Source organism: Vanellus vanellus, assembly GCF_965231255.1.
Source record: "Vanellus vanellus genome assembly, chromosome: 12".
NCBI lineage: Eukaryota > Metazoa > Chordata > Aves > Charadriiformes > Charadriidae > Vanellus > Vanellus vanellus.
The window spans coordinates 20,382,353-20,526,531 of record NC_138917.1 but is presented as its reverse complement, the minus strand read 5'-3'; the positions used below and the strand labels follow the sequence as shown (position 1 = coordinate 20,526,531).

The following is a 144,179-nucleotide window of genomic DNA, read 5'->3' as shown; positions in this document are numbered from 1 at the left end:
GATTTACCAGTACCATGGACTTGTGGGGATAGTGACTGAATGGATGAACAATGGATCCCTCCACTCACTCATCCATGAGGTACATAGAAGAAGTTCTCTTTTATGTGACAAAATTAATTTCAAGGTCAGCCAAAAGAGAGCAATCGGCATGTAAATTATGGACAGCAGTCACAGTCAATCTGTTCTTTAGCTTCTGTGTTGTCCTTCTGTTTATTGTCAAATGAAAATGTGAATAGTAACAATTTCAGACTACCCAAACCTGTATTTTGTGTTACTTAGCATCAACTGTACCCAGAACTTCCATTTCCCTTACTCATAAGGATCCTGTCGGACGTGGCTGAAGGCTTGCGTTACCTTCACAGCCTCGAGCCTGCTTTCTGCCACTGCAGCCTGAAACCTTCCAATGTGCTTTTGGATACGCAGTACCGAGCCAAGGTGGGAGCTTCTACTTTTAGCCTATTAATGTAAAATCCAGTGATTGTCCTATTTTTGCATATATTTATCTTAATAGTCAACATCTACTACCAAGACTTGAGGTATTGTTACTAAAACTTATTCTTCCATCTCTGTAGGTATCAGATTATGGTCTAATCAACTGGAGGAAACAGCAACTGAAGTCAGACCTGCAGAACTGCAATCAGAGAAACTGCCAGGATTTAGTGTACCTCCCTCCTGAAATACTTGAAGGAGGCCTTCCTTCCCAGGAAGGTGATATTTACAGGTGAATGGGATTTCTAAGGGCACATCATACCTAGTCCTTGCTACATTCTACAATGCTGCTGAAATACTTATTTTCAAAGACACTACAGTAAAAATGCCAGACCTACATAATGCAGTAGGATAGTATTCCACGAGGTCAATTTAGCTGGCAAAACATTTCCATATATATTTAGAAACCTAATAACTGCAATTGACATAGTCTTTAAGGGCGAACTGTTGTTGGTGTTGATGACTAGATGAGGCCCAGGTGAAAACAAGAGTTTTCTTTCAATAATGTCCCATTAAAGGCCTATGGAATCTCTGCTGGAATAACTGAGTCTCTCAAGCGTTCATGCTTTTTAACTAAGGTGATTCATACAAAGGAGGAAGATTACCTACTGCCACATGTCCCTTTTGGATATGTTACATGTTTCATAGCTGCCACAATAAATGAGACAACCTCAAATCTGTCTGTATGGACATTCATCTTCACAACTGGCACACAGAGCCTGTGGACTAACATTATAAATAACTTTCAAGCATGACCGCTGTTCTGCTCCAGAGCTTTTATGGAGGCAACAAACTCAAACTCCTACTTTGTTGGCACCAAGGCAGGCTCTGAGATGAGTCAAACAATGCATACGCTGGAGACTTACAAATGATGTGACTAATCTGGTGATGTTCACAAACACAAGATTTTTGCACAGGAAGAGTGGTGGCTTACTTCCAGGTGGCATAATTCATCTTCCAGCATGTCATTCTTGGATAATTTTAGAGGCTCAGTGGTGACTTGGTGCATAAGTGGATGTCCAGACAGTGGTACAACAGAGAAAACAAAAGTATGTGTCATAGGAGATATTACTTAACTACATGTAAGTTATATGTATGTTCACATAACGTTAATATTTTACTAGAGGGTATTTAAGTAAAAGCACTATCAGATTTTATGTGGAAATAAGGCAGAAGAGGGGATTCTTTTAAACATTGTAATTCAGCACTACAGCAAAATATATGAGTAAGCAGATATGTTTATCTAGAACTGCTTCTTCCCCATTTGATTGCTTTCCTTCTGACTCATCCATAGCCTGCCTTCTCTCTTCCAGCAGTCTCCTTATCTCTGATTTTGCAGATTGAGCTTTTTATCAAAAACCGGTACTTTATACCATCTGAGTTGTGGGTTATATACATAGATCTATGGTAGCTCTGGAATACTTCCCAGGATGTTAGAAAAGGAAAAAGGTATTTGGGGCTCCATCAAAATTTGCTGAAGAAAATAGACACGCAGTGGGTCAGAAACAAGTTTTTGGTAGGTTAATTGATGTGCTTCTCAGTACCCGCTGAAAAGTCCAGCTCTTTCAGTTGCTATTTAAATTACTCGAAAACAAACAAAAAAATGATAAAGGAAGGAGAACAAAAGGTTCTGAAATTCACAAGAGCAAATGGAGATAAAGTGGTAACTTGAAATGTAATTCCAATTGCTCCTATGTCTTAAAAAAAAAACTTTAAAATTTTAATTCTAACTGATCTATTATTTTATAAGAACAGCTCAGTTGAAAACTGAAACTTAATAATGCAGGGAAAAGGACCTCATCAAATTAGGGAAGACTTGAATAGAATTTGTCTTGAAAAACTCCTTTCTCTTAAACCAATAAACTTGCTCTTGGAAATGAGAACATAGATACAGATTACAAACTAATGCATGGTCTTTTGCTGTTCGTTTCTCTCTCTCTTTTTTTTTTTTTTTTTTTTTCTTCTTTTTCTCAGTTTTGGAATACTCTGTTGGGAGAGCCTAAGCAGACGGAAACCCTTTGAAGGTATTTATCTCTGTTGCTCATGTCAGAGTTTGTGTTGCCCTAATTTTTTACAAATTCCCTTATTGCAGGGGAATTTGCATACAAACAGCACTGTCTTTTCAGATGTCCCCTTGCCTTATATAACTGTTACAGCACATAGCTCCGTGTTATAGGATGTAAAGATCAGAATCCCTCAACAAATCCTCAGTGTTTCCAAAGAAGCTGACCTTTCTGCAGGGGAAAGATGTAGCTCCCTACCCTGTTTGTATCATGTCTCTGCGCTCGCGGAAGCACTCTCTTACTGAGTTGGGTTTTCTGCTTACCTTTAGTGAGAAAGAACACCACTTTATATACATATATACAGTTGCAATTTTAAAATCGGGGAACATTTAGTGACAAGCAGCTTCCTGGATAAGCAGAATGCTCACTTTTAAAGTTGCCATGAGTTTCAAAGTCTGATCAAGAAATGCCAGTTCAGGCTGAATTCTCTCCTGAGTAAGCAGGGAATCTTACTTTCTTAGATGAAAGTCTGAGCAGTTTTAAAAAAAAACGTAGCTTGCAAAGCATTGTATAATAATTGTCACAGTCTGGGAACAATCCCTGTTTCATGGAGGTGGAGATCAATGAAAGGCTTCTTTGCTGTGGGCTCCATTCTGCACGGCAACATGGAAGGACTCCTGTATTTTACAGGCTGAGGACTTTTTGGACATCCTGCACAGAATAGTACCTTAATGTTCATACAGCTTATGCTTGCCATCTTGTGGCTGCCCAACGTAGACATTTTGTACAATGGGAGTTATATTCATTCCTGTAATGCAGGTGTAAGGCTTTGTATAAAACCGTGCGCTTCAAATACACTCATAAAAATTACATGTATACCTGAGGTATCTGTGCATGTAGTTTACAATGCATGTATACACAGCCATTTGTGACTTATTTGGACAGAGTTCTTTATTTTGATGTGGCCTGTTGCAATAAGTAGCTATGGTTATCGTTAAAGGTTAGCACATCTACTTAAAAGACTTAATTTTTTTTTTATTTTTGCTTTTAAAAGCACTCTTTGTTTTAAAATACAAAAAATAACACACCAAATATAATTTTAAGAGAGTTTTGAGGTATTTAAGTTTTTTTTTTTAGTGACATTTTCCTATAAATTGCAGGTCAGACAACCCTGCTGGAAGTTTTGACAGGAATCTGCCACAGCTTGCGGCCTGGTGTTTCAGAAAAGTTTATACCAAGCAATTTGCCCGAGAGGAATAGACTGTTGCACCTTATCACTCTGTGCTGGCATCAAGAACCGGATTACAGACCGCATACTGCAGGTAACGTGCAGGATTTGCTGCTTTGCGGGATTCATTATGGAGGTACTCTTGCTGGAAGCGTCGCCCTAGCACTCTAAATCAATGATGGAACAACTGATGTGGAAGGCAAAGCAGTCTTCAGAACATCAGAGTACCGTAGATGTTTTTTCTAACTAAAGCTTCCTACCAGAGGTGGCATACTTGTCTCCAAAATTGTTTGGTATTAAGTAAAAGTGAATACAAACAAAGGAAGGGGTATTGCCAGCTACATATACTACGTTAACAAGTATCAACCCGTCTTAATTCCAAGGCATAACCAGTTCCCTTTTGAAGTGTGTGATCATTGTTTACTTCAGTGGAACTGCTATGTTTATCGTCTCTTTCTAAAAAGGTTGCCAAGAAACATTAAAACTGTGATATTCAAGGACTTTTGAGCAAACATTCAAAGTTGAAATATGCAAGTGCTGAGGAAGCAATTTGCATATAGCTTTACTGCGATAGATTTATACAGTCGTGTGCAAATCTTTTTGTAAGTCCACTACATCTGTATGAACATTTAAGAAAATGAGATCTTGATCTGACTGTAACCGCTCTTTAAAATCAGTTCAAAAAGTAAACCAAGAGGAGGTGTGAGGTGGAAGTTGGATTAAACTAATTCCGTGTAGTTCATCTAGCTACTCAACATAATAGTAAAGTTAGCTGCAATACACTGAAGCCTAAACATATACACACTTTCATATGCAATGTGGTATTTAAAATGCTTTATTCCCCCTGCAGAATGTGTAGACCTTCTAAATGGAATTTTGACTAGTATAAATAAGGAGGCAATTTCCACTGCAATCTACAATCTGATGGATGCAAAGGTTAGTGCAAGATTAATTTTTGTTCTCCCGCAAGGATATTATTACCTGATCCTTTCAATTGCAATCTTTGTGGTTTCCTCTGTAACCAGGAAAGGTTTTGTCTTCACTGTTTTATTGGACATGCCAGAGAGCTGGAGAGTACCCTTTGGCACTTTAGGTTCATTCAGGAATTGTAGAAAATAGATATTGCGAGGTTCTCTAGGAACCATGTCAATTGCTACCTGTGGTTATAAAAATATCATGCCTTCTTTCTAGTCACCAGCTGTAGTCAGACTGGTAAACCCATGTGAGTGAGAAAAAATACCAGCCTCAAGCAGGTCAGATTAGGGCTAGAACCAAGGCCAATTTTTGTGGTATGTACTGGTAAGAAGATATTTACTCCAAAACCTGGACAGCGTTAGTACCTGCTGCAGCAATACCAGTATCAGCACTTTTCTTCTATGCTTCACTGCTTCTAAATTGATGTGCTTCGGGCACAACATACCGCTTGTCCTAGGGTCTAAGAGGGTTCTACTGTTACCACAGGAATGGATGGGCAATGGTCAGCAAATGAGGGATACAGCTAATTCCATGTGTGTCTACATTGTCATGGGAAATCTGGCACAAATCTAACTGCCACAAATATAGCTATATCCTAGCTAGCTAACTTAGATAGTCATAGTGGGAAAATTAGTGACACGTGCCTCAGACCTTGAACAAGTATTCTGACTCCATCTGGATTTACACAACCCATGCTGTGGTGTTGGTTTCATTTCTGGGCTTATGTTAATGCGTGCTGGATTATTTGTTGCATGCTGTTGCAATTACAGTCTGGGATTAAAAAACAGACTTGATCAATGTTTTAATAGGTGGCATAGTTATAGTCCAAGTAACTTTTACTACTGTTGAAGTTTATTTAGGATTGTATGGACAAATACGCCATAATCTAATGCTTCAATCTCCCTTGAGCAAGGTTGTATTTTTCTATTTGTTAAATTAACAAAGAGCACTATTGTTCAAACAACTGTCCAAAATGACTGTGAAGATGCTACTGGAGACTCCTGAAAATGGATTGATTCATAACTGTTGAAGTATATAAATTAAAAAAAAAAAAGTTTAACAAATCTGCTGCAGATGTACAAAATGGAAATGGGTTACGTGTATTGACACATCCTTATTGCAGACAGTTTGGCATACTAAACACAGGATGGCCCTGCTGTTTGGATACTTAAAGGAAAACATGTTATAGCTAGCCCAGTCTCTCTCTCTCTCTCAATACAGGGCTATCTTCATCTTCCCCTGCATGACTCAAAACTGGATTTTAAAATAAATTTGAAACAGCAGAAACAGTGACAGGGTAGAGGTTGTGTCATATTCTATGACTACTTACATGTGTTAAAATGCAAAATTGCTCTGTGCCATTCAATATTACTATATATCAGCATACCTGAGAGTATAATATATGTTGTCAGTATAAATTGTCAGTGTCAGTATAAATTCTTGCTCCTAACAACTGAATTGAACAAAGCATATGTATACTTACTAGAGTTACTGTGCTTTTTTCTTCCAGGAGACAGCACTTAATGCATGCAAAGGTTCAGAAATATACACATTGCAGACAGGCATATCCAATTCAGAGGTGAGTACACAGCATGCATTTAAGAGTCTTACAAGAACACTTCATAAACTGCTTGTTTCTCCTGCCAGCCCTGACGATGCATAACAAAAACACTGCAGGGCAAAACATCCCTAACCCTTTTTGTCCCTAACAACGATAACTCTAACCAGTTAACCACCAAAACCACTGTTTTACCTTCTTCTAAGCAGCTGACTCTGATGTTGTTCCTGCAAAAACAACCTCCTCCACTCAAGCGTTGCTTTGAACCTCTCCTGGAAGAGGTCCTACTGAAATAGCAAAAATTTAACCTTTCTTGTAGTGTTTTCAAAATGATGGCTGGAAAAAGTGCTAGGCTGAATTCTAGCATTTGCAACCAATTTTCTTAGAGCAAGGCCAACTGCTTTGGGATAACTCCAAAGTACAGTTAACTCCCATTTTCAAAGTGATTTTGCCACTTGTGGCAGGCCTGCCAATACTGAAAGACAGAGACAGAACTGAAGCTCATATTCCTGGATCAGAGCCAGCTTTAAACAGCTCAGGTTCCAGAGCTACCATGGGTGCTGGCAGCACAGGCTGCAGAAGCAATCTAGGACTGCAGTAAACCCTCGGACAGTTAGCCTATGGATCTGTGCTGCCGCAATGACCCAAGGTAATGAGCTAAAGTGGAATTAAGTATGTCTGTAGGCTCAACAGCTGCGTACGCACCCTGCCCTGCACTGTGATACTACTGCTTTATATTCCAAGAGAAAACTGCTTAGAAAAGGGTTAGGAACAATTTTGAAGAAGGTGATTCTTCTCTATTTTGTTCTTTTTCAGGTCATCTGTCCACCAAAACCCAAACACATAATCAGCAAGAAAATTCCTTTTGTAGTACCAAGCATGTCAAGTATTCTACTTGACAGCAGCACAAACAATGCAAGAAGAGAAAATATTCTTGAGACAGGTACGTCAAATACTATCACACAGAATATAACAAAAAGAAAGGTCTCTATCAGCTCCAACTAAACTAAAAATAGGATAAATATTACCAGTTGTTCCATATCCACATGTTCTTTTTCAAGTAAAATTGTCCCTTTCTCAGAGTACAGCTGTGCCCTCTACTGGTACCATCTGAAGTGTCAGTTCACTGCAGAAAACCAGAGACGACACTATATATCTTTTGATTAAGTGTATAGATTTAAAAGCCTCTTTTGGTTAAAAAGAAAAATATATATAATTTTTTTTTTTTTAGAACCCTGACTTGTAATGTACAGCTGCCTTTCGCTTGCACATCAAATATTGCCTGTTGCTTTTGACAGAACAAGTCCTTCCTGGGTACCACTACTGCAGTTTCTATTGACAAGTGCCACCAAGAATAACTATTTTTTTGAATCTGCTAATAAAAAAAGGAGATGTGTTTTAAAAACATGTGTTTCCACATGTCCTGTGTCTCCAGGAACACAGGAATCATTCCTGGTAATCACCATTCCTATATAATTTCCTTTGTCTTTCTGATGTGGATTTGTCCTGTCAAAGTGTTTAAATTTGTGTCAAGAAGTGATATATTTCCTTTAAAGCTTTTTCTGTACCCCTCGTGCCTTTGGATACAAAAGTTGATCCATAGGAAATCAATTCACTTACAGCAACATCTGCATTTCCAAGCACTTTAGTTCTGATCAATAGCTGTCAGGCTTACAGGCAGAACAGAATGTTCCATAACTTCAGAAACAAATTCCTACAGACAGTTTGAAAAAGTCAGATGTGTGTAGTAATATATAGGCCAAAATCTTCTGAAGAATAATGATCTATTAACAAGGGCATAAAGAACAGCTGGTAATAAATAAGCGCTCTCAAATTCACTTCAGTTGCAGTCTTCTGCAGTGGTTGACATATATCTAATGTTCTGTTGTTCAATTCAAGGGTCTCATCTTAAACTTCTCCCAGATCACCCAGGCTCTGACAGTAGAAAATCGAATTCCTTTTGTACGATTCCTTTACCTGGTTCAACTGCAGGCAAAGAAAGCAGTCAGCATGAGGACCCACCACTTGCTCTTAAGCACAGACCACAACCCATGCAACTTGAACAAGCGGTGACAGGTAAGACATGCCCATTTCCAGTTTGAGGTGGCAATATTCTCTTTGGCCAGATCTTAGTGATTAACTTATTTAAAGTTTGGAGGACACAGAGCCCTCTAAATTTTGCGTACGTTTTCAGGTCTATTTCGTGTAAACTTTCTTTACATTATTTCAGGTATTATAACCCCTTCAAACTTGATACAAATATCTCATGAGTCTATTTGTGTATAGCTGCTCCTACGTTCTCAGAAGTTCAGGCACTGGCCACTGAGAACACTGGCTTGTTCTTTCCCAGGGTCACATTCAGGCTGAGAACAGTCCTGAAAAGACCATAATAAAAATACCGAAAATATAGCACACGTTGAATGTGAAATACATTAGTTGTTTAAGTCTGCAAATATATACTTTATTTTTATTTTTTAATTTTAAGCTGTGTATTTCATACCTCTACAGAAGTAGTTATTGACTACAGAAATAGGTGACTAGGAGGAGGGGGGGACTGTTCATTTCCTTACATACAAGGTCTCAGTTCTTCCTACTGAACAGAGGCAGCACAGGCCAGCTTCTGATTTTTGAAGCCTGCCCTCTGCCTGTAGGTGAAGCTTTGTGAGCTTTTTTTGCAAGCTGGCCTGTGACAGTTGTCACATCTAGCCAGCCATCCTTCTCCACTTCCATTTACTTCTGATGGAATTTCTGCATAAATCAACAGACTCGTTCATGCAGGAAAAGTTCATCACAGAACTACACTGGCAACAATCGCAAATCAGAACGAGAGAGGCATGGTCTCCAAAGCGACAATGGCTTTTGGTTATTAATTTTCTCTTGGTTGTATGGTATTTACTGTACACTAGAAACCCTAATGTCAGTACTAAGTATTCAAATCAGTTTGTGAAGAGACAGAACCCAAAGCTCTTGATAATTTTGCCAAGAGTATTACTTTTCTTACTAGTTTGGCTTTGACATACATTCAAGTTCCCAGTTTCAAACAGTCCTACTACCCTGAACCCCCAATTATCCGTTCTTCCACTTTCTACAGACAAAGCTTTCTCATTTATGTCGAGCCAAGCTGCTTTGCGTAAAGTTTGATACAGATGCTAGATGAACAGCGCGAGACCTGAAAATCTCCTCTCTTTAAACAATCTGAGCACTTAATAATTTTTAGAAACACTTATTTTCTGTAATCTGATCTTCATGAGTTTTGAATAAAAGATGAAAGTACATTGGACTACTTTTGAACAAAGAATGCAAATAAACTAACTCTTCCTATTTCTTTACTGAGTTTGTTTCTGGTGGTGATGCTATCACTCGCCAACAACTTCTCGAAGAAAAGAGCACTTAGTTTATCTCATTTTGTTTCCTTTTCACTCCCGATCCTTGCTGCAAAGGAAACTGCTGTCAAATACTAGCCTGCCAGAGACAGACCATACTGAGCTGCATGACAGAAGGACGCCTCAACCACATCCTTGATGTCCTTCGCTCACAGCAAACGTTGTCCCGAATGGATTATGAAACAATTACCTCTTACCCCACAGTGACTGGCCGTGCTCGGGCATTGTTGGACACTTGCCTTTGCCTTGGAGAGAGGGCAGCATGGGTTGTAGTGACTGTACTTTCAGTGACCAAATGTCCTCTGGGACGAAGCAGCCATTTCCCAGACTGTCCTTCTAAGGTAAATAGGTTGTTGTTGTGACTTATTTTTTTGCAGTTTGTTACTGCATCAGAGCACTGGTAATTTGGAATGGCAATGATTCACGTTAATTCCTCATAACCCATTGACTGAAGTCAATCCTTCCTACAGCCTACGATTTTAGTCCTCTAGTGGAAAAAGCTAGCTGGACTAAAAGGTCAAGTCAACCACTACCTGCAGAAATTACCAAGACCGGTATTCTAATTTGGACCTCAGAGATGGGAGGAGTGCAATGTGTGCCAGAGCAAATACAGTTCAAGTCAGATGACACTTTATTTCCTTGATTTTTTTTTTTTTTTTTTTTTTTTTTTTTTGGAAGAGAGGAAAATGGATCATGACTTTTTGGATGTCACACCATGGAAGAACAGCTGTTACTAAATCCTTCCAAATACGGATAGCAAACAACAGGGTACTGGATGAGGAGAAAAAAATTACTGCCTTTCACTGAGCTCATATTTGAGCCAGTTGTTAGAGTGAAAGGCTTAAGAGGATCACGAAATATTTCTTCAACAGGGCCTTAAGTAAGAGTTGAAAAATCAATATTATGCATACAAATGATTTTATTTTCACTCACAAATGGTCATGTGAGCTGAAAATGGGGCACTGATAGCAGCATTTTGGAGAGGCAAGGCTTAAGGTATTTACTAAGTGGAAAAACATTATTACCTTACATCCATGAAGTTGTCTAAGCATGTCTGCAGTTCAAATGTAAAATTAAAACAGGAAGAAGAGGTGCCAAGCTGATCATTTTGAAATGGTGGTTCTCCTGAACTGTGAAGGAAAGTAGTGAGATTATTTTAATTATAATGAAAATAAGGTTATATAAGACGCTGGTTTTTTGAAGGCACAGTGGGATTCCTTCAAGCTTCACGGCACTGGATTAACACAGGAACTTGTTATACAATGTACGAGTATTTCAAATGCAAACCCACCTTACTCTGTTTCCCTGTGTTGAATTTGTTTTCACTGCAGTTTCAAACTGCTTATGGAATTCAGTAGTTTGGCAGGTTGCAACTTTAAGTATAGCAATGATGTGTTTTCTAGGCACTTCTAAGAGATAAGAAATGTGTTACGTCACATACTACAATGCTGCCGGAACAGTAAACAATTTTTTTTTTCTTTACGTAAATTCATTAAACTTTAAGACTGCCTTGAGAGAACAAATTGTTGCAATTAAAAGCAATGTCTATTGCAATGTGTTAAAAATAGTTTTGCCTATTAAAGGAGCTAAACATCTACTTCACTGTTGAATTTTTTTTCAATCTACATGTTAAATGGGAACGTCCAACAGTCTCTGCTAAAAAAGGATGTCTTGCTCATGAGGAAAAGAACTGCTGTCGTGGTGTTTTGCTTGTTTAGAAGGCATAAAATAACCAGAGTAAACCAGATAATCATTCACCTGTGGGAAATATCTACAGACTTTCAAGCAAGAAACTGGCAATATTGTTGAAACTTAATTATCAGCTTTCAAAAATTATTCCATTCAGTTGTTCTACTGGACACTTTATACTTCTGTGAAAGATGTGCCAGCTGGCAGGCTGTGCTGATTTTCTGTCATTAAGTTTTTGACATAGAAACAATTTTGGCTCTCTTCTTGAAACAGCTGCCTACTTGAGAATATCATTTAATGCCAGAACTAAGCCCAGTCTTAACCGTTAATTGCAGAACTGGCATCAAACCAGTGGGAGCACAAGTTAACTATGTTTCCAGACAGACTTTTGTTCTCCTCATATTTAGCTTTCCAATTTAAGTATTTGTAATAGGATGTGACCTTAGAGTTAGATCTGTTACTATCATGCTTACCCAAACTTTTTAAAAGATAACCCAAGAAGGCAGTTTATAACCAATTACAAAACAAAGGCAGATTGATTACTTCATGTTCAAAAGAGCCTGAACAGAATTCTTTAAATATGTTATTTAATAATTAACTCTATCCACAATTGGATTTCTTGCCACATAGCTCAATGTGTGAGTTTGATTTTTTTATTTATTTTTTTTTAATTGATATTTTGGCTGAAAGCATTGTCATAGCTAGCTGTGCTACTGCCAAAGCCTTGCTATAAATGTAAGCTGATGTAGCCAAATACATAGACTTCCTCATAGCTCCCCCTTGTGTAATATAAACATTTAAATTTGGGGGTTTATTGACAGTTGCAGCTGTTGGGAGTCTAAGTGTGGTATTTTTGAAGGGATTCTACTAGTTTATTGCAATGAAACTGCTGTTGATATAAAAAGTTTCGATACAAAACCAGAATACAGTGACCTGCGTTCTATTAATCTTGTCTCACCAAAAATACATACTTTTATATGGCCTGCAATGTGTTGGCTATGTAACAAAGACATTAATGTAATGTGGTGATCACTGATGTGAAATATCAAACTGCTTAAAGTTTATGGTACTCTGCTTGTACCCAAGCTAGGTCATTGGCTAAGATTTCTATTGTCCTTACTTCTGTGTTCTGCACTTCTCGATATCACAAAACCGTATAGAATAAATGACACTCTTACAAAAGTAAAGATGGAAGAGTCAAACTGTTCCTTAGTATCTATGGGAAGAAACAAGGTTTGAATGTGAAGAATGTCTAGAGTCTGGGGAAGGATATTTAAAACATGGGTAACTAGAAAACAGCAAATGGAATAATAAAAAGAAGTCACTTCAGGACTGACCATACAAAGTGACTAGCACAACTCTTTCTTGCAGTTACTCAGAAAAGACAAAACTAGAATTAACAGATGTTAAAAATGAGAAGTCATATTCAAATTCTATGAAGCTATTTAGATTTATTAAAGGAACAGCATGTGGAGTAGGCAGATGGTTATTTTTCTGACTTTATTGTAATATATTTTTCTTCTTGATGCTGGTTGCAGTTATCTTTTTCTGACTTGTAACAAGATGACTGTCCCTTGCCCTTTTTCCAGTCTATACACCTTTATCTTAGCTGGGATACTTCCTCCAATATAAGAATGTCTGCACTAGCATTTGTTTGAGGTTAATTTGTGGAAAATTAATCTGAGGTACTAGAATGAAATGTCTAAGAGATTAATCCTTCCAGTAGAGAGCAAAACAAACAAAGCTATAAATATCACTCAATAGTTGTCATCAGTGCCTGTTAAAACCAGTTCCCGAGAACAACAGAGGAAGACAACAAGTGCATATTCATAAAATACTAATCTACAAAATTTAAAAAAATGCATTAATGGACTGCTAATGTACACAGAAGATTCTTACCCAACTTAGTAGCCTAAAATGTACAAAAACTAAAGCACTAACCAAAACATAGTAATCCTCAAGGATTCTTATTTTATTGTTTCAAGTATTAATTGTACATAACCTTGCGAACATTCTCATGCTTGCACAGGTTTAATCACTTGAGCTATTCATGTGAAGATTTGTAAGGAAGGTTAAGTGCATATATAAATACTTGTGGGACCGATACGTTAGGGAAGGATGCAAACATCATCAAGGCAGGCATAGAGAATTTAGGTTTCTTTACTGCTATTTATTGATTATAGTGCTATACAGCTAGTAACTATGCTCTTCTCCGGTAATATATTTTGCCTCTAAGACTGCTGGGGTTTTTTATGCCTGAAGAAATCTCTTGAGCTATTTCCCTTTCATTCTTTTCCTGCCCCCTATCCAAAATATTACACTGGAGCTCAAAAAGCCTTAGCATAGTTTTGATTTTGTTCTTTATCAAAGGAAGTAATCCCTTGCCTGGTACTACATTCCCTTTACTGACTGCAACACGGTTGACTTGACAGCTGGTATGGCAGCCGAGTTCAACAAAACTCATGGATTTTGAAGGTAAGTCCACCATAAAATAAACTACCTGACAAGGTCTGACAACAACGTATTTAATGAGTTATTTGTGTTACATTAAAGTTAGCATAGCTGCAAGAATACATTAATTGTACAGTTAAATTCAGTATGTGTTGAAGAAAGGCTGCTGGTAGTTGCAGCATTGCATTATGCTTAATCCCAACGTGATAAAAATGGTAGACAAGAAGCTCAGATGTATTATTTCCAGCTCTTGTGCCGAGATGACAGAAATTTGTGACCAGTGTTTCATGCCTTTATTTCTCTTTGCCAATGTCCTGGTTTGAGGTTAAACATCAGCAATTTTGTTCAGTAACTTTACTTTTTAGCTAGGCATCTTTTAACTACTGGAATTAGCAGCATATTGTGCAGACACTGTTCACTCTCAGAGTGATAAGACCTATGTTTATAGTTGATGCCATGGAATGGTTTGCAGAGAGGCTCTTGCTTATACTTATTGCTCTAACCCCCAAGGGCAGCTCACTTTGTTATTTGCCCCGTTGGAGGGTCAGAAGCAGAAAAGTGCAGAGGGGTCCCAGCTGCAGGGAGGAGCAGACAGGATGGGTGACCCAAAACTGACCAACAGGGTATTCCACCCCATCTGCCTTACGCTCAGCATAAAAGCTGAGGGTTGAAAAGGTCATCTCTCTCTCTTTCTTCAATGGCCGACATCTCAGGAGGACTCTGTCTGTTCGTCTGCCTTTGATCCCGATCCTGAATCCAGATCAGAATCCAGTTTCTATCCGTCATGGAGTCCAGTCTGGGACTTCCCCAGTGCCAGCTGGTGACGTGATTGTCAGCCTTGGGGCTTGACACAGTTTTATATATATTTCATTATTTCCTTTTTATTTTATTATTAATATTTCATTAAAGTAGTTTAGTTTCTTCTAAACTCACAAATCTCTCTCTCTTTTCTGCCTCTCTCTGAAGAGAGGCAGGGGAGAGCATCTGTCGCTCCACCTGAGTGGCCAATCCAGCCCAAACCACGACAGCCAAGAATACATCCCAAGTAAGAGTTAGAGAGATCTAAAGCCTCAAACTGCCATCGTTGCTGGGCTTTAAAGTTTACCTTTCCTCTTCCACAGAAGAAAGAGATGTAGCAGTTGAATAAACTGTGGACTCTTTCAACCAGGCTGAATTAAATGGCAATTAGTGATTTAGAATTAAAACTTCTTCACCCCTTGAAATGTGATAACATTCCAAAGTATTTCAACACCTATTTCCAAATGTTGGTCTTGAACTTTCCCCATAGCAACAGCAATATCCATACAAGCAGAAAACACAGCTGAATTTCACCCTTTCAGAAGTTACCTGGCTGTACTCCAGAAAGTTCTGTACAGTTAGTCCTTTCTTTAGATTTGAAGGAAAAGCTTTCATATTAGGTAACAGAACGACAACCAACACTATATTTGTTTTTCTTTGTTGAGCAAAAAGGGCCCAAAGCTTTTTTTCAGCTTGTTAGAATGTTACCTGGGGGGGGGGGGGGAAAGCTGAGATATGTGACTAAGGAATGCATCTGGAAAATTATAAAAACTAAAAAGTTACGAGAGTTTTGATCTTGGAATAGCTGCAAAATATGTTCCCAACAGAATTGTCTTTATGCCACTTACGTGTGGTGTGATAGCATCCTGTCACAAAACAACAGGAAACCAGAAGGAAAACACTGCGAGGTGAGCTCCTGCCACAGTCACTTTGTGTGTGTGCAAGGTGCCCAAGTAACCATTGTTTTCCATTCCATGCTGGCAATGTTTTAGCTGGAAAACAGTATTCAGGTCTAAGCGTGGACTGAGGAGAGCCCAGAAGAGAGAGGAAGGCTGATAAGCAGTAAGGAAACCTGACATGTAAGGACAAGTTGATAAAATTGTGTTTGTTTGGTCTAGCAAACAGGAGACAAAGGGAAGATATAAGAGTCTGGAGCAGAGGTAGTGACCATCCAGTGATGAAACAGAGGACTTGGTACCAATCAGTTGTCTGTTCTTATGGCTTTATGATTCTGGAGTGGCTTTCAAGCAGCCGGTCAAAAAGATTTAAAGGTTGTTATGAAGACAGTCTCCTTTCCCACACCCAGAGCAATTAGCAATAGTCATGGACCTTTTTTTTTTACCCAAACAAGAGGTCTTTGTTTGACAAAATTAATATATACAACAGTGATTTGCTAAGCCTTTTCCCTCAGTCTGTTCAGTTTATTTATGCAAAATACATATGTTTATAGTGATTTAAGGGAGAAATTAATGTCTTTTTGCTGAATTACAAAACATGAGTCTTTATAATTTCCCTGTAACTCAATCACTATTTATTTCACTAAAATGTACCTGTGAAGTCATGTTCCTGTTAGCAAGTCAGCTATCAGGAAGATGGAATAGAGAAAACCTGAATTAAAGAGCCTCGGAGATTATTTCCACCCTCTACAGTGTTTCTGTGAATTCTAAAAAGAAAAAAAGGTGGTCTCACATTTTTGCATCTCTGCAGATCATGGTTGGTCATCTTCTCTCAAGTACAATGAAAATCTCTTTCATCTTTATTAAAAGGAGATCTTTATCAAGCAAGATTTCTGTCAATCCCTCAAATGTTTTCTGAGAGCGCCAATAAAACATGTAATCTTTTTAATTTAGAAATTTAAGATTCTTTACTGCCCTGAACCTTTTCTTCTCCCCTTTGTCTATTTTTACAATGGGATTTACTTCCCATTAATATATTTTCCTCCCTCTTTTTGCATGAAACCACAGGAACATAAAGAAAAACTTACAACATACAATGGTAAAATGCAAACAAAACATAGGAAAAAAAAAAAAAGAACATTGTTTGTGCTGAACTGGTATGACCTCACACAGAAATCTGATTGTTTTTCTGATAGACTGCATGTCTCAGACAAGTTTTACTAAACCCTGTATCAGACAAAGATTTACAGCCAAAGAAATATTTCAACTCAGTGAAGCTTTCTGCAAAACAAGCCAGTACTCTTGTCTCCTCCCTTCTGCTCTGATTCCTGCAGAGCTGGTTCAAATGCAGTCTGGCATCGCTGGCTAAAACCTGTTCTTTCCGCTAAAATTAATTGTATGCTTGTCCTGGTTTCAGCTGGGGTAGAGTTAATTTTCTTCATAGTAGATGCTGTGTTTTGGATTTAGTATAAGAATAATGTTGACAACACATATTGGCTCAGTTGTTGCTAAGTAATGCTTATATTAAGAAGTTTTTCAGCTTCCCATCAAAGCTGAGAGGGAGCATAGACAGGAATGTTCCATACCATAGATGTCATGGTCAGTATATAAATGGGGGTTGGCCGGGGAGCAGGAATCCACAATCACTGCTCAGGGCGGGCTGGACAATCAATCACCGCGTGGTGAGCATTGCATCACTCATTTTGTATATTCTTTTACCATTATTATTATTTTCTCTTCCATTACTGTTCTAATAAACTGTATCTCAACCCATGAGTTTTTTTTCTTTCTCTCCCTCTTTTCCCTATCCCACTGGGGGTCCTAGTTGCCGGCTGGGGTTAAACCACAATGCTGCTATTCAAAGCTGCAGATTTACTTATTTTACAGAAATCTCTCACTTAGGTATAGAATTAATGAAATATTCAAGAGAAAAGAGATTTGGATGCTGTTTTATATTATCATGTCTTTCAAAACCAAAATTGGATAGTCTTTGATTTCATTTTCTATATGAGACAAAGAATAGGGTTTGAACTCCTCAGCTGTTGCATTTTATTTTATTTTAATGTGTTTAGTAGGAATGTGTTCTGATATTTCATTATTAGTATACCAGAATAGCAATTTAATTTGTTTTTAGCTGGTCTGAGACAATTTTTTTAAAAAAATCTGATGACAACTCTCAGTTTCTTCGCCCAAACTAGCCCCCAGCAGTGAAAGCTGTAATTTCTTGTTTAGCATTCCTTATGTTCATCTTTGGTAGAAAAAGAAGGTGCACACACTCTCCTTCTAATAACAGTGCCAATTAACTACCAATTATAGTGCATAGTGACAACTGCAAAGATAAAGGTGCACTACGGGTTTGTTACTTTAAGGCATGCTGGGGCACGTAGAGAAAATTTTTCTTGTCTGTTTTTACAGAAGACTATTTAATCACAGATGTGGGTTTTGCTATATTTTTTCTGCTTTTTTATGCTATATATGGACAAAGGAAGCCTTTTTACAGAACAAAATAAAATATAATTATAAGGATTTCACAACTGTAATTTTACTGTACAGTATACACTAGATTTAACTCCAAGAGCATGCAACGCAGCTGTCTTCTGATTGTTTCAGTACAACCACCTAACATAAATCTGTCTTTGGTTTTTGTTTTAAGGACAAAACATTATGGGCACCTATGATGTATGTTATTCCAGCACCGAATAATCCAAAAGAACAATTTCTCCAGTGATACAATACTTCAGTAATAAAATTTGTCCTTTGCTATAAGGACAAATACAGAGTTGTTGATGTAGTGTGAAACTGAGCAACCTACGTGATCAACCGATGTAAGTGTGAGATGAGGACGCTCACAGGACGTCAGCCATAAAGTTTGTTGCATGAGATGACACCCATCACCCATCTTAACAATTAACCCGGCCATCTCCTATAGTTTCAAAATAAGCCCAGGTCTTCCAAGTTTTCCCATACTAGTGACACCGAGGTAAAAATATCTCCCTGACCTCCACAAGCAGTAATGTGACACCAGTAACCATGAGGTTTAGTTTCCTTTATCATACTGCCTGAGCTCTGACATAAAAGCCCAAGTGCTTGCTCTCACCTCACTTACTTTTCCATATTCACGTGAAAGTAAAGACAACAATGTCACCAACGTTGTATAAATGATCACGTCTCATTTAATCAATGTTACTGGTATTCAAAATGCTCTTAGCTTGTGGGATTTAAGCTAATAAAAATAATACTGCTGGGAAAAAACCCAGCAGTAAACTTTAACAAAAGTGACTGCTTTCTTCCGGAACTAAAATATACCTGTAAGTACACACAGCACAGCTTTGAGTGTTTTCAAAAGTTTGCTTTATGGCACTTCACAGTATGTGACTGGGAGGCTGAAAAAGCTTTTCACGATTGTGGGGATCTTGCATAACTTGGGAAACTCTTGGTAGTTCTTAATTAGTCCACTACGATTTGCTCTGTGGGACACCGTATGCATCAAGTAATCAAGAGCCAAGTGTGGAACAAAGGAGCAAAGTGCAAAACACACACAAATAGACTGCTGAGAAATCATTTCTGAAAAGTTAGCAAAGCCAACCATAATTTTAATTTTAGGGCTGAATGCCTTCTAATATTAGCAAAGAATGGATTAGAAATTGGAACAACTGTGCTGGCAGAGAAAAGACTAAATCCATTAATAGGGCTATCCTATTTATTGCAAAGGCAAATGGACTGGCAATAAATCCTCCTGTGTTTCAATAAAATGCAATTTCCCTACTCTTCAAGGCTCTCTTAACAGTAAAATATTTTACGTGTCATTTTTTAAGGTGTACTTTTAAGTATCGAGATATTCTGAAAAGCTTACTCATGGAACATGCAGTCTTGGGCAAGTACTCAGCAAAAACTTCAAGGGGGTTCTGATCTCATACTTGTGAAACAACATGGTTTTGTTTATTTTACAAGGAATGCCTATGCTATATAAACTTAAGAATTAGAACTTGTTTAATTGTCACTATTTCCACATGTTTAAAGGAGTACACATTAGTCTGTTCACTTTATGGGCAAAATGTATTAATTCAGGTCAACACCCATAGGCATATTTGATTTGCATAGACTGTGTGGGAATCTATACAGAAAGGTCTTTGGGTTTATGTTTTGGAAAACTACTTTTAAAGTCAGCCTAAATTTGGACCAAATACAACTACAGAATCCTGCAGAAGTCTGAAAGTTTTGCGAATAAAGGCTGACCTTATCATCTTCTCACCTAACAGTTGTTCCCACCACTGTGAAGTACTGTGCTATTACAAGTTCTCTAAATAAAATGGGAGGGAACTCTTGTATAAAAGGTACAAATTTATTTTTATTTTACAAACATTTCAGGGTAATTCAGTAATTAGGAGAAAAGTAACCAGAGTACACTAAAAGCAAAGCTGCATCAGTGAGGTCAGCACTGATGGGAGTTGTACTGTAACATGCTGAATTCAAAGTAGCTCTGCTAAGGAACATCTGGTTGAATTTAAGTTGCAAAGTTTGGACTCAGCATGATAATGCAAACAAAATGATGACATTGGCTTCAGCTTCTAGTAAACAGCTGCTTGCAAATAGGGTATCAATGTAACTACTACTGAGTATTATTGGAATCTGCTAAGCTTCCATACTCCTGCTTTTAATCACAGAGACAGGTACTACAAGTGAAATTATCTTTTTATCTAAATACTGCGAAACTGGGTTACAAACACTACCACTAAAGACTTCATAATCTATGCATACCCACATACTAATTTGGGACCTGAAACAAGAAAAAAATATTTATTCTTAAGAAGCTATGTTTTACAGCTAGAATTCCTCTTTAGCTTGTTTTTATACATAATCGCTTCGATTAGCCTTCAAAACAGACATGGACAAAGAGCATTATCTTTAAAAATGCCTGCAGCTTTTAAAGTCTTGGTGAAACAATGAATCTAACTCCTGTGTTGTTTTCCAAGAAAATGAAGCCAGTGATTCACCCATTCTCATTAATAAATAGCCAGGTCCTTATGAAGGTAATTCAACATAGATAAGACAATTTGCATCGTCAAAGGGTAGGGTCTCAGGGTTGAATGATTTAGTTGTCTGAAAAATTAAGTCAAACTGTTTCTTTAAAAATAACTACAAAGGATTATTGTTCCCAAATAAACCTCCAAAATCGACTGGGAAAAACAAGGCGTATTGCACATTCCACTTGTAATAGAGAAGATTACCATAGCAAAAATAAGTAAAAATGAAAATAGAAAAGTTTGCGGCACTAATCAAAATAATGCTGAAAAAATACTGGAGTCCTTTGAAATTTATCTGAAGTTTTGGATTTTTTTTTTTGCTGCTGTTTCTTTGCTCTCCTATCAAAGTTTTACTGATAACATTTGAAAACTTGTCCGTACTTTATAAGATATCTATCCCACTTCTGCTTTGCAACATGGACAGCACTGAACAGCTTGTAATACTGTGCAACAAAGATATGTATGTGCAAACAATTAAGTTTTATGAGAGTGGATGAGGCAGTGAAAAGGAAAAGGTACCTGAAAGGCAACAGAACCAGAAAAATAAAAGATGGAACGCTAAAGCTTATTTCACTGTCTGTTTTAAAAAACTGCAGTACAGAGAAGCCAAGTTTTCCATAAAACAAGGCCTAATGTTAATCTTCAGAGTAAATAAGAGTGCAGTGGCCATCCCACAGTTTCTGGTCATTGAAGGGATATTTCCCACTACCTCCTTCTCTTCCTTTTCTCTCTGCTCCTAGCTTACTCCATATTTGTACTTTTGTGATTATGATAGTAAAAAACTAACCTCCACAGAAGTATTGTTTTCTGCCAGCTTATTGAGCAGAATTGCCTCCCAGAGGGTGCCAGGCAAGTGCCAGAGCCAGTAAAATGCTGAAAGCCAGTGGAGTAGGAGGAGACACGCAGCTAGGAGCACGGGAAGATAAATTTAGAAGCCTAAATTTAGATTATTTTTTTTAATTGCCTAACATTTTGGTGCTTGTAGCTACTCTCATTTGTAAGTAATACTTACTCTGCTTAAACCACCTACCGCAAAAGTTTGTATGATGGAAAGAGGAAGGTAAAAAGGAGGGGCAAAGGATCAGCTAATTTGTTTTTGTAAAGAAGGTCACTCAGCTTTAATCAAAGAAAAGAAACAGATGCACTTATACTAATTTTTTAACTGTTTCTGTTGCTTTCATGAAAGACTACAGAGTACACAGCTTACACTGTGTTCTTTGAGATGATGAAGGTTCAAAACTACTAAAAAGAATCTCTGCTTTTAAGTACTTAAAAAAAAATTTTTATTTGCTGGGATCTGGCTAAAGCCACAGATTTACTGTCCTGAATCATTTCACCATACATGCAAATAACTCCTGTGTCCACAGAATGTACATTTCAAAAGAAGCATGAAAGTGGCCCCACGAGTCGCTGTGTGGCAAGATTTCAAAAGGAACCAACATAAACCCTCAAACACACATCTGGAAGCAACATCTCCATGCTCGTCAATAAAGTAAGTTCCGTGTAGCAATGAATACTACCTACATATACACAACATACCTTCAATGCTGACCTTTAAGGAGCTCAGAACATGCTCATTCTTCCAGGAATTAAGTGCATGAGCAACACATTCTTGGGGGACTTATGCAGTAAGGATACACTTAAACTCCCCTGCTCAGCAGACTTAACTTGCTAACAAGCACAAAACTGATGACTGGGCTTCAGATTCACTGAGATTTAACAGCAATTTAAACCTTGGCTCTGTCATGTTCTAAAACCATTTAATGAATATCCTGTGGATTTGGTTTCCTTTAGTCTGATGCTAGTTCAATTTTGGTTTGTTTAGGGGCATTTAATCTGTTTGTTCTTCAAGTTTTTTGAGTTGAATTACATGTTCTAAGATGTATTTAAGCGGAAATATTAGTCAGACAAAAAAAGACAGATAGGGCAAAACTCAGACTTACCAAAACTGGTTGACTTTGTTCTCAATAGCTAAAAGAGATGTGATCTTAACTTGATTGAATTACCATCAGATAAAATCCTAGTGGAAACAAAGTCTTTTTTTTAGGTTTTCCCTGGTATTGATTAGAGAATACACACTCATTAATAAACATAACTTACCAGTGGCCATTTATGGAGGATCGGGGATGAGGCATGAAGTTTGTAAAGGTAATCTGTAGCAGGAAGAGAAAAAGTAAAGTAAAGAGTTCAGACTTACATTTGGCTTCAACTGTAAAATTTAAGAAGTAATTTATAAAGTTATGAACCTTGCCAAAATGGACAAAAATATTTATTTGGATGATTATTCTGAAGTTTGCTTCTGGTCACTTGCAAACACTTTAGAAGCACTGTCTAGCCTTATGATGATGTCCCAACTTGGGTCTCTCATACCAATTTCTCCAGTATTGTAACTTTTCAGAATTCAAAGGGTGAACTTCTATTTTGAGATCCTCAAATGGGCATTTTTTCCATTAAATCTTTTTCAAGGCTCTAAAATAAAATGTCAGCCTCTATACTTCCAGCATATGTCTAATAATTTGTTCCCTGTGTCTTTTCAGCTCTCATCTATTTCTTGTTCGCAAAGGCAATTTTACAATTAGCTCACATTTTATGAGCCCATTTTTTTGAGGAATGAATGTTGTCTCCGGTAGATTCAATTTATGAGAGAGCTTAAAAGGCAGTCTAGCAACGGCTGAAATCAGCCGCATCTTCTACATTCAAACTCAATCCATTTCTTGATTAATGTGTGAGACAACTGTTGCAAGTATCCCTCTACCTAAAAGATGCTGTGCTAGTATTACAAAAAATAGAGTACTATCAATATTTGCAACAATGACTAAATACTATTACCACCTAATAACTGCTTTCTGGTTCATATTATCTTTATAATGGCAATCAATTAGTTTCATATTGTAGAAATTTGAGTTACATTCTGGGGATGTCTTCTACGTTTTTTATCTTCTATCAGTTTGTATAAGCGGCTTAAAACCGAAGTAAGGTATTAGGGCTTTTAAGCTCTCAGAAGAAGGCAGACTGGTTTTGTTTGCTGCTTTGCAACATTGTCAGTAGTTTTAGGAGGTGATGGATTTAGTGTACATGTACTTGCACAAGACCTAAACCCAAGAAAAGCCAAACAAAGAGTGGAAACAAAGATAATCAGAGCTGAGATGATCAGGCTCCTTCAGATTATGACCTGCAAATGACAGTTTGTTTTGCTAAGGTGCTGTATAGTTTGGAAATTAAGGCTAATGTCGTTCTCTCCCATGTGTGCACTTAAAAAGCCAACTTTTTACAAAAAAAAAAAAAAAAAAAAAAAAGACTTTCTTCACTCTTTGTTGTCCGAATGCAACATAAGGAGTATCTGGAGATATAGAGAAGGGCAGCAGCCTCTTTGTATAACGATTTTCTCTGTGACAATGAAAGCTAAAAACCTCTCCTGGACAAAACAAGCAAGCTTGTTTGGAAATTAGTATGGAAATTAGAAATGTAAGCCTCGTGTTAACAGAACTGGACTCCACCATCGCATTTACCGGCACGTTTATGGGTATTACAGTGCACAGTTTGCCTTTCCCAGTTCTTTTACAGCCGTACAATTTTTATTTGCCTGTAAGGTTTTTACCCCAGAATATCCTATTGAAAAAAATCCACCTCTGACTCATCTGTTTGAGACTGTAGATAATAATCACGGACTGGGGGAGGGATAATTAGATTGTTTTGAGCGAGACAAAGACTATCACGTCTCCTGAACCCCCTGGCTTTCCAGACACTGACCTTCTCTTTGCCTGACGGGGAAACAGCAACAAGGGCAGTAAAGAACATTAAGAGGGGGCTGTAGCCTGTAGTTCACTGGATTAGACATGCTAAAACTATTAACCTGATAGAGGAAGGCAAACAAGAACGCCTTCCTTACGCTACCCCAGATAAGTCTGCTGAAGAGCAAACTGCTTACTCACTATTATTTTCAGATACCACTGGGCGCTTTTAATCGCGATTTTGAGAGATCCATTAGATGTACTTTATTGGAGCCAAATTTTGGGCGTAGCCGTGTCCCTCTGAACGCGCTGACGGTCGTATTTTGGGGGTTCCCTTTTTATTTCCATATCCGCACTGGCTGGCGCCTACCAACCACCTAGTAGTTGTACCCCAAAAACGTCACCGGGTTTAGGGGCTTCGACCCTCTCGGGCCCCTCGTTTTAGACCAAACTCATCTGTGTGTAGCTTTGTGCCCGGTCACTCCCCCGGGGGTTCACAGGCGCTCCGTGGCCCCGAGGCCCTCGGGGACCCCCGGGGTGAGGGGCAGGGCCCGCTTCCACCTGCGGCGGCCCCGGGGCCAGGCCGCGGGCCCACGGCTCCCTCAGGGAGCCCGGGGTGGGAAAAGGCGCCGTTTTCGTACCGTCAACGCGAAGCCTCTTCTCCATCTTGTGCCTGAGGAAAAGGGGAAGGATGGTTCCCGGCCCGGAGGAGGCGGGGGAAGCGGTCGCCCATTCCGAGCTCGCCGCTCTCCTCACCCTCAGGGCGCGGCGGGGCTGAGGTAAAGCGGGCGGGAGGCCGGGCCCCGCGGCGTCTCCCTCAGGCAGACGAAAAGGGAGGCAGCGGCGGTTTCCTGCCGGGGAGGGGTGGGGGGAGGCGACGGCAGCGGGCCCGGGGCCGTGGGGCGGGGCGGAGCGGCCGCCATCACGTGTCGTGTGGCAACGAGCGAGCATCCCCCGGGACAGGCAACGGCGCGGCCGGCGGGAGCGGAGGTAACGCGGCAGGGCAGGCGGACGGCCGCCCGCGCCGCCACAGCCGGCGGGGAGAGGTCTGGCGGGGATCCCCGGGGGAGGCGGCGGCGGTGGGGGGGGGGGAACCGGCGAGGCGCCATGTACCCTTCCAACCTTTGGGGAGGCTGCCGGGGAAGGCGGGCAGCTCCGGTTGGGCGCAGAGGGCTGCCCCGGAGGAGTAGCCTACGCCGTGCGCGGAGGTTTCCGGCGTCTCTTTCCGCGCCTCCGCCTCCCCCCTATAGCATCCGGGGCTGGGCGCCTCGAATCCGGCTGCAGGTGTGCGGGGTGGCAGCGCGACAAATGCCGTGTGTTTATTTTTGTTTTTTAAAGGGCGTCTCAGCGGCACCACCTGCGGGTACCTCAGCCCTGACAGCCCCGGGCGGGAAGCGGCTGCCCCGCGCCTCAGGGCTGAGGCGTCCGCCTCAGCCCTGAGGCGCGGGGCAGCCGCTTCCCGCCCGGGGCTGTCCAGGAGGCGTGAAATATGCCGGAACCTCCTTTATTTTATGAAAAAAAAAAAAAAAAACAAAACAGGGTAATCACCGCTTGAGGAGGGAGGAGCGGCCACCGAGGGGCGAAATGACCCCAAATCCCTCGCCCCCGCGGCGGCGGGAGTCTGAGTGCCGGGGGTCTCCTCACGCCGTTCCCGCCGGCGACACCCCGTCGTGTCGTGCCCATCGCGACTTTCAGGGGTGGCTTTTCTGGAGCCACGTGTTTTATGTAGTTTGGCAGCGAGCGGGTACGGGGTTTTAACAGGATGTTTTTTTTGGTGGCGGGTGCCCGTAATTAGAACTGCTCTGTTAACCAGCTATGGCGGGGCACTGGAGTGGGTTTTGCAATACTCCCAGGGGAGCATATCTTTGCTTACTGGCATTTGGGAGTGATTTTGATTGTTTATGTGTTGTTTTTTTTAAGTGACATGTATTAAATGCAGTCTGATTGGGTGTGACGTGTGGGTACAGATATGTAGGTAAGCGTGTGCCTTCTGACATTGCTTTTCCCATTTTTTAGCTCCACTCTTGTGCCCCAGCATAAAAAATAAGATAAATTATTTTAACAAACTCTTACTGTTGTCCCTTCTGTCTTTACCTGGGTCTTACTGTATAAATTTCACCAGATGTTCCTCTCATTGCAGCTGCTTCGTGCACTCCCAACCTCACTTCTGTCTAAATCAAGTCTACACAAAGTCTGTTGTTGTGAGCTTGCTTCTATTTTTTCCCTTGGAAATATAAAAATAAATTAGAAGTGTGAAGGATATAATGGCATGTTTTTTTCCACTTGTAGCTAGCACAGTTCCCTGACTTTAAAGTGACTTGGTTTAAAATCTAGGTTAATATTACTGAGGTGGATTTGTCTAGGATTGGTACTTTACGAAGTTTTGAAAAGTTTCTGAGACATTGTAACTGAATATCTATTTGTGAGCTGATTACAGTTCTTTCCCTCATTTAATGTTCATAGTCTTATTCAGGATTTGTCTGAACATGTGGATAGTATATGTGTTTGCTGAACGTCTCTTGTGCAGCTGTGTCACAGGTGTGTATAGTCAGGACTTATTGCCATCACCAATCCACTATCAAGTGAATAACTGACACAGTAACTTCTCTTTCATACCTTTTTACATGATAAACACGCCTTGTCCTTCTTTAAAAAATGGATGTTGCAACCAGTTCTATTTGGTTAAAGGTTTATGGGTATTTTTATAGTGCTAAAGATGGCGTGTTTGTGTATGCGAGCACAAAAGACTTGGTTGAACAGATTAGATCTTTACATTGGGAATTGCTTTTGTTGCAATGGTTTCCTGTTTGCTAACTGTATGTATGGCAGGGAAGTGATTCTTCTCTCACCAGAAATAGGAAGAATGCATACTAGACAAACTCTAAGCCTTTCCCACTTAAATGTTCAGACTGTGAGGTGCCTAAATATATACGTTGCAAGGAATAGGCATTTCTGGGACTTACAACCTTTGCTCTATTTGTGGCTTAACTCCCTGAAGTCTTTCATGCTGTTTGCTTGTGTAGGGCAATCTTGACTCTTACCCAATGGGCCAATCCTTGTGTTCAGGAATAGGAGTTTACAGCTGGTATAGGTGAATAGTCAAAGTATGTATGTAAAGCTATGTTACAACAATAAATGTTTTATGCAATCAAGATAACTGCAGAAGACAGAGGCAAGAACATTAGGAATTTTTGCTAATGAGCAGCTGATGTCTATAGCAAAACATAGTAAGCTTTTAGCAGTTTGGTATTTCACATCGGTCATTAACCCGCTTGCAGGTTCACCCCAGGTTGAACAAATGACAGGTCAGCTGCTGTCCTGCTCAGTGGGAGAGAGGGGATCTTGGCAGATGGTTCCTCTTTCCCTCCTCTTAAAGGAGGGCCATCCTGTAATGCAGTGTTAGTGCTTTGCTAACTGCACATTAACCTTCGTTAGCTCCTTTGGTACATGGCCAAAGTGTGATAGGCTTTATCAGAACATATATTTTTAGTGGGACAATGAAGTGATCCTAGTTTCAGGTCACTCTGTCCTGGTTTCATATCAAAGCTTTCTATATCAACGGCAGTGTCATTTCAGTAAAAAAATCTTACGCATATCAGCAAAAAGATTCCTCAAAGCTGCAACAATCAGCAAAAAAAAAGAGTTTAAGACTTTGTATTGCACAAGGGTGAGCGATGAGGAAATCCACGTGTTAGCTTGTGTGATGGCATAAGCCTGAATTAGCCATAGCAGTCCTGTGGCAAGGCTTGGGCAGCATTAGAGACCATTCTAACAGTGGTTTTAGCTACAGTATTACAGGATTGCTGTATGTTAGAAAATATACGCTATTCCTCTCTGGTTCTTCTCTTACAAGCCTGTCTTCTGTTTCCACAGGAGTAATGGTCATGTGACAGAATCATGGATTTTAATATATGTGGTTTTTTCTTTATATTGCTAATCTTGACATAGTTTCAGTTTTCTCTAGTCTCTGCTCGCCCTCTTCCTTTGTATTTTTTTTCAGTTGGTCAAAGCTGCTGAGTTTAGTACCGGTTAAGATTAAGTGAAGTGCTTGTAGGAAAAAACCTGCCAATAGTTTTTTTTTTTTTTTTCTGTCATAGAGGTGTTGTAATAAGACATGCGACTCAGGCAAATAACAATTCCTGCCCTTAAGGCTTAAAGGCTATAAACCAAACAAGGTTAGAGAAGAGAATGAAATGCCAAATCTTGAGTGAGCTGTTGCACACACCTTCATGCAAATCCTAGTTGTCAGCAGATACCTGAAGTTGGGAATAACAAAAACAGACTCGGAGAGGAAGAAAGAGTATCGGGGGACAAAACAAGCTAGGTTGAAAGATATTGTGGTAGTTCTTTCCTGTGTAGAGTAGAGTAGGGCACAAAACAGTCAAGGTCATCGATAACAAAACTGTATAGAGCTGCAGTCATGTGCTGCTTATTGGGGTGGAGGCATTTGAACAGTGACAGGGTCTATAGTTACAGGTACTTAAATGTACTGAACTTCAGACCATGTGGTAAATCATGGTGACTCTTAGTGCAAAACTGCCCGTGTGTGAACGCATCAGATTTGATTTAATTTGAGTAATTCAATTGATTTGAATCAAATCAAATCATCAAAATGCCTGAGTTTATGCTTCTGAACAAGTCGTACTTTGAAAGGTGTTCAGGAAGAAATGGGAATGATGATTAGGATATGTGGAGTAGGAAATCATAAAGCTGTGTAGTTATCACCAAAATGATGTTTTACACCCATGAGTCAATTATTAACATATTACTCAGTTTTATCCTTTAGCTGGAAGGGCTGAGAATGAACATGGCATATTTTCAAATTGGCAGTCGGATGTCATGGATGTCATAATAATAGCTGTAGTATTCTTATTTTTTCCACTGACATTTGTTGAGAGTGATTTGTCTTCTGAAATACATTTGTAACTAGTGTCCTGTCCAAGTCAAAATAAAAATTAAAAGACTTAATTTGGAGTTGTTATTTTTATGGGTCACAGGTGTTCTTTAAATCCACATCTTATGGTGAAATTAGTCATGGAGTCATGCACGTTGATTATTTGTTCTGCTGTTTTACACATTTATGCTTTCTGATGAGTGTATCGTATTTGTAATTGATTATTATAATAGTTTATATTCATTTACACTAATAATAATGTGTAATTATTATGTACTAAATACATTTAGTAATAACTAAACTTTCTCTTGTAAAGCAAACCAAATAATCTTACAAGCTCATAAGCCACATGTGTTTTTGAAGACTTAACTCTACTATGCCAATAACAGAAAATCAGCCAGTATGTGGTTGCAAATGAATTTGGCACAAGATAGATGGAAGAGTAAATAATAAGGAGAACTGGTTGGATTAATTTGCTGTCGTTTTCCTTTGCAGTTTTGGGCATACTCATTATAACACTCAAGCTTTTAAGTTCTGAAATAGCAGAGTTTAGTTTCTGGAAGGTTGAAAATTTTTAGTCTAATTGGAAATGTGAAATTTGATGGCTTGTGATGTATGTGTGACACTAGATAAGAAGTTGACTCATGTATAAATAATATGTATTTAGTAATTAACTGCCTTTAAAGTGTTTCTTTGAAATCTTGAGGCAAAAATAAATCAGAAGGCATCCTAAGACTAAACAGATTGAGGAACTCATTTTACATTATTTAAAAGCACACAGTCTCTATTTTAATGTGGAAAAAGCTAGAAGATTCATGAGTTGGAGATGAATGATGTAATATGCTTCAGTAAATGATTTGTACTCTATTTCAGTAGAAGTTATTTTTATTGATTGAAAAGAATATAATTTTCACATCTTTAAAACTATTTTAGTGCATATTTACTGTACTGTAGTATACAGGTGTTGGTTTTATAATAAAGGAAGAATATGATTATTAAGTTTTTCCTCCAGAAGGGCGTCCCTGTAACTGCGTGAGCAAAACCTTGTGTGTTCCTATGTTGCTAGATGCATAGATACATATGTAGTTTGTGTGATTGCATACTGACCTTTCAAAGTCCCCACACTCAGGGTTTTCATTGTCTTAGTTGACAAGTTTATTGTTGGAATAACAAAACCTTTTGTAAAATTAGTGTTATCCCAAAAAAGCGCAGAAACTCTCCCCCCGATAAAGATCAGCTGCTTTATTCTAATTGACCCAGTCTTTTAAATTTTTCTGTTCTGTAGTGAATGGCTGAAGTATACACTGAGTGTTTAATGAGGGGCAGGGCATATGGATGGTAGTGCGTTCTGGCAATTATGTAGGGCCTATTCTTTATGCAGCTGGTAACCTAGTAATCAAAGGTACATTTGCAATTTAAGCTGTTTTCCATACAAGATTGTTCCTTGAATCGATTATTTCTTACTTGAACTTCTATAAAATGAGTTTTATTCAGAATTAGTGCTAATTATCAGTATATTCTTGTGCTAATAAATGTTTTAGCAGTAACTTGCTTTTGGAAGGCATGGGAGAATTTGCTGGAGACTTGAGAAGAAGGTGGCTCTCTCCCAAATGGTCAATTCTGGAGCAGCGGAAAAAGTTTATTTCATTTCTGTGTTCTTAGGTACTGTTAAATACAGTTGTTAATGGAGGAATTTGGATCGAAACGACTGTGATTTTTTTTTTTTTTTTTTCATGTACAGCCTGCACTCTTAGACAACTCCAAGAAATGAGGCAGTGGGCACTAGGAACAGTTTTGGGGAGGCGGGAGGGAGTGAACTGTAGTATGGGGGATTCTGGAGTAAGTATCTATTCATATTGCCCTTAGCGAGAGCCCACACTGCATTAATAACATGTGCAACCCTGTTACTAGATCACTCATAACTTACATGTGTCAGTACAAGAATTTGCTTATTTTTTTTAGTACTGCAATAAATCTAGGTTCATGTGTAGAACTTCCAGCTTGGTCTTACAGTGCTTGCTTTTCGATATCACCTCACTTTGCTTCTATCTGTTCTTTCTTCCTTTTCAACATTGGAATTCCTTAATTCTGTCCTTCCTATGGTTTTGTTTGTGTTTGTTGTTTGTGTTTTGTTTTGTTTTTTTTTTCTAAAGGTAGAAGTTCCTTTCTCAGCTTAAGTTATATTGGAATTTGTCTCTTGCTCTGTGTTGGTTTTTCTGTTTATTTTAACTATGCATGAATTTACCTTCGTGTAAGAAAACGTGAAGCGACAAAAGGGAATTCCTCAATTTAAATTTGTAAATCATTGGGTAAAAAGGTGGAAAGAAGATTTGGCAAGAAATTCTGAGATAAAAAAGAGTTATAATTATTTCAGCTGTCTATATTTTGTTTTAGATTGTGATTTGGAGTCGTGGAGAATTCAGAGTCTTTCCACAATGGGAGAAAGGACAGATTGTACGAAGTCGCATAGTTCACTGGCTGAATACAGCCCCGTCAATAAATCAGACAGGACAGATCCAAGTGACAGCTGTGAAATGCAGGATGGAAACCAAAATACATTGCAACTGAAGAAAGAAATATCTTTGATAAATGGGATAAGCCTTATAGTAGGCAATATGATTGGTTCAGGTATCTTTGTCTCTCCCAAAGGAGTTCTCATCTACAGCAAATCTTATGGATTGTCTCTAATAATTTGGGCAATCGGAGGGATTTTTTCAGTCTTTGGAGCTCTCTGCTACGCTGAACTTGGAACCACTATTACGAAGTCAGGAGCCAGCTACGCATATATCTTGGAGTCTTTTGGGAGCTTCATTGCTTTTATTCGTTTGTGGACCTCACTCCTAATTGTTGAGCCAACTAGTCAGGCGATTATTGCCATCACCTTTGCTAACTACATAGTTCAACCTTTCTTCCCTTCTTGTGATCCTCCATATTTGGCTTGCCGTCTCATAGCAGCTGCTTGTGAATGTAAGTATTTCTTGAAATTTACAATGTTAATTTTTTTATCCAGAGTAAATTTTTATTAAAACGAATCCTACCAAGTCCCAGAGTTGTTGCATACTGAATCTGCAATGGTTTGAGTTACAGTGGGGAAAAGAATAATTTCCAGCACATGAACAACTTGCAGGTATTCAGTGAATTACCATTTTCTCATTTAACAGCAGAACAAGGTATTTAACTCTTCCAAGTTTACTTACATGGCAAAAATGGGAGAAAAAGTTTTTTTTTCCCAGAGAGGTATATTAAATCAAACCTCAAGATACTCTTGGTGTGGTCTAAGAGTTGTTGCAGAGTACCTCTTATGCTATAAATTTTGCTGTAATTTATTTTACAATAGCTTCTCAATGTAGACATGCTTAAGTAATTACTCTGGTCAGGTTTCAAAAGACCATTCATTCAAGATTATTCTTTATGCTTGTGATTAATTGCAACATCAGTACAGCAGTACCTGTTGTAAAGCTGGTTAGAAAGTGCAAATTTTCTGTGCACATAAAACATTGAAGTGTTTGTAATCAGATAGCCAGCTCTGTTAGTCAAAATAGAGGAATAAATGTCCACGTGCTTCAAAGCAGGACTGTTCTGTTGTATCAAAAGAATGAAACTGTGTGATTGTACTCTGTGTGTCTTATTTAATTTTAGGTATTTCCTATTGAAAGTGTTTATATATATATTTTACGTTTCCAGTGAGCAGCGAAGAGTATATTTCAGAAAGTCTGTATAGCCATCCTTCATTGTGTACTGATCACTGTTGCTGTGTGCTGTGGAGTCTGCCATCCCTCTTGATCTGATGCACTTATAAGGCTAATAGAGAATGGGCTTTTTTTACTGCTAACAATATGCTTCAGGGAGGAGGTGCGCTGCTCCTAGCTGGTTCTTTTTTGAGGCAACATGGAGCCCACTGAAATAGCTCTGATGTTCTTTATTACAGTTGTCTGTGTAGGACTAGAAGAGAGGGCAAAGGCAGAGAGAGCAGTAGTGTGTGTTTCAAATATTTGACCTCTGTAACTAGCTGTGAACATTATAGCTTCCCCTTCCATTTTTGTAAGTTAATTTGTTACTGTTGGGAAAGCACTAATGTGCTGGTCCAGGTGGTGGGAAGAATAATAACAAACTTCTTCCAAAAAAACCTGTCGTCTTACTTGGTTCTGTTCCCTCCATCTTCCTCCATCCTTCCAAACGCGTATCCACATTTTGTTGTGACATCTTCAGGAACGAAATGAAGGACCTGTAACATCATGTTCACATTCCTTAAGCAGATACTGTCCCAAGGTATCTTGGCACACGTTCAGGAGTGCAGGGGAATCTGCTCTTCCATTTAAGGTATCTCACATCTGAGGGGAGTTAGCCCTTATAAAAAGCAGTTTATCAAAAAGCAAGATATCAAGACAAAGTGATTCAATTAAAATTGTTACACAGTAGATGTAGAAACACAATGTGATGTCCTCTACATTTGCTGCTAAGAGAGGGGATTTAGCACCATTTTCTTTAGTGGAGATATTTGACGGTAAGATCACTCTCATCATGTAGGTGGAACAACTTACTTTAATGCTCCATTTTATGGTTTAAATGCTTGTTCTGCCCTGCTCCAGTTGTCAGTGCTGAGATTCTCATCCCTGCTCTTCAACTTCATTTAGCTCTCCCTGTTAAAGCCTACGCTTCTCCCTGGCCTGGCAGGGCTGATGTTGTGTGTCAAATCCTTATCTGTGGATACAATCAATACTTCATTAATGAAGTTGCTGGAAGTGGAATTCTGAACATTGGTTAGGTATTGTATGTGAGAATGGGTGGGTTTGTTATGGGGTTTCTTTCTTTTTTTTTTTTTAACTGTAGTAATAACAATGCTAGATCTAGTTGGAGATCAGTCTCAGTGTTATACAGAATTATTTTGTTACTCATTTTGAAAATGAGGGTGGTGGCTGGTGCTGCAGAACTAAACTTGACAGTTTTCAGGAAATTTAAGTAGCTAAATGATAATTAAGTTGAAGAAAACATGAGAGAATAATTTCAGGAAAAGAGAGATGGGTGTGGCTTGTTCAGATTCTTAATTATCTTTTTTTTTTTTCTTTCAAGATATTAGAGACAGAGTAGCATCTCATCTGAAGTAGAGACCAAGCCCTAACTCACTAAAATAACGAGTTAATAATAATTGCTTCCAATGAAATTTGCTTTAAAAAATAATATCCAAAATAAACCCTGTGAGCAAATACTCTATGGATAATACCAGCCATTAATACTGAAGAGCAAGCAGAGTTGTTTGTTTCCTGAGGGCTCTTTGGGAGCTGCAGCAGTCCTGACTTTTGAAATTTGATATAACTGTTTTTTTCCCCTCATCTTGCCAAGCTCAGTGGAATCTCGTTCAGCTATTCCACTTGGCCGGACTGTCTAGTATGCTAGTGCCATGGTTTTGAGATCATTACCTTTCTTTTGTTATCTTTTTGCGATTATTACTTTTCTATTTGGTAACTGTGCTAAGTACATTTTATCTTAATAGTATCACATTATTCTTGGATTATGGGAAAGGAACTAATTTATCACATCTTTTCATTTAATTTTGATTTCATAGAATCAAAGAATCATAGAATGGTTTAGGTTGGAAGGGACCTTGAAGATCATAGAGTTCCAACCCCCTTGCCATAGGCAGGGACACCTCCCACTAGACCAGGTTGCCCAAGGCCACGTCCAGCCTGGTCTTGAACACCTCCAGGGATGGGGCCTCAACAACCTCTCAGGGCAACCTGTTCCAGTGCCTTACCACCCTCACAGTGAAAAACTTCTTCCTAATGTTGCTACTACCTTACTCCTTAAACAATCAAGTTTAGGTTTTATTTATATGCATATTTAAAATATGTAGTACAAGAAAATTGTTTGGACATAAAAAGTACAGTAGAATATAACCACTTTTTTACTAGCTAGATTTAAAAAAAGATATTTGTGGAAAATATTTAAACTTCTGGGTTGGAATCAATAATGTAATGATAATCTGGATAAGAAAAAAATGCACTGAATTAGTATTTTGTTCAATAAAGAATACTGAAGATACTGAATCCTGTTCAATATTCAGCATTTGAGTTCAGGCAGAAGTTGTCTGGCTCTCCACTTGAGGAAAAAGTAATAAATGCAAAAGCAGAATGTTGAGAGCCATAAGACCAGTGTATTTCAACAACAGCTTGAAAAGTGTTTATTGGGGAAGTTGATCATAAGAGTAAGTTGAGTCAATCACTGTTACTAAAACATTTGTGAAATCTGAAAGTCTGACTTCAAGTTCCGTTGCAATCTTGTGAAATAGGACTGACACTGATTTATTTTGGGATAGAGGGGGGAATATATTCAGAATACTTATTATTGCTCAGTTATTAAAAATCCAGATAAATGTTGCATTAGCTGTAAAGCATTTGTTATTTGGTCAGATCTGTTCTAACCTCACTTAGTAATACAGTTTAATACAACTGGAAAAGAGTATTGAATTGCCTGTGACCATATTCAATAATGCAAATACTCCATGGATGTTGAACTCATCCTCTGACTAACAAGGAAGCACAAAAAACTTTTCACACACTATTTTAATATTTGCCTAAAGGAATTTCTAGATAATGTTTCATTTATCAGAACAATATTGATAAATTTAAATTAATAATTTAATGTAATTGTTTCTTTAGCTTCAGGATAGTTGCAGAGGGCAGCTGATCGGGGTAACATTAGGCAAAATGGGCGTATAATCAGAGAATGGGAAGGTCTTTCCTTCCATCTTTTGAAACTGTGTGTTATGAATCTTTAGAACATCTGTTTCCTAAGGTTTTGTTTAAACCAGTGTGTTTTCAGTACCAGTGTATTTTGCTTAGTTTAACTTAAGTATTAGTGTAACAGGTAAGTCCATATTTAGATTATAATTTAAAATCTTTGAAAAATGAATTAAACTGAATGTTGTTCAAATAGTCTCTTCTTTTTTCTTTTTCTTTTTTTTTTTTTCCCCTAGGTCTTCTAACATTTATAAATTGTGCCTATGTTAAATGGGGAACACGGGTGCAGGATATATTTACTTATGCTAAAGTCACTGCACTTATTGTCATCATCATAACTGGACTTGTTAAAATATGCCAGGGTAAGCTTTTAAATGAAAGCAAAGGTTTGTATTTATCAATTAAACTGAGTAACTGGTCTAAAGACTGTAAAATTCCTTTGTATGTGTTATCAAATGCCTCAGTACAAGCATACTATAACCACTTTGAAAACACCAATAATACCAATGTTAGGCATTATCATGATACTGTATCATGAGAAGCTATCGTACCTCAGTTGACTTTGAACTGGGTAGAAGAAGATAACTGATTGCTCAGCAGTGTTGTGCAATTTACAGCCTGCAGTATGGAATAATAAAGGAAATGAAAATGGCAAAATACAGAGATAGCAAAATACAATGGGAGCAGAGAAAGCTGTAAACTTCTGCAAGGAACACACTACTTTACAACAAGATCAACTGAATTTTTTTCTTACAGAATTAATTTTGTGCAAGTCTGAAAGTGACTGAACTTGAAGTAAACATAGTTTTGTAAGAATGTCTAAGTCAATTTGTGAAACAACACAGTTTTGCTCAAATCCTGAGTTTTATTATAGCTATTGAGAATTATAAAGTTGCTGGGGGTGTGGATTTTTTTTTTTTTTTTTTTTATCTGTGTGTATTGGACATTGTGCCTTCAAGTTAGAGGAATTCTGAACTTAGTTTTGTTCATAGCCCTTCCTTTGGGGAGAATTTATTGGTGTGTTAGCTTAAAAAAAGTTACCCAGCTTTCAGACCTGCCATAAAGGCCTTTCCCTGGCAATCTGGCAATTTGTGTCCTTTGCTCTAACCAATTATTGTTGAAAGTCCATGGGCAAGGTAATTATTGTGAATGCAACAAGAATATGCATATGTGAGCATCATGCTGGAGTGTTAACTCCTTAGCACATCTGCCCGTCCCTTGTTTTGTCGATAGTGAGCTTGTTCACTACTAATTTCCTTGACATTGTCTCCCTTTTCTGTTTCTAACTCAGCAGTTACTGTGCCTATGTCTGTGCCAAGGGAATAGCAATGTCTGATTAGGATAAAAAAGAGAAAGAAGATATTTTAGAGGCCTCAGATATTTGCACTGGCCAGTTTTGATGAAATCCAAATGTTTCAGGATGTTCCAAAACATACTGGGCATGTTTTGGAGTTACTCTGTGTGTGTGTGTGTGTGTGTGTGTGTAAAATAGTCTGAATATATAAAACTGCCATTGGTGACCTTGTCTTGACTTGCTTAAAGTCAAAAGATGACACAAGTTCTCACAAATACTGGTGCAAAAAAACATACACTTTTTCTCCTACCTTAGGAAAATTTTATCTTAAGTAGCAATAATATCTTATGTTCTGTTAATTGTATATTGTTTTCCATTTTTAATACCTAAAACTTAAACATTCACTTAGAAAATTTAAAAGGATATAGAAGGATAGAGTGGATTATTTTATAAATGGATGTGTTATAAAAGATACCCTTAGCCTCAGTGCTGTCATTGCCAGTTGTTTCTAGCTTAGTCTGAACTTAATGTTCCTGAATTTTTTGTGCCATTGTGGACAAAATAGGTGTTTAATTATAGAACAGTATCATCCACAAAGCATAATTTTTAGTAGTTTAAATGCCATGCTTATTCTAATGACTGAAGCACAGAGTAAAATTGGAAAAAAGGCTTAATAAGCAGCTTTAAAGGAATTAGAGTTTCTGAGGTTTTTTGTATTTGTGTGCCAAATTGAAAAAAATTACTTGCTGTATTTTATTATCCTGTACTTCACTGTGTCTCTCCCATATACAGGACATTCATCGCACTTTGAGAACTCTTTTGAGGGGTCCTCTTTTGATATTGGAGACATTTCCCTCGCACTCTATTCTGCCTTGTTTTCTTACTCTGGTTGGGATACGCTCAATTTTGTAACAGAAGAGATCAAAAACCCAGAAAGGTAAATGATTTGGGCTTTCTAAACCCGGATAGTTACCAAGTTGCTGTTTTGTGGCTGTCTTTCACTAATAAGTTCTCAGCCTATATAGAACTGAGTAGAACTGCTCTATACTTAGATGGTAAGGCTGTGAACAACTACCAGCAAAGATTTACTAGTTTTAAACCACATTAAAAAAAAGAATAAAAAGAATAAATAAGTCAGAGGATTGCAGGATGCTGTATTCAATGCTTGATAAGCTTTCAGAAGTTCAAGATGTTGCTAGTATTAAGTAAAACAGGTGTTAATATTGGAGTGAAACAGTTACATAAGTGTAGTCTGTGCTGTGTTTATCTGTGCAATAGTTCTGATTTCATATTTAAGAATGTTATCCTTTCCATGAATTTATGCTTTAAAAGTGTGACTGACTAATCTGTTCAGTCGGGAGTCTGTAAGCAGATGCCTTTTATGTTAAAAATAGAATCCCATTTGATCGTTTTTACTTCCTATTATAAGCAACAGCTCAGATTGCTACAACTGAAAGATAAAGAATGGAATAGAGATTTTTTTCAATTCTCCCAACTGATTTTGACTTTTGTTCTGTTACCCCTGAGTTCTATGCTGCGCATTTATTTAACCAGGGAAGTTATCTATTAAAAAGATAAAATAGCAGATAAATATTTTAACTCTAAAAATAGCTATTTTTAGTCAGACTGAATTTCATGTATTGTTTTGAAAAATAATTTTTCTTGCAGGATGTTTAGCTGATGAAAATTTCTTTAGATTCATTTGCTATTCATAGGCATCACTACCTAATACCAGCTTCATTCTTGGTAACAATTGTGGTTGATAAAGTGAACTTCAGATTTCAGCTTTCTACATTGACAGTTATTAGGAATAACGAGATGTTCCAGACTTCTATAAAATTACTCCAAGAATTACATATTTTTCATATTCACTTGATTGATAGTGCCCTCATGCTTGTCCAGTCAAAAGTTGTAATCCACAAGTTAAATTTGAAATCGTCCCTTGGCTTTAATCTTGGGTGATGCAAAGTCCTTAAGATGCCATTTCAGATTTTTGTTACATTGTGTAACATTTCTGAATTAATTTGTAAGTGGTTTCTAATTCTGTTTCTTCTCTGCACTGAGGTTCACAGATGTTTTACTGTGAGTGTGCAACCTGGAAGCAGAGTCAGAACTCCCAGTTACTAATTTACTGATTTATATGGAAGGGGTGTGGTGTGTGTTTGTTTTTCTACTTCCACAGCATCTGACAGACCCAGCTGGAGTTCTGGGCTTCAGGAGATTTTTGAGGAAACTTCCAAAGTGCATTTCGTTTTTCTGCTTTGGTGATGGTTTGGTTTGTTTTGGTTTTTGTTATTGGAAAACATGGCAAATGTCAGCATGTCATGTTTGATTTCAAACTGCGCAAATGCAAGAGTAATGCTCTCACTTCTGCTTTCCCTCTTGAGACATTTGAATATCCCTGCAAGCTTTGGAGAAAAAAAAAGGCTGAGAAAAGCCAAAGCCTAAAATTAAAAGTTTGCCTTTGCTTGTGCTCAGCAGTGTTACTCTCCGTGGAGCTGCAGACTCAGGGCTGTGAGTTTATCTCAGCTTAAAATTGTCTTATCTGTTTACATCTAGAGGTTTTAAGTGTTTTCGTGTTACTCTTGACTTTTTTTTTTATTACTCTCTAGACATGTGTTTGCTAGTAAGATACACCACATCCAGAGATTCACAGCTGTGTAGCAATTTGGATCTGCCCTCTGCATCTCTACTTTCTGCAGTTATGCAGCCCAATTAGTTTACTCTCTGCAGTGGTGAGTGCAGATGAGATCAGGGGTTTGGTTTGGTTTAGTGTTCTAGAAGTAGGTGCAAGAACAGCAGCATTCTTCAGGGAGAATGAGCGCAGTGACTCCTATTTCTGCCCCTTTGCATTCTAGATGTCGTCATTAACACAGCCAGTAGAAATAATTTAAAGCATGTAAATTTGTAGGCTCTTATTACTGATCTGGAAACCCTGAACTTAGGGTGCTTGAAGAGCAGCTGTGTAGAATCCCTTTTTACACATAATTTAGGTTTTATGTTATTGCAAAAAAAATATTTTTTTCCATATTCTACATTGGAATTTCTAATTTCAAAAGAAACCGAAGTGTTCCAGAGATACATATTTTGAAATCTTTATTCTGTCTTAATATCTTTTATCTTCAAGGTAAACGATGCAAATAAATAAATTTATTTTGTTATTAATGGATTTTTTTTTTCCTGGGTTGTGGTGTGTTTTTTTTTGTTCGTTTGTTTTTTTTATTTGTCTTACAGGAATTTGCCACTAGCTATTGCAGTGTCTATGCCAATTGTGACTGTTATCTATATTATGACCAATATAGCTTACTATACAGTGCTGGATGTCAAAGCCGTTCTTTCTAGTGATGCCGTGGCAGTGGTAAGTTGACCGTATGGTATTTTGCTGTATTATTCACTTTCCACCTTTTAGGGATATAATTCATTTTGAGGAACAGAACAGGAAAAATCTTTAGTTTATTGTAGTACTTCACTGAATAAAGGAGGAAGAACAACTCATCATGAATGTTTTAGCATTAAATAGAAAAGTAGTTAATGAAATAACGCATAATAATAATATATTATCAGATTTATTAAAACAAGCACAGATGCATCTTGTTAATTTACAATCAGTATTTGCAAACTACATTAGACTTATTAGTACATAATTGTCTTCTCTGTTCTTTTATGCTGCAGTATTTAGAAAGCTGGAGCAGTATGCAGAACAACGTTGCGCTGAGCTACGTTCTGTTAAGCTAATAATTGGTGCAGTGCATATTTGTAAATGGATATGGTGCAGCTCAGCTATGACAGAGTTTAGCTTTGTATCTCCTTTTTAATAACTTAAATCAATGTCTTACCAATATTGTATTAATTCCAACAACTTTTAATATTTTTAAATTCATTGGTTTTGTATATGGGTGGAAGTTTAAATCCAATTAAAATATATAAGCTTCCTAAAGTAAAAGCTGGTCAAAACATGTTGTATGCTTAAAGCTAATCATTAAACAAAAGTGTAGGGTTTTTTTTCCCCTGTAGCTAGTGAATTAATTGGATAGTTCTGGTTACTATATCCTTTAGACTTAAGACTTGGAAAATTTAATCTTCTTTTTGGTTATTTAAATTGGAGGAAAAGAAATAGCTTTCCTCCCTTTTAGATTCCCAGTTGGCTTCTAAAATTTAAGTAGGTAGACAATGGACAGAGAGTTTTAAATACATCAAAATGAAGGAAGTATTCACTCCGTTCCCACAGAGGATTACTATGATTAGAAACTGGCTTAGAAAATCAGCAAACTCTTGTTTCAGGTATTGAGGCAGATGGTTCCGCAAAAGCACTTACTTGACTTTCTTTCATGCTTGAGAAATATTTATATTTAATGTAAGCTTTCAAAATAGTTTATGGCAAATGTAGGCTGTAACTTGTTATTTCAAATGTAATTATGCAGATGTTTATTTCAAAATGTATTGAAAATGAATAAACTTAATTCTTTGATTCTTTTTAGCTGGAATATGGAAATACAAAGTTGTCATAAAATATATTGTAAAAAAATTGGTAAAACACCTCAGAATGAAACAAAACAAGACAAGGACAGAAAATACTTAATTTTGAATCAATATATGCTAAGGGATAATAAAATCACCAGGAATCTTTATTTCTCTTGTAGGCTATGGTATCCCATATAGAATCATAGAATAGTTTGGGATGGAAGGGACCTTTAAAGGTCATCTAGTTGAACCCCTCTGTGATGAGCAGGGACACCTTCAACTGGACTGGGTTGCTCAGAGCCCCATCGCACTTTATCTTGGACATTTCCAGGGATGGAGCATGTACCATCTCTCTGGGCAACCTGTGCCAGTGTTTCACCGTATAAAGTACTTTCCAGTGACTCATAATGGAATTTTCAATTCTTGTCTAGAATTAATTAATCCAGACAAAACTAAAAGCCAATACACAGTCCGTTGTCCATCCTGACTTACTGTTTTTTTCTAACAAAGACTTGGAAAATATACTCCTTTGACAGCAGTGAAATTCTCCAATCCAGCCTATCCCCCAAGAGATGTGCCTGCTATATCCCCTGTGCCTACTCTGCTGCTTCTGGCCTTTGTCATCACAGAGGTTTATAAAGCCATTTGGTGAATGGGATCAGGAAAACTGAATGATTCACTGTGGGCCTGTCCAATCTATGTTGCTGGACACAGAAAGTGGTAGCACTGCAGCAGCAATGGGTGGCCAGATAAAGGAGGGACGACGGATGCCTGAACCTTACTACACATGTGAAACCCAGGCCTAAATTTTTATTATTTTATATACATTTCATGTAGTTGTTCTTTGGCATTGTTCTTGACCAAAAGTGAGTATGTATTTATTTTGGGGTGTGTGTGTATACATATAAGTATATACACATCCAGTGTAATTTTACATGGAATTGTAATACTCAGAAATGGACAGATCAGGTCTTCCTCTGTAGTATAGGATGTGTTGGACATGGAGGAGAAAAAAGGAAGACTTAAGAATGATACAAAGTCCTTAGTCAATCTAATGAAAAAAAAATGTTTGCGATTTCCCAAGTTACTAGGGGTTTTACTTCTTGTACTAGTGTTAATGGAACTTAACCAAATTAATGACTTTGGAAGTCTAGAGCTATGCTTTTTTATTGGATCTCAGGATTGCCAAGTACTTGCTCTTAAAAGCTTAGCTAATGTTCTATCCGAAGGCATTTTTGCTGAGACCATCAGCTGGCAAACAATGGTCTTCTGATTGCCACTACTTATATCCCTTTTAGAACAATACGGTGAAAGTGCAGCTGAAGTTTAATACTTGACACATGACTCATTAAAGATTCCTTTTCATTGCTGGTATTAATTTAATTGCCCAGTTTTATGAAGCCAACTTTAAGTTTGATCTACTAATACATTAGCAAATAGCATTGACCTCTGGAAGGATGGCTGTAGAGTGGAGCAGTTGACACTGTGGACCTGACACGCACAATATACATACTTCAGGGGTATTTTCTTTGGATTACTTCTAATGACGTCCTATGGACTGAATGCTTATGTGTGCTTGGATTGCAGTACAGGAGTGCAGTAGGTATGCTCTTGAAGTTCATATTCCAATTTAGCCTGTTCTAAAAGGGAAAGTTCCCTTTAGCTCCCGTGCTAAACAATATGAACCAAAAAGCAGTAAGTGGCAATAATTGGGAGAGTTGCTTCAAAAGTGCACTTGCGGTCCAAATTAAAACACTCATAATGCACCCATAGTTTTCTAGTGAATAGGGAAAAAAAGAGCTAATAACTGTAATGATCTGTATTTGAAAACCCTCCTATAATACAGAAATGTAAAATTTTCATGGTGAAATTTCTCTGGGTGGTTGAAGAGAATTTTGTTTTCAGTTGAATCTTTAAGAAGACTTAGGGCATTGTGGTCAGGGGATGAACGAAGAAAGGAGATGAGAATTAAGCTGATCCAAAAACTAATCTGATGAAAATGAGCCACTTTGATCTGCTCACGTATTCTACGTGTGATATAGGATACAGTTTGCTGTAATTTCCTTATTGCCTACTATGTAGTGGTAGGATGAAAATGACAATAATGATTTTTTTAAAGAAACATTGTAATAATATTACTGCGTTTTAGAGTCTTTTGTGTACTAAAGCAGCAGTTAAATTTAATCTTTCCTCGTTTTGTTATTTTGGGAAATAATGGAGTAGCTTTCTCCTATTAATTTCAGTCAAGAGGCTTTGGGTTGCAAAGGAGGGGGGGAGCTTTTTCCAGTTTCTAAATGATGAGAATAAAAGTTACACTATTACTAGTATTTATTTTACTTATATCTTTGCACATCACCTTGAATACTGTTTTTCTTGGTGGCTGGGACAAGAAAGAAATCTTACCAAGGGATGATATGGAAAAAAATGATAAAATGTTCTTCCTTTACTTAAGTATCAGCTTGATTGCCCCCATTGTTGGGGCTAAGAAACTCGGGGGTTTTAAGCTCTTTTTTATTGAAGTAATTTAAAGAATACAGCAACAGCTAGCTTAGAAGTTCTGCAAACGCTCTTCAGGTGGTTGCTGATCATGTAAAAAACACTTCCTTTTTCAAAGATTCTGGTCAGAGTTTCACAGTTGACTTCTGGTTTATGTCCTTATGCAAATCATCACAACCCTTACTCTTAAGTTTTATGTGTATGAAGCAGTTACTCTGTTGCACAAACACACTTAAATAAAAGCAGAAAATTTATCTCACCTTCCCCTGTCACTGAACAGCGCTTTTATTTATTTATTTTTTTTTTCGTCTGAGAGCACCATTGTATTTTTTGTTTGTGGAGAGGGCAGTTGGCTCCACAAACACTACTTGGAGTGCTCCATCTTCTAACAGGAAAGAACATACTGGCTGCCAGTGCAAAGCTTGTTACCTGCTTCCTGTGTTTGGTCGTGCCTGGGGTTTTTTGATTGAGTTCATACAATAGGTGATATTTGGCAGCTTACTTCTTTTACTTGGAAAAGCTAAAAATGATTCCCTGGTTGAAGCAAACAGTTGGTTGTCCTGCATAGCCAGCTGCCATCTTTCTTAGAGCTGTACAGCTTTGTTCGTAGATTGGGAATAAAGATGACGACTTCAGTTGCGTCTTTGAATACTGTCTTGCGAGTCCAACATTGATCAATCCAATTTGCCCTGGTGTACTCATATTCTAGAGCAGACTTGCTGTACTTTGACATGCCTTCTCCCTGCATGAACCAGGAATGTGATAGGCTGTGTATTCTAGCTGTTTTATTCTTTGGTGTATAGTTTAATAAATGATGAGTCTCTCTCTTCTAACTGAATTCAGCCAGAAATTCTTAAGTTACTCTTGGACCTTTTGGGTATTACTTCTCTTCCTTTGTTTGGCCGGTCACTGGCTTATTTTCTGAAGAGGAAAATATGCTTGTCTTTGGCTGCCAGTGTCATGTCCCCTTTCTTTGCTTGCACTGGCACCTCCCAGCAAGGTTCCTTTGGTTGAAATGCACGTTCTGTACCTTATAATGGAAGAACTCTTCATTAGGGACAGGCAGTTGCTTTTGGAAAAGAGCTGTTTATTAAGTCATTTGCCTTCTTTCTTGGAGTTAGCCGTAATTCACTACCAGTGCAGCACTGCTGTTGCCAGTTATGTAGAAGTTCTCTGGCTTTGGAGGACAAGCTGAAAAGCTGAGCCAGAACTTGAAAGAGTACTACATAATATTTTCAATATGAGAAAGGTAAGACACTTTGGAAAACGTTGAACTCTTATTCTACAACTAGCTATTGAAAATGCTAGGAACAGGATAAACACCTGAGAATATTTAGATCGAGTATTTTCAGCACCTCCATGAAGACATAATCAAGTCTTTTACTGTTGGAGCTGACCTCTGTAATCTTAATGTAGGCCATGCAGAAGAGACATGTTACATGCGGTAGGGATGCAATATATGAATAGAGTAGTGCTGGTTTCTCTTACCTTAAGATTGTATTAAGTGACCTAAAGATGAAGAGAGGATTTCATGCTGGACCTTGCACTGTACTCGTACCTTTTTCTCCAAGAAAAGGCATTGCCAATAATACAAGGAGAAAATTATGGCTGTTTGAGTAGAATCAATCAACAGAAAGGTGGTTAAAACAAGAATTAGAGGAAACCTGAACATTTAAATTGCTTTCTTTTGCACCTTTACAATTTTCTGACTTTATTTTTCAGTTGATCTGCATTTTCCTTCCTTTCTTTAATATATGTGATGTTAAATCTAATTTGGTCAAACTGAACAGATGTCATACAGTATCTTGACAAATGTAATCTGTGGCAGTGGAAGAAAACTTCATCTACTCAGTAGCTTTTTTGCATGTGCGGCTTCCTGATTGCCATAAATCAGAGTTTCTTTGTTTCCTTTAGGAAGTATCTCCTTAAAGGACTGAGAAGCTAAAAGTTGAGAAAACAGACTGTAGTTCTGACTGCCAGATCTTCCTGTAATGTGGGAATGTATTTATACTCTGCCTCGAGAGAAAAGTCAAAGCAGAATTAATTGCACTTCCAAGATACTAGTCAGAGTACTCATATATATTAATCTCCTTACTGCTCTATATGACTTTCAGGTTAAGAATGTTAGAGAACTGAGCCTGGAAAAGCTTGCATGTGTGATAGGATCTTGAAATGAGCTACATAAAGAAGCTCTGTAGATGCCTTTTAAGCCTTCCTAATAGAAACACTTCATAATCTTTGGGTATAGTTTTGCATAAGTTTCTTATTCTTGTTGGACTACGTTTTCTTTGCATTTATCCATCTGATCAATACCGTTTAGTGCTTTGCCAGCCTAGCATGTGCTCACAGCTCCATATGCTCTCAGTGTAGTGTGACATTTTCTGTGTGCCTCTAAGTGCACTTTCTGTGTGTAGCTAAGTGTGATGAAACGGTTCTCATCTTGTGATTCGTAACATAAATGTGGGTCTTTCTAATTGTCTGTGTGCCTGAATTACTGGGTGTGAGGCAGTATCCTGTGTATTTTGTTGTGGCAGCTCTTTATGCGGGGCAATTCCCGCTGCTTTTAGTTCAACCCGTTTGTATAGAACTGTTGTTTGGACCTTTAAAAGGACAAAAAAGTGTTCTTGCAAACCATTCACAAGTTACCAGCCAATGATCATGAGATCAAACTAACCCAAGATAAAAATAAAATGTAGTTAAATCAGTCATTCATGTCTTGAAACAAAGCTGTAATTCAGTTTTTGACCATTCTTCTGGGAGTAATGTAACATTTTAGCCATGACGAAGTGAGGGCAGTTCAGCTGAGAAGTGCATGGCTAGAAGCTTCTTCTTTCATTATTATTCCCTGTTGATGGTTTGGGAAAAAAATCGGAACTAAGGGGAACAATTCCAGGTGCATGTCTTTCTACAGTGTGCGTGTATATATGTATATCTTATATGTCCAATGGATGGGAGGGCATAAAAGGACTTTATCTGTAATTGCAAGTGCTGTATCAGCCACTGAATTCTCTTACTGTTTCCTAGCTGTTAGAAGCAGTTACAGTTCAAGTCTGGACTACAGGACTTGTCAGACTATAGCAGAGATGACAATTTAATCTCTTAATCCTTCTTACTCTTTAGACTTTCTCAGAAGAAACCTGAGAAGAAATCCATCCCCATAGTGGTGGCTTTCTCCTGTTATGGTGGACTAAATGCTTCTGCTATAGCTGCCTCCAGGTAGGCTCCTCTGTCATCCTCCGCATACCCTTGCAAATGCTCCATTCTTTCCCCTGGTTGCCAGCTCATTTGTTTTTATAAATGCACTTCACTACTCCCAGAAGTAGTGGTAGTTAAAGTAGAATTGGTCAGGTGCTCAGTTCAGAGCCCAGGTCTAGCTCATTTGTGGAGGATCCATGATTGTACAATTGCAGTTTTAGCAGAAACCAGCCACTAACTCTTCTGCCTCCCCTTTTTAGTTTTTCTTTTGGTGCAGTGCACGTGGTGTATGTGCTCGATAACTCGATTGCTTTTTGTACTTTTCTCTGCCCTTCTATCTTATGCAAAATAACCCTCTGACATATGCACACAGTTGAATGCTTATTGTGGCCACTCTTACTTACACTTCGGGAACACTTTCTGCAAGAAACACTGTAGAGATCTTTGGTTTTGTGATTGTTTACGAGAGAGTATAGCTCAGCTTTGGAGAAGACAGTTCTTGGTATCTGTTAAAATGGAAGTGTTGAAGGATTTATAAATATGTACTCTGAAGCATAAAAGTATGTTTATTGTTGGAGTGGCAATACACAAACTTGGATGATTTTTACGTTAGAAATGAGGGCGAAACACTGTCAAAAACCACCTGCGTAAAGGCGGGTGGGTCTATACTTGTCATGTTAAGTTAGTTAGTATCACTAGAAAGTATAGCCAAACTTCAGGTACCTTTCAACTATGTTGCTGAAAGATCAGTTTGCAGGCAGATCTACTTGGCAAACCAAGCTGAAACGTCTAGATAGTTCTCAATTAAAATACTCTTTTGCTTTACCTCACTTAAGGGGAAAGTTAAGCTCTTGAAGTTAATGCTCCACACTTTGCTCTCTCAGGAATCCCAGCTACATCATTAGAAAGTACATTAGAAAGGACGGTGTTTGGTAAAGGCTGTCACTAGGTGATTCTCTGTTCTGAAGAGGCTGACTTGTACAGATCTAGGGAAATTAATTATTTAGACTTTGAGCTGGATCAACAGTTGTTATAAGTCATATAGTTTGCATCCAGAATACATTGAATTTATAACATCTTGATCTGTGTATAATTTGTGGCAGTGATACCATAGCTTTGCCTTAACTCTTTGTGGCTTTTACTGCTCATATGAGTGATTGCTGTTTTCCAGGATGTGTGAAACCACATTAGCGTATCTTAGAAAGGTTGGATATACATTATAGGATGGAAATGGCCTCTGAGTTAGTCCCACATCTGGCGTTCCACACTGGCCCATTACGAAATGTTTCAAAAGGAAATGGGAAATGCTTGCGAAGAACAAATGCCAACCTGCCTTTTGGGGGAAAAAGTTTCTCCAAATGACATCCTAGCTAATTTGCATCCTGCAGCATAAGATTACATTCATGTTTTCTCTCTCTTCTTTAACTTTAGCTGTTAATATTACTTATCTAAATGCTTATCCTTTAGGCAACTTTACTAAACATCTTAATTCTCTAACATCTTGTTGAGTGAGTTCTGTATCTTAGCTTTGTATATTTAATAAAAAAATCCTCTAGCGGTTTTAAGTTTGGTGTCTAGTAATTTTACTTGCTGTTTGGCTTTGGAAATCAGCAGTCCAGATTTAATTCATCCTTTAAAATATTACAACAATTGCCTATTAGAATTTTCATCTTGTCCTCGTTCTTACTTGTTCTGGAGAAGTTGTCTGAATTCATTCACTGGATCATTATAAATTACATTCTGCTTTGGGAGACAAGGTTTCTCAGAGCTGCACTTGGATCCAATAAGGATCTGAGAGAAGCACATTGGGTTCTAGTGATTATTTATTCTTGAGCAGCAGAAATCTTTTATATACAATAAGTTAAATTATTAGTTGGTTGTTCAGTTTCAATTGACTGAAAATGAGTAATCTGTGGTATACAGAACGCATTTCTTATGGCATGGTCTTTTGCTAAATTGATGTTCTGATTTCAGCATGAAATAGAGTTCATACATGGGTCAGTTCTTTTGTACTTTTCTTGTGTTAATTTTTGTAATTTCTGTGGGAATCTGTGTGTGTGCATTTTTCCACCCCTGTGGTGAAGCTCCATTTTGAGGGAAGCTCTACTAATATGTATAAACTAAAAGAGCTCAGGAAGAGAGGTGCTTTAGTAAGAATCAGGGTGGCTAACATAGTTGATGCATTGACTTTGAACTTTTTGGCAAGGTTCCCATTGAACTGATTATACGCTTTTGCATTGTCCCTTAGCAGCAGGAAATCCTATCTGCCTTTGCTGAGGCTCAACTAAATTGCACAAAAGGATGGAATAAATTTTGCTTTTTAGTGTAGATGATGCTTTACAGCTGTGCAGAGTTGGATTCTGAACCTTAACCTGGATAACGTGCCCAACAAAGCACTTTGTCAACTCAGACAAAGTACAGGAAACTTTTACCGGCCAAGCTTTGTTTTCTGTCAGTAACTTTTTCTGCATTTTATGGTTTAAAGATTGACATTATATGCAGGGATTTGTCTCAAGAAAATCAATCACTCGTTTCACAAAACTAAAACCATTTTCTGAATGGTTTTGTAGGTCAACAAAGCCTAAATATAGATTAGCCTAAATATAAATATAGATAGCCTTAATATAGAATTTTTTTTAATCTTGTTCCTGGAGTAATTCAATGAAAAATTTGACCACTGTCAAATCCAGATAGCTTTATATGCTACAAACAAAGGCCAGTTCTGATTGTTAGTCCACTTTGACTGAACTTCTTAGCTCATAATGTTGAAGACCAGTAGTTTAAAGGGGAGGTCGAGGTGTTTCAAAATACTGAAATATTAAAAACTGAACAAAATTTTTGTAATAGAAAAGGCAGACCTGAAGAAAGCTGAAACCAGTATATATGTATAGTATATGACACTTCCTTTTTTGGCTATGTAATAATATTTTTGTCCTTTATTGTCTGTAGTCGCTATGTTACCCTTGAGTTCTGTAGTTCAGTTGGATAATGAAATATATTAGGATTGCTGAGGAAATTCTAAAATAATTTTGTTTCCCTTTGTAAACATTGTTTTTCTGAGCAGAAAATGTGAGTTCAGGTGCTTGGCTAAGGTGTTTATTTAGAATCCATAAGTAAATAAAAAATCTGTGTGCCTCTGTTGCATTATGGATTGTCCTTACAATATTACTATTTTTCCATACAAACTTACTACAAAAGCTTTGATGTCATTGTTTTACATATACTTTGTTGCAGGTGTTTTCATGTTTCCTTTTTCTTTTCCCTTTCATTAGACATTTGCTGACCAGGTATTTGGTATCTTCAGCTGGACAATTCCCATTGCTGTAGCCTTTTCTTGTTTTGGTGGACTTAATGCTTCAATTCTAGCATCATCGAGGTAGTCCATATTTCTTTCTGTTTGACAAACGTTCATAAGTATTTTTACATGTTACTGTTATGCTCATCTATTATGAGTGGCAAAAATACTTTTGTAACTGAACGTATAATGAATAGCCACAATAAAATAGCAGACCTAAATAAACCTCTGTGTGTGTGTACATAACACCCTTAACACTGCCTTACTTCCTCAAAAGCCTCCCTAGCTGTATGCAGAGTAAAATTAAAGATCAAGTGAACGTTGTCTGTGTGGTGAGTCCTCAGACTTCCTGATTATTTGGATTGAATTACCTTCTGTTCTACTTGATACAGTAATCCTAGCAAGTTCTTGTTTTCAAACATATTTACTTAAAACTTACTTTTTAAAATCTTAGTATCTTTTACGTTTGTCTCCAAATAAAAAGTTTTAAAAGTTGTTACTGCTATTAAGCTGCAGTCAAAAGGCTTAAGATACAATATAGAAACTTTCTTCTGAGCACTAATTATGGATGTGACTAGTGAAAGTTTTAAATCGATTTATTAAGGCATTTTAACATCCTTCCTGTCCATTGAATGTATGCGCACTGACTCTGTACTGAGAACAAAATATGAATATGATCTGGTGAAGTAGTCAATATAGAGCAATTTGCAGTTGATAATAAAATTATGTGTGTTTGTTTTTTGAGCGTGTGGTTGATTGAGTTATTTTCAGAGACCTGGCAATCTCTTCTGGTTGGCATTGAAAACTATTCTGCTATAAGCTGGAATGTTTTCACTGCCAGCTTTGGGAATTTTTTAAAACAATGGAAATTTATTTCAGTTACTATAGATGTTCTCTATTTTACCTGTGGGATTTTTTTATAGAAATGGGTGTTAACACCATGTTTCTAAAAGCTTATGTATCTTTTAATGGTTGTTGTGTAATACCTCTTTACCAGAAGGGTTGAATCCGTGTTCCAGTTTAAAGGATGGAAATCCAGTGGTGTAAATACTTATTTTGACTGGTATTGTTGTTTGATTTTCTGTAATACATTCTCTCTCACCTATGGCCTCAACATCTGTTTTCTGTTTTGTGTTTTTCAGGCTATTTTTTGTAGGATCTCGAGAAGGTCACCTTCCTGATCTGTTGTCTATGATCCATATAGGGAGGTTCACACCTGTGCCAGCTCTGCTCTTCAATGTAAGTTATTATTGCTTTTCTTTTCAACTGTTCAGATGTGACTATATGAATTGTTTAAAGTCAGACTTTTAAAAAGCACGAGAGAGAACTTCAGATTTACTGTTGTTGAGGTGATTTCTGGGAGAGTGAATTTTGAGAGGCATAAAATCATGCCAAACACCAAGGAGTTAAAGGTATTAATTTAATCCAAAAGCAGGATAAACAGAAAGTTTCAAACCTCTGTTGTTCATCTCACTCCTGTTCTTTTCTGACAGTGTGCTATGACCCTTATTTACCTGGCTGTGGAAGATGTCTTCAAGCTTATTAATTACTTTAGTTTCAGTTACTGGTTTTTTGTTGGTCTTTCTATTGCTGGACAATTATATCTACGTTGGAAGGAACCAGATCGACCCAGGCCTCTTAAGGTAATATTTACTTATTACAGGATTGTTTAAAATCCCTCTCTTCCACATAATGTAAAAGTACTATCTAAAATCTGTACCATACGTGTTATATCTAAAGGTTACAAATTGGATCACGACGTAAAACATGGTTTTCATTTTATATTGTACCGTGAAAGCTAGCTGAAAGCGATTACTGTAATAGTATACTCTTTTATTGTATGTTAGTTCAATCAGTATCCCTTCTCTCTGTCAACTGGAGAGTGTCTCAGTAGGCTAACATAGTAGTTAGCCTTTTTTCTTGGATTAGAAATCTCAAATTGGGAATGCTTAAATGAATTAATTCTGTCAATGTGGACCACGTTTAGCTCTGATGGTGTTTCAGTTCAATATCTGATCCTCTTACCGCCTTCTCATACTTGAAGTTGATACGCTACATGAAAAAGTCATTCTTGTTTCCTGGGATTTATTGGATTTGTCTAAAAACACTTAATACTGTTACGCGGTTTCTTTCAACACAGCAGAGTTACCATACTTGATTACTTTTGCAATTCTTAGCAGCAATTCTGTTCAAGAATAATTCTGCAATTTGCTTATGATTCCAAATAACCAGATGAGGAAGAGCAAATAATTTTACAAAGTGGGTTTGAGAGGGAAAAGTCTGTCATTCTCACCAAAATGCTTGCAACTGCAGGCAATGACTATTTCAATAACATTCTGTTCTGGTTTTTTGTCTGCAGCTGAGCGTGGCTTTCCCAATAATATTCTGTATATGCACAGTATTTCTGGTGGTAGTGCCACTCTATAGTGACACTATAAATTCATTGATTGGAATTGCCATTGCTTTATCTGGAATTCCAGTCTTTTTCTTGGGAGTCTATTTACCTGCATCGAGGAGACCTCAGTTTATCAACAAGATTTTAGGTAAGTTTCTTTGTAGATGGAGATGATGTTAGGAAAGAGGACAATTAAATAAGTGAATCTTGGTTTATTAATGAAAAGGGTTGTGGTCAGTTGACCCCAGCCAGCAGCTAAGCACCCATAGAGCCGCTCGCTTACCAGCACCCCACAGCAGAGTGGGGGTGAGAACAGGAATAAAGAAGGTAAGAAAACTTGTTGGTCAAGATACAGACAGTTTAGTACGTGAAGGAAAGAGGGGGGAAAAAAACCAAGTGATGCAAAGGTAATCAATTACCACCTGCCACAAACATACTGTTGTGCAGCCAGTCTCCAAGCAGCAGTCATCTTGGAAGATACATGCATGCATTTCTTCCTCTACCCCAGTTTATATTCCATTATAAGGCATGAGATATCCCTTTGCTTAGCTTAGGTCAGCCGTTCTGGCCATCACCCCTCCAAACTTCCTGCCCATCCCCATCCTGCTGGTTGCAGGGAGGGCAGAGTGGGAGGGAAAAAAAAAACCTTGATACTGTGCAAACACTCTTCCACAAAAGCCAAAACATCAGTGTGTTACCAGCCCTGTTTGAGCCACAAATCCAAAACACAGCACCATATGGGTTGCTATGAAGAATGTTAACTGCATCCCAGCCAGACCCAATAAAAGGGTATGCTGATTTTGTATATGTTTTTACACCAATTTACTGTATATTTAAAAGACCATCCACTTTCTACAAGTTTTGTCCTTGTTTTTATACGTTTCTCTTCAGTCCACACATGAAAAGCCTTGGTGATGCAAGCTAACATTCTTTCTTTACTGAATCAGTTGTTTGAAGATAGGTTTTATGTCAGTCACAGGTGGAATTTTGCCTTCTATTGAATTGCTGCAGTTAAATTATGCATTTGTTTCCACCAGTACACTGTTGTTATTGTTACTATGTGAGAAAACCATGATGAGGGATGTGGAAAGGAAGGTTTATAGCATAGTCGTAGAACACAACAGGATGCAGTGCTGCAGCAGCCAGTGAATATGTACTCAGTAATCTTGCCACTTTCCTGTGTGTTACTTGAAGGTCATTTATTTTTTCATTCTACCAATTTTACACTCGTAATTACATAGAAAAAAGACTTTACTTCAGTTACTTGGTGGGGTGCCTAAGAAGAAAAATACCCTAGGATATAAACAGAACAGTTTTAAACATTATCTGTTTAAAAAAAAAAAAAAAAAAAAAGTGGAAGACACTTTTTGTATTAACTTCTGTGGTTCATTTCCCTTAAGAGAAGTGAGGCAGCATTCTTGACAACTAACTTTCATTACTCAGATGCACGTTGTGTAATTAGAGTTGAGATAGGTGGCCATTCTGATCTATCTTCCATTTCCTATGCAGGTGCAGTCACACGAAACATGCAGCTGCTCTGTTACTGTGTTTTAACAGAGATGGACACAAATGAAGAAAAGAAGTTAGAAATCAAATCCAACTAAAAATTCAAAGCCATTACAAGAAAACAGGAGGGAGGCTAAAGCAAGTATGGCAACAAAAGGGAAGAGATGGAACTGGAAAAAACGGGAAAATGTTTCCAGTGGTCTTTCAGAAACACTGAAAATATACTTACTTGCAGTTGGATTCCCACATAAATTGTGCCCTTGCGTCACCCTCCTAAACTGTGGCATATTTTCAGGACATGTTTTCACTGAATAATGATTACCTACTCATTTCAGGCACACAAGCTATGTGTCAATACTGTTCCTCCTTCAGAATTGGTATTAAAATGGTAAGAGCTAATGGATCAGATTAGATTTCTGCAGAACCATGTGGTGAAGTAATGCATTTTTAAGTTAGGCTGAAAACTACTTTGACTCAAAAGACCAGAAGTCATTTCCAGCTTAATTCTGATGGATGTTTGCATGAAATGATTTGCTGTGCTATCTCAGTTCTTATCCCAGAAGACAACTGGTCACAACGAACTACTTGTCATTATTAACAGAAAAATTAATAAAGTTGTGCTACATTATTTAAAGACTGAACCGACCTTTTTCCCTTACAGATAAGTATTTTATTCTGTATGCTATGTGGAAATGTGGTATCTGACTGTGGCAAGGATTTAATCAACAAAGCACCTTGGCACTAAAGATTTGATTAACACTTGATGATTCTTTCCTGTTAGCTTGTTAGTACTCTGGTCAACTTCTGACAGGCTTTATGAAACTTCAAAAATTAAAATGTTCAGTTTGAACCTTGTAAGCATTTGTTTCTAAACTGTTTCAGTGAACACACACTAGCAGTGTTACCTCAGCAGTCAGAAAATTCCCTTTCTAAATTTCAGTGCTATTTGCTAGAAAATTAACATCCAGAAACTCACAGAACAAACCACTTTTTCTTTTTTCTTCTACAGCAGAAGTAAAGTTCTATGGCAGCAACTGTATCTTGAAAGCTAAGTAGGAGGGAGAGAAAACAGAAATAAAAATTCTCAGACTGAATTTTGGTGCAGCAAAAGGTAACATGAGGCCACCCTGTTTGGCCAGCAGAGTGCGATATACTTCAAAAACATACCTGGAATTTTTATCCTAGTTCAGAATGTTTACCTCAGTTGACCTGAGTTTGTCCACATGTGCAGTTTTTTTGTGCATTTAAGTTGATCTAAATCTTGTAATCACAAGAATATGGCTGAAGTAATGCACACTTCATGTGCTGCATCATGCTGCATCACATTTGCATCAGCCACTTAGATAACAGTGAGAATATTTGGATTCTTGTACTGATTCCCTGACCAAGGTTATCTTAAAAAAAAAAAAAAAAAAAAAAAGCTGCAGATAGTGGCAAAAGTTAGTAGATGGTGAAGACTAACATGAAACGCAGTCTTGGGCTACCTTTATGAAGCAGCATTGGGATTTTAGATAGATAGTTAAATTCTAGCTGAGGAACTTTGTGTACAGTTGACACGTAAACATGTAGGGCCTCTTCAGGATATAATGAAAATTAGCATTTAACTGTTATAATGCGGGTTTTTAACCTTGCCTATGATTAGAATGAATTCAGTATCGAAGTTGAGACATCTGTTCAGTGGGCATAGTTTTAAGAGGCTAGGGTTGTGGCATAGGTTAACAGCCATATTAACCTTTCTGTGAAACCAAGGAAAAAAAATACTTTGCCTCCACTACCTTGGCATCACAAGCCAGAACTAATTGACCTAAAGTCACTGCTGCAACCTACAGCTCATGGCTGACATAGACATCCCGTTAGCTATTTCTTACAGATCTAACAGGAGAGTGCTGAAAGATTTTGTGTGTCCAAACAGGCAAGATGAAATTGTTTTAAAGGTGAATGCAATTTAAAAAGGTGACATGGCTTCAGCTATACCAACTCCTTTAATCTTCAAATGAGTAAAGAAAACTCAGTCAAAAATTCTTTATTTACAATTTAAATGCACATATATTGTTCTACTCCAACAGTAAAATTACTGGAGAGAGATCCAGCAATAAAATAGACAGATGAAGGCATTTCATATTCTTAAACACATCTAAAGAAGGTAACTTGAAACTTATGAACAAATACAGTAGAAAGCACTAGGACAGAGTGCCTTTTTCCAGAACTTCCACTTGCCATCACAGCGGACTTGTTGATATTCTTGTGAAACCTGACACATTAGTCATGACAAGAAGGGCTCCTGCCAACAGTGCCTCCATATAGAACGTGGAGGTACCAAATGCTTTAAAAAAAAAAAAAAAAAAAAAATTCCTTCAGAACCTCAGCATCACAGCATGGGCAGAAAAATCTACTTTAAAGCATATAGTATCTTTTGCTTGGAACAAAAACTTTTATTGTCATGTGGTATATTCACACCCATCTGGCTGCTCAGATAGCAACAGCAAGATTTTAGTAGTTACTGGAATCCCAATTTTAGTACCTAATACTCAAGCCTATTTGGTAAGCATTACGGTGAACCATGCTAGTCACCAACAGTTTTAGAAGGCCAGATAGACAAAAATTTAGCTTAAAGCTCATCCATGGTTTACTACTGTCCCAACGAGCACAACTTTTACCAGAAAGTGGTTTTCCAGGGTTTTTCTGGGGATGGTTTGTTTGTTTGGCTGGTTTGTTTTTTTTCCAGTTCAACATTCTTATGAATAGCCATCAGCAGCTGTCTGGATTTTCAGTTCTACTGCAACAGTAGAATTTCATCTTCAGTACGCATTTCACCTTCAAAAAAGGGCTTTTAGTCAGAATCCAGATCCTGGATCTCATCATATCCAAATTCCTTTAGAACCTCCTGTCGGTATTTGTTCCATGTTCTTCTCCTATAACATTGGTCCTCATCACTGAAGCTCTCGTCAGACTCTAAAGAAAGAACATCAATACTTTCAGATTATCTGTTCTTTTTAGTTAAACAATTAGATTAACCAGACTATTGTAAGCTTCTTGAGTAACTCACATTTACAAATATAAAGTCTGAACAACTTCTATATTAGATGAAGTTTGAATTGTGCTTGGAATGCACTGGGATGGGGAGTTAAGAAAGCACAGTGTTTCACAAGCATGTGGAACCAAGTCATCTATTCCTTCTCAAAACAAACAATCTGCTGCAAGTGCAGGAGGCTGAAATGGAGTTCTTAATTTTGACTTTGCAAACACACTAAGATCTCTTGTAGTTCTAAGAAAGATGGTCCTTCTCTAAGCATATTTAGCCCATTATAAGAGCAGAACGCTACCCCAGCAGTGCTCAGTTAGCTGCTTTTTTAGAGATGGCATGTAAAAACGGATGGGATTTATATGTGCACAGCATGAACGCAAACAGTATTTATGACAGGCATACCTTTTTCTCCCTCACCATCTTCGTCAGGTAAGAATTCATCTTCATCAGGATAATCATTACGCCAGTTATTTTCATCATTTTCATCATCTTCATCTTCATATATTTCCCCTGGAACATCATCATTAACTACCTGCATGTCAACACAAAACATAATGTTCACTTATAAATACAGACACTTGGCACTAAGTGGTTTTTCATCCGCTTATACAATACTATACAGATCATAAACAGCCAAGAGATACTTATCTACTGCAAGCATAAGTTATTCAACAGTTGCACAGAGCAGTTGTCAGTATATTCATCATAGCACAGCAATCTGCTTTAAGTGAAAAAAAATCAGTGAAGTCATCCATTTAAATGCCACGGTTAGTGTCTAAATTAACCCTACTCACTTCAGCACTCGTGTAATATAGAACAGAAAAAGTAGCTTCAAGTTTCCAATCACAGTATCTATACAATGAAAGACTGAAGCTTACATTTAACTTCCTAATTCCATAGTCACCAAAGGACAATTCTATTACAAGAAAACATCTCATGTTAAGATTGAAGTCAAGTCCTCAAATATTGAAAAAGGTGTGTGTCCCTCCCTTGCTCCATTTTTTACCCAACTGTATCTACAACTACATTTTAATTGCTGCCTCCTAGTCACAAATGAGATGTGAATTACTGCAAGTTTAGTGTGCCAAAATTTATTTGGCAATTTGAAGCCAGAAAAATTCTTCAGAGAACCTGAGCACCATCTCTTCCGTTTTCATTGTCATATCATAATTTGCTTGAATCAACAGTAACATGGAAGAACATGGGACTGGCAGTTACAAACAGCCTAACACAGAAGTCACTGAGCATATGTGGAGTATCTCAGAGGATTTTTCTTGGCATGGCGACTTCTAATGATAGGACTTCAAGCATGTTTATTTGCGACCTTTCTATTTAAGAAAGTTCTGTTTTCCCACATCCTTACCAGTTCATATTCTTCTCTATATGGCTGTACAGAAAGGATATTTTCTATCCAACCAGGGGCTGATGTTTCCATATAGTAGATGTCATAAACATACTCATCTTCTTTCTCACAGTGTTCTTTTTTACCATCTTCAGAAACATTTAAACGCTCACGGATCATCTCTACTGCATTGCAAAGAATCACATCTGGATCAGTCTTCTGCTGGGAAAAAAAAAAAAAAAAAAAGAGTGCATATTTCCACTGAAGTCACACACACAAAGTTTTAGTTACAGCCAACTGTCTTTGTAGACAGCAGACAACAGCTAGCTAAGGATGACAAAACACTTTCCCATTGCAACACTGGTATTTGGAAAGTTAGCAACCTAGCACAGAAAGTCACCAAATAATCTTCCAATTAACGCAGTACAGCCAGCCATGCCTTGTTTCAGATAATAGGAGAGAACTCCTGGGACAAGTTCATTAGAAACTACTGAAAGGGAGATGACTAATCCCATAGAACTGTTTGTCTGTTTTTGATGACGTGTTGGTTGAAAAGACAAGTTTTAAGACAGCCTGTGTTTTGTAGAGCACTACACTTGCAACGCCGCAGGAAAGATGTGCACACAGTAGCAGTGATAACATGCAAGCAGATTACAGTATACAAAGCGTGCAGAAGAAACAATGAAAATGTCACAGTTTAACAGGAAAAGCCTGATAGGCCCTACGGATATGTGTTTCGTTTATTTCCTCACTTCAACATAAACACAGAAGAAATTTCTTCATGGTTTCTCCTTCCTAATAAATTATTTCCAAGGTGTTTGCTTACTGACCTGCACTTGAAGGTCTACACAGGCAGGTTTTTGCTGCCAATTTTTCTCTGCTAGAGCTTTTCAGAATATCTTGTGCAATCCACAGTGGTATCTCCTGAGCTACTTAAGTAATTCTGAGGAACAGCTACGGACCAGCCTTTCATTCACTTCTAAATAATCACAGAACGAAAAAGAAAGTTTAATTCTTACTTTCAACACTTACTGTTAGTAAGTTCTGATGCTACCTCAGTTTCACTTGTTTTTCTAATCAGCAGAATGAGAGATAACAGTTAACTAACAGATCACAAATGTCTGTTTGAGCTACGTGCTTAAGAAAAATCGAGAGTTCATACTTTGATAGTTTGATGGCAAAGCCCTAAAATAACCTCTAAGAAATGCTGAAGGATGACAGCTGGTTGGGCTCTTCCTTCCCTCAGTATCTTCTATAACGCTAAGCATTTAAGTTTTCCTCAGAGCTATGATTGGTGCATAAGTGAAGCACCCACGTGTACTTACGTACAGGGAAGGAAATACTAAAGAAAGCATACACAGCTCTTACCTTCTTTTTCATAAGATTATGAGTCTCTGACAAAATCTTCTTAACGCTCTGTATGCAGGTTAACCCCACATAGATCGCAGAGCTTCTTCCTACTTAAAACCATACTAGATATTGAGCAGATATTCCTCCAACTGCAAACATGCTTAACTCATAATACCAATGAAAACAGGACATAGGGACTTAAGCAGCCTGTCAAACACCTGGAGTCCTGCTAAAAACAAAATATACAATAAAACCTTACATTGGAATTATGAGAATGGGAGACTCAAAATATCTTTTCCTTTAGCGAATCTTGCCTACAAGGTAAGATGCCTAGGCATCTGGGTAGATGAGAAGACAGTGAATTACATTTTTTCTTTTCTAGGTAGAGAAGTTGTTCATCAAAAATCACAGAGATCCACCTGACAGATGAATGAGAGAATTTATACATCAGAGCAGGGTACAGAAAAAACAGAGGGGTATAAGCCCTTCCTGTAGCAGCCAACTCCACCTGGCTGTCTGTCTTAACAACATTGGTGCACTTAAGGATCCTCATGAAAGTTATTCTCTGTACAATATTCCAGCTTGCAGATATCTAGTTGAAGCTCCTATCAAATAGTGGAATACTTATAATGCAAAAAAAAAAGCTTCCACAGCAGTCAGTCTGCCCCCGAGTATGAGTCAACAGTGATATCAAAGTACTTCAAGTACACTAAGTTGGTTTGCTGACCTGCGGGTGTGCAGCAGTTACACTGGAGTCTCCCACCACCTCCTCTTCCTGTTCAATATCAAACAACTGGAATTTCCCACAGCACTCCGAACTCTCATCCCCAGTACTACTCTCCTTTTGTGAAGCATCTTCTGTTGCTTCAGAGTCCGATCTGTCACCATCAATCGACGCCTCGCCATTTATGACAGGTGCAACTGTTTTGGTACAGTTAGGTCGATGGCTGGCTATCACACGATAACGGTTTTCCTTCCTTTTCACTTGCGTGGAAGAGCGGAGCTCCTGAATGATTCGCTGAGTGCTTCCTAAAGCGGGTCGCAGACTTTGAGCTGCTTTGTCTCGAGTGATCACTTCTTGAACGTATCTCTGAACTGGCTCATTCTGGATAGAGCAACAAAAAGAAGGAGGAATATAATGACACCACCAACAGAGTAAGTCATAGTCCTTCCTAGAAGTGATTAATAACTACTATTACTGGTACTTCCTATTTGAGGACTGTAGTGCCAACATTCCTAACAACATTCAAGTAACTTCTACTACTGCTTTCAGCACTATAAGATGTTTGTAAATTGTAAGACTGCTTCAATTTGATTTAAATTTTGCAGTACACTTTGTGGTACAGGATAACCCTCCAAACAAAAACACATACCTTTGGAAGACTGTGATGGTCCTAAATTTAAGCTATAATATCCTTCACAGTCTCCTATAAAGGCCAGTCCCCAAGAAAGACCAACCTTAGTCAATATAAAAGGCCGTAAAGTGGATGGACGGTGTTAACCTTGTAGGCCTGAGCTTCAGCACCTCAAACAGCAGAAATTCAGGCTTCGCTTACTGACTGTTGTGTAGTCTATAAGCGAGGAGCAGTCTACAAGTGAGGAGCACTCAGTGCCGAACTCAGCTTTTCACGGTGGTCGCACTGCGCTATGTTTCTTAACTAACCACCTTAATTAACCGCCTGCTTTGCCTGCAGGAACGCCACCGCGCAACCGGCCGGCCACACCGCGCCGAAGAGAGCAGGCCGCCGTGCCCTTGTTTATCATGACAGGACATCTCGCATCGAGACGCTGCTCTCCAGGATCCGGCAAGACCCGCGTGGCGCAGCGCTGCCAACCTGGAGAAGGACTGCTGCCTTCAGGAGTACACCGAAATGACCCGGCTGGATCAAACCGCCCCCGCCCGCCTGACAGGCGGCCCCGGCCTACACCGGCCTCGGCATACACCGGTACCTTGGAGGACACGGTCGCCACCAGCTTGAAGAGGCTCTTCTCCACCGGCCGGGCGCCGCCGCATTCGGTGCGCAGCCGCTTGCAGGCGAGGAGCAGCGCCTCGGCCGGCTCCGTCCCGCCGCGCTTCCGCTTGACGCGCAGCACCGCCGCCCGCTCCATGGCGCACCGCGCTGCCCGGCGGGAAGGGGCGGCCGCCCATCGCCCCGCCCTTCCTCCCCCACGCGGTGCACGCCGGGAAGGTGGCGGCCCGGGACCCGTGGGGCGGCCTGAGGGGTAGGCGGTGGCGGCCATGTCGGGCTTTGAGGGGAAGATGGGGACGCGGCTTGTTGGGGCCGCCGCGCCGGTTTCGGGCAGGGCATAGCGAAGAACGTTCTCGCCGTCCCCCGTCGCAGCCCTTTCCTGAGCTGAGGGGAGGTCCGGCAGGTCCTTTGCTCCGGCCTCGGCCTCCCCCCCGGGGCCCCAGCCGGGGAGGGCGCCGCGGCCGCCGGTCCCCTCGGCGGTGCCGCTGTCCCTGAGGGTTTGCAGGTCCCTCCTCCCCTCCTCAGACAGGGTGTGGGGAACCCCTAGAGAGGGTGGTTGGCGTCCCACAGCCCGGCGTGTATCGCCTCGGGGGTGGGGGGGGGCATGTGTGTGGGGGGGGCGATGTCTGTGTGTTTCCTTCAGAATTTACTAATGTTTTTTTTTTTTTGCCCCGGGCTGATTTCATGAGCAGGGTTGGATGACAGATTTGAGCTTAAAACGTCCTTAAAGAATAAGTGTAAGGCAATCACCAGTCCTTCTGGACAAGGCAGGTGTAATAGGGAAAGTATATATATGGATCTAGAGCTAAAGTCACCTCTGTTGTTTTCACTGGAAGTTTTATGTGTTTTTTTTTCACAGCCAGTATTTTGGGTATTATACTGAAGCCAAAGCAGCAAAACTGCACATAATACGTAAATAATACAAATTGAGATTGATCATGAAGACCTTTTGTGGAAGAGCTAATCCAACCACTGGTGCGATGGAGTGGTTAGAAGAGGATGAGGACTATGACTACCATCAGGAAATTGCAAGGTATGCTGGAAAAAATAGCTTGTTGTTCCACTAAAGCTACAAAAAAAGAGCAAACCCAACTTTTTTTTATGACACTTTTTAGATTTATCTCTGTAGAATTTTGAAGGGCATGAGGTAAACAGACTGTCTAAGTGTTACAGTGCCTTCTGTTGTACAGGGCAGAACTGTAAATGAAGACTTGTGAAGTATTTTCCAAGAAGTTTCATTCTAAATTTTTTTAAACGTTTTTGAGGTGCTGATCTGAATATTGACAGTGACTGAGTTGTGGCAAAATGCATTGACTAAATTTTTAAGTCCTCATTACAACAAATAATTGCCAGTTGTCTGTTCCATAGTAACTTTTTAAGCGCTTAATGTAACAGCCAGAGAAGTTGGGAAGATTAGATTTTGGGGTATTTTTAAGTAGTGTGACCCATGAAAATATGGGGACCAAAGAATTTAAATCTTGGTAACAAATGATAGACCATTAGTGGGCTGTCTCTCATTGCTCTATGTTGCTCTGTTTGAACCTCTGCCTGTCCCTGCTGTGTTTTCACAGCTGTTTGTCCATAGGTCTATGCATTGGGTCCATTGCTGAAGAGAGGATATATGCCAGCAGTTAATTAGTTCATTTACATGCTGATGACTAGATCACCGAAATGACATTATTCCTTAGACTTGGGAAGCAGTTCAGATCCTCAAAGAGTGTGTCAGTTATCTGCATTTGTAGGCTATGGGGACCGGTTGCCTTAATAAGAGAAAACAAAGGAGGTTATATAAGATCTAGCGGTTTTGTCGTGCTTTGCAGTATGTAGTATTTTGAATGGAACCTTTTTTTTATTGTAGGTCACGCTATGCAGATATGCTTCACGATAAAGACAGAGTAAGTATAGAAGCAAAAACCTTTTGAATGGTGAGAAAGTATTTCATTTTTCTTGAATAGCTGTCACTGCATGATTATACAGGTTTCTCTGAAAGATGAAGTGATCAAATTTGTACCCTTTAAGATACCAGATCTGTTCTTAGATCAACAGATGCCTTCTTACAGCTGACACTAGTGTTCTATTGTTTACCGCAGAACACGATATTTACATACAGTAGCTGATTTTGCTGTTCTATGTTTGACATTTTTGACAGAGAGAGCTCATTAGATGAAATTTCAAAGGCTGTAGATGTGATTCTAGGCTTCTTAGTTTTTATAGGAATGTAAGTAAAGTCTATCTTTATTCTTTTTTTAGCTCTTATTTACTGATTATTGAGAAGAATTGAGAAGAAAATTGAGATACCATATCTAAAGGCATGATAAAGTCTGGAGTGAATGGTTTAAATGTTCTTTCTGTCTAGTCATTTAGTCAACCGTTTTGTCAATAACCTTTTTAAAGACTTTTATGGTGCCTACTCCATGAGTCTTGAACTCATTAAATTGAAACATGCAAGTGTGATCAGGCATTTAATAAGCCGTGTAGAGACAGCAAGCTGTGTCTAAGTGATTAAAACAACTCTACTGGAATTATGTATCAAAAGTGTTAAATAGGATTGTTTAGAAAGGGATCCAGCAGATCTTCCAAATTTATAATGTCCAAAGGTAGTGTATTCTTTGGAAAAGCTTGATAAATCATTTGGAAAGGAATGTCTTATGATAGACTATTACGGAGTAAATATAAGCATGTATTTCAGTATGTACACTATAGCTGACAGATGACAGCATTTGGTTTTTTTCCTGTTGTTAATGCTGGTATGCTTGCACCCCACTTAATGGCACATAACCGAAAGCCAGTATTTACACATGTTGCTTCTGATGTATTAATGTTTTTCCATATATATGGAGACGAATCTAAATTCAAGATACTTTACCTCTTGTGCTGTCATAGGCACTATATCACTATTTGAGTGGTGCTGTGGGGGAAAAGTGATCAGAAAGACAGTAGTATCTTGCATGGATCTTCTTATTTGCTCCAGAAAATATATTGCATTTGTAAATTATACATGCGCTATAAATAGCTGACTGATCAATGATGATGTGAATATTGTGATAAAAATTGATCTCCTTGAAATGGACTGATCCCTCCAAAAACACTAGCTTTTGCTGAAAATGTCTTTGGTGTGACTGTGTAACATACAGAAAGTTTGTGGGCCTTTTTGTAATTATTAATGCACAGTTGGAGAATGCAAGATTTCTGCACAAAAATTCGAAGGATTTTAAAAAGGTTGATGATGGTTTTTTTTTTTTTCTTCCTTTCTTGACAGAATGTGAAATATTACCAAGGTATTCATGCTGCAGTGAGCAGAGTAAAAGAAAGAGGCGAGAAAGCAATTGTTCTAGACATAGGGACTGGCACAGGACTCCTGTCTATGATGGCAGCTTCAGCAGGTGCAGATTTCTGCTATGCAGTTGAGGTAAGCATTTGTTATGGGTTGCACATACTTCCACATGCATTTTCAGAGCCTCTTTTTAGAGCTTCAGTGCAGTTGTGCTGCTTGCATGATCAGTGGAGTGAATGCATTTTTTATTTTGTATTGTGGCTTCTGAAGTGCAAGCTTGATGCTTGTGTCAAAACACTTAGCTGACAAAAAAACTTAGGTCTTACAAGAATATAGTTGAAAAGGTATAGTACATTTTTCATTTTTGGGACAGTTTCTGTAAATGTACAGATTAAAATTACTAAGTCAAGTTTTACTGTATTCTGTCTTCTCTACTTATCAAAACTCAAGTGTAATATGAAAACTTTAACCAAGTTTTTGAAAAATGTGAGTATTCTCTAATAATTTTGCTGCTCTTCATAAGTTTCAGCTCTTGGAGATTGGTTCTCAGGCCACTTAACCATAACACAGACCAAATTGTAATAAAGAGCCTGTCTCATAAACTGATTTTTCCACCTCTTTGTGATTAGATAGAGCATCTCCTTTTTTATTGAAATCCTGATGGTCATTAGGAGCCATTACTTATATTAAAGCTAATAACAGTAATATTTTGGCCAGTTTAGTTGGCTTTTGTTTTAATGCATCTGAAGAAACAAAAAGAAGAGTCACTTGTTTGTAGGTCGTAGTTGAAAGAGTGCTGTGTGATTTTTATCCAAGTAAAAATCTGCTTTTTTTTTTAATCTAGGATTTTATCCTATGATCATTTTTCAGGGACAGTCGTCTTTCATGGAGACACAGGAAGCAATCAGAGGGTTGTGCTGATTTCCAAAGTGGCCACAAATGTCTTAAGTAGTCAGATTGTGTGATGGAGTAGAACATTTAAAATTTTTGAGTTTATAAACTGGAAATGGACATTAAGCCCTTCCAATGCATTCTTCATCGTTCTGTTATTTTCAGGCTGTGTACTCTCTCTAGTCTTCTATTTGTTCTGAAGGAAACAACAATTCTCTTCACAGTTATGCTGTTAATAAAAGCAGATTTTTGGCATACTTCAGGGACTATTTCAGTGCTGCTGGTTTGGGGTTCTTTTATTATTTATTTATTTATTTTATGTCTTGAGCACATATGTCTCTTGGCCTCTCTTGATGCATATATATCTTTATTTTTAAAAATAAACAAGTTTGTCTAAATGCTAAAACATTCTTAATGTGTATTCTTGTCTTTCAAAAGTTAAATTGGAGTAGTTTTTGGAGACAGCTGATACTCAGTTTGTAACGGTGACATTGGAGCTCTATGAACTTTTGTAATGAAGTTTGCTGTCTTGTTTGATGGTAATGAACTTCAAACATAGGAAAAGATACAGAAGATGTTAAATTTTTGCAGGACTAAATATATTGCATTTTGTGTTGGTGTCTTTTCAGTTTTGAAAGCTAATGTTAGCTTACCAGTTTGTTATAATCTTGCTATTTACAGGTTTTCAAGCCCATGGCTAATGCTGCTGTGAAGATAGTGGAGAAAAATGGTTTTCGTGACAAGATCAAGGTAATCAACAAACACTCCACTGAAGTCACAGTTGGTCCAGGTGAGCAAAATAGGCTAGGGTTAAAAAACTTGGGAAACACCTCAAAGCTGTGAAGGAACATGTCTTATTCTTAGTTTCTCTTTGTTTTAAATTAAAACAAGCAAATCCTTTACTCTCTAGAAAGTAACATTGGAAATGTACTTCAAAAGGAAGTGTTGTAATAGTATCTCAGTGGTCATTTGTATTTCTTAGTAAGCTTCTAAAGGAAAATAATTGGCAGTCTTCAGCAGGTTCTCTAACAGGAATAAGGTTTTTTTTAATTACTTGTGTTTTCAGGATAGCATCTGCTTGAAAGACTTGTATAAAGTCTTAATATTACAATATTAAATTGTGTCTTTTAGATGGAGATATGCAATGTCGTGCAAACATCCTGGTAACAGAATTATTTGATACAGAGCTGATAGGAGAAGGAGCTTTACCAACCTACGAGCACGCACACAAATACCTTGTACAGGTAAGAAAATAAAAATTGAGTGCGTCATTTTTGTCCCTAGAGAAAGTCTTCTGCCTTTTTTTGAGTAGGATAGAGTTTATAGTTGATTTAGGCTTCTGTATCCTTTATAAATACGGAATCAGCTATGCTGATTTCTTATTCAGTGAATAATTTACTGGATTCATTCCTAGAATAAAAATATTAGAATTCATATTGTAAATCATGGGCTCTGAAATTACACTGAGTTGCTTTGTGTTAAAATCAGTAACTTGCTGGTTAACAAATATCATTCAGAAAGGCATTCAGTTCTGATTTGGAGGTTTCCTTAGTAGTTTGTTCCAAGATTTTTTAAGAAATTAAATTATTCTCCTAAATTTGATGGGCTTCAGCTCCCAGGCATTTTATTTTTTTTTTTTTCCTGAGGAGGTATTGCTACTCTGCATGCTTTTTGCCTGTGGAAATACTTTAAACACTGTAATCAAATTAATATCCTTTTTTTTTTGACATATAATCTATCGATATAATTTTAGGGCTTTCTCTTTTATCCTTTCTCATTTTTTTCCTTTAATTAAAATGTGCATGGCAAAACTTTATTTACATTTCTAGGTTTCATTTCACTAGTTTTACATATGAAGACAGTAGCACTCCATAAGTTTTTACTGTTCTCCATGTGCAACTCTAGATTGTAATTAGTCTTTTTTGTAAAAGTATTGTTCTTGGACTTCACAGTAAGCTTTTTGTTCACAGTGGTTTTTTAGAACAACACACATGTTTTCTGCTCTTTCATTATGGATACAAACTTGTCATTGCATAAATACTTGAACCATTATTTTTCTTATTTATTCATTGCAATCACAAACTTGTAATGTTGATAGCTTAGTAGTTGTTTGTCTTGAGAAGCTCAAGATAGATCTCATTTCAGAATAAGAATGGAATTGCAAGTTTAACTGAGGCTAGTAAACAGATAATGTTGCATGGTAAAGTTGCATGCGTAAAATGGTAATATTGCATGCATAAAGTAATCTGGCCTTGCTGAACCACACTGAACAGGATAGATACGTGTATCGTATTTCACAGACTGAGAGACAAAGAGAAAGTGCTCTGATGTTGCAGATAATACAGAAATAATTTGTGTTTAAGATTTCAAAGGTCCCAGTCCAACTTCTCTTTAAATTGGTTTGCACTTCAATTGATTTAATTCTCATGCATGTTAATAAGTCAAACTTGTTGAATGCGTTTACCCTTTGTTTTGAACACTCAGGAAGGATGTGAGGCAGTGCCTCACAGGGCAACAGTGTATGTCCAATTAGTGGAATCCAAAAGAATGTGGTCCTGGAACAAACTGTTTCCTGTTCATGTCGAAGCAGAGGATGGTGAAAAAATTATTGTCTCCCCTTCAGAAATGGAGAACTGTCCAGGTGTTCCTTCTGTTTGTGATATCCAACTGAACCAGGTGCCTTCACGTGACTTCACTATCCTTAGTGATGTGGTGACAATGTTCAGGTAAGGTAGGCATAGTTTTGTTCAAAGCAAAATTTTCCTGTTATGCCTTTTACGTAACTTGTGTATTTAGCTTAGGAAGCCAATGAGAATTTCTGAAGAATGCTGGACTATATCTTTTTACAATTTTCATACTTCTCTGCAGTGTGGATTTCAGTAAGCCAGTAAGGAGTGCTTCTACCTACTATAGAGTGCAGCTGGAGCCTGTAAAATCTGGGAAGGCACAAATTGTACTTTCATGGTGGGATATTGACATGGACCCCTCTGGGATGATAAATTGCACAATGGCTCCATACTGGGTAAAATCCACTTCTGCTTTTCAGGTAAAACACTGAGCCTTCAGATGCTATCATCAGATGACTATCAGTAATTATTTTGAGTAAATCCATAATGGCTGTTTTAGGCAACTGTCCCTTGAACTGTACAGGAACTTTATTAACATTTTATGTATTGGAAGGTGCTAAATAAGCAAATCATGGAAACGTTAGCTATAGTATGTACTTGGTTTAGGTTTTCTTCTTAAATGTAAGCTTTAATGCAAAGCTTAAAAACTGAAACTGTCTTCCAGATATTTTTATTTTATTTCTTTTACTTTCAAGAAATGAAACAAAGCTTTCCACATATTTTTCCTTAATTAGTTTCTATCCCTGGTCAAAATATTAGCATGAGGTTTGCTTCCATGTAGTCCTTCTATTCAAATATGTGTTAAGTGTATGGTAATATATTTATAGTCCCATAAACCAGGCTGGTGTGGGAAAATGCTGGGTTGATACGGGATAATTAGAGGAACAGGATATTGCTATTAGATCAGATTGCTGTGTTTCTGTATGAATGTATTTACTAGTAGGATGAACTTAGTCAAAAGGAAGCTACAAAATGATTGTTTGCACTTACTGTGTTTTAGAATAAAATTTGAAACTATCAAGCTTCAGGGCATTCACTCAGCTTAGAATATACGGTATTAGTCTTTAGTCAGCCTTCCTAGTGTGAACAAGATTCTTTCAACTAGATGTACATCAGTGCTTCAAAGTTGTGCACATTCCTACTAATTGATTTCCTGCTATTTGTTTACTTTCCAGTTACTATTTATGAGTTACATCCTAAGCTGTTGTTTTTTTTATCAACCCTTTTCAGTGGAGAGATCACTGGATGCAGTGTGTATATTTTCTTCCAAATGAGGAGACAGTTCTCCAGGGTGAGAAGGTGTACCTGACTGCCTGTCGTGATGAGTACTCTGTGTGGTATACGCTGCAGAAAGCCGGGTAACAATACCTGTGTATGAAAAAGGGTATTTTACTGCAGGGTTGAGTATTTGCTGCTCTTAGGACAGCTATTTTGTAGAAGAGCAAGATAAGAACCTAGAGACTAGAAAATTATTAAAAGCTACTTCATGGGCAATGCAGAGGTGAAAAAAACCCCCACGTTATGCATAAAAACATTTGAGGTTTTGACTGCAGGCTTCTGCCTTATACCTGGTGGCATTCCGTGACAGAAAACACTGATGGTTCATTTCTGGAAATCCTATAATACAGCTCAGCTGAGCTGGCATATAGGTAAAGGAGTTGACAGAATTGCCGTTTTGTCTTCATTTTCTATTTTCCTAGTCAGCACTGTCTTTTTGAGAGGAATGCCTTTGGCACAAATTAAAAGGTGCTTAGTCATGTTGGTTGTGACGACAATAGCAGCTAACATTTTTAAAATCAGTGCCATCTTAAAAATTAATGTCTGAATTTTATGTGCCTTTTTTACGTAGGAATCCAAATGAGTATCTTTTTTCTAAAAGATCAAAGCCTAAAATACCTAACCATCACAATTAGTGAGAAAGTTTGGGGGCATTCTTGGGTTTGTCTTTTAAAAATGATGAAAATTGGCCCTTTCTCTTCATTTGAAAATGCAAAGCTACAAAAATGTCCCTGGAGAACTAGTAAATTTGCACAAGTAACAGTGGAGTCCATATGCATTAATGTGTGTAGTAGCTAAAATGCATAAATATACCTGTTTGCAAAAACATGTTACTGATGCCGTAGTTAATACTTTGCTGAAATTTTTTTCCAGAGGTGAAGAGGAGAATAAAGCAGCTGTTAGTGTTGAGAGTCCTGTTTGTAGATGTCAGGCTCATCTTCTTTGGAATAGACCACGCTTTGGGCAATTAAATGATCAGAACCGAACAAGCCAATACATCAAGTCTTTGATGAAAGTGAGTGCGTGTTGCCTGTAGGTTTTCTGGCCTCTGTGATAGATGTGTGTATTGTTTTATTTGCAGTGATTGTTTATGGGATTTGTTTCTCCCTTGCTAAAGGTCTTTGCTTATAAAGTATATTTTATTTACATCAGGAGATGTAAGTTATACTTTGTCATGAAAACTTTGGTATTACTTTTTTTAAATTGTAAGCAGCCATAGGAATTTGTAGCAGGTCTGTGTATTTGTTTGAGTATTGGTAGATGAATAAAGACACACAGTACATTTTTGTGCAAACTTTTTCTGACCTAAAACAAGGCGATTACATGAACATTTTTTACATTATTCTGTTCTGCTTGAAGTGGTTATATTAATCAATGTATCTTCCAGTCTTTATTTGATATGGAAGTGTATAAAATGGGGAAAAAACACCACCAAAATGTTTAGAATTTGAAAACTTTTTCATCTGGGATAGGAATAACAATGACTTTATTTTCTGTAGGTTCTGAAAACAGATAGCGTTTGCCTGTGTATCAGTGATGGCAGTCTGCTGCCTGTGCTGGCTCACTATCTTGGAGCAAAGCAGGTACAGTGCTTCTTCCTGTTTTTCTGATCCTTGTTTTTTAGCTTGGTATTTTTAGTTCTCTCATATTGTTCAGCATTTCCAGCCCATTATTTAATTATTTCCAGTGCCTGTTCAGTGACAAGTGAGAAAGAGGCTCCCATTGTGTTGAAGTGGAGGTTAAATTAATCTCTGATCAAGCTGAAGTCTAGGGAGATAATAATTATCAGTTTTTATGTTTACCAGTGTGTAGCCTTGAATGAAAGTGGTGTTCCTCATTCCCCACATTCCTGTTTGCCATCTTGTATCTTGGTGCTTTTGGAAATACTCTTTCTGCCAACCTAAATGTCTAGCAATTTTTTTTCCTTCTTTTATGTTTGCAATTCCATAATTACATTTATTTTCTAGTCTGAATTGGAATGTCTGTAACAGCGAGATAGGAAGCAGTAAGAATACTGAGGCTGTGTGTAAATGAGAGCTGCCTGGCTGTCTCACTTATGTCTATACCTTATGGGATGTGTTCTCTCATGGAGCTCTTCAAACTAAAATCTATTATAGTTGGACTGAATATCTGGGAATGTGTAATGTAATATAATCCTGAGGAAGATGCTAGGCAATTCGTAGAAATAGAGACATGCAGAGTTAAACCAGTGATCCATGGCCCCAGTATTTTTGTCTTTAGTGGCTAGTCACAGATGACTACTGAGGAGAGAGGAAATGAATAGGGCAGACAGATTTCCATAGTATTTTCCTAGTCCTGTAGCAGCATATTGCCCAACTATTCACCAATTTTTGAATAAAACCTATTTTTTTTTCTTGCTTGAAAAGGCTGGTGTGCTGCATCGCACATCTGAGCACTTTCAAGCTGATACAGCCAGATTGTGTTAAATGATGCTTACAGGGAGTAAGCGCTACTGGAGGTTGATTCAGCACACTGGCAATATGCTTGCATTTGTTCAGGAGTAAATATATGCCTAGACCACATGTTAATATGCTATGTGCATCTTAAAAATGGAAAATAAATATTTGCATTGAGTTGGTTTTTTTTCTTGTGTGGCTGTGAAAACAATATTATTTAGCCTGTTGTTTTTGAGGGTGTTTTTGTTGTTAAAAAGGTACATGACAGTGGGCTGTGGAATAGTCGCATGGTTCTTATGAATTACGTTCGCTGGGGCATCAAAATAGTTCCTTCATTGTTAATTTACGTATTCTTTTAATTAAAAATTATAAAGTTATTATGACTAACTGTTGTGTATTTTCTTTAGGTGTTTACATTAGAAAACTCTGCTCTGTCCCGTTCTGTCATGGAAAAAGTGAGTATTCAGTTTTCTGTTAAAGCAGTAAATGAACTCATGGTATTTCTAAGGCCAGAGCCGATGCCTTTGATTGTCCTTGCATCAGTTGCTTGGATGTTAAATCAGTTTAATGAATGTATTTGATGATGCAGTTTGACAAGACTGTAGGAGGCGGGATATGTTGGGGGGGGGAGTTCTTATTTTTTCCTGGTGTTTGTACAGAGCTTTATGCAAATACTTGGAGGAATACATCCTGTTGGAGATCAATCCAATCTCATAGTTTAGTCACAAGCTGAATAGCCCACTGGGGAAGTTGAGCTGAGCAAAGGGAATTGTGGTTGCAAGTGCTTGATCTCTCTTTGCAGATGCCTGTTGGCTTGTCTGCGTCTGCTGCTGCTCTGCTGCCCTCATTGCATGCAGTGGTGATAAAAGTCAAGCTGTTTGTTTCTGAGGATTAGTGGAACGTGAGAGCATCCCATAGCTTGCGCCAGTCTTACCAGGAAGGTGGAATCTAGCAGTTCTGTCTTTCAGCTGAGACAAGTTGGGAATGCCTGCTCTGCTATTTGGCTCTTAGGAGACAGTAGGCCGTGAGTCTTAACTGCAGGCGATGTTTCAGCTGCTTGGTAGAGCACAGAAGACCCTGCCAGTGGAGTGGAGTGGAGTGGAGGCTGTTCAGGAGAGGCAGCTAAAGTCTAAGAAGTGCCTGGAAGCAGCTTCCTGAAGTCGCCATTCAGCTATGTCTGTTTTAGTTGGCACAATATATTTGAAAGAGGTCTGTCTCAGCCTGTGGTTTAGGATTACAAAAACATGAATGGTAGGCAAGTTAGGATGCAAACCTAGTCAAACAGAAGACGAATATGCAATGTATTCATAGCTGAAGTAATTTTTATCTTTCTTGACTGTCCTTCTCATATGCTTCAAAGTACAAATGAATGAAGGTGAAGCACCTTTTGTGTTACTTGTCTTTTTATATACTTAATTGAAGGAATCTATAGGGCTTGTGCTTTAGTTCACTAGGTGTGACATGTTGGCTCTAACTGCACGCACCCTTCAAGAATAAACTTGTGTCATCCTGATGAGTTATGGTAGGCAGTTTTTAAAAAGTTTCTTTTGGCTATTGCTTTCTTTTTTGTTTATTTTCAGTACAATTATTATTTTGGTATGGGTTTGAGTCTCAACTATAGCTTTTGACAGTGTGCTACTTTTTTTTTTTTAAGTTTTTTAAAGCAAATCATCTTGAAGATAAAATTAAAATAATAGAAGCACGTCCTGAGTTGCTGACATCTTCCCATTTGGAAGATAAAAAGGTATGTTACAGTTGTCCAGTACTGAATTTCTGTAGGGTGGTGGGGAGCAGAAGGTGAAATGAATCTTGCTTTCCTACTGTGCTGTTGTAACCACAATGAATCCCATTATATCCCAGTTCATATGAAATGTAATGAGTAGATGGTTCAGACCTTGTCCCACTAAAACTAAATGAGACTAAAGACTGTGGGAGTGTTTTTGCTTTATTTTTGAAGGCGTATGACTTTCCCTTGTTGCATAATTTACACCAGTTGTTAAGGCATTTAAGCTTGTTTAATGGCACATGTGCTATTAGGCTGTAGTTCTTTTTTCTCAAGCCACTCGGAAAATTGCAGCCTATATTTGGAAGTACTAACATCCTTCAATTAAAAATTTCAAAATTCTGTGAGTCTCATTACAAAGCCTTCCAACCTAAAACTGCAATATTTTCTTTCAAACTTTGTTGCAGGCAAGTTAATTTTAAAATTTGCTACCTAAAAACACAAAAAGATGTCTATTGTGCAGTGTATGTGGTAATTAAATCCTTATGGAGCAGTAAAAGTTTTTATCTAGGTGACTTCACTTGCTGTATTGCATTGTCAACTATTGAAGATATAAACGGCCTGTGTTACTGAGTTGTTGTTCTTTATTGTAATGCTTTTTATCTCCTCCTTTCTTTGCCAAGATTTCTGTTCTTGTGGGAGAGCCGTTCTTTACAACAAGTTTGTTGCCGTGGCATAACCTGTATTTCTGGTATGCTAGGACAGCTGTGACCAGTCACCTTGCCAGCAATGTCACTGTCCTACCTCAGTCTGCTTCATTGCACATGATGATTGTGGAGTTTCAGGTGAGATTTTAGAGCTATCCATTTGATATTTACACAAATCCACTTAAAATTGAGTACTCTTACAGGATTTTTTAACGACAGGTTCATCTCACCTTAATACTGTCCACTTTGATATGTTTTGCACTTACCGCCTGAGAAAAGAATATTTGACATCTTGAAGATGAGTTTTGCTATTTCAGCCATCTCAGCTAAGAACGAAAGTTACTAAACAAAGTTGGTCCTGTTTTACCTCAAACCAGGACATCTTGCCAGAAAATTAACTTTAGTAAATTTACCATTTTAAATAAAAGGGCTGAATCTTTTAAAATATTTATCTAGATTAGAGAAAGAGTGCATGTGAGAATTGTGGCTATTTATAAAATTAGATATTCTGCAAAATACCAGTTTTTTAAAATGATGCTTTATGAGTATAAGACTGTAGGTAGGATTCATAAGTGCATGTTCTTTTTTTTAACCACTTAAGGCTTTGCACAGTTCTAAATTTGCGCATAATAGGGGTCACGTCTTAAAAATACTTTGAAAAGTCATCTTCCAGAAATTGTACAAAGGTATAAACTTTTTTGCATTTATTAAGGACTTGGTCAGTAAAGATGGTGAAGAGTTTACCTACAATGACAGTGGAAATTAAATAAGTACTTTTGTAATTAATATGCAAAGTTTTTGTCTAGTAGCTTAAGTCAGGGAATTCTTTAGTCTGAAATTGTGTAACTAAAATATACATATCTATAAATTAAAAAAATGCCTATAATCTAGTGAATTTTCACATAAACATAACCTTCAGTTTATCTATTAAAAATGCCAGTTTTTTTCTCTCTCTTTTCTTTCCTCTGTCTGTTTCACCATCTTTGTAGTTTAGTGTCCCCTAACAGTTTCCTTATTGGAATGCTTTTTAACCTTGTTCTCTTACTTCCACCTTTGATTTGTGCATCTGAAAATATGTATGTTCTTTTTCCCTCTGTGACTAATTAACTATGCTGCATGTTTTTACATACCTTTCAGATTTTTGCAAAAATGTAGAGAATTTAAATATATGCTGAGTAAATAGTGTAAATCTGAATCCTGTAATAGGAAGCAGATGCTTAAGACTAATCAACAGTAATCAGATTGAAATAAGCAGTCAATTTTAATTCCATGCTCTCTTATCTAGAGGATTTACTTCCCTAGAACTCAAAGCATTTTGTAAGGAAGTAAGCATTATTCTCTTCATGTTCTAGATGGGGAAACTGAAGCACGCGGAGTGATGACTTAAGATTATTCAGCAATCTAGTAGCAGAGCGTAGAGTAACATTCATGTTACCAGAACCTCAGTTTTACACTTCTCTGTACAGGGTTGTGTTCAGAGATGATTCCACGTAGCTATTTTGGTAGAACATTTAACTTGTGTTTCGTTTCATTAAGCTATACCAAAAGCTATTGCTTTAATTTTACCTTTTCCTCTTTGTTCAGTGGTGAATCTAGACTCAAGGACTAGAGTCTGTTTTGTTTTTGTTTTGTTTTTGTTTTGTTTTTGTTTTGTTTTTGTTTTGTTTTTGTTTTGTTTTTGTTTTGTTTTTGTTTTGTTTTTGTTTTAATAACCTCTGCATTTATTAGCTCTTGGTTAGACAGAAGGAACAGACATAGTATTGTAAGGTATTCGGCAGACCTGGTTCTGTAGAATGTTCTATCTTGTCGGAATTGGGATAAGTTAAGCAATTAGCAAAAGCTCTATTCAGGAGAAAGAATTTTATGAAATGACTTTTGTTATGAACTTGTTTAGTCCATAATTGCATTTAGGGAGCAGGATGCTACCTATCTCATTTGATAGTTCTGTCAGGTATGCCATTTGGAGATTCTTTATAGTCGCTTTAGTTCATGCCGTATTCAGACACAAATTATGACAGGATTTATTTAAATTTATAGTAGTCCTGCTGCCATCTTGTACAGCAGGAACATTTGAGGTTGCGAAGTGCAACAATGAACAGGTAATAAAATCTATGTATCCACAGCTTGTGAATGTTCTTGTTCTAGTAAGAAACCGTTCATGCTAAGAAAAGGCAGAAGTTGAACTGAATCATTGTCTGTACAGTGGATTGCTGAAGTCAGTGAGAGACATAGTATGAAGTGCCTAAAATTATTTTACTAATCTTTGGAGTGCTAAAGGGAAGTCCAATAGCCTATAAGATGTTTGATGCAACTGGGAGCACTTACCTGTGCTGGGTACTGAAAACGGGGGGGGAGGGAGGCTGTAAAGGTTTAATCTTGGCAAATCCATACATACCCTAAAGTAAACTACGCATAGAGATGGTAAGAAATGTGGTGTATTCTTTAGAGGAGCTGAAAATTGAAAACAGTGGGTAAAGAATTAACTAACTTGCAAAACATTTTCCCAGAATACACTGTCTTCTGATTCTTGCAGTACTAATGGTTTAGGAATGTAATAAGTCTTTATCTGACTTGTTGTCAAATGTCTAATCTACAGTTAAAGTTATTTTAAGATTTCCTATTTCCTTTAGTAAAGCCAAACAGAATCCTGTTTTCTTTTTTAGGACTTATGGAGAATCCGAAGTCCATGTGGCACCTGTGAAGGTTTTGATGTCCAGACTATGGATGATATGATTAATGTAAGAAGACTGAAAATAGTTTCAGCACAAGTCTCAGCAAAACAGGACAAAACTCACCTTGGCTTAAAAAGTATTTAATGACTGTTGAAAAACTTGTATGTTAGGCAGAACACCATTGTTTTAGTTTTTCATAAATATGGTGGCTATTTAGTTCTTGCAAAACAGTAACTTCTGTGGCATGGGTTTTGGGGTTGTATGTTTCTTCTCATTTGCCAGGCTCTTCAGTGCTTTGCCCTGTTTTGAAATGAATTCTGTTCATTCAAAAAGAAAAATACTGTTCTCAAAATTTTGTTCTGAGCTTGAAATCAAATCATCTGGGAGTTGTTCATAGATGAATCCTGCTGCCTTTACTTGCCCTTGCAGGTACTTTTGAAAAAGAAAAAGGCTTTTTGACTTCCAAGAAATAGATATGAAGGGTGCCATTGATCTGTATCAATTTCTAGAGCTGTACTGTACATATCCATAGTTGAGTTACCCATTGAGATTGCCTTTGTAGTCATTGTGGAGGAGTACAGGCAGTTATAGAGTAGAATTCGTCTCGAGGCAGAAAAGTTGAGTGCATGGTATTTTGAAAGTGCCTGTTCCTGTTTGACTGCTGAGGGCTGTAGTCATAGCAATTAGTTTATGTGTGTTGTACATGTTTTCCCTTGTGCATACAAAGTGGGGTCCTGTCCTCTTGCAGCTTTATTGCTTAAATACTCTGGGTTCAGGACACATAATTAACTTGAAAACAAGGACTGTTTGCATTGTTTTCAGATGGTTTTATTACTTTCTTTCTTCAGAATTCTCTGAATTTTAGGGAATCCAAGGAAGCAGAACCTCACCCTCTGTGGGAATATCCTTGCAAGTCACTCTCTGATCCCCAGGAAGTTTTGACATTTGACTTCAGAAAGACTGTACCGCAACACTCTCTCAGCACAGAGGGTTCTGTAAATCTTTTACGGTGAGTTTTCTTAGTGCAATAAATATTCTTGTCGTAAACTGTTATTTTTGCCTCATATTCAAGGTCTCCGTGTGTGTGTGTGTGTGTATATATATATAAAAAAAATGTGTGTGATATAGTGTGTGTGTATATATATAATATATAATGTATAGTTAACTATAATAGTTAACTAGTGGGAACATAGTTGACAGTTCTTAAAAGTTGTGGTAGTTATGTTGTCCTAAAAGCGGATTCCTGCCCAGTATGCCATTAACTAATCTTACATGCTCAGGAAAGGTATTGTATTTATTCAGGCCTGGGTGCTAGGTGGATTTTCCACAAATCAAGCACACCTCTTGCCGGTCTTCTTGCTATATTTATACACAAAAGTTACAATGATACACTCCCAGTTACAATGATTGGTTAGTAATTTACATATAATATCTGCTATGTCATTCTTTTAATCATCACGCATGGGCGGGGAAAGGGTATTCACCTGGGCAAGGGTTCTTCTTGACATGTGGGTGTGTTTTTTAGTATTACAATGAAGGCAGTTCACTTCAGGATACCTTAAAAGTAAGTTCTGTTGCCAAGTTGGCCAACTGGATTCTTCTCTTGCCAGGTTGTCATATAGTTCATCCTATATACAGTCAATCCCAGATGTTAAGGTCCAGAGAAAAGGGACTTCAAACAACACAGTGTCCTGTTCGTTACTAGTTAATTAAGGCTAGGGGGGCTTTAAACAGCAGTGTTCTGTTCATTATTAGTTAACTAAAGCCAACATTAATAATACTAACATAAGCTAACTTCTTAGGTCAGGATGCCCTACATCAGCTACTCTGACACAAATTTCCTGTGGCTATTCACAATAGGCTATAACAATAAGGGTAATTTCTTAGATAATATGCCTGTATTTCAAAAATAACAGTTTTCTAGATGTTACCATGATTTAAAACTTAAATAGATTGATATTTTAGAGAAAATAAACCATTGCCTGAATGGTTTTTTTAATGTTTCTGTTTGTTCTCTGTTGCTGAGTTCTTGCAGAAAAAGCTCCTGTTTAGCTTTCCAATTTACTCTGTTTAATAGCTTTAAAGTGTACACTATTCTTCCTTTTAACTATAATTCTGACAATCTCGATGTTTGTCACATGTCTTCTGAGGTATTTCTTATTATAATCTAACTACAGATTGTACTTAATTCTGTTTGAACTTGAAATGCTGTTAAGAATTAAAAAACAGGAGAAAGTTGTTTTTAACTATCTAGACCATATATAGCTCAAACGCTGCTCTAATTATATGTTTCTCTGTGTGAAACAATATTTGGGGTTTCACAAAATCCAGAACCATCTGCATGGGGTCTCTGTGCCTTTTCACCAGTTGTTGTATGTCCAGGCAACACGCATGCATGACCTCTGCTGCTTGTGAAGGAGACACTTGAAGTGAGATGGGATATGTAGTAAATACTTTCTCAAAATTCAGAAACAATAGAAGCTGGGGTCTCTGAAGAAATTACTCCCCAAATACACCGAATAATTTATGCCACGTTATCAAGTGCCTGTTAAATGACTGTAGTTCTGGGCAGATTTAGTTATGACATAGTCTCCTCTTCCTTGTCTTTTTTTGATTTCGTATCTGCAAATACTGTAAGAGTTGCTACCCATTTACCAAATCATTCAGCTGTCGAACTGTTTTTCAAGGAAGCAAGTTATTCATGCTTTTACAGCTCTCGTAAACTGTGTGAGGAATGGGTACAGTGTTTAAGCTGTCAGTATTGTATAAAGTAACAGGTTTTGATCCTCCACCTCTCCCCAGGAAAGGAAAGAGCCATGGAGCAGTTTTGTGGATGGAATATCATCTTGCTGCTGATATCTCTGTTAGTACAGGACTGTTGCAAATTTCGAATGAAAAGGTATTTTTTCAATCTAATTTATTATGTCCAAGTCTATAGGATTATAGTGCTGAAAAATGTGTCTCTGTTGCCCATGCTCGGTTTATGTCATGCTCTTTGTTACGCTGTTTGAATACTATGTAGACAGAACTGGTAAAATATCAGTTCATATTTGGGGGGTGGGGAACAGGAGATGTACCTTAAAACGGGAGAGCCTGAATTGGATCCAAATGCTCCCATAGTTTTGAACCACATTTAGAACTTAAATATGATGCTAGCTCAAAGTAGCATTTGTTCATACAAATCCCTTTTCTCAGTTTAACTAAAGCAAAAATTTTGACGGGAAGGAGTGAATATTTTCAATATTCTATCTAAATATTGTTTGACCACATCTGTTTTTTCCTCTACAACTTCCCTGTCCAATGTAGTATATGGTACTTCAAGTTATGCACTCCTATAATGGAATGGATGGCAATGGAAGTGATAACTATCTGATCATTGTATACTGAACTGGGAACAAGAACTCTTGTGCTCTTACTACATTATTACTGTCTAGTAATAATATCGTACAGTTTTGACTGCTTTCACTTTTAACTCTCTCCTGTAGGGAAACTGTGAATGGAATCCCCACTGCAAGCAAGCTGTCTATTTCTTCAGTTCTGTTATTGAATCGGAAACTCTGTCAGACATTCCTAGTGCTGTCACGTATGCTATAAATTTCAACACAAAGACAGGAGACATTGCCATGGATTTTAAGCTATTATAAAATGTTTCCTTCCCTCATGTTCCTAAATTATAATAAACTTATATAGTATTTTTTTATGGCAGAGGGATTTTTTTTTTTATTGTGTTTAGAGAGCAAACTGACTGTTCTGAAATATACTTTAAACCTTTTTGATGTTGTTTTCAAAATATATAGTTGGGGAGGTAGAAAGGAACCTTTTCTTAAGGACGGGTATTCCTGACAGGGTTTATCTACATTTATACGCATATTTGTTATCATCTGTTTCAGTGTGAAACTCTAGTTTGGGGCTTTGAATAATGTTACGGGGCTACAAAACAGTTGACTTGCTGGTTATTTCATGGACAGTAAATCTTACACCAGTACTAGGTAAAATTGAGTTAAACTCATCTATTTCTAGGCTTTGCTCTTGTCACTATAAAATAGGAAGTAATCTTAAGAGTGAACAAAAAGTCCCAAGTCAAGCTACATATGTATATTAGTAAACTTAATAGGGAGAAAGAAACAGTTTAGCTGCTTGTAGACTTGTCTAAATTGTGGCTAGTATTAAACTGAAATGGTCAGTGAATTAAAGTGTGATGCAGTGATACTCTGCTGGAGTTTAAGATGCTGCATTTCTGAAGAGACATTTGCCAAGCAGTGACCAAAATCTGGAAGGGCATAACTGGACTTTAGAAAATGTATGTATTCAGGTTAATTGGAAGTGACAAACTTCCAACAGGTAGTCTGACCAGAAACAAAAGAAAAAGAGCCGTAATCTAAAACACTAGTAAATCTGAAGGAGATATTTAATATGCATTATATGATTAAAAATGTGGCCTTACACTCATTCCATCAGAGGTCTAAATAACATCTGCCAGTTTAGATAAGTTGTATGTTGTTCTGCAATAGCACAAGTCCACAACTGAGGTTTTCTTAGTTGCATTCCAGATCTTGTTGGCAGAAACTGTAGCATGTGACCATGTGTGTGCAATTAATTCTGCTTTAGATGAACAATCAATTGGTTTATCCATTTTGTATGTGTGACCTATTAAGGGAAATAGAAAATCAATGTACTGCCTGTCCTAAATTATGTCAGTCAGCAGGGATAACTCTGCTTACCAAAGCTACTCCTACTTCCTCTGAGCAGCAACGTCAGCAAAGTGAAAGGAATGCCATAAAGAAGCCATGAGTGAGCAGGAGCCTACTCTACTTTACTTTCCTGGTCACCATGATACGTAACTCTGGTGAGTAGGGATTTTTCCTGTTTTTCTTCCTAAGAGTGTGATCATATTTATAGACCTGGAAGTCATCTGAAATATGCCTAAATTTTTCAGAATTGTTTTTCTGAACAAGGTCTTAACACTTAGATAGATGTAAGGAAGCAATGAAACATACAACTGATGCTTTTCACTAGAACAGAAACTCTGCAGCTCCTACTGAGATCTGTGGGGTTTACTTTTCAAAACTGTACTTTTAAGATGCTTAACTTCAGACTCATTTCTTACAGACTTTTCTGGAATATATGCAGGCCGCTCTTCATTAAACAGTTGTTTCTAATTTTGATACACTGATACTAGCCCACAGAAAGCATGGTGGCACAAATCTGTTACACACTGGGAACATAAGCTGTGCAATTGTAAAGGGAACAATAATATGGGCAAACCTTTTAAATAGTAAAGTCAGGGCCCTTTATTAAAAAAAAAAGGCACAGAGACAGTTGTGCAAGTCTGAATGCGTAAGGCTTGCATTGTATAGCTTCTCTCCTCCTGGAGGAGATAACACAACAGAAAAAATGAGACGCTGCCTCCTGTGTTTGCTGGACGCCTGACACAGAAGGCATGAGCTGCTTTTCGTGTTCTGCAGTAGGAATAGCTTCTGCAGGTGCTTTGCATTTAGCTGCACAAATGATTCCGGATCTAACACAAGCATACAGTGTTCCAAAGGGAACACGGAACTAATAGACAACAATATATTAGAATTCATATGTTTAAAAACTAAAAGTAAGATAGAACCAAACCACAACTGAATTTACAGTATTTTAATGTCTAGTGTTAACTTTCTCAAACATAACTGTGTATGTATGTGCATGCCCAAATGGTACTTCCTCAGAAAAAATAAAATGGATAAATTTGCTAAAAAGCCAAAGGGAAGAAATCCACATTGATGGGAACTTGTATTCTGTTATCCGTGTTATATATGTTGAAGCTATGTGGACACTGCAGTAGATACTAGGCATGGTGAGTGAGAGGTATCTAAACCCTTCCGGTATTGTGAGACTTGAGACAATATATTGAGATTCTCAGAGGTGGGTGCAGTGAAAGTGGAGGGCATAGGCTCAGTGTAATACCTAGCATATCTGCAGAACTGTGCTTCCAGAACTGAACTGTGGCAATTAATATGAATCGTATTATCTGCATGTAAGGAAAAAACATTTTAAATTGCAATATACCTTGGGTGGTAATTGTATTGCTGTGGTCCAAAAAAATAAAAAGGTTGGAATGCTGAGCATATTTTGGCACCTATGGGGTTCCTTGGAGGAACAAAATCTGATGGATGTGCTCAGGAAACCTTGTGAATGTTTTAATTCGCTGTGTGATCCACATTAGTAATGCTTGCTGGTTATTCTTCTGTATTTAGACAGGCACTGAAACTGCTTTGAGAATTTGGTTAAAACATGCTGGAAGCTGTAATGTTGAAGCAAAGCCTTACCACATGTATGGTTTGAATGTTTTCACCTAAGTCACACCACTCATTAAATTCTGGTACATACAAAACACAGCTGTGTTGATGCAAATCTGGGTGACCTGGGGAAAGATTGGTTCACGTGTAATTGGGAGTATTTAGTGTATGTATTAGTCTTCCTTGGCTTCTGTGAATTCTTCAGGTTGAACTTAAAAACCTAGTGTGATCTGCAAATTGTATGGAAAACAGCTGCATATAGAGGGATACTGGCCATTCCCTATATATGTATGCAAAACCAAAACAAAAAAGTACTTTTATGTCTGTCCTCTTCCACGGGGCATTTTACTGCAAGCATACACGTGGGGGAGGAAAGCTGCTGTAATAGAAACACATATCTACCCAGTAGCAGCATTCAGACTCCTATTTGTTCCCAGAGCTGACAGAAGCATTGCCATGGTGTGCTGCTGACTTGGAAGAGCTTCTGGCTACTGGCATCTTAATAAGCAGAGCAAGAATCCTCTTTTCTCTTGGAAGGAACTTATTCCGTGCGGCCCCCACAGGCAGTTTTTTTTTCTAAATGACAACAGCTTTGATTTTGACTAGGCCTGCAGCCATAGATGCATGTTTTAATAAAAACAAGATCTCCTGCCACCGCTCAACTAATAGTATTACAGTTCATATATTGCATCAGAGCCAGTGTGTAACTGACAGATTTTTTTAATGTGGCACAAGAGATGCGTGCACTAAAAACACAGCTTTTAGTCAGGTATTAAAAATAAACATTAACGACAATGTTTGGCCATTCACATTTAACTTTCTTATTTTTTGCTGCAAAAATACTAATTTTTCTGTATGTAGCTCTGAATTGTAATGAAAGTTTTACTAATACTTGGTAGTTATCACACGCTAAATCCACAAGAGGGTGCTGAGAATCCACTTTTAGATTTCTAGTGCCTTTTCAGTGCATGTTTACTTCTAATAAGGACTTGCAATGCAGCTGTCTCATGTGCAAACGAAATGCTTGTGACGTTATAGGAGACACCATACATACATGCACTGAAATGGAAAACCAGTATAAAAAGTGACAACTGCTTATAAGACTAATACGTGCACATACCATAAAAAAAAATAATACTTTTAGGACAGTGAAATTATCATGGCCCCAATGAAGGACAAGTCTTGCATTTAATTTAAAGGGTGTTTTCTAAGTCGTGGCAGCAGCTGCAAGATTTGTTCCTTTATTTGCAAAACGGGTGCCTTTTGCCTGAAGGCTGGGCAGTTGGAGGACCCGGCTACCAGAGCTTGCTTTTCTCCTTCATTAGTCCCTTTGAAACTGTTCTCTGTAGGCTTCCTGCATTTAACAAGATAGAGGATGCAGTTCAGGACTAATTCATTTAGTCACTCATCTTTTGTGTTCTATTTGTAGTTACAGCTGGTTGTTAGGAGGGGAAGAGGCTATTATAGCTTCCCAGTGTTAGATTTTTCCAGTGAGGATTGTGAGCTGAATACAATGGCTGCTTGTGTTGTCATTCTACCTTATTGACTCCGACGGCATTGCAAAATGTTAATTTGGTTTGGTACTTAATCATTTTAAAACTTCACATTTCTAAGTGTGTAATGCAGATTAATGATTAAGATGCTTCTCGGAGAGAGGTATACGTTGTTATTCCCATTTTTCAGATGAGGAAAAATGAAGTGTGCTTTGTGTGGGTGTTCAAGTGTTTCATCTGCCCCAGGCTCGCTGTAAGATTAGGGCCTCAGAGCTAAAAATGACTTGCTCGGGGCCACGCAGAATAAACTAATCCCCTGACTCCTTTGCTCTGCTTTAATCATTTGTTTTCTTAGCACAGTGTGATTTCAAATACAGCCTTACGAGGTTTGACCGAGATACAGCAGATAAAGGCTCAGAGGCAGCAAATCCTTGGATGCTTCAGTAATTAAAAACCATGGGTTTTTTCACATATATAAAAAATATATAACTACATATTATATATAAATTATACTTTCAGTATATAGATTATATATATTTGCATGGCTATAGGGCTTTGGTTTTGTTTTGAAAGGCTGTCATGAAGATGACCCACTTCTTTTCTTTTTTCTTCTTTTTTTTTTTTTTCTTCTTTTTTTTTTCCCAGCAGGATTCTGTCTCAGAGTTGAGAGCCCCGAAGGTGCCCCTCTTGTGGACAAGGGCACTGATGAAAAAATGAGCGCTGATGATCTCCCTATGTGCAGAGGGAAAGCCCGGCAGGCGCAGGTCTGATGGTGCTCTTCGCAGGGGTGTGGGCGCAGTCCCAGGCTATCCTGGGGACCGGCCGCCAAACCTCCTCCTCTTCTTCGGGGTTTTGTTGAAGTGCAGCTGCGTAACAGGCTGCAGCAGCCACCTCTTCGCCGTGGACGTTGTCTCTCGCTCCTGGTATTTCTGCAGCCCCTGCTCCTCCGTGCCTTGCCCATCGCGCTCCAGGCCAACTGTTGCTTTGGAAGAAAGAGCGGCCGCTGCGGTTTAGCGAGGGAACTCCCGCTTTGCAAGGCTGATGGATCCTGCCGTGTCTGCGCTGCCATAAAGCCGCTGCTTGCTTCGCATTAAAGAGTATCTAAGAAACCAATTATTCACAACCCTGAGAATCGGCAAATAAACTGCAGCGATGAATGGGGTGGGAGGGAGAGACAAACAGCCTTCACTGCACCACTTGAAAATGCCATATTCCTTCTCAACTGCGGTATTTCTAGGAATGGTTGAGGTGACTGTACTGTAGGTCTACACGCATAATCTCATGCCCACCTCGCAGGCAACTGCAAAGTCATTTATAGCGAAGGGCTGATAAGCGCAGCCCTCGCTAAGGTGGAGAGGGCCGTGAGCGCACCCAGAATTAACTAGCCATAACCTGACTGCCCTGCAGCCCCCCAAGGCTTAAGGTGAGGGGGGCGGTGTGGCTAGGGATGCCTCCTGCGTCCGGCAGCACCTCCTCCCGCCAGGGCCGGACCGCCGCCATCGCCCGCGGCCCTCACCCCGGGCCGGGCCCGCCACGGCCGCGCGCCCCTTCCCTCGGGCACGCGCCGGCCCCGCTCCTGATTGGCCGAGCCCCCTCCTCAGCCCGGCCGGCCGCCATTTTGGCGTCCTGCTGCCTGAGGGGAGGGGGCGGGCATGTTCTTATACTCCCCCCCCCCACGCCCTCCCCTCCGCGGCCGCGGAGGAGGTGGTGGCGAGGGAGCGGCTCTTCGTCTCTGCACCACGGGAAGGCCGCCGTAAGCCGGGCCGGGGCGGCGTTACGCTGCGGGGATGGAGGGAGGGAGGGGGGGAGCGGGGCGGGCGGCCCTGGGCGTCGAGCTCTCGGGCGGTTTCCAGTCAGCGCGGCGCGGGCTGCCGTCGTGGGGCCCGCTGTCGCCCGTCTCGCCGAGGTGGCCCTCCCACCGGGCTGTGGTTGACCTTGCTGCCACGGCGGGTCTGCAGCTCCCTGTGAGCTTTGGTTGTTTTCTACATAAAATAAGTTGTGTCAGCACCTGCTTCCAGTCTGCAAGTTTGCACGAGGAAACAAACTTAGTCTGGCTTAGAGGCCTGCTTTGGTTTGGAAGTAATAATGGGGCTTAAGAAACACAAGCTCGTGTGTTGAATATGTCTGTGTGACTTTCAGACCGAGGAAGCCAGGCACACATGTGGGTAATGAGCTGGTACGGAAAGGATACTCATACCGTATAATTTTGCTTGCTGTTTTGCCACGTGTGTATCCTGGCATGCTGGGACGTTGTACCAAATAGCGAGTAAGCTAAGGACCAAGACAGTGGCTTTAGTATAGAATGTTCACGCCCCTGGTGTTTTAAAACGGCAGTAGTGTGTAGGGTCTCTTATTTCCTCAGCTAATGTTGTTTAAGAGTTCTCTATAATATTTCTTGTAGTCTCTTTCCTGTGAGTGGAGCCTCTGTCCTATGGCTCATTTAGGGGAAAGCTTCTGAAGAGGAAAAAATGTTTTGAACATGCTTACCTTCTTTCTGTAGAGGTACAAAACAAAGGGCTTAGTTTATTTGTTTGCTTTCAGGTTTAATGTGCTGTAGAACTTTTTTTTTTCTAGATATGTGTTTACAAATAAAATAAGCTTAAACAGCTATTTTTCAAGCCTTGCTGACTGACAAAAGGGCAAACAGTATGTAAGGGTGTTTTGTGGGTTCTGCCCCACTTTAAGGTACCTTTCTGTGTTATGGGTAGCATTTAATAGCTTTATTAGCTTTCCTTGCCTTAGGGGGAAGGGAGAGGGCAATGGGAGCGAAAAGGAAAATACTAGTTTCAGAGTCCTGTTTTGGGTTGAACTTAGTGTTAATTCTGTTGTAATCTATACATGTAAGGCTGAAAACCTAGGGAAGGGTTCTTTATGTTAAAGCCTAGTTATCCCTGGTTTGTTTTAAAACACACAGACACAGACCCTTTTTTAAAAACAAACGATTGCAGCAGCTTTATCATACCTCCTGTGTTAAGTGAAACTGATCAGCCTCACCTGCCTACATATACAGCTGTCTCTGCTACTATGTGTCTCTGGTAGTGGGTTCTCATTTGAGGATTAAAACTATCTTTGGCCTCCAAATCTAGCAGTTTTGTTCTGTTCGGAGAGTTTAAGTGATGATCCCTTAAGTGACCCTGCTGGCATTGCTCCTCATTAAGCCTCAACCTTGCTTAAAATCAATGTCTGTGTCTTCCAGTGTGCCCTGTTGACCAGGCAGTGTATCCTCAGAGCAAAGCAGAGGTGTCAGAGGTTAACAGAAAAGCAAGCCAGGAGGTCTCCCAGAATTAGGCAGGCACTTGTGCTTCTCTTCAGCAAAAGGTGTTTCTGCCTACAAAAATGTTTCATCTAGAGTTTATGCATCTGGAACTGAAGCATAAAACCAAAACTATCTGAAGACACTGAGGAGGCATAGGGGAAGTGTGATAAGATTACAAAGTTATCTGTGCAGCCTGTGTGTCATTAGAGTGCACTAATCCTGAGCCTCTGGGCATAGCATGCCGAAGGATGAAGATCTTGGGGTTAATATATTTTGACCTTGAGTTGAAAACTCTGCTGGTATATTGTGTTCCTCTTTTGCATGAAACTGTTAGGGAAGTTGCATCTCTTTTCCTTCATGCGTTAAATACATTATTTTTTTTTTTAGATTTCAGGGTTTTACTTTTTCCACAACCCCGGCCTTGTCTTTTTGCGTAATGCTGACTAGTGCTCAACAAAACCTAGCAGTTCCCTCTATGTTGCACAGCAGAACTGTAAGGTCAACTTCCATGTTAAACGTTATGTTTTCACCTTTTCTTGCATTATCTTGGCATGTACCCTGCAATATACATCAAAAAGTCTCCAAAAATGGAAGAAGGCAGAGAAAAATCTAGGCGAGACAATAAAAAATAGGCTTTATGTCTGTTGTAGCAAGGTGCTCAGCTCCACAGATTTCATGCGTATATACTGACAAAGCATTTAATTTCTGTGTGGTTTTCTTTTGTGCTTGTCATGGACAGGAAGCTTTTCAAGGCCAGTCTCTTATTGTATTTGAGCTCAATGCCTGCACTGCCAGGCTCTGGTTTTTATTTGATGTTTATAGATTATATGAATGAGAAGGCAGGGTAGAAGTATAAGTAGCATTTCCATTCCAAAAGGGACACCAACACCTCAGATCATCTAAGCAGGAAGTTCCGTCTTAACATGAGGAGGAACTTCTTTACTCTGAGGGTGGCGGAGCACTGGAACAGGCTGCTCAGAGAGGTTGTGGAGTCTCCCACTCTGGAGACATTCAGAACCCGCCTGGACACCATCCTGTGCAACCTGCTGTAGATGACCCTGCTCTGGCAGGGGGGTTGGACTAGATGATCTGCAGACATCCCTTCCAACCCTGACCGTTCTGTGATTCTGTAAATCAGGTTAATGTCAGGGTTGCATTATGGAGGGTTGAACTCTAATTACCTGTTGTAGATATGCTAATGTACAGATGCGGTTGGCAGTATGTTCCTTGTTCCATAGTGGCAGTCATCGGGTATCAACAGGAGTTTTGTGGTAAGGATGCTCTGTGGACCTTTTAAGTGCTGTTTAGCCCATTCTCTTTCTTTGAAACCTCCCTTGATGGCAGAACTTGTCCCCATTTAGAATGCTGCCATTTTTGTATTTGTCACGGTGCCAGTCGGCTAAGCCGTGTAGTCTGCCTGAATAAATAAAGGTATTTTCTCACAGGAGATCATCTGTTCAGATCGATGCAATGCCTTATATTCAGTGCCAGCTTCCTGCAGCTTTCTTGGATGCTGCTGCCCATATCCCTTTGCTAACGGGGAGAATATTCCACTTGTGTCTCTGCCTCTAGCTGGGAACTAGATACACTGCTTCATTCTTCACCTGCCCTTAAAAGCTGAGAGCTATGTCTGTCTTTTTGAGACAGTCTGTATTTGCATTCCCTGGGTTGGGTGGGCAACAGCTAATCAAATAATTCTATTTAAAATAATATTTAATAAAAAAGCATCTGTGAAAGTAAAGGCAAGATGTAGCCATGCTTCTCAGAAACAAAACTAGTCAGCAGTTAGCATTCTGTGGAATGTTTCCCCAATAACTAAGGGCCATTTACTCTTTCTTAAGGTTCTTAACTTTTTTTTTGTTGCTTTTTTTTTTTTTCCCCTTTTTAGATGCTCTTGTGTCTTTATAGTATGTCTGCAGATTGAGTATCTCCTCCTTCCGTTTCTTTTTTTTTTTTTTATTCCACTCTGCCCTCCCCATGCTGGATGAGAGCTTTAAGCACAGTCTTTAGCATAGAGCCTTGACAGGGAGCTGTTCATAATTGAAGGGTTTCTGCTAGTAAGTGCCAGTTCTGTCCCTATTTAGAATGTGAATAAAAATATAAATTGTTTTTAAAAGACTAAACTGAAGGTCCAAAACAGATAATTATGCTTGTACTTGTAAATAATCATTACCCAGAGGCAAAAGAAATTCTGTACTTTTCCCCTGTCCTCAAATCAAACACAGGACTGAGTCGGACCTTCTGGGTTGCTCTGTATAGTCCTTTTTTGTAGTAGGTCTTGTGCATATAATCTCTCTTTAAAAGTACATCAAACTGTTTTAAAAGCAGTGGGGTTTCAGAGAGGAATGTTTGTTTGTTTGTTTTGCATTCCATTGTGGTCATTTGGAAGCTGTTTTTGAACTTGTCTGGTATTGTGGTCAGAAACCTCCTTCTAATTGTCAGCCCCTGGGAAACCAGGCCTGGACAAGGACCTTTTATACTGGGTACAGAGCCACTGCCCAGCATTTAAACAGACTCAGCATTTCTTTCTGGTGGTGTGTAATAAATGCTACGTTTACATCTTCTAATTTGCTCTAACATTGGAACACCCAGCTGCGGAGCTGTGAGGCTGAGGTTTTTGCAGTGAGGTGGAAGGACACTCAGGGTCAGCTGTGGGTAAGAGGGTTCTCACCAGGGTGAGCACTGTCAGTTCATATGCCCCACAGAGTTCCAAGAACACCATTAATGAAGTAGCTACAGCATGAAGTCCTTCTTATGTGCTTCTTGTGGGATACAAGACACGTTTTGTTAAAAGTCTGAGTTTGCTGTGGCTATAAATAACTTTCTCAGCAAATGGGGAAAAGAGAAATTATATGTAACCAAGGAGTAACAGAAAATAGAGTTTAAATACCTGTTTCATAACAGTCTTATTTTGGAGCTGAGATAATGGACCAGGCTGCGTACTGAGAATTAGTTTGACTTGTGTGATACACCTTTCATTAGAAATATATTTAGCATAGTGCTTGGCACCATGCTAGGCCAAGGCATATTTTTTTTTCAGTTGATATCTTGCAGATCTTGCAACTGCCTTTTGTTCCTTGATATCCTGAAGGTCCTTACTAAGCAATATAAAACATTCAGCGTTGGCTTTGCTGAAGTTGGTGACAATGTGGCAGTTAACTTCAGAAGTTTTTAATTTCAGAGAAAGATCTAGCTGGGTTTTGCTGAGTATTCAAAATTCTGGGTTGGTATTTGAAATGTATTTAAGAACCTGTTGCAGCCAAACACAGAGAAGGTAACAATTAGCCCTAGTCAGATCCAAAAAGGCAGTGAGGATGTTACTCAAATTGCAGCAGGGCCAGGGCATTCAACCTGACAGTCTTCTGCTAATTTAGAAGTTCATAATCTCTTTAATGAGAACAAAGGTACTTAATTACATTTGATTTGGAAAGACATCATCTTCCCCTTATCATGCTCATCTCTTTCCGTTCTTTGCAGTGGGATCTGTTTGGATCTGACTGCCATTGTGTGATTTCAGGTTCTGAACTTCCACATTGCTTGTTCAAGTACTGAAGTGTTTGGAGGCCGCCTGTGCAGGTGCTATAGCATGCAATGCTGTGGCAGCATTGGAAACCCTTTCGGTTGTTTTTACTGCGTCATCCAGAATCTTAAAATTACAGAAGTATTGTTGCGGAATAGAGCAGTTCTTACCCTAGTTGCATCCTGAACTCTGTGTGAGTCTTTCTGCTAGGCATTTGTGGAACCACAGCTCACAGGTTAAATGTGTAGGGTATGTCCCCCTGCTTTACAAACATGTTACTCTCCTTTTTACAAGCAGCTGTGTTTCTCTGGTGTAGCACTGCAGTGTCTTAGCCATCGTTGTCCATTTTGTATCGTTAAGTCAGAAGGATTTGTATCAGTCACTAGCTAATACAGTGTTTAATGTGTGTATCTGTGAGGCAAGTCCCATTTTAGCAGGGTGGAAAGCAGTCAGAGATACCAATATTCAGTATACTAATGATAGTACAGCATTTAGGATCACATTAAGGTCTCTATTGAGCTCATCAGGCTTGATGCATCTTGTTGCTGGGATTTGGAAGAGTCAAACATTTCCAAATAGGAGTGGGACTTCTAAGGCTTCTGGCCGCTTTGGACGCACACTGCCACAACTTGAAGAGCTTTAGCAGAGCTTTTCAAAAAAACTGTTGTGACATGTAGTATAGCAGTGAAAACTACTTGATCTAAGAAGCTTTAGGCTTGTGTTGCAGTGTTTATACAGATAAAGGATATTCTGACACACCTGGCTTGCCAACTGTATTGTGGCACTTGAAACAGTTTGGAGTTGTTCTGCCAGGTTTGGCTTTGGAGACATCAAAGGTTTACTTACAAAAGGGAAAGAAAGGGCTCGGCAGTGGCGCAGACTGTGTGGGTGTGTGTTGGCGAGTATGAGATGCTCGTGAGGGAAGGTGAAGCATCAGCTTATGGACACTTCCAGCAGAACAGGGTGAGCAGGTGCTGTTTTCTAGGAATTATGCAATTTACAGACAGGAAAGCATGTTAATGGGAACATGAGGAAAGTGTCCCTTTATTTTATGTGACTACATACAACTGTCTCATCCTTTAAAGCACACAGGAAAGCTGTAGCATTTGTCTACTACAGTTAATCTCTTTTGATTTCTGTTTACTGTCTAGTTGGTTCTTGGTGCCTAGGAACCATTTTCCTTGACAATGTAGTGCTGGGTGCTGTATAAAAGACAGGACAGTGACACAGTCTTCTTCCCTAAAGAGTCTGTGAGTCATACAGGAGGAGGGTGAAAGGATGCAACAAACGGTGAAGGCAATGGTTTGGGTTCACAGGTTGGAAAAGCCTCTATTGGTGTGAGAGGCAATGGTGAGCACTGCAGCGTGTGCAGGGCTGACTACAACCTTCACAGCTCATATGATTTGCAATAGTACAAAATGTTCGTCAGACCTATAAAGGGGTTTTTTTGGGGGGGTCAGGAGAGGAGGGACAGGGAATTAATATATGGCCCAGATCAAACGTTGACAGATTCCATGATCTTTTTGGGTATACAGACCCAATGTGTAACTGTTGTGACTTTTTTTTTTTTCTCCTCCCCTTTTCTAATCTTAGCTGTGATTAATGCACGCTTCTTCTCATTCACATCTAATGGTTGTAAGGAACAGTTGTTAAATCTGCCATTATGTAAAAGATGAGAAAGAGGATTGTTGTTTTCCTGCCAGTCTTCTCTAGCAAGCCCCGTTCACTGATTTCACAAATGGCTGCTTGGAGCCTTCCCTAAATCTCAGGGAAAGTATGGAAGAATATATGAAGGGCTTACAGATTTAGGAGTCGTAGATGGGAAACCTGGATTAGTGAAAAACAATGGTAGAAGGTGAGAGCATGTCTTCGGAAAGGCCATGAAAATGTAGACAAGCAGCTTGAATCTGCTTCAACAAAGAGAACTGGTATATTAAAGTATTATAGTCAAAGAAAAGGGCTAGAATAATAAGTTTCAGCAGCATTTTGAGCAGGAATTTCAGTGGGATAGGGAGGTTTGTATTTTAATAGGTCCTTTGCCAAGAGAACCTGTACAATAGCCAAAGAGGCAGATGGCGTTACAGTTACAGTGCTGAACGAAGGCAGCTGTGGGCGCGAGTTCATAATAAACTACAGTGCAACTCCTGGGGCAGAGGGAGCAGGAAAGAAGTTACACTTTTCTGTACTTGTTCTTCTTCGTTAAATGTCTGGAAGATGCAAACTGTCCAAGAAATGGTTGTGGTTTACATTGTGGTTCTATAGCCGTTTCTGAGCCACTCACCTGATAATGCAAACTATGGTGAAATAGATCAGGTATTGCAGGAGAGGCACATACAAGGAATCCACCACTGGAAAAGGAAGTCTGTGAAAGTGCAGTGCTGTGGTAGCATCAGAATGCAGACAAAAATCACCTGTACAGCAGTGGAGAATGCTGCAGAGATCCATCTCTAACGCCCTGTCTCACAAGATGGAGTGGTTCCTTCCTGACCTAATGACAAGAAACATGCACGCTGTGCTTTTCCTTGATCGCTTACATTCCACTGATTTCCTCCTTTCTGCTTGTGGGGAAAAAGAAATTCTTCCGAGGTGGGGTGCCCTACTGGCTTTTATAAAGGACTTTGAAGACTGTTCAGAAAGACTGAACCAGTAAAATGGATTATTTTCCCTTCACGTTGTTTTGTTAAATCACTGGATTTCTTAAGGGCGTAGGTATGTGGGGGTGGTGTTTTGTTTTTTAATTACCTTTGACTGGACAGTATAAAGAAAAACCTGCTCTCCATTAGTTCAGGGACTAGATAATTGTTGGGATATCAAGATGTACAACTGCATAATAAGAAATTGTTCTTGTGAAGTGGTCTTACATTAAATGCAATGTGGAATGGATATCCTCGTACTTAAAGCGTGGACTTGGCGCGAGATGCGGGGCTCAGGTTTGCAGCCTGCAGCAGGCACTGTGAATGCTCGCGTGAAGGTTGCACACCCTGAAAACTGAGCGGGCTGTGTCTGTGCAGGGGATGTCTGAGTAGCAGAGGCAAGGGAGAGGGTGAGTTAAAAGCACTCATTTCTTTTACCCTTTATTTTCAGCAGATTCACTAGAACAGGTGTAGCACAGTGAGACCATACTTAACCCACCCACTGGACTGCATCTTAGAGTCAGATTTCTGTTAGTGCCATCAGACTCCACATCACAGAACCAGAAAAAGTGGACTGCACAGAATCATTTGAGCCTTGAAATTTTATTATCTTGTTTGCATCAACCAGTTATTCCTTTCAGCACCAATAAAAGACAAAAACCCCTCCCTATTGTTCAAAATACCTTGTTTTAATCAGGTCTGAGATTGTGGTTTTCTTGCAGGCAAAGAAACCAATGAAAATATTTAAACTTTTATTTTTTTAATACATTTATAACAAAATGTCAGAAGGTGTGTGCTTACCATATAAAAACATTAGGTTCCAGAAGGATACAATACCGAAAAATCATTGAAATAAAAAAGGTTATTCTTATAGGATTTCTAAACCTCAGCAATAATACAAGTCTTTAAAAGCATCAAGATTATATTTAAAACAAGATGGCATGGAAAAATGAGACCTTCAGTAACAATTTAACCCTCATTTTAACAGATGATAAAATTGGGAGTTTTTCAAAGTGCTTGAATGGTATTTCTGTTCTCATCCTATAGTGCCAGGAGGAGGTAAAAATGCTTCATTTCCGAGCTGATGATATGTGCTGACACCGACGTGCTGCTGTGTGAGCCCAGGGTAGCTCAGAGACCAAACTAGGGACAGTCAGATCTGCTTAATCTGGACCACCAAACAAAGGCCATTTTAAAAAAAGAAATCATCTTTATTGGAATTGTAAGTTGTTTTAATCTTGCTGTCTTACCCAACAAGTAGGACCAAGAGTCTAGTTAGACTAGCTGAGAGCGCTTCTGGGACAAAACCTCGTCACAGTACGAGTGAAGGATAGGTAAACTCATTGTACCAGACAGCTTTCTCAAGGGTTCCTCTACAGCGGGCCACACCTCAGCAGGCTGCAGGCTTCTCTTGGAGCCAGTGTGTGGTACAGTTTGTTTGGTTGCTTTAGACAGCTTCTATTAAGCATCCAGTTTGTGATGGAATAAAACTAGCTGGCTACCACTTGAATTAGTTATAGTAAGCACTTTTGCTCATAGCACTAAGCTGCACGTGAGGTGTTGCTACCCTGGTCCTCAGTGGCTGAGCTGTGGTGCGCAGCAGGTGGATCACATATCCCAGAGACCCTCAGACAAACAGTGCACAGATTAACTGGATCTGAATGTGCCCGAGAGGCTACTTACAGTTTTTCTGTAGGCTGTGTTTTTGAAGTGATCTAAAGGTACCAAATTTGTAAGGACCTGACATCCTTGAAACTTCTGTAAGTTCTTAGTTTTTGGTGTCCTCATTTGTGTCTTTTCTTCACTTGTTCTAGAAGTGCTGTTGTAAAATGCAAATTGAACATGCGAAATAGAAGATGTTATCTAGCTTTTATAAAAACAGATGATGCTTCATCTACAGTATCCCTGTTGAGTGGCACTTTTTAAATCAAGAATAGCATTATCACCCACTTCTTGAAGATACCTGAAATTCCTGTACAAAGTGGGGTAAGCGTAGCAGAGTAAGCTTAACTCAAAATTCTTATAAATAACATCCTACTAATAAATTCAGTCATGCTATCCTTAAGCAAAGTGGGATTGACATCTGAAAATGCGAGCCAGGGTTTGATTTCCTGGGCATGTTCTGCCCCCCTCCCTTTTTTTGTTTGTTGTGTGTTTTTGTTTTTTTTTTTTTTTTTTTTGTAAATGCAAGTACTCTATTACATAGTATCTGTCTAAGGCTTGTAATGATTGATATCCTGCCAGTATCTCTGCGAGATAGTACATAGAACTGTGGTAGCAGTGGTGTAGACAAAGCTCATTTTTCTCCAGGATGGTTACTCGTCTGGAAAGGAAAGCCTGTTGGATGCGGTTTACCGGTACATACGCTCTCTGACTCCTGCAGGCGTACCAAGGCATCAGAAGGCACAGGATCAATGCAAAAAAGCAACGAGCATCTGTACAGTGGTGCCACAATGCTGTACTCTCTTGCAAAGTTAGATCCTTAAGACAGTAAATTAGTAAGAACTACCTAGACTGACTAAATGTATGTGTATTGTTTAAAGAGAACATTTTACAACTATCCATTTCTTGATCACTGAGAAACTAAGAACATCAAAATCTAAAACCGTTTACTTTAAATTTGAAAAAATATTTCTCAACGTATCTCTAAAAGTTGCCAAAAGTGCCTGGTTTTTAGTCAGCACAAAGCCATAGAACGAATTTAAAAGTAATTTAGACCATGTTAGTTTTACTGTAAATGTAACATCGTTTGGCAGTAGTTTTATGATTATATCCCACACAGTGTCAAATTCAGCTCCTGCAACTGATACTTAGTGAAGTTGATATCAAATTGTAATTTACATTGTTAGGAAAGCTATTAAAAATACTGTACCCTATATTTAATCTTACTACTGAGAAATAGCTGCTGGGCAGCACACAAATTGCTACTGTGATACTGTTTGTTTTTTTTTTTAAAAAGGTTAATAAAATACAAGCAAGGTAGAAAATAGGATTAAAAGCATTATTTCAGGTACAAGTCTTTCTGAATTGGGTGGAGAGATAAGAAACCAGAAAAACACATTGCACATATGTGCACCCTCTGTATAAAAAGAAACATACAAAGTGGGAAACTGGTGGTGCACTGGGATAGTACACTAAAGTCTCTGATGCTGTAAACTTGAATTCCTAATTTTATCAAAAAGGGGAATTGAGTCTGGTTCCATTGTTGAGTCCCCATGGGTGACACTTGCAGACTAGCCCATGGTTTGGCACAGTACACTTTTAAGAGGCAGTCTCTGCTGAAGGGACACCAGGACTGAAAAACGAGGCATAAAACGTGTCAAGACCAGGTGCAGTGGGAGAGCATGAGAAGTGGCCTACTACCTACTTGGAACTACCCAATATTGTTAGTCCAGTACTTTTATGAGTCTCTCTACTTGCAAAATTGGGCTGATCCAAGTAAAAGTTCTGTTTACTATAGGTAATTAAGCCAGTACCAGAGGCTGTGCAGACTGGGGTTTCTAATTTAAATCTACTCTGATTTAGCTCAAGCTGATTCCTAGCAGATGTAAACTAAACCAAGCCAAGAGCATCTTCAGGAGTTTGTGGCCAGCGTAACTAAAACAGTTTACTTAATGGAGTAAGTATAGGTATTAGATTAACTCTTCTCAACACAGGGAATTTGTAATGTAAGAGGAAATAACATTAAAATTGAACAGGAAGTAGGCAGAAGAAACTAAGCATTGGTTAAAACACAAGGGGTCTCATTGTTCTCCCAACACCACAAACCCTTCTGAATTTAAATCCCTAAAAAAAAATGCCAAGTCTCGTTAGGGACCTGATTCTCAGCTTTTCATTATTTTTGTTAAGGTTACAGAGGCTGGGTAGGTCAGGTTACAAGGGTAAGACGGCAGAGGGGAGTCCCACATTTAGAGCTGCAGTGGAAAGAATGTATGCGTTGGATGGCAAGACCCCTGTTACAGTCTGTGAGTGTAAAACAAATGGAGAATTGTCTCACAGACATAGAGTCACAGGTCTATTCTCTAGTAGCTAGCCATGTTACACTTTCCCTTTAATTATACTGATTCCTTTGGAAAATTGTTAGGTTATCCTGCCTGTTCTACACTTCTCCCAAAATGTCACTTACATTTACTTTAAGTCTATATCTAGCATGCATTTTACAAGCTATTTCCCACTTACTCTCTCTAGCTAAGGCAGAATGTTGGCTCTGGTGTTACCAATGGTACTACAGGAATCTAGTCACTCTACTGTAACATACATATCGTCCCATACCATAATTCAGAACTGCCCTGTGTATGGGGAAAAAAAGAAAAGACATTACAGGGGAACTCTGTTTCTTCTTAAGGGAATAAGCTGCCCTTAGAAAGCTAAAGGCCTGATTCTGGAGTCATTATTCAGACAAAACACTTCATAATTTCAGTGGGAACACAGTTGGATTAAGAGTAGGACTGTGTTCTTAAAGTCTTAATTCCAAATCTTTTAAGTATCCTTAAATCGGACAGGAAGATATTGGTCTGCAAATTGAATAGTTTTTGTTTGTTTTAAGGTCTATCTGTAATGACAGAAGGGTTTCCCAGTCCCAGAATGCCTTGCTTTGGCTGGTATCTGATTTTTGAACTCACTTCCATTCTGATATTCCCCATGGTATCTTACTGACTATTTTATCTCAGAGTGGCATGCAGTGCGGGCGCATGCTACTGATGCAAGCACGCTACTACAACTTTTAACAGGCTAAAAAATGAAAAAAGCTTTAGCTTCTTAGTTATACAAAGAAATGATGCAAAAAACCATTGAGCAGCACTAACTCACAGACTAATTACAAACTAAATTGTGCTATATATTAGTATAAAAACATGTTTTAGTAAGAATGGCACTGGTTCAGAAGGAATTAGGACTTCCATCTTGGTTCCGTTCAGTCCACAGTGAAAGCATTGTAGTACAGGCCTGCCCTGTTGCCTGAGCAACTCGTGACAGTGGCTTTTGGCTACAACCCCTTCTGTTTCTTCCCTTTGTATATCCGCCATTGTTGGTACGCTCTGGGATTAGCCCGGGTCAGGTCTGGTCATCTTTCCTAACGTGGCACCAGAATAGTTCGTTCTTATCCTCTGATATTTTCTTAATATCATTAACGTTTTCCTCTTCTAATCTCTCAAAGCTGGTCAGTTTTAAGGGTCATCTTCTCCTGTAGACACCATGAGACGCATTGCTACTGGTAGGTGGTCTGTCAAGCCTGCCAACTGGGTAATAAAGCTGAACTCTTCCACTTCCTGCAGAAGGAAAACAGAAGTAAGAAAGAAGGAATTGGGAAATGGATGTGTTATACCACACACCAGTAATCAGCTTCTATGCCTCTTTTTAGTTTACTTTGAACTACCTACTGTATTAGTAGATGTATGGGACCAGCTTGGCTGGGCTAATGGTGAACTATCTGCCGTAGAGGGCATGCCAATTGATGAGGGGAAGCATTTATACAGTACATGGTTGAACTAGTGTGGATGAAATCTGTTGTACCTTTTCTTCCAGTTTGCAGTAACATCTGTGTTGTTCCAGACAGACTTATCTGTAGCACTGCAGTAGGCAGCCTGGGAGGAGGGGCTGGCTGTACCGCCCTAGATATGGCATGCAGCTAAAAAGGAAGCCTGTCTTGATTAGATTGAGGTATTAAGCTTTGTGGGAATTTAAGGCGACCAGGAACTCTGCTCCTCGCGTCTCTGAATTCCACTCATTGTTCTGGCAACATTTCATAGGACCAAATTACAGTTCTTTGGAAATGCTGCCCATTTCCCAGCTTTTGAAAGCTGGATGGAGCAACCTTAAGGCTCACTTGATACAATGTAGTTGTGTACTTAGAGCAGCTTATCTGCCAGTGTTGCTACCAGAATCCCTAAACTCACCTTAAATTTGTTTACGTAACAGGTTTGTGAACTTGGTACTCACATGCAGAAGTAGAAAATAGCAAAGAAGCAGGTTCTCATTGGAGTATGAATTTGACCCCAAGCAGAACAGGCTGCAGAGCCATCCAGAGAAGCTTGTTGTGTGAATTATGGCTCTTTCTGTCAGCTCTGAAACTCACCACTTTCCATTCCAGGTAGAGACCTTCTTCTGTATAGAGCATGTAGTCAATCCTCCTCCCGTTTCCTTTCAGTGATGCCTTCCTCCCCTTTTGACTGGAACTGTGATTCTTGCTGGTGGGATAGACTAAGTATCCTTTCCTTCCTTCTTCACTTTCCAGCACCCTATTTCATTAAAAAAAACAAAACAAGTGCTTTAAATGTTTGCTCATTCTGTCCCTTTGTGCGTTAGGCTAGATTCTCTCCCAGTCCCCCATAAGGGTAATGCTTGTCCAAAAGGACTGTTAAACTTGTAAAGCACATCTTCTTCCAAATATGTTTTCCAATGCAAGGCTGTACTAACTACTGACAGTGCTCTTAAAAGCCTCATGGCGGGTTTGGCATCGCTGGTGCTGTACTGATGGACCTACCCTTGTAGCCAGGAGAACAAACATCCGAGAGGAGGACCCTGCCTGCCTGCTATCTGTTGGATATTGCAGCCCACAGCCCTTCCACTGATTTCCAGTGTTGCTGAATCTAGCAGAGGTAGAAACTGTTTGATGGATTCCTTTAGAACAAAGATGATTACTTTGATACAAACCTTTCCATTCTGATCAGAGCAACTCCTTCTGAAATTAAGACAACCAGCTTTACAGACAGGGTACGGATGAGGAATGGTTTTCAGGGGCACGCATTTGGGCATGCAGTAGCTGGTTTTGAGCAAGCCTCAGGATCAGATTACTGTGTCTTGGACCCCAAGCTCTTACTTCACTGGTAATGACAGCCTCATTTATTTGATTCCTGTATGTGACACTCTTCAAACTCCCCTAAGGAGATGGACTGACTTAGCAGGTGTGTTAGGACTGCCCCCATCTTGCATGGCGGTTACTCAGCCCAAGATCCTATACAGAAGCAAGCAAAATTAAGAATTTGTTTTCTAGGTACCAGTCTTGTGTTCAGACAACTAAGCTGCAGCTCTTCCACTAAAATTTTTAGTTTGGGTGCTTAAACCTTAACAGTAGGTTTTATATAGACAACTATTAAGGCTTGATCCAACTTTGAAGTTACCCCTGCTTTCAAGGTGACTTTGGACCAGATAACCCCCAAAGGTCCCTGTCACTCTATTTTTACAGTAATTCTATGTTGTTGCGCTATTCTGTGTTGTTTTGCTGTTGTATTGGATTGAAAAGGAAACTGGGTTTGCCTTCTTGTATTCTATTTAAAAGATCTTCCAAAGGAACGCCAAAGGCAGCAGACAACTGTGCATGCAAAAGCAGAGGCTGTGCATGGTAACTGCATGGGTCGGGTATCCTGCAGACAGCAAGTACTGAGTACAGTCGCGGCTGTTGTGCATGTTAACTGTGCATGCAGAGAGGGGCAGATTGTGTTGTGGTTTTGCTATCTGGCTCAAAACACAAACAAAATACTTTCAGAACCACCTCTTTGAAGATCATTTTCCTTTACTTACCTGCCAAAACCTGAGCTCAAGGTTCTGTGGTTTCCCTTGTAAGAGTTGATTACGCCATTAAGCTACATCATCAACTGTCGCAGGAGAAACACTGAGCCATGAACTTGGGTCCTAGCAGGTACAAAGCCTTTAATTTCACCTTGGAAAAAAATAAGATATTTTTGATCACCCAGTTTTTAGACTTGACTTTGGATGGGTTTTACAGGGTTGGGTTTAGGAATTTTTTAATGCATGCACGTGAGAGTACAGAATGAAAGAAAAACAAGAGACAAACGCCAGACTCTTGTGATGTGTTTTAATGTTTGAGATTCAAATGTTTTCTTTGTCAAATTTTGATTCTTTGGAAGGACGTGAATGGTGGCAGAGGGAACACAGCACTTGCTACAGTTGATTAGGTCTCAGTAGTGTTATAATCTGTAAGTTTGGGTCAGTTGATACACACCAGAAGTACTCTATGTGCCTTCAAAAGATAACAGTATGACCAGAATTTTGTCATAGTTATTTAATCAGAACTTTTCTTAACCTCCTTTGGACTTAGTGAGGTATTGAAGGTTCTTATTGAGTTTATTGTAACCAGTTTATGAAAGTAAGCTTCCTTTTATGTAGTATTCAGTTTTAGACTGTCATCTAATAACTTGCGTTAAATTTAGCTTACTATCTGCACCCCGTTTGCAAGCTGATTCTACAAAGAGCTACTGCCTGAAATTCTTTTTCTAGGTTCAAGAAAGCAAGCTCTTTGATGAGACTGACCTCTTTCAGAAATTGTATTTATATTTGGCAAAGCTAATTAAGTAACAAAGTAGAAGAAACTGCTGATTAGTGCTGCAGTACTGCTGCAAAAAAAAATCTTATTTGCATTAATTTAAAAGATGAATTTGTTTTAGCTTCAATTACATCCTTTTAAAAGTCTGTGAACACGGGGTATTCACTTAACCTGTACAACTTCTCACAGAAGGGAAATGTTAATTTCAAATATGTGAGGAAAATGAATTGTAAATATGCATGCATCTGCTGCTGGCTAAAATCATCTATGCGATGGTTTGCTGTTTGTCTCTACAGGAAGTAGAGGCAAGTACTGGACATCTGGCTATTGCTGTGCTAACAGTTAAATGTTAACAATTTAAATGAATGTAACTAATTATGACTGAGTTGCGCAACTAAACTTGAGCTTTGTCTGAATAATTGTCTTAATTCATAGGACACAAAGAAAGGGAGGATAAAAAGTAATCAGAACTGTGTATTTTTCCTTGCAAGACTTCAGTCCCAAATAACTCTGGAGTTTAAGTATGAAAACTCTGTCATGCAGCACTCTGGCCAATGGCTGGTTTGCAGTGCTGACTGTAGCTGTAATGAACAAAGGAGCATGAAGAGCAGGATATGTAGGGAGCCATAAAGCAAAACTTACTCCTGCCTCATAAAGCTCGAGGGACAATCTCTCACTCAGGCGAGAAGCACCCAAGTTAAGAAAGGCTTTTCTCACTGGTATTGCAGCCTGTTGCCCAGAATTGTGAGCCACCGTCCAGCAGTGGAGACTGGAAAAAATAGCATTTAAATCTTGTTTCTTAGCTGTGCTGTAATGTGCTCTCCTGACCCAGATTCTGTTTAGGGTTTAGAGACAAAAATGGGCTTGTTCTAGTGCTTTGCTTGAAGGTGAAAATCATCTTTGTGAGAAGAGATTATTTGTGTGCATTTCATGAAGCCTTTCTGAGCATAAGCTCGTGCAGCTTCCAGTGCTGTGGTAGGGCCCAGATCGTTACATCTAGCTTACTAATTATTCTATAATTATAAATGTCTTGCTCATTATTTGTACCAAGTATGTTCTAGTCTGATGTTTTACGTATGCTGTACTTAACATGAAAGAGATATTTAAGAACTAGTTGTTCTGCTGCTTTTATGGCCTAATTAGTTTAGTAATGTGAACTACTTAATTTTATTTATAAACTAGAGAAGAGTGCTGATGAAGAAATAATTCCCTGGATAGCTTATGTTGCCAATTTGAATGTCTGTTTTAAACATCTGTAAAGCTTGATTAAGGCTTATTACTGAAAAATTTGAGACCGGATCCATTTTAGGCTGTAGCCTGTTTTGCTGTGTACATGAATGATACTTGTTAGCCAGACAGTGCTGCACAGCTTCTGTGCTATTTAACATTTAAATGTCCTTAGAGCCCAGATTCCACTAATGACTTTAAATTCTACTGAACTTACTGGCAACTTATGTTTACTGATCCCTTGCAGAGATGGGAGGGCAGGCTCTCTTGGCCTCTCATGAAGTGAAGACTTCTCTAATATATAAGCATATCTACATAATGTACACATGCAGATGTACATAAAAAGCAGTGGAAATTCTGGTCTAATAGAGGGGGGGTTCATCAGTTTAAGAGAATTATAGCATATTGCAGAAAACCGAAAGCCATTTTTTAGTAAGCAAAATGTCTTGCATGTATTCTGTTATCACCACTCAAGAATATTTTCCAGTTATCTCATACTGAGGTGCTGTACATACACATAGGTAGCGGAAGCAATACTTTTAAATACTTATTGATCATTTGATGGCTCCTTATCTATCAGTCATGTATTTGTCAGTTGAACTTCATTGCTGAATACAAGTAACTCTTCAGGGAACAAAACAAAATAGCCCGAAAGTAATTTGGTGACAGATTGTCTCAAAAGGCTGCTTGAAAACACAGGGTGGGGTTTTTTTGGTTTTTGTTTTTTCTTTTTTTTTTTCTTTAATTTTATTTAAAGAGCTCCAAGCCTGCTTTTGGAACCATAAAATAGAATGTTACACCCGCATACAGATTTGCATTTGCAAACTTGATTGTAGGGCCAAATTACCTTACTTTAGCTTTTCAGAAGTCCCTTTCCCATGTACCAAGTTCATGTTTTCAACACATGAATAGAAATGCCTGGAAAATTTGCAGGGTCTTGAATGTGCAATGCATGACTTGCTGTAACAAATCCTTATTTTGAGTATACAATAAACCCAGACTGTATGTCTAGAATCGAATTTCTTTGTCAAAACTGATACAAAGAAAACTACAAGGGTAGTATTCACCTAATACGTTCAATTAAGTGTCCAACTATACCATGCAGTGTATTGTACGGAGTGAGCAAATATGCCAACGTAAACTGTGCCTGCATAATGTACCATTTCCATTATGCATGTTAACTGAAGCATCTGCACAGACTCATTAATTCACATAACTTCACTTGTTTGGTATATTTAGGTAATGAACAGCTAGAACGTGTTTCAGAGTTAGTCATGATAATAACATATCTAATACATTAAACTAGCCTTCAAGGTACAGAAGGTGCAAAAAGGATTATCACATTCTTTAAGTGCTGCTCTAAAAGTCTACAAAGCTTATTAATTTATTTCCACTGGCATATTATTTAACAAACAAGATAAGTTTCTTGAATACCTGTACTAAGACTTCTGCTAATTAAGTCTTTTTTTTTTTAATTTCTCTTAAATCCACTAGCTCAAAACAAAGATACATGTTTCTCAATATCAAACACTCCTTAAAAGTAATGCTGCGCTACTATCACTGATAGATATTAAGCCTTATTCCTGGTTATCTTTGATGTGCTATTTAATTCCTCTCTATATTTGTGAGCTTGCTTTTTTAGGTGTATCGCATTCTGCAAGCTTTCTAGAATGGGTAATAAGTTGTTGGGTTGGGGTATGGGTTTTTTATTTGAGGAAAACTACATTTCCTTTTGTTGCTGTCCTTTACAGTGCCATGACCATGGACCTGGCTGCCTGCAGAAAGACTCAGACAAGCCGTCCACGTACCCTTTCCAGTAGCGCTCGCAATTTCTTGTCTGTCCAGGTAGGACCAACTCTAGAGGCATAAAAACACTGACTGCAGTTGTTTTCATCTTTTTATCCATTGAAGCCAATTTTATTAGGCTTAGAGAAGCAACCACTTTTCCTTCCCTTTTTTTCCTCTTCCCCAAGTACCCCTGAGTAAAAAATTATGTTTGGTTGGGTTTTTTTTTACAGTCCATAAAACACCTCTCAATTTGTGAAATGTTAAATAGCAAGCAATGAACTGGCTTTTGGAATTGTCTAAAGCATATGGGAAGATTAGGAATTGCATACTTCTGTAGGTTATCTGGAGTGCACACTTCATCATCATATAATCCTTCAGGATCCAGCAAGGTACCTGTGAACAGAAAGGGAGATGTGACTGTCCTAGCATATTTCCTGTGACTGCCCTCTCGGGAGGCTTCTGGGGGCACAGGGTGTGTGAGGACAGCATCCATGTGGGGAAGAGGGGACCGCTCCAACAGAGCGCTCTATGTTCGCTTCTCCTCTACCCACACCTCCCCACTGCCTGCCACCTTCCAAACCGTTGCCTCTGCCCTTCCAGCCTCCAGTCTCTTCCAGCCCCAACATCTCCAATTTTTGTGGTTTTCTGCTACAACAGAGTAATGCCACACTATTAAACATTTTCACATTCTTACCTTTAGTATCTTCACAGTTATAATTGCTCCTCTAGAGAAAGTCTAATTCCTTATCTAAAACTTCACCAAGTTCAGCTGAGTTTCACCAGGTAGAAATATCTCAGTTCCATGTAATCTTTTGTAAGATGAACTCTACAAGTTTGTAGTGTTGTTGAATTGCTTTGTTACATCCTCACAGTATTTATACAACACCACATGGTACGTTCTAATCGCAAGCTGCAGGCTTTCACTGCATGCAGAAAGTACAGAAACAATAATTTGGCTTCCCCCTCCAAAGTAATGTAGAGATTATTTTGAAAGTAGAATAGGTTTAGGAAGGCATTCAAGTAGCTTGATGCCTAAGTTCTGGAATGTGGACTGAAGTTTGAGATCTCTGGTTCTTAATTATAATTCAACAAGATACTGTTAAGGTTTATAAAATATACATTACAGAAATATCCCTTGTAAATATCTGGTCTCCACCAAATTCTTAGTGCCAGTTAGCTGAACTACCTGCTGCTTTATAGATGTCCTGTGAGTGACAGACAAATAAATGTTCATACACTGATAACCGGAGAAGGTCTTACCGATTGCCCATGGTTTATCCTCCCCAGGACCAATTCGACATGGGTCTTTGTAGTGTGTAAACAGAGAATGCTGTTGCTCCAGCTTGTCCTCTGCAGAGAAAGAGCACGCCCAAGAAAAGGCACATCAGCTACATGTTGTGAACCTGTGGACAACTGTGTGTTCGGCCAGAACAGAAAAGGCAAGTCCTCCTTCCTACTCAGTACACTTACACAGGGTAGATTGGAACCAGTTCAGTAGTAGCTTTACTGCACAGCAGTATCTTGTTTTGATTAGACATTCCAACAAACACTTGCTAATAACAGTGCTTCCCTGCAAAGTCTTTCTATGAAAGATGTTTTTCAGTAGTTTCTAGCTGTAAACTGAAGTGACTTTTTTCCAACATACTTCCCTACCTGCCATTAAGACTGCATTGCCTACACCGGTACAAAATTTGAGATAGATCACACAATGAAGAACTGCACTGACTTCACAATGTAAAAAGCTGTTTGCAGGTATATATATACATCTTGGTAAGTCTGAAAAGAAAAGCTTGTGCTTTACATACTTCAGAAGAATTCAGTGAACGTTTTCCAAGCTATAATAGATAAGAGAAAGGACAGGCAATAGATAATTTGCTTGGGACATCACCTAAAGCATTAAAGCCATTCTAAACTTAATCAGCATGACCTGTCTGAGATAGATGAAAATTTTGTCATGATTAGTTTGCAACTGTGGCTCTGATAGTGACAGCTGATGAGACAAACCATCTGACTGAAAGGCTTTTTGTCTTATGCTTAAAGGTTTAAAAACATAATAGACTTTTACACAAGTCAACCCAAAGCAACCTGACAGTAACTAACTTCCTAATAATGTTCCTACCAAGTGTGAATTCACTATATGAATGTTGTCATAATGTTCTGTAAAGCTGGAGGGGAAAACTGAGTTGCAGAAAATCCGTCATAAGCGTAAGGTCGCTCATGGACCTGGAGATCTTTGAAAACTACTGTCAATACATCTAAGAATAGAAGCTTGATATTCACTGAAACACTAATTACTTGCTGTATCAGTCTGTGGAGTGGGAAAGAATACAGAAATTCATATACAGAATTACAGGAAGCTGATTATTGTTGTTAAAAAAATCTCAAAATGTTCAGTTCTCTGCAATGCCAATGAATATCCCTTAAACAATGAGTAATGTAAAAACGGAGGAGAAAACTTTAAACATTGCATTAATCTTGCTTAGTCCATAAGGGGGAAAAAAAAAGCCATCTAAAAATAAAAAAATGAAATAGCTTAATTTCATTTTCCAGGCTTGAGTGAATTTTAAAGGGGAGGGGGGTGTAAATAAGCTACAGAGATAGGATAGCAAAAATGTTTTTTTATAACCTACTTTTCGATCCTCTTTAGCAGTGGCTGCAATGCAACTATTACAAGTTTAGGGTTTTTTTTACTTGCTTTAAAAAGATGGGTCACAGTAGCATTAATTATACTCTGTACTCGTGCAAGATCTTGGTTAGCGTGCCAAAACTTCTCAGGTAGAGAATACTAACCATATGTTCTGCCTCACAGCTTCACTCCCATCTCTCTCTCATGCTGCACAGCCCCACTCGTTTGCCATTTGCTATCTGACTGGACAGTCTCCCCTTTGGTATGCAGCAGATTGTTTATTTCCTTGATGGACATCTTTGCCTCCAGGCCACTCCATCCATCCAATAATACTGCAAGTGAAACAGTCAAATCCTAGCAGATGTGTCCATTTCTATCCCCCAGCTTCTGTCTCCTGTTATTGGGACTGCCTCAACTGCCTGCACAGCTTGTCTGTGTAGCAGCTTGGCTAGCTGAAGACCTGTTCTTGACCACGTTCCTTCCTTCCTTACCCAAAAATGCACTACCACTGCTACCGTAACGTTTTATCCTAATACCTGTTTGTTCAACTATGGTATTCCGTACCCATTACCGCTTATGTTCACCTCCACAGTGCATAACGGAGTCTTCTACCAGTCAGAGCTCTATCCAGCACCTTCTCTGACAATTCTGAGTTTACTTAGGATCATAGAGTTGTGACTGGTTTATTTTTTGTACATACATAACAAACAATAGAAGGGCTGTGTTTTGGGTTGATGGTCTTTTTCTACCCAATTAAATGTTTGCTAAAATCTTCCAAGTCCTGAGATTAGAGAGTACTAGTTATTTTTGAGATCAGACAATGCCTGCTTTTTCTTTCTTAAAACTATTTTTGGTACAGTTGTTGCACTCAGCCTCAGTTACCCAGGCTGCTTATGAGGACTACAGAATTCACACTAGATGGTGTTCACAAGTTTACCTGTTAACCCACAAACTCTGGTTTGAATTGCCAAATCCCACTCCGAATGCTGCAGCCTGAGCTCACCTGCACCCTGCACATCTCCCTGGTAACGCAGCACAGACAAAATCCTTCTGGTGACGCCCCCCCGCCCTGTACCTGCCTTGGGCTCTTTCTACCTCAGCACTTCAGTTTTGGCCCAGTCGTGCAAAAGGCCTTTCAGCCATCAGCCTTGCGGTAGGCTGGCTGTTGGGCACCGCTGGACCATGTGCCAGCTCCAAACCAACAGTCGATTGCTGTCGCATAAAGGCAGCAAGGAGCTCAGCTGGGTGCCCAAGCTGTACTGAGCAGGAAGGTAGAGAGCATACACACACAGTGCTCTGCACCCTGTGTTGGCAATTTAACTGTTAACAGACCATAGTATTTATGTGTGGAAAAGGTTATCATATCTGTGAACTCACCACCCATTAATTGTGGTTCTGTGGAGTTCTTGTTCTAGTACCCTCAGCATCCACAAATAGATAAAAAAATATTAAAATATTATTACAATAAAAACCCCAGAAATACACTGCATCAGTTAATTTTTTTTCAAGACAGATTCAGCAATGTTTAGTTCTCTCTGCAGCATTAATCTCCTATGCCTGTGTATATGCACTATCAAATAATTTTTTAACTGTATAATTTACTACTTTTCCTCCACAAGAATCCCATAACATACGTCATTCATTAGTAACTAAAATTCTAGGACAGTAGGTGTCTAGCTAATTCAAGTAAAGCTAAACTAGATCTGTCCTCGTTATTGCTACCGCAAGTCACAAATTATTGCCCTTTCTGCCTTAAAAAACATCATGCTTAATAAGTCGGCAGAGCTTATAAGTGTAAGCCGCTCTCCTTGGCTCATCTCAAGGTTAGTACTTTTTTTTAGAAGTACCTGTAGCAATTAAATCTTTCCTTGCAAAGTCCAGTCACAACTTCGTATACTGCTGTAACATGCAGAATGAAGAACTTTCCTATTCCTTTGTGGACTAGATAGACATCAGGAGAAGGAAACCCTTGTCTTACCAGAGGAGCAGTTATCGAAGTTGAGATCTCCACAGATTACATCAAAAGCCACCAGCTCCTCTGGATTGGCTGTACTGGAGGAGGAGGTAGATTTTCTGAATTCAGACAGCCAATCTTGAAGCATATCCAGTTGCTCACATCGAACAGTAGTATCTCCTGTAGCAAACAAACAAATAACCAAAACAAGAAATAAGACCTCCTTTTAGTATGTTATGCAGCCACATATTAGTTGCTAAGATGCTGCTAGACATCTTGAGAAGAAGGGTGCATGATAAAAAATGGTGTGGCTAGTAGTACACTCAGTACATACTGCTTAGCCCATTATGAAGTTCATTAGGAACCACACTTTTTGATGATTGAAATATCTCCTTCTGGAGTCAATCACACGAGGCATGTCTGAAGAAATAAGAAGACAAGGTGCATCTGTGCCACAGACAACCAGCCAGAATGACTTTTCTAGCCACAGGAGAAGGATGATCTGATGTGCTCCGTGCATAATCAGGAGTTCAGAGTTAAAATCCTCCTTCAGACACAACTGGACAGCATGTTCTGGGGTAAACCACTTAATCTTTCTTTGCTTTGCTTTCTAATTTTTAAAAATGACAAATTCAACTTTCAAATGTTATTAGTAAATATACATCAATGGTAAATTCAACTCACTCATACTGTAGCAGTCCATCCGAGGAAGGGTTCTATTTGTGTTCAAGTAAGAATACCTAAACTAGAAGTATTTTTTCATATTTTCCAAAGGTATGTGAAGATACAGGTTCGGGCAGGCAGTGCTGCAGAAATAAAGAACCAGATCCTTTTCACCAGTTGCAGGGAAGTTACACTAGGCTACATGCGCTGAGGATGTGCCCCCATTTTATAGGAGTGATATGAAAGGGTTGCTATTGATTGCTTGGCAAATATTTTTTGTTTGTGACACACAAAGCAGCTCTTTAATTATAGCAACTAACCGCACTTAATTTCAAGCACATCAGGTGACACAAAGTCTATGAAAAAATTAATTACTGGCTCTCTTAAAAGGATTACAGCAAAAGCTTGATGTGGGGAAAGGAGCAGGAAGAGACAGATTCTAGACATAATTGTTTATCATATTGTCTTTCCTTTCTTTTTTTTTTTGTTTTCACTGTACCTATAGTTAACAGTTATAATTTTGCTTGTTTCAGCCTTGAAATAATATGTCAAGTCAGAACATTAGTTTTCTTCAAAATACAAGATTTGTTTTCAAATGCCACAATCGGAAGGAAAAGCAGCAATCCTAAAATTACTTGGTCTGACTACAAGTTTATTTTAACCTAATTTACTACTTCGTGCTAGCTCTTTAAAAAGGTGTACAACACAATCAGAAACCTCAGTTATGTATATGTCCAAAGCTGCTGTCAGTGGCCACTATGGAGATGGTGAACATTTGAGCTTGTTACTCACTTGTCTCAACTGCAGCTGTCACCAGCACTCTTTATAAAAGACTTTCAAAATGTGAACTCCGCAGCACACTGTCACTGTGTTAGCATACAGACAAACTTTAGGCCTAGAGCCTTCACTTCCTACCACTATTAACCTGTCAAGGGTTGGATTTTCAAGAACATCTCAGGGAGGGTGGTGTGGTAGAACAGGAATTAAATACAAACTGAATCAGAAACGTTAAACCCACCATGATTTGATACGATCCTAAATAATTAAAAGAAATATCAAAAAGAACGTGACCAGGAAAAGAGAGAGCGAGCTTTAAGTAGGTTCTAACACTGACTCATCTCTTCAGACTGGTAATTCCAACAGCAAATAATCTGAGTTTTTTCTTCCACTTGTGTTATTCCCAACAAATCTTTACCAGTTGGGCTGTACCATAAAAGCAGGTAAAAGTGCTTCCTGCATCTATTCCCTGACCTACAGCTTCTAGTTACTTATACCTCAAGTTCATATACTACCCTAATCACACAGCTTGATGCAAATCCAGACCAGTGTATTCTTGGGAAAACCCCTTGCTACAACAGCACAAGAAAGCCTTACAATAAGACGTAGCTAGACAAAAGAACAAGAAATAGGTCACGTGGAATAAACACAGCCTGGAGCAGGTGCCACTAACCACAAAAGGTGTGCGTGACTAACATATACATTCTGCTTAACTAAAGATGCAGATGAAATTACAGATTCACAGAAAGCGTGAGCTTGAAAGGGACCTCTGGAGATCATCTAGTCCAACCCCTCTGCACAAGCAGTGTCACCTACAGCAGGCTGCTCCGGACCGTGTCCAGTCAGGCTTTGACTATCTCTGGGGTTGGAGACCCCATAACCTCTGGGTAACCTGTTCCAGTGCTTAGTCACCCTTGCAATAAAAAGTATTTTCCTTTGTTTAAAGGGTATTTCTTGCATTTCAGTTTGTGCCCATTGCCTCTCACCTTGTCACTGGGCCCCACTGAGGAGAGTCTGCCCCCATCAGGGATTTACTCACTTTCCTTTCTGCTGGCCTTTGTTTCCTCCTAACGTAACTTTTAAGCATGGTGCTTGTGGATAAGAATGCAGTAATGTCTTGCTCCCCACAAAGTCCTGATTAAATAGCTTAACTGCCTAACACCAGCTTTTACATCCCTGAGCTGTCAAGGGTTTTTTCTGTTTTCTGTGAATTATCCATCTAGCATGGCTTCACTAGGATGAGTGAGAAAATAAATGCAGCCATTACCATATGGGCATAAAGCTCAGGCAGCATCCTGTCACAGACCAGCGTGAAGAATGTAGCAAACCCACTTAACTGAAATACGCAAAGGTAAAGTTCTCCAAAACAGAAAACTCTTGAGAAAAATAAAAGACAGACAGGCAAAAACATTTTAGGAGGATATTGTGAAAGGTGTCTGGTAACACACATTGCTATTTTAAAAAAAGCATTAACTACATAGTGACATACATCTCCCTTGGTAAGAATGCTGAGCCTTTGTAGCAGCACTATACACCAGATCACCTCAGGGCTCTACAGAAAAATAGCATTGGAAGTCTAGAAACAGATGACTTTCATTTCTTTTTAGAAAAAATATATAACTTGTGATAGTCTGGCATCTCTGATTAGCCCCACTAGAGGTCATGGAAGGAATTGCACTTTAGTACATTAGCTGAGCAATGAAGTGAGCTACATTTCCATGACAAAAGATGGAATCCTGTAACGCGACTTGAATATAACTGTTTTCTGAGATTAATATTAAACAGTATCCATCTTACAGCTGCTACGCAGCAGGTATTGCATGTATCTGTATGCAAAAGTGACTAGAGAGACTCGGTCTGACCAGGTCCCAATGATCAATAGCTTTGGAGATGAAGAGTGAAGATAACCGAAGTATTCAGACACCTAAGTAGAGGAGAAGCTAAACCTGCATCCAGCACAATCAGGGGAGCAGACATTTCAGAAACTGCTGCTGAAGTGAAATATCATCAGTAAATATTAACAGAAATGAGCTAGGTAGTAACTCCCAGCGCTAACATTCAACAACTTCTTCCAGCCTTCAGCTCTAATTAAATGTTCAGATAGAATCACTGATCTGATTGACTGCCACCAGTGATTAACCAGAGAATACAGATTTGTGCTAATTGCTCTACACTCTTTTCCTCAGTAACTGGCCTGGAAAAATGCAAATAATTGTGTTGTGACTGGTTCCTGCCGTCAGCCTTTCCAACTTCTTTGCAAGTTCCCTCCGGCTTCAAATTTTGTGGAAGGATCAAAGGGTAGTGTGGGAAATCTCAGCCAGCATAAATAAATGCTTCACCTTTGTTCATTATAGGATGATCATACTTGCACGTTCCATTCACTTTGGAAATGCTCAAGTGAAATCCTGGCTTCAGTTAGGGCTGCAGGTAGGTACTATACACTGAGGAAGACTGTTTTGTCTTACCCTGAAAGATGCTTGTTGAACCACTACAGTGCTCCTTCTAAGCAGCTGACAGGCCTAGTCAATTTCCTAGAGGAAATTAAAAGATCCAGTGGAGGTTTTTAAAACCAGCACTGCTAAGCACTGTGGGATATATTGGCAGGGAATCTGGGGAAGATGAGCAAAAGCCTAGTCAAAAGGAAAAGTTGTTTCCAAGTCACAACCAAAGACTTCAGTTTAGCCATGAGACAGGCTGTGTCACACCTGACGGTGTGACAGATTAAGCAGACCCCTAAACTTATAACATAATCCAGGATAGGCTGGCAAAACAAAATAGAACCAAATCACCTAAAAAACCAATGCAACAAAAAAACCCTTTTATTCTTCTCAGTTACTTTTCAGCCAGGTCAGGTCCCCAGATAAGTGCAACGCAGCCTACAAGAGCTGTGCTGGCACACCTGAGAGGAGGAGGGGCAAGGGCAGGCTTCCACACTGTGGATACGCCGGCTTTGCTACTTCAGAAACCTGTGTGGAATTGCTGCCTCAGGATGCTCCGCACTGAGGTTACTCTTGATAGCACAGTCAGAGTTTCAGACACTGAGGGACATCTCTCAGTCCTGAGCCGAGTTCTGCTTAAGCTGCGTGTAGGCTTGGGGAACCTAAAACTGGTGCTAGAGAAGCGTGAGTTGCCAGTACCTGTACTGCTAATGACTAGATTCACACTAAACGGCAAACAGGGATGCTAATGAGGTTATGAGATAGCATCCAGCATGCTACATCATCTGGACCTGGGCTGGAATAGCTTGAGGCTTGCTCTGTTTTGATGGCTTGGCGGGGCGTCTGAAAGACATGACTCAAAGGGACTTGGGAGGTGGGTGGATTCTAGGCAGCAAAACCTGTGCAGAACATTAATCACTGACTAATTGAAAGACATAAAAGAAGCATGTAAACTTAACAGCCCCTTGGAAAATAATTACATTCAAGTCTCATTAAAGGATCCCTTCATTTGTCACTGAAATGCAGCTATTTCCACAGTGGAGATGAAGAGCTGCTTCATAGCGCCATTCAGTAATAGGTAGAGAATTGAGAGGATAAGCTACAGCTAATTCTGAAGTTTTATTGGAAAAGGTGAATGTCAGGTCTGAAAAAACAGTAATTGCTCAGAACAGAGTTGACCCAGCCCATCTCTTGAAAAAAGCATTAGTAGTTTGTCCCTGACCATAAGCAGTTGGATCCCTTCATTTTATACTCATGTCAGGATCAGAACTGTCAAGTGTAAGTTTACGTATCCTCGAAGGGAAGCCAAATTGCTCTCAGCCATGTATGACAAGATGATTTAAATGGCTAACCTTTTAAACAGTGCTTGTTTTTATAGATACCACATCTTTACATCGTTGAAGTCATTTTCAGATAATTTTTTAAATGTGTGAAATGTTATGAATCAGATGATACAAATCAGAAAGCACAGCTCTGCCAAACTTAGAAACTTTAGTTTTCCATTTTATTACATGAACTAATATGATATATCAAAGGACAGTTAGACTCTTAAATCATCGTCTGCTCTATTTGAATGTAGTTTGAACCGGATAAGCCTAAAAATACGAAGCAAGTACATAAGTAGGAAAATGAAAGGTTGCATTTTACCCTTGAAGGAGCTTTAGGCAGACTTTGAAAACAGAACATTATTTCCCCATTCTTCTTACCTGCCCCCTCTTCCTCTTTAATATTTTAGGGATTTCACAATGTGGTTATCAAAGACCAACTGAGAATACATGCCTAGGTAGTAAAAAGGAACAGGACTAAAAATGGAGGTTTAGAACCTAAACTAGAACAGCAGCAAATCTCAGCTCCACAACAGCAATCTCACAGTACATTACCATAATTCCAGAGTTAAAAATAGAAAACCAGAGAAGGAGGTTACATTGTTAAAACGTAGCTGAAAAATTCATGAATCTTCTTTAGAACTATCCGGTCTCTTTAATGTACTTCAGGGACTGGCAGTTTTGTTCCCAAGTCTGTCTCTCTGCAACTGCAGCACTGACAAAGTGGAATGAATGCCAGCTGCCTCACTGGGTTAACCTACACATGCTGTAGCGCACAAGTTCAAAGTTCTGCCATTTATAATACATTACTGTCTCACCTCAGCCTGCAGTGCACATGCTCTCTTCAGGCAGGCTAGGAGGACTATGGCACGCTCTCCAGCTCTCAGGAGCACAAGAATCGCGGTTGCATCAAGTAAAACTAAGGCTATCCACCCCTCTGGCTAAATGAAATTCTGATGTTATACAAAGTAAAGGTTTGTAGAGCTGGCTTTTGTTTTATCACTACGCCTACTCTAAGTATAGAACTGATGATAGTTTTGATGCAAAAGATAGGAGACATACATAGAAAATTCTCCACAGACATCTACAAGAATTTCAAGTATCTGTCAATTTTAATTGATGAGCGTTCAGGTGAACAGATAAAAGGGAGAAGCATCTTGATTCCAAAATGTACACATCAGAACACTTAAACGGGAATATATCCACCCCAAAAGTTACTAACTTTTCTTCCCTTTGCTTTCTGTACTTGGGTTGCAAAATGGAGATAAGGCCACCCTTCTACCTCAGTCTTGTTGTGCATATTAATATTAAAAGGAGAGCTGCATGTTGAGATACTGTCATAAAAAAGGTCATAGAAGGTCATAAGGTGGTTGAGGAGGAACAGGCTCCACCACAGCCTGACAGTCTGCTTATGGGAAGCAGTGGAGTCCACACCTCCCACAGACACAGAAATCTGCTATTAAAGAACATCTCGTTCTTTTTTAAGATAATTCAATGAAAATTCAAAAAAAAGCCTTCCACACCCTGCTAAGAGTTTTTGCATTTGATTTCTCTTTAACGACCTTAGGAAATATTGTTTCATGAAACAAAAGACACAGAGCGTGCTGTGCCATGCTGTAGTAAAGGTAGTAGTGGAACTGCTTTTAAACATGACCTAGAGAATTTTTCAATGAATGTATTAACTTTCTAGCCATTTATGTATGAAATTTGCAGGTCAAACCCCAGATATTTTGGGCTTATTCCAGCTGCTGATTTCTGATGGCAAAACTGTCCCAACTTGTATCTTCTGGTAATACCCTAGTTATGTACAAAGAATTTTTAGCTTATACACTGATACTCACAGTATGTGTTGCTGAATGCTGTTGAGTAATGATGATAGTAATGCATTTGCTAAAATAACAGTATTTAGTTAAGAGGGAGCAAAGAGAAGAAAAGCTCTCAAGGGATATTTTTTGTTTGTGTCCTATAACACTTAATTACTCTGAGACTGAAAATGTGAAGGTTTGGGGATACACTTGTCTACCCTTCTTTCTTCGCTATTTCACTGCTGTTTGTAATGCACACTGCACTTTGATAGAAATACCAGAGGAGCAATGCTTGCTACTTCTGCACAAGAATACCACCACAGGCCTCAAAATAGTGAAAATTAGGACAGTACCTGCAATAGCTTGCAAGTGAGTGCAGGAAATGTATCCCACAATTCTTTGGTCCTGAGGTGTACTTCCCACTTGCACCTGGAAGGGAAGGAAGAAATAAAAAGATGATTAATGGAGAAGTTCATAACTCCATTTCCAACCCAGCTGTGCAGTCTTCGTACACGGTATTGGCCTTTTTCACCACTCTTTCCATCTAGCTCCATTTTGAAAACACGCACCCACATACAAAAACCACAAGAGACACAATGGGGCTTACTGGGGTCCCGCTCGCTGCTAAGCACACTGACTCCTTCCTGGTCACCACTACTACAATGTTTCGATTTTCATCTGCAACACATGGAAAAAATTGTCTTTGTCCTGCTCTTTGCAATCCTACTGGTTCTCTGTCCCAGCTGCGTTGCCACCTTTTTGCATCCCAGCTCTTGTTCTTATGCAAGATTGAGGCCCACCACTGAAGTGCCACATAATACTATCAGCAGTCTCATGCTTGCTGTCTGTGTAAGATGAGAATGCAGAAGGAAAAAATGCCAAGGGAGTTTGGGGAAAAGGATGAAATGTGAAATAAATATTGGTTTTGACCATGTTTTCTCCATTCCACAACAAGTTTTGGATTTTGATGTTTTTTTTACATTCTTCTGCAAAGGTGCTGGGGATTCTTGCTATGTCTCAGCAAAGCGTTTACATTCTTCAGCTCACAGCAGCAGCCCCCATGTCTGTCAACCAGATGAAAATGCAACATGCGCCCCTGCTCTTACACATAGAAGAGGCAGGGCTTCCAGGGAAGCTGGAACGTAGTGTAATTCTTCATCTATATCATACACGATGATCTTTTAAAAATATATTTGCTGGTGGACACACAAGCAAATTAAAATCAAGTTCTGGTTTAGGTTTTCAACTCTACTGAAGGTTTTGGCAGTTCAGGACTTACACAGCTGCAAATCAAAATTCCCAATGACGTGAGGATCAAGATTTGGATTGAGGCGAGAAACTAGTTTGAGCACATGGTTTTCCTTTTGACAGTTAATGTGGCAACACTGCACGGACTACTAAAGAAAAAGCCCACAGAGGAAAGCTGTACCCAGGGCTCAGAAACCAAACCCACAGATGACTCTCCTTCACAAGGCTAGACTCAGATTTCATCTGACACCTCTAAATAACAAGCAGAGCTCCATTTCATACAGACACAATTTTGTCAGCTTGGTTGGTTTTCTTGTTTTTCAGCTATCCAAGAACCATCTGATTCATTTTATAACTGGAAAGTCAGCTTTGCAGTAAGTGAATTTAGAAGTCATTTGTACCCAACAATGCCTTGTTAACTTTCAGTTTTTGTTCCAGCTAGAAGAGTATGTAATAAACAAATGGCATTATTCTGTCCTCAGTCTGTTCAAGTCCTCCATTAGACAGCTTTCCAAACGGATATTGATGGTGTTCTTACTGCTACTACCATACAGTTAACCTGCTTCAGGGAGGGTGAAGGCAGAGGAAGACAAGGCAAATACATGCAATCACTGGTGGATCTACCCTAAGCCAGAGGCTTCTCCTAAACTCACAAGATTGTAGCAGGGTCTCAAAGGATACGCTGGTCTGCAGGATAGCTTTGCTATGTAGACCTCTTTCCTCCTCCCTCAGGCTGCCTTGGTCTGAACAGATCACAATGTCACGCATGAATTAAAAGGAACGTTCTAATTTTTTGTGCAACATATGCCATTCCAATAGAAGAGTGGGAAACCATTAGTTTATATCGTCTGCTATCTAGGGCAGGCAGGTGTATGAATTACATTTCCCAAACTTAATAACTCGAAATCAGATTTTCTCTTCAACACTGAAAAGTATGTATTGTAAAGTCTCTACTAGTTTACAAATTTGGAGTCTCTCTTGCTGCAGAGAAAAAGTGTGTGTGTCATATATCTATTAATGCCATCTACTGTAACCACACTGAAAAGAAAATACTGCACGTAAGGTTTTCTGCCTTACAGCAAGAATGTGCTGCTTATAATCCTCTTATTGACTAAAGCAGATGGAATAATTTTCAGTGTCTCTATCCAAAAAGCATAAAAGATTTAAGTCTAAAAGCTGAACACCCAAACATAAATTATAAGTCAGCTGAGAAAAAGAAGTCAACTGAAATTGGCTTTAGACTTTCCTGTGCAGCCTTAATGGAGTGCCTGACAAGGCCTCGTACTCATCAACCAATTTATGCACAGGATCACAGTCATTTCCATTAATCACAAATAAGTACGTATCATATGGTGTCCCTGTGTGCACAGATCTATACTGAAATGGACTCGGGATCTTTCGCTCTCAAAGAATGACAAGCCATAGCCTAGAAGAAAGACTGACTGCCGCTACGGGCAGGTGGGTGAGCGCAGCCCTCGGGGTTGCCACCCCATGGGGACAGCACCCCAGCGCTCTGCCCTTGCTAGGAACAGGGGCTTCTCTGCACACACCCCTGAGGGGAAAAGGAAAGGGGCTTTGTGAATGCTCTGCTAATTTTTGAAAAAGCTCAAAAGTAAGAGCCGAAGACATTAACATAATAAGAATTTCCTTGGAAAGTGCCAGCATGGAAGTACATCCAAAGCAGCTCATCTCCCAGATTTCACATTTCCTCCAACTTTTTTGACTTTTTGGGTTGGTTTGTTTTTTTTTTGGAGTGGCAGTATTGATGTAAACCGCCACTAAGTAGAGTCACTTTGAGTATAATCATAATGGAGGCAAACATTTGTGACAACTACTAGGAGAGAAAATAAATATCCTTGCAGCCTCCTAGTCAATTCCCAGAACCATCAGAAGCACTAGTTTATTAAATATGGTCTGAGAGAAAATAGTAAGGAAAATCTGATTATTCAGCCTAATTTGGTATTTCACAGATGGACAAGGACTATGGGATGTACAGACAGGAAAACTACTTGACCTCTGGAATATTACAAGCCCTGTAATTCTGCTTAAAAACACTCCTTTGTGTGGCCAAATGCTGAAGCTACTTTTAGACTGTTCCATTTTCAAGGGTATATTATATTGTGGTGACTCGGCCTGAGCAGCTACGTGGCAGTCATGCAGGAAGGCAACACGGAGCATTCATTTCAGCCTGCAACGTGGATCTTGGCAGAAAGGTTCCAATTCCACCAAACCAAGTCAGCACTTCACAAATATAATTTTTGCTACTTAATACAGAGGAATCTTCTAAATTCACATTTACCAAAAAAATATATGTAAGCAAATAAGCAGAGTGGCTCCTTCACCATAATCCTGACTTAATTTCACCTCAACTGTTCTACATTAGTAGCTTTGTATCAATAACACACTTATCGAATTACCTTTCTATAGGGAACTGCTTCAGATACTGCTTTCTAAAAATCATTGTGTAGTCTTAGTTGTATCATAGACCACTCTTCTATGTCTATGGAAATCTACAGGAAGGTAATATCCAAATATACTTACAAGTTCCGAATGTTTTAAAATACGATAATTATTACAAGAGGAAAAAGTTTATGTGATACCCTGTTAAACTCAGATATTACATAGAGATATCTGTGGTTTAAGAAAGTGTCCCAATTATATAATTTTGTCAGAAAAAAATTACATTTTTCAATATTATGCTGAAATATGCAAAATATATTCCAATTCTCTGTACACCTGCAAAGGTTAAGTAATCAAACTAGTCAAAGCTTTGGAATCTAGGAGTGGATTCTGATCCTGTTACACCACTGAACATTACATTTTCTTAGCTGTTGGGGTGGGGTGGGAGGGCATAAAAAGCTCATTACAGATGAGAAAGATAAGAAAGATAAGAAAGAGGCTTTTTTCCATACAGGAGAAGGCCTGCCAAGGTTGTGTTTGGAATTCAAAATGCCAGCTTCTACTGCTATATATTTACATTTGTTCCTTGCCTATAAATTAAATACGTAAGTGCAAAATTGACAGCTCTGAATTTTTATTTTCAGTCAGAGTACTGACTGTGTAAAGTACACAAAAGTACTTGACATCAAGTACTTTTTATTAAAAGATTTCATCTCTATGCCGTAGCGCATTAGTACAATCTATTAGAGAGACGACACTAATGCTGTGCTATGCAAAACTGTATATTCCCATAATTGTGTACCAAAAACTTGTCCTATATAGACTGAGGAGTAGTATGTTCTCCAATTAGACTGGTATCAGGTAATAAACAGTGCTCATGAAAGAAATCAAGCTAACAAGGCTATGGCAGAAAGATTCTTGTTGACAAGAAAAAAACCATAATGAGTAGCAATAGTTGAAAATGTAGAGCTAGAGTGAAGGAAATAACTTTAAATTCAATCTCATTACTTGCTATCAAGGGAATTTTCTGAGATAACTGGAAAATCTTGTACATCTCATGTTTACCATACTCCAGTATTATAAGTATACAAAGCTGCAAACATGACAAATATCTTGTCTTGCACTTGTTGTATTTACACACGTCTGTCCCAGCAGTGCAAAACAGTTCTATTACGTCTGGATGTCAAAAAAAGCATCAACCGATACTTAAACAAAAAAAAACAGGGAAATGCTACCTAAATACCAGGGAGATTTCAATACTCTGTGTTAATATATCATCAGCTACTTGGAAAGAAATGTTCTTTAATGCTTAAAAATTTTAATGCTTTAATGCTTAAAAATTACATGAGAAATCTCACTTGATTAAAGAATCAAACTAGGTTCTCATGCACCCACCAGTAATGTGTAGACAAAAGCAAAAGTTTTGTTATGAGGGGAACTTAACCTTTAGTGCTATTTTCTAGAAGCTTCACATTGCCAGGAGGTAGCCCTTCAAAAATTCCTAAATAAATAGAGAGGTTCTTAAATGCGTACCCTCCAATAGGAAGGGTTTGTGCCATACAGGTCCAAACATATGCAATTACCTCTTCCTTCATGGGAAGCAAATGCAGGTGTGCAAACCAGAAGAGAGCTAAAATTTTGGCGTACTTCTGGGAAGAGAGCTCCACAGATTCATTTCATCACCTTAGTTGACCATGAAGGTGTCAATTTTGCTGCTGGAATACATGTAAACTGTAGTACTGATTCCTGCATTATTCTTTTGAGGAGGGTATGTCTCCAAAGTATGTAGCTCTACAGCAAACAAATTTACAGTCACAACAAGAACCAAGCCAATGATGTTCATATTATGAAGACAAACTAGCCAGGCTGAAAAGCACACCTGCATGCTCTGTGGAAAAAACCCCTCTCTCCTTAGAAACAAAAGCACGAACACTGTATTTGTAAAGAACGTCATCTAAGCAGGGGCCTCGAGTTACTGTTTATCTTAGAAATAAAACACCCCAGACAGAGAATAAGAGCAGGGCACAGAAACAGATTTAACAGTAGATGCGCCAGTGACTTACTCCCACAGAAACATTCATCTTACCATATGTAGCCAATATTGTTTAAGTTCAATGGAAGCTCCATTAAAAATACAGGAGCATGAGATCAAAGTGAATTACTGCAGATAAAGTAACTGTATATGCACAAGCAGTGATATCTCCACACACACGCGTGGTTCAGACCTCCCAGGTTTGATGCTCCGAGGCACGCTGGTGACAGTACACTGTTTGTACCACCCTACTGCAGCTACCGGGGGAATCTCTTTATAGACATCCTGTGCAACTATAATGAGCAAACAATAGACCAAGGAAGACAGATGAAAGAAATGGGAAAAAAGTAAAACTTTTCCATAATTTCCCAAACTGTATCAACCCTTCCTGGACATTTTTTTTTCCATTTCAGCAATTTTTCAAGACAAACAGGAGGGTTGGCACCAAGGAACTAACTGGGATAGCCAGTCAAACTGCGTGCCCAAGCCTTCATTCCTGTTACTGCTCAGATGCAACTACCCACAATGACAATTCAAACATTCCTGTCCCACAGAGATAATGTACATTACTGGTAACTTCCAAGAAAGATGTACTTTATTCCTGTATTGGTTAGTTTAGACATCGTGTAAAAAGATCTATCTTATTTTTAGTACTTTGACAGCTCTGCCTTCAGGGATATGTAGCAGGATAAAGAAGATGCATTAGTTAAATTATAAAATTAGTATAACAAATATATTATTAAAGCATAGTAAATACATTAAAGATGTTTAAAACATTATAGAGGTCAGCTTCAAATTCTGTTTGGTGCTCTGCAATTCTTTCTAGCCGCATTTGCACTTGATTATTTCAGAATCCTATTTTTCCCCACCTACCACGTGACGACAATTACTGTTCCATGAACTCAGAGAATTAGTTATTTGGCACAGCTTAAGCTTGTATCTGAGGGAAAGGGGCTGTACATTGGTGCCATGAAGAGCTCTGCCTCTTCTGAAGAGGATAAAGCCCACAACTCACATTCTCTCAACCTGTGTTTCATTGTGCACAACAGTTTTAATTTATCCCTATCAATGAAGGAGAAAAAGACCATGATTAATAACATTAATTACATCAAAGTGAAGGAACATGGTACAGTGCTATGGCGAGGTCTTTTTTTTTTTTCTTTTTTTAAAAAAAGTCTCAGGCAGTTTATTGGACTCTATCCAATTCCTGCATTAACATTTTATAGCAGAAACTGAACATGTGGAAAATGTTTAGGTTACCCTTCTGACTTAAATGGCGCAGCTTTAGTTATCTAAATAAATTCATGAACAGCACTAGACATTTCTTTTATACATCCAGAGATAACTGTAGACACTGGACAACTGATCAAGGACAAGAAAATCTAACCTCTGAAATCTCGACATGGTCTTTTACTGGGGACAGAAAACAGCCATTCGCCTTTTCTGAGCAATCCTTAGGTAACAAAGCTTCCCCTCAATGTGTTGTGCAGCTGTGTAGCAGAAGTTGCCCCTTCAGTCTCAGCCACAACACACACAAGTTGGCATGGGACAGTAAGGACAGCTTAAATTACCCAAGCAAAATGTATCTGCATCAGTAATATCAAAAATGAGAATCACAGAGGTTAATTCAGGGAACCCTGATTTTATCAGACAAAGCAGGCACCTTGAGAGTAGCAGAGTACAAACTCTGCTTCAAAGCAGTTCTGCAGTCAGAGCTGCTGCTCCTTCCACCATCTGTTACCACCATATCAGCTCTTTCGAAAACAAGTTCAGCTTTGCACATAAAGCAAAGGTTGCTAGGTTTCCTTTAAGCAATGAATAATAACATGTTCACGGCACAATTACTGTACTTCCTCAGAACAGCATTAATTTTCAGAGAATTTGAAAAGTAAATCTGTTAATAAGCTTAGGAAATAATATTAATTAAACATAAGTTCTTTCAGAAATTTAGCAAAAACCACAAGACATTTTTTCCTTTTGATTTTGTTAGAATACTATTAGCTGTTCAAACTACCCACAGCAGACTGCGGTTTTGCTTTTGCTCTGTGTTCACATACTGTGTTTTAAGTAAGCATTCTTATTTTTGCTAAAATTCTCTCTTTTGGCAGATGCCAAAACCCAGAATAATTTTCTACTAAGACCAATAAGGAGAACAGCCCTCTATGCAATATACTGCCGTATCTCCCAGTCTCAGTGGGAGGAAAACCACCCCAAGACTTCTCCTCAGTTAATAGCCATTTTGAGAATAATACCTCTTTCATTCACCTCCCTACCCCAAGTATGCATTTACATGTCTTGTACAGCTTAGATGTACGTTACAGTTACAGCTATTGCAATTTAAGGATAAGAGAGAGGCAAAACTTGTCAGCAGAAGTGACAGTTTTTATTAGATTGATACATCTGGAAAAATATGGACAAGCTCTCCAATTCAGTAACTCATCAGGTCAAATTAAAGTTGTTTTCTGGTTTTATTACACTACTGTCCAAAACTTAACACAGCATCCCTGAAAGACTGTCTAACTAAGGCTACATACTAATCCCTCTATCTAAAGATGAATGTTGATGTTGATGTCTTGAAACCTTCTAGTAAATTAGAAACAGGCGATGCATTACCTGCAGATGAGGTAGGTGAGCAGATGAGTTTCTGCTCAGCACTCATTGATACCTTTTGAACTTGATTTGACTGCAAAATCATCATCCAGTTTCTGAAAGGCACGTGTATTTTTAAAATCCCCTTTAAATTCATCAAAACCACTGTGAATCAAAATTTTGTATGTGTCAAACCAACAGCTGCAGAGTAACTGAGAACACCGCAATCTGCTTCGTGTTATATACAGACACACACAAGCTACTTTTTTAGTTAGACTCACCAGCACAGGATGGCATCTGTGTCAGTCCCATTTCCCTCCTCTATCCGTAGCAGAGCAGCAGCAAGAGACAACTGGAGTTATAAAACCCACAAAGTAGACTGAAGAGTTCTTTTTTTCGACACTTTAAATTAACGTGAAATGCAGTGCTAGAACAGAGAGTCATGGCAGTGTTTCCCAAGGGCCCAGACTGTCAAAGTACAAAAATGGATTGGCTGATTTATATATTTGCTAACTTCTCCTCTGAGTCTTTTGCGGCAACTAGGAACAGTGGTTTAACACTTCAGACATGAAACTGTCACTTAGATGCAGGTGACATTTCCCCCCTTCTTATATGATATTTTTTCTGTGACTGTGTCCCTCTTATGTCCCAACGAGACCCCCAGACTAGAGACAGAAACACTGCTAGAGTCTGAAGAGATCAAAGTGCTGAACATAAATTAGTCCGCCAGTTATGCTGAAAAGGGGCTTTACACAATAGCTGCTCACAACTACGTCATCCTCATGCCTTCATGGAGGCTGACCTGGAAAGCATCAGCCTATACTGATGGAAAAAACAGTCTGTAACGTGTGAGGAAAACGCCAGCAGCAGCACTGTGTGGGGGGGACATCTGTAGGAAGAGAACAGACCAAGGCTAGCAAAATTCCTTTGCACAGGTCTCCAAATAGCTGTTGGGCAGCGTGAAGTCAGTAGCATGAAAAGAGCGTGAAAAGCCTCCGCGATTTACTTCCAACTTCTTTCCTTGGTTGTGACACCCCAGGTGTTAAGCCACAATCAGATCACTTTACCTTTCTGTGCTTTAGTTTCTCCTTCTATTAAGTAGATACTGACCTTTCTTTATTATGCATTAAGACATATGAATGAAAAGCAGTATGTAAGAGATGATTGTTATTTAGCTACTAATAATAACTCTTGAGCTGTGCAAGTCTCTCAGGTAAAATAATTCTGTATGACTAAGCAAATCTCTCAAATCCTTCCAAATCTCCACCTGAACTTTACAATCTAGATGGTGAAGGCAGGGCAGGAAGAGGCGGCCAGTGGAAAATCATTTCCTCTTCACTGGAAACAGAACCTATTCCGAAAGGAAAAAAACGTGTGAAACGCTTACTGTACCTTGGCAGTAGGGATCTGTTTTGTAACACAAGTCTCCCAAAACAGTTTTGCCTTTTTGCTCAAAATAATGCAACTTTCATCAAATGTTTAGTGCTGAGACTTTTAATTTATCTCCTTAAGAGTTATATTTATAGTAAGGAGACAAACCATACTCATTAAATGAGAACCGGTTTCTGTCTCTGAACATTCTTCTCAATTTGGATGTGGGGTCTTTCCTGAGAGTCAGAAAGATTTGAGCAAAGGCTTCATCCTCCCAATGAGTGGAAACTTTTAGTGATTTTATCCATATTTTCAAAATATGCAGACCTTCTCCCCTCACTTGCTTTTCACAACTCTGTTGGTTTTTTTTTGTTTTTTTTTAAATAAAAATAGAGCAATTGCTCCTTTATTCAGAGATGGAAGCTATGCAAGGGGAACAGTCTTTCTAAGTATACTTCCAAAACAAAACTCGACTGATGTCTTTTCTACTTCAGAAATGGGAACACCATGCTTTTCACAGGGGTCAGGAACTTAAAACCACAGTGTTTGCGGAGGACAGAGACACTTAACTCCATGTGACCACTTGAATGGAAAGCAGTTAGGAGATTTGTTCTGCAAGGCGCTCTTACTATCTTTGGAACCACACTGAGATAAACTCTAATGTAGGACTGGGTACATACAAAATATTGTAAGAGCCAAAAGAAAAGAAAAGAAGAATCTATAATAAAACATCTATAAAAAAGTTAAAAAAACATGTAGAAGTATCTATAAGCTGTCCATTTTGAATGGCAGACTACTGGCTAGACTGCCACCTTCCAACCACTGTTCCGATACACTGGGATAGCAGCAAGGTAGCAAAGCCTAAGATCTCAAGACTTCTGATGTTAATGGATTGATTCTTCAAAAACAAGCCAGGCTTTTACTTACTGTAGCTTTTGTCTCCAGAGTCCACACACACTCAGTTGCTGATTAAACACTACATCAAGAAAAACAACCTTCAAACCTACTTTGTTTCAAGGCTAAAATTAAATAGATTGGTCCTGCTTTTTTTTTTTGTCAAAGAAAGAAATGACCAATGATCACTTAATATACAATTAAGACAGAAAGTCATTTCCTATCAGGATAGACTTAACTTGGAATGAAAAATATTTTAGGTATAATGTATAGTATGTCAGAATGACACAGACATGAAGAAAAATGGTCTTTTAGCTGGGCCAGAATTCTGTCATATTTAAAAGAATGTAGTCATCTTCAAATCTTCATAATAATTGGTCCCTATTCCCTGCTCAACATTATTTAACAACTCGAATTCATAATTAAGTTCATCATCCCAGTAGAATTCTGAAAAGAGGCTTAATTTTCTGCAAGAGAAATGGAGACATTGTGGCCTGCCTGGCAGGGTAGCAAATCAATGACTCAGCAATGGGCAGTTGAAAGCAGATTCGTTTTAATCTCTTAATTCCTAATATATGCATATGTTGAAGGGTAGTCTGTGTGACCCTGGTAATATTTATACTGCACAACATGTATGTTCATTTTTTGCATGCAGCACTTCCTGATGAAAAAATAAACTTTAGCTGTTTATAAACACATAACAGTACAGTATCGAAAGCTTAGAACCAATTTTTGGAAACCTGTATTCAGATATAGATAGGCTTTTGTTTATGTCAAATGTATATGAAATACTGGGCTAGTATCAGACTGCAAATTCTAATATTTGGGATTTTTATACAAGCCACAATACCAAAAGCTTTTGCTTTGTTTACAAACAGCGGGTAGAAAAAAACCCACTGATCCTTATTAATCCATCTTTTTAATGGCTATTAATGGCTTTTGTTGAGAGCAAATGACTTTTTTTTTTTTTAATGAAAATTTTTGTTGTGAGCATATGCACTAGGAAGTACATATAATTAGAGCACCTAATGTATTTTGGTAGCATGAGGAAAAAAGTTCAGTTTTTAGATAGTGAAATCCATTCCAAACTCTGACTAAATGACAAAAGCTGAAATCCAGTATCCTAGGAGATCTTCAGATCTGTCTAGGTTTGGGTCTACAGATTTGGATCTTAGCTCAAAGGTTTGGTTCTTGATTAATCACAAATTAGAAGAGCTCGCTTTCCAGTTTATGAAGAGCACAGCAAGATTCTCCCAAGAATCGCGCATGAATAGCCACTAGTCTTGGGAAAGCAAATCATTACACACAGACTTTTATTTCTGCTTTTCATGATTTACAGAAGGATAACCCCAGGCTTCCTGTTCTCACTACCATTAGTTAATTTAAGTACACTGTGTTAATAATGTGAAAAACCTCTGTGCTCCCCAGTGTCCCAGGCATTTTTTTGTTTACTCTTCTTTGTATCTCTCCTTAACAATTCTTTTGCAACCGAGAGAGGGATAGCCATACATTTCATGGCAATTCTTTCAGTTTACTGGCATTTAGACTTTTGATTCCCACGTAAACACACAACATGCATGAGTTGGTTTCCAACAGTAATGCCCATTGTAATACTTGTGTTGTGAAGCATTTGTGCATTTTCCTAAAGAGATTTCTGTAAAAAAGAAACTAAAATTACATGAAAACTACTTCAATTTTTGACACTTGAAATTATACTCAAGTTCTACCTCCAGAAGTCCCTCATTATTTCACGCACATCCATCACTTTAACGCAGTATCTAGGCCACAAAACCTATATATAGGTTATATTAGGTAATCTAGATCTCAGTATTGCCTCTTTGAACTCTAACAGAAATGACTGAGAGAAAATAATGTAACTTTATAACTTGTCATGTATACAGAGTCAATATTTATGGCTCCAAAAGGCTCTTACCTTGAGAAACAAGGCTCCCTTGGAAGCCAAGGAGTCCGTTCCTCTTCCATTGGGGTAACAGTGATAGGCAGCATCCATAACAGGATAGCGGCTGGCAAAAAGTAGACCACTGTTCACAAACTTAAAGCTACAGCAGCCATGGCAACTATAAACCCCAACATCATAGACAATGTATTCAAAATAGTGATGAAGCTGCTCTTTCAATTTCTCCGCAGCTCTTTTGTCAAACACTTCCTGCAAACACAGAAAGTCCAAGTTGGCAGGGAAGAAAGCAGAGATCTCATGATCAAAGGTCTCATCTGTATGCTTCTTTTTCCGCACTGAAGTCTTCTTCATGATTGAAGCTTTGTAGAGGAGCTTGTTGTTGACAGTGCTTTGGTCCACTGTACCGTCTCCAACGCGGACTTTGACTAAGGACTCTCGTGAAGCAGAGTAGCTGTCTAAACTCCCAGAATCTCCTTCTTTCTGTTTGTGGTTAGGTGTTTTTGAGATCTCTGCGTCACCTTCCAGTGAGGGCTCTGCTGGGCCACTGGCATGAGCCTGGCCATTGACGGCATCTGTTTCTGTGTCTGACATGTGGCCATTGTCCTCTCCATTTATGCGGACAATGCAAGTGTTTTCTTCTCCCTCATTTGGCTCTCCAGCCACACCTTTATCTTCTCTACTATCCTCGCTGTTGTTTGAGCCAGAATTGTCTCCTTTATACTCCATTGATGTTGTCCTTTTGATGCCAGCATTAACAGTGCGATTAGTGTTATCTCCACCCTGGGGGGAGACCAGGCTGCTAAAACTTGCTGCACTGATGGATGTGTTGGTAGGAGAATCTATGTATATTTTGATCTGTGGTCTGCTTGCCCCATTTCGGATCCTCCGGCCAATCTCTTTAGCCCTAGCCTGTGTATTGAAAACATTATTAAATCTTGCCAGAGAATCTGGCAGCAGGCAAACATTGGCACTGCCAAAGCAGAAGCTTTTCCCATTCCCTGCAGCCTTCCATTCAGTGAGCAGCGTGGCTCCATTGGCGTGGTTCTTGTCTTCTAGTCTGGAGTAGATATACGGCCTTCTGGCTGACTGGAGTGGGGACCATAACAAGAAGCCGATCAGAGCAAAAGGAAGAGAGGCTACCAGCAGTGCCAAGTAGATGGGAGTGGTAATAATGATGCAGAGTGCATGAAAATAGCATGGATCGTCTGCTCTTTGACGTTTTTCATAGGTGGTTGGAACAAAAGAGGCCACAAGCCTATCTGCTAACCAGTAACATGGGAAAATCAGGCCCCAGGAAAAAGAATGCAGAACTGACAGAAAGCTGTTGGGAAATGGGGAAGTGTATAAAACCATTGCAACTTAATTATGACAACACTTCAGGGCCTACTACATGATGTCACTGTGTCAAGCATCCATAAGAACACTGGGAGAGGGCTGAGGAAAAAAGGTCCAGTCAGGAGTATGTTTTTTTTCCAGTGACAGTCAGTAACAAAACTTTAAGAGCACCATTTCACTGTGTTGGAGTAAAAGTGAAACAAGGCCACTGTTTTTGTCTGGCTTTTTGGCATCTGTATTTGTCAAAGGATGTCATTGTTCACTGAAGGCTGCCATAACGAAACACTCCAGAGGCAAAAGGGAAATCTGCAAAAACAAAAAAAGGACACAAAACATATAACAGTTATTAAAAGTTTAAAACAGATTTTCTCATACCCATTTTGCCTTACAGTCTACATTATTTCCCTTTTTTTGTTTAATATAGCATTTTTGACAGTCTGTTAAAGACTCTGGATCCGGGGCAACTCCAACAATGGGGGACTGGTGTTTCTGCAAATGAAACCAGTACATTGACCAATTAATGCACATGACTAATGTTATCATGGAACACATTTCTATTATGAATCTTAGGCCTTACATTGAGAAATATAGTTTGGAGTTTCTTTTCTTTTACAATCCATTCACACTAGTATTTATATTTATTCATATTAGCTGTTTTCAGAACCTTGCAAATGGTGTTTAGCAGTTATCTCTAGGCTGCTCTAAAAGACTATTACATCTAGGACTTTATTACTGAAGTTTTATTTGCTTGAATTGCCAAAGTCCTTAAAAAAAAAAAAAAAAGTGATGTGATGGAGGTACAATGGCAAAGGCACCTTGTATTTAAGAGCAGAAAACATTTGTTTGCTATAAAATATTATTTGCTTTCCTGCTCTTGAAAACAAAATGGGTTGATTTAAATCAATTAAAATACTCTTTGTATTGTTGACTATGGTTTCAAATTTTTAATTTTCAGTGAAACTGTGACGTTACGCAGTAAGAGGAGCAAAGCTAGATGGGTGATGAAGGCAGAATTCCTGTTTGTATTGTTACAGGTTTCAAACCTAGAAAGTAAATAATAATAAGCAGCAATGGATTAAAGACTATTCACTAAATAAGCAAAAGATGTACACTGGACCATGCTTCAAAAGCCATCTTTACTTTTCACATCTTGGGAGAGATGAAAATCACATATGAATATTTATTGGTAGAAGTTCAATCAAAATTTGGAGCTCTCAGAGACAAAATGGCATTTCTCTTTAATATGATATGGGACATAGAAGAGAGAAATACAGTTTTACAACACAATGCTGCCTTAGAATCAGAATAAAATGCAATTCTTCAATTTTTTTCTCACCTTTTATATTTCTGCTTTTTCAAACCAAGCCCTTACAACTGATCTATGTTCCTACTGTCAGCATATTTTTAATTGTGGTACACATGCAACATGCAACACCAGACTGCCAACACAGAGTATACCGTACAGGTCAGAAGCGAGAAGTAAGGCATTAAAATACACGGCTTAACTAGCTCTCTTTTTACCATACATATTTTTTGTTTATTAACGATAAGAAAATGCTCCCTCAGACTATATTCTTGGTCAGCAGGACTAAAAGTAGTCATAGCAGATCAGATTTGTAGCCACACATTTTTGGTAGGCACCATGGCAAAGAAGAATTTTAATAAAGGAACAGATGAAGATGGAATAGTTTCACAGATATTTCTTCCCAGAAGTGAAAGGCAACCCTGGGCCAAGCAAGTAAGTGTTAGTCTGAAAAATCTAATAAGATGGTGACAAGGGCTCAAAACAAAAACTGACTGGAGATAGGAATCAAATTCTAAAACAGAATGAGAAAAATCAGGTTGGGTGGGGACAACAGATTATAAAGTCCTTCAAAAGCGAAACCAAGTAATTAGTACTCAAATACTATAGAGAAGGAAGAGTCAGTAAGCGCACGCATTAAAAAGGATGGCAGTACCACAACAGAAAACTGCTTTTAACTACCGTGTCCTGGGTGTGCAAGGAAAGCTGTATCTCAGATCTTCTGTAGAATCTTGAAGACAGTCAACGATGCTTAATAAATATGCATGTACTGTTATCAGGAAAAGATCACCAAAACCTGACTAAAGATAAAAAGTCGGGGGAAGGATAGAAGAAAAAGGAGCTGTTTTACTGCAGCAGCACACACCTAGCCTTCCCGGTGCAAGGGTAACACCCTGCAATTGCTCACAGCCAACTGCACGTTTTGCCAACACGAGGCAGTCAATTACGTTTAATGGGATATATGCTCCTGTGTATTTTTGCCCTGATGGTACTATTTAGATGAAAATTTGAAAGGTTGGATCAAGGGAGGTTATTTTTTTGTTGTTTCTAATTATTAGCTTAGCATAACTTTCACACAATCTTATGCAACATGTTTGAATTTAAATAAATGAGTGACTTGTCAAGTGCCAAATAACAAATGCTTGGCATTTACTCATTGCCAAAGGCATTTTGGGATGTTGATAATAGGGGGAAGCCTAGCAGATTTGTTTTCCTGAATGATTTTTAGGACTCTTTAGTGAGAATGTTCAAAAGAGACTCTGGCATCTACATATCAGAAAGAAAAAAATAACTTAAAACCTGTCCAATTATGTAATTACCATTAGACAAAAAACTGTAAAGAAGTTACTCTGTTCTATTGGATGCTTAAAATGTTTTATAAAAGCCCTGCCTCTTTACATAATCACTCAGTGGACCAGAAAGGTTCTTGTTTACAGCAGTGCCAAGGGTAAACAGAACACTGTTGTTTTGGGGTATGTGAAGTGAGGATGGAGTGCAAACGTTTTATTCCAACTTCCAGGCTAATGACCTTTCTGGTGAAAGCTGCAGTTGTGTTGCAGACTATAAGGTCAATTTGACTTTTACTATTTTAAAATAACACACCAAAATAAATCGCAGACCCACAATGGATCTATAATATTTTGTCTAATCAGGCCTTTTATAGAGAAGTGTTTTCTTAAGCATATGATGACAGAGTGCTACAACTCCTAGGGAAACGTGAATTCAAGTGACAATTTTGTAAATAGAGTAGTCAACGCCTGCTCGATGATGTGATGAAGTAAAAAAATCAATCCAACATAACTCATGCCGCTTCTGTTATGGACCGAAGCATCAATAACCTACAAGATAAACAGCTGTCCAGCAAACCAAAAAACGCTCAACTAAAATGGCTTCACAAAAGCAATTATCCAGATTATGGGGACATACTGAATCTAAGGAATTCATGCTCACTGGAGATACAACATACTATCATGTGTATTAGTAAAAAAGGAAGAAAAAGGAATGCAATCAGAAATCCTTTCCCAGGGTAAGATTACACAGCAAGTTTCATAAAGCAAATTGGTTCAGACTGAAGTCTGTTTTAATAACAGACAATTTAGCAAGAATGTAATTCTTTGTAAACACTAAGGACTGAATGAGAGGGTTCAAGGCTACACTAGTGACTCCTACACTTCCTCTGCCTTAAACAAGGATAGTACCTTTGAAAATCAGGAATTTGCTCAACAGTTTTTGACCAGGTGCCAGCTGCATTCCTCATTGCTAGCCAGCTGAAGTGGGGAGGCAGTAGAGATTTGAGTACAGAGATACATTCCATCCATTTTAGTGTATTAATTCTAATAGAATTCTCACAACTAATGAGACTGAAGTACCAAAACTCTGTTACCACAGCAAGTTTTAAAATATGATAGCTGCAGAAAAGGGAGAAGGGAATCATGAGCTGGATGTCCTTTTAAGTTTTGCATATTGCAGACAGAAGTCATCAGCACATCGAGGCCCTAATTAAAAATACTCTTCTTGGAAGTAAAATATTATCCAAATTTATTAATCTTATAGATGAAGGAAATGACACAATTTGCCAAAGCTCTGTTACAGACTCACTGGCACGAACAGGAACTATGTTTCCTACTCTTGTCTCAGCTACAAACCCATATGCATGCTAGTGCCTCAAAGCCACCCAAAAAGAGAGAATGAAGAGAGTCATGAGAGACATTTTATCTCTGCAAGATCTTAAAGGGTGAGGGAAGGCACCACGTGAGTACATGACGTTAGTAACATCTCTCCTAATGCAACGGTTTAGATGCAGCCTAAAGCTAAAGTGCCTAATTCCTTGTGATGAAGGGTATTACTTGGTATCCAATGCTTTATTCATAGAGGTTTGAGAGATTAAGGGAGAATTTAAGATACTGCACTGAAACAGATATTTTTGTACGCTACAAAGATGTAAACTGTGGTCTTGTTTAGTTGTTTTTATTATTGTCTAAGTGTTTGAAGGCTAAAAAAAGATTGTATTTTTTTTAAATAGTGCCAGTATAGAACATCTCAACTTTAGTGATAACAAGACATCAGGTGGAAAGGTTTCAAAGATTTTTATGATTATAATTATGCCCAGAAGTATGCTAGAGACACCATAGATCAAAAGAGATGTTCCTAGCTCCAACATAGCTTGCAAACTAAATAAAGGGCAAAACAAGTCAACAAATGATAGAGAAACAGAAGAACAACAACAAATGTTGCAATAATAAGGTTACACGGACAGTCTAGAAACGGTCAGAAAAGTTTTAACTCCCTTTTTCTTAGAGAACTAAAATATACTTTCAAATTCAGGCAACTCAAATTTCTTCAAATTTTCTATTAACATCTCAACTGTATTTTTAAAATACATGTAAATCACTGCAAGAACAGTTATTTTTTAAAAATACAATAAAACTGCGTGACTAACTGATTTGCAATGTTACTCTATGTGTATCTTCATGTAGTAATTCACATAACATTCACTAAAACTATTTTTTCTTGAATCCTGACAATTGCTTGGTCTTTAGTGAAAGTCATAGCAGCATGTATCTAAAACCGGATTATTGAAAAACAGTTTATTTAGACTGTGTTGGCTTTTTGTTAGCTTTATTTCATTATTGTCATTGCAATTTGAAGCAGTGAAACAGCTTACAACAATGCTACCGCTACACCATGCAAAACAGCAAAAATTAGTGTTTGAAATAGAGAATAGGTGAAATGAAGATCTGAGAGATCTGAGAGAGTTCTCTCTCAGGCTTTCATGCTTGCTTATTAAACAAACCACAACTTAATCTCCGCTTCCTCCATAGTGTCATCTGGTTTTGCTCCCACATGCACTTCATAAATTTGTCCTTTCTTCATTCAGTCATTTTCCCCTGATTATTCTTATACATGCTTTTAATTAAGAGTCTAGTTCAACATCTAACTACCCTTCTGAAAAAAAACTACTCCAAAAGGCAAAATACACATGAACTCTTTTCTATGCTTGATTACATGACTGTAATTACAGAGGTGCAGCCAATCTCAAGGTGTTAGTGGCTCTAAAGGAGATACTTTCTTGTTCCCTTGTGATCAGTCACTTCACAGCCTGATGTTTTAACTGAAATCCTGTCATTCTGTATAAGACTTATTCCATGAAGCAGTTCAAGATGTAGGGTGAGGGAATTTAAGCAGCACATACTGGCTTATCTTAACTTCCACTTAAGTCAGTAACAGTTTACAGCTTATGAAAATCTTAGTGGATCTACTATGATACGAGAAGTTGAATTAGGTGTATTATTGATACTGATGAATAAAGCAGTACCCATTCAAACTAAGGATTTGTCAGAAGGAAAAGGGAAGGCGGGAAATGTTTCTGCAGACTTGCCATTGTGATGTTCATTTACCAGTTTCTCCCTAAACATTCTTCCTTTTTTCTAAAGAAGGTAACCAAACATTGCCTAGCTACTCTGCAGCTTGTCTCTTTTATGTCCATAGACTGCCATCAGGCAAGAAGCCATTATAAACAAGATGTCTAGCTTAATTGAACTAATCTGTAAAAAATAAAATGTTAAGAAGCATGAATTTACAAGTCTCATTGAATACCAGCGATGTCAGCAGTTAAGTACGTGTCTGCAGAAAAAAGAAAAAACCCATCCCCACAAGTTCACAGAGCCTGCTCAAGCCTCTGGTGTAATTAGTGAGGCTTGATGATGCAATCTCTGTTCAAAATAAAGAGGTATTGAGCACTTGGGTTAAATTTTCAAAAGGAGTCATTGGAACCTCAATGATGCCTCTCACTCAATTTCTGTAAAAGCTGTACGTTCAAGCAGATACGGTGCTGTTATTAACCTACCGAGGCTGTGGTTAAGGGACCTAAAATGGGGCTATGAATTCTACTGACTACTCAGAGCAAATCAGCCCTTCTGTAAGGGAGCACCCCCTACTGGAGTTGGATCGGCAGTGGCAAAGGTAGCTCTTGTCACCTGTATGACAGCCTGCCCACAATGAATGGGATGCAGTAATCCTGTTCATTTGTCAAAAAGATTGGCTGTACCTGGTCTGCTTAGTGCCCTTAGCAGAGAAACTAAGCTTCATGCTGGCAGGGTATCCTATATACCTCCTCACCCCAAATAGGAGATTTTCTGTCGCAGAGCTGAAAATTTGCTTATGATCAGACTGTAAAGCTTGCTCTGTGCTTTACAGTTAAATGTGGCATGGCAACAGAGTCTTATTTCCAAGAGCAAATCGTCTCAGTTTGGAAGTCCCAGATCATACTCCTAGGCCAAAAACCATACCCACACACCTTCTGCTACCTAAATTAAATTGGATTAAGCTTTAAACTTAATATTGAAATATAAATTTAATTATGTCAATGTATGGAAACACACATTAAACATATATCCAAACAATGATAACCAATTGAAAAACATGACAGTTTTGTCCCTTTTTTCTTTCAAAACGGATGGAAAATTGAAGCTGAATTTATTATTGCAGAAAACAACCAGCTTTTATACTCCTGCAAGCAACCTTGATTCCACCCGGACACTAAAGATTTTACTTGCTTAAAAGTTACATCCGGAGTCATAAATGGAGAAGGAACACATCATATCTTTCAAGCCTAGAAGATATTCTTTACTTTACAGATATAAACTGCAATCCCAACAATGAACAGACAATTGGTGTGTCTACACCAAGCTACGTACCAGCTGTACTAATGGCTCCCAGCAAGCCTGACCCAAACCCAGAGAACTTCACCAATCCAACTCCAAATTCTAAAATATACCTCCAACACATTGTGCATTCTGTTATTTGAATGTGAAGGCACCAATACCAGCCTGTAAAATAAGCTCACTAGTCAGATACATGCCATGTGGGCATTTTTTATTAGGTCATTTAGTTCTACTTCACTGTATGGCACAAAGACTAATCTAAAAATCTGAACTCCAGAAACTTTGATAAATTATTTTTATTTCAGTGGAAAAAGAAACAGAACGACAGTTTCTGTTGTATTTTAGAGGCACCAATGTCACAAATGCCTCTAAGAATATCATGGTTATGCAAACTAAGTAACACAACCACCAATGCCAGTTATGATCAGCAAGGACACTGCTTTAAAACAAATTTAAGTGCATCATTTAAGTAACTTATTCAGGAATTCATACAAAAAAATCTTAATCAGCAAAACTGTCTCTTCTTGTACAGGAGATACAATCACGTATTTCCAAATTATCAATTCATATTTATAGCCTTAGGAACTGGTAAGAAGTAGAATCAACAGCATATTCTCCAATGCCTGAAAATAACAGCAAATACTTCATACAGCTTTACGTTTTCAGAAAAGCTTTGCTATCAGGCAAGATCTAGACAAAAAAAAATTCATCTCACCACTTGGTGATCTCACTCAGTACCTAGAAAGCTAAACACTCTTATTTTGAGACCTTATTTGGTGTACTTCAGTAGTGAGACAACTGCAGCATACAAATGCATGAATCTGTGACACTAAGCTCTGTTTATACAATAGAAATGGAATGAACTCTATTTACAAAATCACCTTTTAGTGTGCTTTAGCCTCGTATTTTACAGGAGCTGGAGTAATTCAATAATGGCTAAATAAATCTGATCTTTGTAGATGGTTTGTTTGACAAATCTTAGTTAAATGGAACAATATTAGCTTTGGGTGCCCAAGACAGAATTGGAGATAAAAACTTTTCCTACTCATCTTTCACCCTCTAAAACCCGCAGAGGCCTGACTGCAGCCATGCCTAGTCCATAAATTGTCAGGGGGCACCGGCTCCCTGTAAAATGAAAAGCTGTACTTTCTCAAGCAGCACTTTAAGCCTTCAGGCTTCTGGTTAGTCCAATATGGCTGATCAGATAGAATTATAAAGTAATCAATTTTCCCCAGAGTGGATATTTTTATACTGTTGAAGTTGTTCTTAACAGCTGGCAAAGAAGAGTTATCTTAGCCTACAGTAAATCCAGCACAAATCCTTGCCAATAAATATCTGGTTTTCTGTAAAAAAGGCCCTGCTACAACTTTCAAAATACTTTATAAAGGAAATAAAAATACAACTCAACTGAATTAAAATACAGCTACCCCTATAAAGAAAATTGAAGTACATTGATTTATGTTCTACAAGTGAAAAATTGGAAAAACAGAGCATTTGTAACTTAAGTATTTTTTCATGGAAACCCTGAGATTAGACTCCTTAACTCACAGTTCCCTGCTCTACTGACAAAGTCGTATTTCCTCAGGATTCACAGAGACCTAAATGTACGGTGGAGAATCATAAAAGAATCAGCATTACTCAAAACTCAGTACATAAATACTGAACCTTTCCTCCAGAACTTGTTACCGCATCAGCCTCTCTGACAAAAATGCGAAAATTCAAACTCAAGATTTTTTTTAAGATTAAATTGCTCTGAGATATATGCAATAAAAATACTCAGCCTGTCTCAGTTAAATATAAGTCTATTAAAATTCAGTTTAAGAAAAACCCAGACAACCCAGAGCACTCTACACTTTTGACTTTTCAAATGTGGTAACAAATTCAAGCAAAATATTTTATTTACTCATTTGTAAAGCCATTTCACTGTAACACACTGGTAGACTAAAGTACACCGATCCCCTCATACTTTCATTTCTTGTTACAATTTCTTGTTACGGAGTAAGACATAAAAAAGACAGTTAGAAATATATGATTTTTTTTTTAATATCCCATGCAATCAGTTTGCACTTTGTCTAAGAACGTTTGTTGCCATCTTTACATACAGCATGGCTGAATTTTGCTCAGATATTACAAAGCTATTCATCACTCAAATACTCATGAATGAAATATTTAAAACCACAAAATCTGGTGATTTATCTTAAAACCACTCCTAAGAAAGCAGAGAGTAGATTTTGTGCAGGTTTATTCTAGGAAGCCACATGCCATCTTACAACTACAAAACCCATCGTAGAACAATGGTGCAGACCTATTTCAACTCTTCACTGTCTACAATGGAGTACTCCGTTACACTGGGTATCTCTGGGAGAACAGTAAGTTTTACCTAGTAAAATCTATGCCAAGAGTCCACTTCTGTCTAACTGCATGCTTCTACACGTTTGTAGAGACAACCTGCAGCATTTTTTTTAAATATGTTTGCCACCAAAATAGCCTTCTTGGAAAAAAAAATAATCTGCAATATGTTTCCCACTGGTCCTAAAACTTATTTTGCTTTTTATTAAGCATTGGGTTATACGGAAAATGCTGATCCTTCCTCTTTCCCTTCCTGACAAACTGGGAAACATGCTCAGTATGTTCTGAACGCCTTACTGTTACAGCACAGGAAGCAATGTTCAGCTACAAAGCATCCTTTGAAGTCTACTAATGCCGCCTGATCCGAACCAGGTTTCTGGCACTCTCCACTATGTTGCCTAAGAGTCTCCTGTATTTTCTGCTGGTAGAATAGATCTTGGCTCACGTCTGGATGCTTCCAGCCTTTCAGGTTCCATGTTTCAGAGATTCCTACTCCACATACATAACTGTGTTTCTGTGCATGAGTTGAGGCGGGGGACATGACAAAACAGACTTGGTAGAACAAAGTGAATGCAAAATCTGAGGAGGGGTAGGAAGAGGGGAACCTTATTTCTAAGCTAAAAGATTTTATATCTCTGTGGAAAAACAACAGTAAAGGGAAATCTGATTTTTGTAGCATGGAAAAAACGATGCTTAATCCATAACATACCCTGAAATGTCAAAATTGTGGTGTTGTTCCTCAAAGCAGTCCATGTTCAGAAAAGAAACAAGAGAAGCTATGCTAAATATGAACATTCTAACACTTCTATCACTAAATCAGAGAACAGCATAAGCCAGTAAAAGAACGTGACAAGAATTTAAAAGGAAAAAACAATGAACAAGTGAAAATGAGCAGCTACTTTATTTAGGTATGCATATCTGCATACAAAGTTCACCTTACTATTTTGTGGACTTATATTTTCCTTAAAAATACGGTATTTTTTTATGGGTTTTCCATTATTAAATGCAGTTGTGAAGATCAGGACAATGTACAGATATTTCACGTTACACCCCTGACCCTTGCAACTACATTTTTTAATTACTCTTGCAACTACAATGAAATCAGCAAGTTTTCTATACCCAGAACGAGCAGGAAGGGCAGAGTAGTTTATTTACATATTTAAAAGGAATCCCTGCAGCGTTCTTGTGTGATCACCAACAGATGATGCACACTAGATGCCTCTCAGCCATCAGCAGAAAAAACAATGTTTAAATATTTAATATGCTTTTTAAAAAATTCTACTGAGTCAAACTATACCATTTTTTTCATTGTGACTGAAAGTCAAATGTTTAATTGAAACAGCTGTTACTTAATAAATAACCAGAAGCTGTGCACACGAATGCATGGTATTTCCAGATTAGACTTTCATGCATGATATTTCATGCCTGATATTGTCCATATACTAGCACATAAGACAAGTCTAAATAAGATCTCAATCCAAATAACAAATTTTAGAGAACCAGAGGCACTGATTGGGCCTACTCCAATGTACACTTGATCTCAGTATTACATTTAGGATGTAAAGCAAGCATCCTAGATCCTCACTGCTGCTTTTACTCAGTCAGATAAGCTTCACTGTTGCAACTGTTTAGCAAGAAGATAAGATACTACAAATAAATACTCCTCTTCCAGGGCAGAAAAAACCAAGTGCGTTAAAATTTGGTCAAACATAGTCAGAAAAACAAAAAAAAAGGCTTTTTTTTTTTTTATTACCAGATCTCTGATGCATACTCACAGTGGAAGCAACTAATTTAGCCTTCACAAAGTTCAGTGTTAGTAGCTTCTATACAGCCAGCTCTACCATGGCAAGTTAAATGGGGTTTTGGTTTTACAAGAGCTGCATCGATGTATTTGTCAAGTTTGTTCCATTCCCCGGACTGACTGTGCAGTCCATTATTTTCAAAGAGCATCCTTAGACATGTACAATACCCATATAAATTATTAGGGTTATAAAAGTGCTAAGTACAGCATTCACACAGCAGAATCTTGGTTAATAGCGCTGCCTAAAGCTGGAAAGACTTTTGCTAGATCTTCCAAACCAACATCGTCTTGTCCTGCTGTTAAATAAACTCACTTTGCACTGTGATTCACTTCAGAGTTCAGTTTTTAAGGAGTCATTTTGTAGAGCAGAAATACATTCCTAAAAAAATTAAATTGTCTTTACTGCGAAAGCAGGCCTTCCTGTGTTGAATGCTATGATCCTGGAAGTGAAGCTCTTCAGCACTGAAATGAAATTCATATTCCAGTGTAAGTTTGCATTATTGCCTGCATGTAACAGGCCAGTTGTCAAAGAAAAAGATATAAGTTGTGGAATGCTACATTTCTGGTACTTTTCATCTCCTTGGCTCTGGGTTATCTCATCCCCATTACAAACCTGAAGTTTGCACATACCACTATCTGACCGTCTGTGTTGCCAACGGTACAGCTCCAGTGATGAAACAGCAACTGTTGTTTTTTTTTAAGGGCAAAGCTATCTTTATTATTTATTAGCTATTAGTTACATTTCTGCCTCTTCTAACTGCCTCTTGCCAATGCTACACTTCACAGGACATACTTGAGTATTGCAGATAGGGATGCCATTTGTTGGCAATGGCTTGTACTACTACATTGCCTTTAATAGGACCTATTTACCAGAGTAAATTTGCATTAGTAAAACAAATGCATACTGGTAAACTATCAGAGCACTGTTAGATAGAATAACATTATTTATATAATTCTGATTATTATGCATCCCAAATTTTGTAAGATTTGAGGTGATGAAGAAGGAACATACTGTTAGTATCTTACATAATTCATCATGATCACTTAAATAGTTTCTTAAAACAGCATCCCATGGATTCCTGTTTTTGAAGTGTTTAACGAGGTATACATAAAGAGGGTAATAATTATAATGGGGGTGTAATGAGCTTCACTATCAACGGGAGTCAAAGTACAGTAGATTTTTATCTCAGATAATTATTTCTATGTGCAGTAAACGCACCAGCAAAACTGAGGAAATAAAGCCTTTGAATTAACTCTAGTGAAGGGAATTCACAAAAGAGAACTTTAATTTTTGTTCTGAATTTGTTATATGAATCTGATAGTTGTTAAGCTGAAAATCAAGAGACCAGAAGGCTCATGTATTGACATAGAGCTACGCAGTACAGCACAGGAAGCAGAACTTCAAATTCCAGTGTGTCTTGGCTACAAGTAACAA

The 144,179-nt window shown here is 38.6% G+C and overlaps 5 protein-coding genes across 6 annotated transcripts in view; 3 read left to right on the top strand and 2 right to left on the bottom strand.

Moving 5' to 3' along the window:
* The window catches only part of LOC309676741 (receptor-interacting serine/threonine-protein kinase 2-like), a 13,744-nt gene extending 2,521 nt beyond the window's left edge, over nucleotides 1–11,223 (top strand). Inside the window, exons 2-11 of the mRNA XM_082489362.1 lie at nucleotides 1–79; nucleotides 280–435; nucleotides 573–721; nucleotides 2,464–2,513; nucleotides 3,653–3,814; nucleotides 4,571–4,656; nucleotides 6,206–6,274; nucleotides 7,070–7,196; nucleotides 8,153–8,329; nucleotides 9,694–11,223. The exon at nucleotides 1–79 is cut by the window's left edge and continues 75 nt beyond it. Coding sequence (XP_082345488.1) covers nucleotides 1–79; nucleotides 280–435; nucleotides 573–721; nucleotides 2,464–2,513; nucleotides 3,653–3,814; nucleotides 4,571–4,656; nucleotides 6,206–6,274; nucleotides 7,070–7,196; nucleotides 8,153–8,329; nucleotides 9,694–9,998 — 1,360 coding nt within the window. The 3' untranslated portion in view covers nucleotides 9,999–11,223. The remainder of the gene's footprint in view (nucleotides 80–279; nucleotides 436–572; nucleotides 722–2,463; nucleotides 2,514–3,652; nucleotides 3,815–4,570; nucleotides 4,657–6,205; nucleotides 6,275–7,069; nucleotides 7,197–8,152; nucleotides 8,330–9,693) is intronic.
* A 13,997-nt stretch (nucleotides 11,224–25,220) lies between these two features.
* On the top strand, nucleotides 25,221–55,348 carry SLC7A6 (solute carrier family 7 member 6). The gene is made up of 10 exons (XM_082489607.1): nucleotides 25,221–25,271; nucleotides 31,514–32,086; nucleotides 36,093–36,218; nucleotides 37,943–38,087; nucleotides 40,385–40,508; nucleotides 50,575–50,678; nucleotides 51,740–51,836; nucleotides 52,091–52,240; nucleotides 52,957–53,140; nucleotides 54,502–55,348. Exons 2-10 carry the CDS (start codon nucleotides 31,555–31,557, stop codon nucleotides 54,594–54,596), a joined length of 1,557 nt encoding a protein of 518 aa, XP_082345733.1. The 5' UTR covers nucleotides 25,221–25,271; nucleotides 31,514–31,554; the 3' UTR covers nucleotides 54,597–55,348.
* A 1,044-nt stretch (nucleotides 55,349–56,392) lies between these two features.
* SLC7A6OS (solute carrier family 7 member 6 opposite strand) lies at nucleotides 56,393–62,364 on the bottom strand. Its single transcript, XM_082489256.1, has 5 exons — nucleotides 62,166–62,364; nucleotides 60,943–61,320; nucleotides 58,887–59,084; nucleotides 57,926–58,055; nucleotides 56,393–57,450 (listed from the first exon to the last, which is right to left on the bottom strand). Exons 1-5 carry the CDS (start codon nucleotides 62,322–62,324, stop codon nucleotides 57,329–57,331), a joined length of 987 nt encoding a protein of 328 aa, XP_082345382.1. The 5' UTR covers nucleotides 62,325–62,364; the 3' UTR covers nucleotides 56,393–57,328.
* Nucleotides 62,365–62,400: 36 nt separating this feature from the next.
* On the top strand, nucleotides 62,401–81,470 carry PRMT7 (protein arginine methyltransferase 7). 2 transcript variants are annotated; one of them, XM_082489203.1, is made up of 18 exons: nucleotides 62,401–62,438; nucleotides 63,045–63,218; nucleotides 64,044–64,080; nucleotides 65,445–65,594; nucleotides 67,032–67,140; nucleotides 67,482–67,594; nucleotides 68,835–69,076; nucleotides 69,219–69,396; nucleotides 70,208–70,335; nucleotides 71,129–71,270; nucleotides 71,755–71,838; nucleotides 73,080–73,127; nucleotides 74,327–74,416; nucleotides 75,079–75,240; nucleotides 77,766–77,840; nucleotides 78,623–78,783; nucleotides 80,577–80,673; nucleotides 81,260–81,470. In XM_082489203.1, the coding sequence occupies exons 2-18, from the start codon at nucleotides 63,124–63,126 to the stop codon at nucleotides 81,416–81,418; spliced, it is 2,070 nt and encodes a 689-aa protein (XP_082345329.1). In that variant the 5' UTR covers nucleotides 62,401–62,438; nucleotides 63,045–63,123; the 3' UTR covers nucleotides 81,419–81,470. The 2 variants fall into 2 exon arrangements, with proteins under 2 accessions (XP_082345329.1, XP_082345330.1); XM_082489204.1 differs by lacking the exons at nucleotides 80,577–80,673; nucleotides 81,260–81,470 and having other exon boundaries at nucleotides 77,746–77,840; nucleotides 78,623–78,759.
* Nucleotides 81,471–100,122: 18,652 nt separating this feature from the next.
* Nucleotides 100,123–131,646, bottom strand: SMPD3 (sphingomyelin phosphodiesterase 3; the record flags this gene model as incomplete). The annotated part of the gene is made up of 7 exons (XM_082489510.1): nucleotides 100,123–100,224; nucleotides 101,031–101,193; nucleotides 106,583–106,646; nucleotides 107,514–107,603; nucleotides 110,858–111,013; nucleotides 118,195–118,270; nucleotides 130,309–131,646. The coding sequence occupies 7 exons, from the start codon at nucleotides 131,644–131,646 to the stop codon at nucleotides 100,123–100,125; spliced, it is 1,989 nt and encodes a 662-aa protein (XP_082345636.1).
* Nucleotides 131,647–144,179: the final 12,533 nt, after the last annotated feature.

Bases quoted from the DNA above. Each gene is read 5' to 3' on its own strand.
- SLC7A6 (XM_082489607.1), top strand. From the start codon at position 31,555: ATGGGAGAAAGGACAGATTGTACGAAGTCGCATAGTTCACTGGCTGAA. The intron at 36,219-37,942 runs GTAAGCTTTTAA...TCCCATATACAG, and splicing joins ACTTGTTAAAATATGCCAGG to GACATTCATCGCACTTTGAG. The intron at 40,509-50,574 runs GTAAGTTGACCG...CCCTTTCATTAG, and splicing joins CTAGTGATGCCGTGGCAGTG to ACATTTGCTGACCAGGTATT.
- SLC7A6OS (XM_082489256.1), bottom strand. From the start codon at position 62,324: ATGGAGCGGGCGGCGGTGCTGCGCGTCAAGCGGAAGCGCGGCGGGACG. The intron at 61,321-62,165 runs GTACCGGTGTAT...TGCTCTATCCAG, and splicing joins TGGCGACCGTGTCCTCCAAG to AATGAGCCAGTTCAGAGATA. The intron at 59,085-60,942 runs GTCAGCAAACCA...TTTTCCCAGCAG, and splicing joins TAACTGCTGCACACCCGCAG to AAGACTGATCCAGATGTGAT.
- PRMT7 (XM_082489203.1), top strand. From the start codon at position 63,124: ATGAAGACCTTTTGTGGAAGAGCTAATCCAACCACTGGTGCGATGGAG. The intron at 63,219-64,043 runs GTATGCTGGAAA...TTTTTATTGTAG, and splicing joins TACCATCAGGAAATTGCAAG to GTCACGCTATGCAGATATGC. The intron at 69,397-70,207 runs GTAAAACACTGA...AACCCTTTTCAG, and splicing joins AATCCACTTCTGCTTTTCAG to TGGAGAGATCACTGGATGCA.